Source organism: Chanodichthys erythropterus, chromosome 21 (genome assembly GCF_024489055.1).
Source record: "Chanodichthys erythropterus isolate Z2021 chromosome 21, ASM2448905v1, whole genome shotgun sequence".
Classification (NCBI taxonomy): Eukaryota; Metazoa; Chordata; class Actinopteri; order Cypriniformes; family Xenocyprididae; genus Chanodichthys; species Chanodichthys erythropterus.
In genome coordinates, this window is record NC_090241.1 from 3,214,640 (window position 1) to 3,358,818 (window position 144,179).

The window sequence follows — 144,179 nt, forward strand, 5'->3', positions numbered from 1 at the left end:
GTATTTTGAGCTGAAACTTCACAGACACATTCAGGGGACACCTAGGACTTATATTACATCTTGTAAAAAAACAATCTAGGGCACCTTTAATGAGTCATGGGTGTGTTTTGGGCGTAATGTGCAATAAACCAATCACAGTCTTATCTCCCATTCCCTTTAAAATACAGGTGCACTTGGAGATTACAAACACGCCCTTTAAATAACAAAAAAAAAAAAAAAAAAAATACTGTGCAATTGACTTTAGAGCAGGTTTTTGTTGGTCAATGGCGCAGTCGTTTTCAGTTCCTCAAAATAGCAACACGCCAACAACGCGCCTGAACACAGCAAACAGCGAACAGAAGTGCATTTGCTTTTTAAACAACATGGTGCTGGAAGTGAAAATGATAACTGCGTCAGGCTGAAACTAGCAAAAAACACTTGCGTTGTACCTGGCATCGCATTGCTCCAGGTGTATGATAGGGCCCTTAATGTGTCTGTTCAGACCGACACACCAATTTTTGCAAGTCAACAATGCAACAGATTTTTTTTTTATAGAGAGGTTATCTAATTTCTTCTCCAACACACACTGGAAATAATCTGACCAACCTTTGGTCACATGCCCACAGTTGCTGCTGTTACATTCAACTACAACTTAGTAGCACTCACAAACAGATTATTTTGCAAATTGATACAGCGAGAAAAGGAAGAATCTGGAACCGGCTCTCTTGTCTCTGAACTCATATATTTGGTGTTGATTAAAAACACCATAGCAATTTTTTTTTACTTTTTCATCATTTTTTTCACATTTGGACTGAATTTACATACAGCACATTCATGTTGGTCTGAACAGGATTTTACTTATAGTTGTCTCCTCTGTACAATATATTGGATAAGATGAAGTATTTTAAATTTCACCTTTGAGTTTTTATTTGAAGCTACAGTGGGTAATTTTGCATTAGTAGCACAAAACATTAGCCCCAAATAGAATTTCAAAAATAATTTTCAATTGTCACTGTTGCTAACTGTTGCAAGCTTTATGGATCATCCCATAGCAATCAACAGAAACTGCAAATCTAAATCGAGGCAATCAAAGTCAAAAAAGAGTAAAGCCTCATTTGAAATGTAGCGAACAACAGTTCTGCAAAAAAAAATCACTATGCACTGTGAACTGAACTCTTTAGTTAGAAGATTCATTTACTTCAATGTAGTGACAAATAATATTTGACATATTTTAGATAATTTCCATTAAGTTGCATTTAAAATATTCAAACATGTCCTCTATAAAAATACATTAAGAGCAAAAAATGGCAGACAGCTAAAGTTGCTAAGGCAGGATTACTCAATTATGTTTTTTAAGGCAGGGCTTAGCAAAGGGCTAATTATAACAAGATCAACATTCCTGAAAGTTCTGAAAACATCTGCTGTTATAGAGTCTGTGCTTTCAGGTTATAGATTCGATGTCCTGGCTTTAGTATGTCCTTTTAGTTAAAGGGTTAGTTCACCCAAAAATTATAATTCTGTCATTTATTACTCACCCTCATGTCGTTTCAGTCCCTCCATAGAGATCCAACGCAACGACCACAAGGTTCAGAAAGGTAGGAAAGACATCATTAAAGTACTCCATGTGACTCCAGTGGTTTTATGAAGCGAGATGAGCAAAAAAATATTGATCTGCAATGCGCATTCGCGAGAGCTTCACGATGCGTGATGTGTTCAGACTCGTGCATCAACTTTGAGTTTAAAGGGATAGTTCACCCAAAAATGAAAATGTGATGTTTATCTGCTTACCCCCAGGGCATCCAAGATGAAGAGGACTTTTTTTCTTCAGTCGAACGCAAATTATGATTTTTAACTGCAACCGCTGCCGTCTGTCAGTCAAATAATAGCAGTGATTGGGAACTTGAAAAATAAGAGTCGAAAACTTCCATAGACAAATCCAAATGAAACCCTGCGGCTCGACACATTGATGTCCTAAGACACGAAACGATCGGTTTGTGTGAGAAACCGAACAGTATTTATATCATTTTTTACCTCTAATACACCACTATGTCCAACTTCGTTCAACTTCCGGTTAGTGAGGTCTGATAGCGCTCTGACAACGGAAGTGATGTCTCGCGCTCATTGAAGTATATGGGCGAGACATCACTTCCGTCTTCAGAACGCGTTTTTTGACCTCACTAACATGAAGCTGAACGAAGTTGGACATAGTGGTGTATTAGAAGTAAAAAATTTTCTCGCACAAACCTGTCGTTTCGGGTCTTGGGACATTAATGTGTCGTCACGAGCCGCAGGTTTTAATTTTGATTTGTCTAAGCAAGTTTCATTTACTGTTATAGTTGAAGTTCCCATCTACTGCTATTATTTGACTGACAGACGGCAGCGGTTGCAGTTAAAAATCATAATTTGCGTTCGACTGAAGAAAAAAAGTCACCTACATCTTGGATGCACTGGGGGTAAGCAGATAAACATCAAATTTTCATTTTTGGGTGAACTATCCCTTTAAGCCACATGGAGTACTTTTAATGATGTTTTCCTACATTTCTAGACCTTAGAGTGGTAGTTGCATTGGACCTCTATGGATCTTAATTTGTGTTCCGAAGATGAACAGAGATTTTACGGATGCGGAACGACACAAAGGTGAGTAATAAATGACAGAATTTTCATTTTTAAGTGAACTCTAACCCTTTAAATTTTTAGAAAAAATAAATAAATAAATAAATAAATAAATAAATATTTTTTTGTTTTGCACATTGTTGCAGATTACACCAAAGCCAGCCATCCAACGACACCGCTCACCATGGCACCTAAACCATGCACACACAGACTCACATACACGCACAACACACCATCACCTCCCAGCCCTCTGCTGAGCTGTTTGTTTAGGAATCTTGGTCTGAAAATTGTATTCCATCGACCATGCTCGCTATCAACACACAATTATCTGGGTTAATCATGTGGAACAGTGGCAAATTCACCTGGGGCTTAGGAACTAATGACATTCGCGTCTGGCCTGCTTTAGTGAAATAGCCCCACACCTGCAGCAGGAGAGACAAGATTGCCAAAGAAAATTTGGTCTCATTTTGTCCCCCTCCCATCAACCGCTGCACCCTCACTCTTTCATTTCCCTGCTCTCTTCTTTTTAAATCTCCCTTTTTGCTCTTGTGACTGTTTACTCTTCCATTTCTTCACCTGTTTCCATTCATACATTCTCTTTCTTTCTGTTTTTATCCTGTCACCTTTTCTTTCCTTTTTTTTTTATTGTTGTGTCATTCTCTCCATCACCTTCTTCCACATAGCCATTGCCATCCTTCAGGTGTCACCTTCGCTGTTTCCTTTTTTAAACAATGAGTCTGCCAGAATGCATCAGCAAAGGCGTCAGAGTTGTCATTGTCAATAGGGCGAAGAATACCATTCTGATCAGCGTATCAAGACTCATCAGATGGGAAATGCATAAAACACCAGAGATGCTCACATGCGCGCTGGACGGCGAGATGCGCTCACGCTGCATAATTGTGGTGCGATTGTGAGCCAGCAGAAAGATGCTGTCACGACATCACCTCTCCCACAATCCCCCGGCTTTATGAAGTCATTTCAGCCAACTTCCAATACAGGAAGAGAGTCTCATCGCTCATAATTATTTATCGATACTGTGACATACTTTTCTCATCACAGGCCGCATCCATGTGTGAAATAGCAGCGTGCAACTGGGAGATTATTACCTGTGTGATTGTGATAGGCTCCCTGTGTGCTTGGGATAATCAGCAAGGCACTGCCACAGACAAGGCTGCCAATCAATGCAGCCCTGAATCAACTCAACTCTTTTCCTCAATCACATGGGTGTTGCATCTAGATCTGGGTAAGCTGGCATACCGTCTTGCATGCAAACTGCATTGCCAGCACCCATCACTTGCACAAAAGAAGACATGCATTTATGTTATTCAATATGTCAGATGCCAAGCAAGTAAGAACAGAAAGCTCTTGTGTGGCTATTCAGTCCTAGCAACGCAGAAACAGTTCACACAAGAGGCCAGACGCCATCAAACACTCTTGTATATGCTGTCTTGTTATGCACGTTTCACATAAAGACCTTTGCAAGTCAACTCCTCCACGCCGAGCCAAGACGCTTCAATTTAATTGAAAACTGAAATAAATAATCAAATTTAAGGCTTAAAGGTGCATTTTAGCACACGTGAAGGAAGCGTACACATAGGACCGTGGTGGTGTTATCCTCCAAAGTCCATGACATGGTTTAACAGTCTCATAGAATTTATAAAACGCCCCTGAAGGCCCACATAATCTCTCCTTTTTTCCGCTTAATGGGAGATAATACAGGAGCATACCCTGATGAATCAACACGCAACAGCAGCTTTAGTTTGATAATTAATACCGACGTTGGAAATAGATTTGTGATTTGGCAGCGCAGGTCTCTCAGTCTGATACGGCACAAGCCAAGCCCCCGTTCCAGCCGGATCTGCATCCATTGAGCTAATCTCATTTTTTCAATAGTGTTAATTCTTTGACTAAAGCCTGTTATCTCATTAAGAGCCCTGCCATGGGATCCGATGGCACCCTGACATCTGTATTCATTCGCCTCAAAATTAGTCCTGACACAAATTTAATGAAAAAAATTTCTCCAAACACAGGAGATTAGAAGACGGGCCAGGAATATCAGAAAATTTCCTTTCTATAGAAAGGGTTGTTTTACTAATTTTTTTCCTTCAGAGGTGGTTTAATAACATTTCCATGCTGCCTCTGTATTCGGTTGTTTCATTAAAACCTCATGTGTATTGAGGTCAGACGTAAATCCCTCCTTCTAAGATCCTTAAATCTTGAAGCTGAACCGGTCTTTTCTACCGCGAGTTCGGGATTCTTCGTGTCAGTCACCGATTCAATGATCAATGACATATTTGATTAGACTGTCGCATCGCTTTCTGTATTAATCTCGTGACCAAAACAATTCCAAACAAAAGAGGCGGGCGCTAAGTAAAATCCCTCTTCATCAGGAACCTTACTTCCTCATTGTTCACACCTCCTCCTCCCATCAGTCCCTGCTGCACGAGTACCAGCACTGATAATTCTCTGCTTGAAAAAAGATATGAAAGCACTCATGGATGAAAGAAACTTGGATTTAATCTTTCTCTCGCTCACACTTCTAGTACACTGTGTCGATCATTTTTCTCAGGAAGAGTGTCTGGGATGTGAAGGGGGAGGAGGACAGAACAAAAGAGTGCAAACTCATTCTGATCATTAGCGAGAAACTTTTCCATCCCTAATGTATATGGTGACAAATAAGAGTGTCTATGAAATGACACATCGACTTTAAAATGCATATGGCAACTTCTTAAAAATGTATGAATTCATGTTGGGTTTATTCTTTTATTCCATTTTCAAGAAAAGTTTAAATGTAATGGCTTTAAAATATAATATGGTGTAGTTCACACAGCTAATATAACCCTCAAAATGGACCTTTACAAAGTGTTCATCATGCAGCATGTCTAATCGCGTAAGTACAGTGTTTATTTGGATGTTTACATTTGATTCTGAATGGGTTTGATAGTGCTCCATGGCTAACAGCTAATGTAACACTGTTGGAGAGATTTATAAAGAATGAAGTTGTGTTTATGAATTATACAGACTGCAAGTGTTTAAAAATGAAAATAGCGACGGCTCTTGTCTAATAAACTATGGCAACTTTACCCACATTTAACAGTACATTAGCAAAAAGGTTAACAAAACATTTATAAAGACAATTCACAAATATCACTAAAAATATCATGGATCATGTCAGTTATTATTGCTCCATCTGCCATTTTTCGCTATTGTTCTTGCTTGCTTACCTAGTCTGATGATTCAGCTGTGCACAGATCCAGACGTTAATACTGGCTGCCCTTGTGTAATGCCTTGAACATGGGCTGGTATATGCAAATATTGGGGGCGTACATATTAATGATTATTACATATTAACAATTTTTAATTCTAGGTTACCTTTAAAGGCACAATATGTAAGATTATTATCTTATTGTTTAAATCTTATTTTCTTGATTTACAGTGAGTACCATGTTTTACCATGACTAATATCGATCTGGCTTACTGCAGTGTGTAACAAGTGTCTCATATAGCTGCCGAGTGAACGCACAGAACAGCATTATAACAACTTTCAACACACAAATGTATCTAATATGATAAACAGTGCTGCGTTACCCCACATATGCTTGACCGGAAGAAGCACAAGCAGCAACTGTGGCATAATAAAAGTTCTGTGTGTCCCTCCAGCGGCCTCGTTCCGCTCCCAGTAACGTTAATAATCTCATCCATGAACATGATTTCTGCCCGAGTCCCGATTCTTTTCCACCGGCTGTAGACGTAAAGACAACACCTCCTATGATTCTGCGAAATCAAGGCGTCATCAAGTTACGCCTTTGTTTTGAATAAGTGACCACTAACGATGAGTGTGCATAGTGTGCCTTTAAATGTTTAACCCAACAGTTGGGTTTGTCCATATTTGACCCAAATTTAGGTTGAAACAACCCAGCATTTTTAGAGTGTGTGGGTGTACACATCATATTTTTTATATATAATTTTTTATAAGTTTTTATTGTTTTCAAAGTAAAAAGAATTTTTACAAATATCTTAAATTATTAATACAATATTGCGTTTTTGGTAAGTAGCACCACAAAACAACCTGAACTAACCTTGTCTTGCCATAAAATGGTCAAATTGTTTGATATTTTAATAGACATTCATGAGTGTCTATCTATAATTTCCTTTTTTATGTTTTTTTTTTTCTTTTTGCATGTTTTGCATCACATGATTGTTGTGCATGTTGACTTTCATTAGGCAGATGAAGTCTTTCAAAAAATCAATAAGCATGCAGTAAAGCAGTTTTCTCTCTCTCTCTCTCTCTCTCTCTCTCTCTCTCTTTTTTTTGTAATAAAGTATTAGTAATAAAAATGCCAAAATAAGTAATATGAATGCCAAAATAGTTAATGAGGAATTTCAATCCTTAATATCAAGACAGTTTTTCATTTTTTGCCCCTCAAAAATATGAAAATGAATTTTTAATTCAAAAATTAAAAATGGGTTGGCGCCGATAGCCTAGTGGTTAGTGCGCCAACATATAGCGCAAATGCATTCACGGTGACCCGAGTTTGATTCCGGTCTCGAGGTCCTTTGCCGATCCTGCCCCCCTCTCTCTGCCCAATGCTTTCCTGTCTGCTCTCTACTGTCCTCTATGATTAAAGGCCCATAAATATAACTTAAAAAATTAAAAACGGAAGAGGTGTATTGAAGTCTCTGTATGAATGAACTGTATTTTTAAATAAATTAATAGTTCCAGGCAAAAAAGGAGCATCATGTCGTTAACTCTTAAGCCCAGAACACACCAAGCCGGCAGTTTTTGTTCATCGGCCGAATACGTTTTCTCAGTGTGTTCCTCAAGTTGGTCCTCGTCTGCTTTTTTTCTGGCCGATTCGACATGTTGAATCGGCGTCGGAGTTCGTTGGTCAGTCGGGCCATCTGATCATTCTGATTGGCTGTTCAGCGACGGAAAGGCATTTCATCTTACGCAGGTGTAGAACAGACGGGTGTCGAGCGTCGGTTTGGTGGTCAGGGCAACTTTGGACCCAGACGCTGCCGACGTGAGCCAACCCTGCAGTCTGCTTTCGTCGCCACTAGTTCATCAGCGTCGGATTGGTGTGTTCCGGGCTTGAGAATCATCAGCATTGCTACAGCTGCTGCATCCTTTGTTATTAACATTCAGGGCCTAATGTTAATAACCAATTGAGGTTATAAATATAAGGAGAGATCTGAGCTGACTTTTAAATTCAAATCATTAAAGGACTAATATATCAGTAAACAATGAAAAATGAAACAAAGAAAGCACAGTATAATGCACTACATATGCAAATATTATCTCTCCTAAAAAGAGTAGCGGGCAGCCCTGGCAGGGTGAAAGAGAGGAGGGTCTGCCAGGCTCAGTGCCAAAGACGGACAGGGGTTTGTTCAACACCTCAGCGTGTGTGACATGTCTAACAGCGGCATGCTGATCTCTCCGATCCTCATTAACCTGCCGCAGAGCAGAGAGGGGAAGCACGGGGCACAGGGGCGCACAGCAATCACAGAACTCATTATGGACCCTAAAAGAGTTGGCCAGAGTGAGTGAGCAGAAGAGAGAGAGAAAGACAGAATAGCCAAAGGAATGAGAGTGCTGGCTGGCATCTCTGGAAAATTAAAGAACAGCCTTTTGCTGAAGAGTTCTCTGTAAATGAGATATAAGTGGGATTCACACAATGCAGAAGACATTCACAGCACCGCAGATTGTGGCCCCTAAATTCGATTCAGATCAACTGTCTGTTTTCCTCCCTGATAATATAAAAGGAGCCATCCAATGCCCTCTCCAGGGACAACATACCAGGCCCCAGGCCCTTTGAGCAAAAGCCCAGACAAAGAATCATCTCGAATATGACCTCCGGAGGGCCCACTCATAAACAGACAGCGCTCAAAGGAAGAAGGGAGCATAATTGTAGAGGGGACAGTGGTCCAACATCAGGTCCCCTGGTTGAGAGGTCTTGAATCCAGAAACAGCCATTTTCTCTTCTTGGTTAGCATGTGTAGGATGTAATTGTGCCCCCTGGGTGTGTGCTCTAGATGAATAGTATGATTCAAAATAAGGGCCATGTATACAAGCGCTGCACTGAATAAAATCATATGGAGCAACTGTCACAACAAAATGTCATGTATTGTGTAACCATCAAGAAAATTACTTTTTTTTTTTCAAAGTGAAGAAATTATTTTTGCAAATATCCCGAATTATTAATTAATAAACAATATGTTTTTTGTGGAGTCGCACCACATCGCACCTTTTAGTACAACCTAAACTAACCTTGCCTTGTCATAAAATGGTCAAATTATATGATATATGTGATCCATGGACCACAAAACCAGTCATAAATCACATGGGTATATTCGTATCAATAGCCAACAATACATTGTATAGGTCAAAATTATCCATTTTTTATTTTATGCCAAAAATCATTAGGATATTAAGTAAAGATCATGTTCCATGAATATAATTTCCTACCATAAATATATCAAAAAGTTATTTTATGCATTGCTAAGGACTTCATTTTGGAAAACTTTAAAGGCGATTTTCTCAATATTTTAATTTTTTTAGATTTTCAAATAGTTGTATCTCAGGCAAATATTGTCCTGACAAACTATACATCAATGGAAAGCTTATTTATTCAGCTTTCAGATGATATATAAATCTCAGTTTCAAAAAAAATTACCCTTATGACTGGTTTTGTGGTCACATATGGTCTTCAGGGGTCCTCTCTATATCATTTCCTTTTTTTTTCTTTGTGTTTTGCATGTTGATTGCATTGAATAAAATAAAATAATGATAAATTAAAATAAAAAGTTCAGTCTCTCATCAAATACTTCGAATACTAATATTATTTTTAATTTATTTTATCTATATTTTAAATTTGAACGCAACAAACATTTTTCATTATTATTCAGGCGAAGTTAGAGGACGGCAACTTTTTGCTTGCTTTGCAGTAAACTTTGGCATAGTAGTTTTATCAATTTGATTTGTTTATTTGTATGTGTGTGCGAGTTGAAAATGTCAGGTAGGCCTATTTGTGTTTCGTCGCCTCTTTTATCCGTATATCTCCAAGAGAAACTGCGAAGAGATTAAAATGCTTCACCGCTTGTCGTTAAAGCTTCTGAGGTAATTGTTCTGGACAGTTCTATCTCTCTGGGACAAAGACCCTCGGTGATGAGGAGGACGAACAAACTGCGCGAGCCGTGCGGGTGACAGTCGTGCCGCGGGAAAATCTCGTGCGGGGGGTTGTGGGCAAGCACCAGTAATGAATCTGCCAACAGACGCCATGGAAGAAAGAAAAAATTGAATCTGAGGTGATATGACCGAAACCGACTCCCCCTTATTCATTAAAACTACCTTAAAACATCAATTCATCGCGGTGGTTTGACGAGGGTCGGGCCTGACAGAGATGTTTAAGTTGGTTGCGGCGGCGGAAGCGGATGTGACAGGTCCAGGTGTAATTATACGCGCCAAGCTCGCGGCTCAGATTAACGGCGCGGCGCTTTGCGTCAAATATTAAAGACAGATCTGCGCTGATGAGGCGCTTCACTTCATCTATAGTCAAACTCCACCATCTCTCGGAACATCTCAGGGGTCTGTTTACCTTTTCCAATTATAAAGGTGTGACAACAGGCCGAATGAATGTATTGTAATTCTTTCATGCAAGAATCACTGTAGAGGAAAATGGAGAACATCGAGGTTTAGATCAAAATGTGCCAATTTTATTCATGTTTATTTCAAATGTACAGTTATTATCTGAGCTCCTGTGTCTTATTCATAAAACAGTGATTTATTTTTCAATCTCAGCACTGTTGTTTCAGCTATCTGGGATCAGCTTTTGGATAAGACCCACAGTTCCCTGGGGTGAGGAGCCCTGCTTCCATAATGTGAAATTAATCAAGGTCTGAAGCAACACTGCTCTCTAGTGGTTACTTTCTGTAGGATAGTCCTTATTTATGCACACTCTAAAAAAATGCTTGGTTAAAAACAAACCAAGTTGGGTAAAATATGCAGGTTGGGTTGAAAGGCACCTATTATGCCCTCATTCACAAGATGTAATATAAGTCTCTGGTCTGGTCAAGTTTCAGCTTAAAATACCCCACAAATTTGCCCCTATTTGTGGGTGAGCAAAAACATGCCTTTTACTATATTACTATATTGCTGGCTAAAAAAATAAATCCAAAATTGGTTGAAAAAAATGGCTGGGTGAAAACAACCCAATCCCTGGTTTTGTCCATATTTAACCCAGCAGTTTTTACAGTGATTAAATACATTAAATGCATAACCTTCTTGCAAATGTACACTTTTGGTCAAAAGTTTGTAAGATTTGAGCTTTTTTCTTATTCTCACCAAAGCTTTAGGCCTATTTAATAATTTTCCAAATTAATATTTAAAATGACATCATTTTTAAATGTAGTTATTTATGTGATGGCAAAGCTGAATTTTCAGCATCGTTAGTCTTAAGTGTTGCATGATCTTGCTGAAATCAATATGCTGATTTGCTGCTCAGTTATCAATTATTGTTGGTGCTCAATTATTAATAATGGTTCTTATTATTATCAGTGTTGAAAACAGTTTTTGCTGCTTAATATATTTCTGGAAACCATGATAAATTTTTTTTTTCTCAGGATTCTTCGATGAATAGAAAGTTAAAAAGAACAGCATTTATTTGAAATAGAAATATTTTGTAATGTTATAAATGACTTCAGTGCCACTCCAATATACTGCATCCTGCATAACTTCTCTTTACTAATATATTACTAATTACTAATATACTAACCTATATATACATATATGTGTGTGTGTGTGTGTGTGTGTGTGTGTGTGTGTGTGTGTGTGTGTGTGTGTGTGTGTGTGTGTGTGTGTGTGTGTGTGTGTGTGTGTGTGTGTGTGTGTGTGTGTGTGTGTGTGTGTGTATACACTACCGGTCAAAAGTTTGGAAACCATATTTTTAATGTTTTTGAATGAACTCTCTTATGCTCATTAACGCTGCATTTATTTAATAAATACATACTTAATATTATTTTATAATCTGTGATACGTTTTCAGGATTCTTTGATGAATAAAAAGTTTTTAAAAAATTGCCTTAATGAGCATAAGAGACTTCGTTCAAAAAACGAATATATATATATATAAAATTGATAATAATAATAATAAAAAATTGAGCACCAAATCATTTGCACATACAGCAGATTTCTGAAGGATCACACTAATGACTGCTGAAAATTCTAATAAATTACATTTTACAATATATTAAAATAAAAAATAGATTCATTTGTAATAATATTTCACAATATTACTGTTTTACTTGATTTTTGATCAAATAAATGAAGACTTGGTGAGCATAAGAGACTTTCAAAAACATTAGTGTTTCAAAAGTGCACAAATTCATATCTAATTAAAACATTATTATTCTCCAAGCAATGTCCATATAGGTACCACACAAATCATCACGTTTTGTAATATTACAATAATAATAAGTACGGAAACCCAAAGGGCCATGCTCTTTTCTTCTGCCTTGTTTTGTTGAGATCAACAAACTCAACTCAATTTTCTGCATCATGGATTTTTTCTGACAGGGGCTGAAATAGAGGTCAGTGATAGACCACTTCCAAGTCATTATTTCCCTTTATCATTATAGACATTATAGTGACTCTGAACATGCGATCAATTTTTTGCAGCCAAATCTTGAGACTGGGTCATCAGAATTGTTGAATGTTTGAGGGATGCTCATTAAATACTCTGCCGCAGCCCAGACAAATGGTAAGTGACATTTTTTTCTCATTAGAAAGTTAAGTCGAGATCACAAGAAACTTTGTTCTGTTGAGGTCACATACTTATTTTGCAAGCAACTTTTAAATCACAAATATTTCATTATATTATAGTTGTAACATCAGAAGATGATGAAGGTTTCAAATAAAGACTTTAATAAACAAAAGTAAATAATCCACAGCGGTTTCAACAGAACAGTGTGCACTTTAACACATTTAACACCAGACAATGAACTGAAACAGGGCATACATACACAGGATAATGAACTAAATTCCAACAGGCGGGATCTAATTAATGAGTAACCAAGGAGACAAACTAGTGGTGGGAAACTGAGAGCATAGGAGAAACATTTTTACACAAACTTATTGTATTGGCTGTTACAATGCATTAATAATAAGAACAGGTGGATAGTTTCTACACTTATAGTGCTTAATCAGCATGTTCACTGGAATCTGAAACATTTGGTATCTCTGAAAAGCCCTGAATGTGCTAAAACTGTGACATGTATGGTGTCAGAGAAAATCAATAAAATATAATGTCCTCGTACGTGGACAGAGGGACCCAGGAGGTTAAGGCAGACAACCATAAACATCCAGAACAATATAAGAGAGAGTGAATGATGACAGAATTGCGGGTACATTGGGAAAGAGTCATTCTCATATATACACAACAACACTACACACATTCTTCTCGCAGTGATAATGGCTGGTTCTCTGTGTCCCTGGCCGATGCTCTGCTGACTGATGGAATGAGCAGGAGAAGTAGGCCAGTGAGCAGGCAAAGGAAGGCAGCAGTGGGAGCCAGCATAAAAGACGGACCATAGTGCACACTAAGCTGCAGACGGGGACACACTAAGTGTCTGCGCTGCAGGCCGTACCGCTCTAAAGAGTCCGAGACTTGCACCCACACAGCAAACAACAGCACTACAGACATGATTAAGACACCTGCGTATGAAAGGAGAGAAAAAGAGAGAATATTTGAGTAAAATCACTTTGGAATCACTACAAAGTGAGTATTTTCACAACTTTTTTTCCTCACCCCCGGTTATAAAGAGAGCCCCTCCAGCCTCATAAAGGCGATGGCTGGTCCCAGGGGTTGCACAGATTGTGACAAACCCCCCGATCATCACAGAGAGGACTCCCAGCACAAATATTACACACCAAAAGGCCCTTTGCACTAACAATGGAAAATCGAGTTATATTGCTTTGACTACACAGATAATGAGAATTCCATCATATTGGCAATAAATTGTTGTGCAAACTGCTGCTGGAAATCTCACCTGTGACAGAGTCGGACGTTAGAACGCTGTTGGGAAGTCCTGAGATGGGAGCGTGGGACAAGTAGGCTGGCATGCAAACCTTCTGGGATGGCTGATTGGCTGGTGAAAAATGAAGCAGTGTGTTTACAAGAAAGAGCAAACAGTCAGGTGTTGTGCTTCCTCAAAAAGTTGATAAATGTTTGTTTAAAAATAAGTGTGAGCAAATATGTAGCGCCTGTAAGAAATCCTAGTTATCTATAGAAAAGAGGAAGTGAAGAGCGGATGTGTGCAAATTAAAAAACTATCAATGCATTCAGTTTTTTTCTATATTCAATTTTTTCACATTTTGTCTTTTCCCCATATGACAAAGCTCTCTCTCTCTCTTCAAATGCAAGCAATTTAAAGGGATAGTTCACCCAAAAATGAAAGTTATCCCATGATTTACTCACCCTCAAGCCATCCTATTTGTATATGACTTTCTTCTTTCAGTCAAACACAATGGGAGTTATATTAAAAAATATCCTGGCTCTTCCAAGATTTATAATGGGAGTGAATGGTGCTGTTTTTTGAAGCCCAAAAAAGTACATCCATCCATCTTAAAAGTAATCCATAAGACTCCGGGGGTTTAATAAAGGTTAGTGAAGCAAAAATATCCGGTAATGGCGAGTTCTGGCATATGACGTAGGCATAGCATAATCTTAAGACTTTATTTATTCGGAAGTATCCTGGATAGACGCACGAACGCACCATTTTAAGATGAATACAATACAGTATAGCCAAAACAACTCACTTCTTTTCAACATTTTCCTTTGCTGTGAACAACACGTGCTTACGCGTTTGTCACTTTTCACCGGAGCTTACGCAACATCATACGCCCGAACTTGACTCTCTCGTGAACGTGTGGACAGCCGTTACCGGAACACAGTTATTATAGTTTATAAAGTTAGAAATATAGACATTTTTTTCTCACAAAAATGCATTGCTTCGCTTCAGAAGGCATTTATTAACACCCTGGAGCCGTAATGATTACTTTTATGAATGATGGATGGATGGATGCACTTTTTTTGGCACCATTTGCTCCCATTATAAGGCTTGATTTTTAATATAACTCTGATTGTGTTTGGCTGAAAGAGGATAGTCATATACACGGATGGCTTGAAGGTGAGTAAATTATGGGACCATTTTCATTTTTGGTTGAACTAAGACTTTAACACAATTAATAGTGCAATTGTTTTTAAGTTGCAAGTTGCATGCGAAGTACAAAAGAAAGAGTTGACTTACTGATCCAGAAAGCCAACATGCTGTCCTGCTCTTCATTTGCACTGCTATAAGAACATCTCCAGAAGAGGCCCTCATGGTAGAATAGTAGGGGATTTTCAGCCTGAATGCTACTGTCTGGCTGTGTTTGAGAGATATCCTAATGAAAAAAAAAAATGAAAAAAAAAATAAAAAAAATAAATATATATATATATATATATATATATATATATATATATATATATATATATATATATATATATATATATATATATATATATATATATATATACAGTACAGTCCAAAAGTTGGGAACCACTAAGATTTTAATGTTTTTAAAAGAAGTTTCGTCTGCTCACCAAGACTACATTTATTTAATTAAAGATACAGTAAAAATAATAATATTGTGAAATATTATTACAATTTAAAAATAACTGTTTTCTATTTGAATATATTTCACAAAGTAATTTATTCCTGTGATCAAAGCTGAATTTTCAGCATCATTACTCCAGTCTTCAGTGTCACATGATCCTTCAGAAATCATTCTAAAATGCTGATCTGCTGCTCAAGAAACATTTAATGTGTACAATATTTTTTTTCAGGATTATTTGATGAATAGAAAGTTCAAAAGAACAGTGTTTATCTGAAATCTAATCTTTTGTAACATTATAAATGTCTTTACTGATTTAATGCATCCTTGCTGAATAAAAGTATTCATTTCTTTAATTTCTTTTCAAAAAAATAAAAATAAAAATTCTTACTGACCCCAAACTTTTGAACGGTAGTGTATAATGCTACAGAAGCTTTGTATTTCAGATAAATGCTGTTCTTTTGAACTTTCTATTCATCAAGGAATCCTGAAAAAAAAAGTACACAACTGTTTTCAACATTGAAAATAATCATAAATGTTTATTGAGCAGCAGATCAGCATATTAGAATGATTTCTGAAGGATCATGTGACACTGAAGACTGGAGTAACGATGCTGAAAATTCAGCTTTGATCACAGGAATAAATTACTTTGTCAAATATATTTAAATAGTACACAGTTATTTTAAATTGTAATAATATTTCACAATATTACTGTTTTTTTACTGTATTTGTAATTAAATAAATGTAGCCTTGGTGAGCAGACGAAACTTCTTCTTTGAAGCAAGTCTTCTTTGTTCAGCTGCAGCTTCATCAGAAATGTAAAATAGGTTTACATGCATCCAAGGTCAAAAAACACTTTATTTTTCTCATATACAGTGCAGTATCACCTTTTTTCTCAGTGTCTGAACCGGCCCAATCAAGGATCCGGTCTCCCCAAACCCCTCCTTTCAGAGACCCTACTCTGCTCTGATTGGTCAGATGGCCCAGTTTGTTGTGATTGGTCTACCGCTTTCAGGAAACAGAATGGCCATTTCCATTACCAAAGTACCATTATCGTAGTGCTGCTGCACAAATAGCATATATCAATAACCCCATAGCAGATCTATACAGGTGGAGCTGGTGAAGGCGGATGGTTTTAGAGGAACTCTGAAGTGCGCTGCAAACTACTATAAAGAATGTAACCAGCCATTTAAATGTGTTGAGCAACAAGCTCATTGGCTGCAGATGCAACATGGAACAATCAGCTTGTCAACACTGCAATAATCACCAGCTTGTGTTAGAACTATCAGCCTGTGCCATCTAGAGTTTCATGACAGAACTGTGTATTTATCATGCACTTTGATCTTTGAAACTTTGCAGATCTTTTACATTCAGAAACAGCTATTACACACTACATGGAAGGTAATAACTGAAAAAAGAGTCACTTAAAAATTGTTCTCTGAAAGGTTCTTTGGGAAAAGTTTCTTTCTTGTTGTTTCAATGAAACATATCAACTACAATGCAATGCAGCCTTATGATTCCTTATGATTTAATTGTTCTCTGTATGTCTGAAGGTCTGTATTGCTGAATTCTCTCATAAGTCACTTAGCTGTGCAGTTAAAATCTCATGAAACACATGGACAAATCTTTTTAACACATGGCAAACATGTCCGATCCTTACCTCTGTGACTCTGAAAAAAGCAGCATGATCACAAGATTCAAATGCAAAAAGCCAGTAATCAGACCCAAGAGATCCCAGGAGGAACATTGAGCTTACAGCTCCGAAAAATCCAGCCAGGAACTGTAAAACTGCAAGACGCATAGCTGCTGAAAAAGAATTTTCTTGTCAGTCTCTCAATCAAATTTAAATGCTCACGTTACTTGTTGGTTTGTGTTACCAACACTGTCCAGCTGGTTTGTTAATCATCTGTCTACATTATTTCTTGTCCTTCAAGCAAAATGTTTGGTTCTATCTCCCACTGGTGTGGCCACTGTGCAATGACCAATGATAAAAAAAAAGACCAGACGCCACTATTCTTAGAGTCTAGCTGTTAGGACTTAAGGTTTAAAAGCAGAAGTCTGATCTAAATAGCTAATAAAAATCATATTTTTATGTAACTGAAGAGACCTATGATATGTTTAATCATTGACTGTAGCACTTCTGATATCAAGTTACACTGTGCAATCAGAGAACACTGGTTTTTCATGAACTGAATCTGGTCTGGTGAGGTAATGCAATAGAAAATAGCATCTGTCATCATGCATTACTGGACTCAGTATTTGGTTTCCTTCTTTAATAAAAATAGCTGTACAACTGTGAAAAGTTTATTTAACTGTGAAATAGATCTACACATATCTCAAGACACTAACGTCCTAATTAAATGCATTCATGTATAACTATACTGAAATAACTTGTGTTATATGTTTTAAATAATGTAAAAATAAAACACATAAGTGCACTTACACCTGCATGACAGATTCTTCTTCTGTCATCACAGTCAGAGCAATGACCTTGATCTTTGCCAAAGCAGTAAATCATTTAAAGACAGGGATTAAATTTAGAGCACCATACAATTCTGAATGTAAAAAGATGAGGTCAGTGTAACTGCAAATATAGTGATTTATCACTATTATAATTACTTAATATGAAGATACTCTGTTCTTTCATGTGGCTTCAAAAGACTTGGAATGCAACATTAGTTATTTGTAATACTTTTATAGTGTTTTTGGTCAGTTTTTGCAATAAATACTTGTGGCTGTACTTTGCCTGTTATGCGTTTATATTGTTTAGAAGTGTGTAGGTTTAGGGTAGGAGTGGGGTTAGTTGCTCCAAAATACAATAGTATAAATATTTATAAAAAATAATAATAAAAAAAAGTTTACTTTTACAAATGCAAAGTAATACGCTAATGGAGTGCCCTGCGTGTAGAAAATTATGCTAAAGGGGTACCCTGTGAGGTAAAAAGTGACGCTGAGGGGTCCTGACCAAGCGTCGTGACGAGTTGGGTGTGTGCAGTCTGTACTATGGGCTCACGTTCGTTCCTGTGGTATCTTGCAGATTAAAATGCACAGTCACTTCATCTGAATTAAATCATAAAATATTAATTGGATGTTTAAAAGTCATAGGTAATTTACTAATATAGCACTCATAAGAGGCAAGCAAGTTGTATCATGGCATTTAGTCCATATACTAAACGCCACAACAGAACTGAGTTACAAGCCAATGTCGGTGTTGTTCGTTTAGAGAAACTCTCTTGTAAGAGAATATTCCCTTTTGGAAATTTATCTTTTCTACACTCTAAAAAATGCTGGGTTAAAAACAACCCAAGTTGGGTTGAAAATGGACAAACCCAGTAGTTGGGTTAAATGTTTGCCCAACCTGCTGGGTAGTTTTACTTAACTCAACTATTGTTTAAAAATTACAGTATTGCTTGCTTAAAATGAACCCAAAATATCTTTCAAAAAATTAACATTTATTAATATGTTTAATAAATAAACATTTTAATTTCATTTTAGATTCATTTTAAGTAAGCCATATAGACATTTTCAAACAATAGTTGGGTTAAATAAAACTACCCAGCTGGTTGGGCAAACATTTAACCCAACAGTTGGGTTAAAACAACCCAATCGCTGGGTTTGTCCATTTTCAACCCAACTTGGGTTGTTTTTAACCCAGCACTTTTTACAGTGTAGTTGCTTGTTGAAGCTCCCATGGGAAACTCTCTCGTAGCCACTCCTTTATACCAGTATGATGGGGAGTGGCATGCAAATTCCACTTATCAATTCATATTGGACTTTTCTGAAGTATTGGAGGTGTTTGGGGCTCAAAAGTGTGACCCCTAGTGTCAATTTTGGATTATAGAAAGGGAACTTACTGATATTACATGTAAATTTACAGGATTTTTTTTTTTTTTTACAGTGTAGTCAGTAAAAGGGGGAGACCCTTGTATCTTTATTGCTGTACACCTTCATATACTATGCATTTTAATATTACTTAGTCACTTAATATCTTATTAACTTTGGTTGTTCAATTGAAATAAAACTAGTTTGAGATCAATTAATAATTGTTGACCGACCCCTATATTTAAGTCTTCTCATGTGACTGTAAATATGTGGTATGAAGATCATCCATCCACTTCAAAAAAAAAAAAAAAAAAAAAAAAAAAAATTGACCCAGTTTAGGATATTTATAGATAAAACAGGGTTATGTTATTAATTTGATCCTGAGGCTAATAAAGACCTTTGAAGTTCACCTCTTTCTCTATGATAATAGTCTGTTATTGAGCTCATCATGCACCTATTATTTAAGGTAATCAACTTTTTTGGTTCTTTTTTTGTTCAGTGCAGCAGCTGAATTAAATTTCTGTATTTATCAATGCACAAATGCTCTTCTTCCAGAACATATTCATTTAATCTTATTTAATACTTATATAATATTATTGTACTTTTTTCCTGAAAATTTGTTCATAATGTGTGTGCATTGATATTTATGTTTTTTTTATTTTTTTATTTTTTTAATAAAATGACTAATTTGGAACCAAGTTCAAAACCCTTTTTTTGTGTGTGTGAATTCGGTTTTTGACATTCGGTTTCAAACATTGTAGCAAACACTGTAGTCCTATCCTATGTAGCCTATGATATCACAGTAATCACACCAAACAGAAAGTGAAATAAAAATTAAAACTGTGACTGTATTTTTATAACCATCCACATGATGGCAATATAGATCTTGGAACCCATGATTTTGCGTGGCAAGAATAGACTGATGTTTCCAAAAACATACTATTAATCTGAGAATCAGAACCTCCAACGTAAGGTACTTGCATTTATTTATAATCATAATTAGAGATATAAGAACTGCATTTCTTTAAATGCACCTGCAGAAAGGGATGTTGTTCCGCTTTATGCACATAAACTAATAACAATATTAAAGGTATTATGTTTAGAATTGTAAAGATTCATAATTAAAAGAACTGCAACCAAGCCAGTAAATTAAACTGTTATGCTGTTTTAAGTTTTATTGGTGCGTTCTGCGCTGTCTTGTTAAAAACATTATTTTGTGTTTTTGCTTGCACGTGTAGTTGCGGACAGAGCGCGTGGGAAAGGCGGGGCCGGGCACGCCGGCGTCACGCATTAGGGCGGGGCCACACTATGCAGCAACGCAAGGAAGAGCAAGAGGCAGCGCGCTGGAATTTGGCAACTGAGATTCGTTTGCATCACAACTCTTCCGATGGCAGTATGGATTGACACAGCGCCAACTGAGATGTGAGTACATTTGATTTGTGAAAGCTGTCGAAGAGTCAGTCCTGAGGCTCTTTGTTGATTACACAACCAGAGAAATGAGCATAAAGTATCTATGTTGTTTGCATGCTCTGTAGTGCGCAAGGAGGCGAACTGGAGATAAGTTACATTTGTAAGCTGTTTGTATGACTTGGCTGCGATGCCATCTTATAATCGCTTCCCTATTGCGAGATTGCCATTGGAATTGTACATAAAATAACAACTAGACTCTGCCTGCCAAATCGAAAGCTACAGTACTGTTTCTTTGGGGTGAAACACTGAAATGTCTTTCATAGGCAGAGGAAGGTGAAAGTATGCATGCGGTGTGACCTGAAGGGCCAGTGTTCGCGTATCTTATGTTTGTATCGAACTGTGAAAGTGAAACAGGGCCAGTCAGCTGTCCATGATTTCCCCGAATCTGTAATTGCCTTGTAAACTTGTCATCTTCAATGCATGTTATTATTAATAAGATGTTTAATGACTTAACCCTTTAAGACACAAATTATTTTCCAAGAAAAAATAAATATGATTAGGCCTACATACTATATCTCTAAATTCAATCTTAAATGAAAACAGAATATATGTTAATAATTATATTTAATAGTAATTTCATTGGCTCTGAACAGTAACAACATCCGGTTAATTAATATTTATATATGTATAATATTTAATTATTATTATTATTTTTACAAAATCACCTGATTTGTAAGATTCCTGATTCATGTAATATCATGAAAAACTCTATAGTGAACATAGAAATATTGCTGCAAGCAGTTATTACTTGGCCTTTGCTCAAGTGTACAGTGGTATTGACTATTAAATCAAATTCTGTAGGGATTCGAACATGCAACCCTTTGGTGACCAATTCAGTATATTATTTTTTTTCATAATGCTACAATACCCACAACTTGGCATTTACGAAAAGAGAATTCCAATGAAAAATATTGATTTCTGTTGTTGTTACCGGCAAATGGTTTTGTGTTTAATCATTTAAATTTAATAATTTAACAATTTTTCTCAGGTACGGTCTGCAGATTTTCCAGAATAAGGGTGAGACTTATTTTGTTTACATGCAATGTGATAATTATGTACCAGTTATCAATGTAAAGCTGCTTTGACACAATCTGCATTGTAAAAAGCGCTATATAAATACTTATACTTATACTTTACTTACTTTATACTTTATTGTCCCATTGCTGAGAAATTCATCTTGGACAGCCATGACAAAGCCAGTACAACATTAACACACATAAACAGTACAAACATAAAAAAATTGCTAAAACCACAAGCCAGATAAAACAACAACATACCCTACCTATTCTTTCATTTAAGCAATTCCCTATTAAATAATTTGACTGCAGTTGGCACAAAAGAATGTTTGTAGCGATTTGATTTGCACTTCAAAATCCTCAGTCAAATAAAGGCGACTTGACTTGACTTAATGTAATAAATAACTAGACTTTTAATCAAGACTATAAATGTAAATGTGAGATATTAAACAAACTTCACCTAATAATAGGACCTGTACAATGGCTGGTCATTGTTTTCCTTTCCTTCCTTCCTTCCTCCAAGACATTCGTTCCATAAACAAAGTCAGACCTAATAGGGTTTGACAAGTTTACTCCTGATTGGAGTTGATATTTCATGAAGCTGGCATGCTGTTGCATAAGCACGATTCAAATGCCATGTGCTTGTTCACACTTTGTTAGGGCATTTGTGGTTTCACTCAGCTGAGAGGAAAACATGAGCCATGTGCGGGCACCACACAGCAGCCTGCGTTAAGTGCCGTTACATTAAGACTTCATCATGTCTGTACAGGCAAGGCCTTTAAGAGCAAAATTATAGATGATGAATTTCTTTGTTTTATGGTCTTATTTTTCAGTTACTAGTGCTGTAATGGTTTGTAATTGATCCGTGATCCATACGGACCATTCAAAGTTTATTTGCAAAATTTAACCATCATAGAGTGAAAATGTATCGTTTACATGTGTGTTTTTTTTTTTTGTCAGTTTACATATTCAAGCGATTTTAAACCATTCAAGCACAAGAAGAGGCGATAAAGAACTCACTTCTGTACTCGCACGCTGTTATCTTTGCACACTATAAATACCTAGCTGCTGCTGTCTATGTCACTAATGGTAATCAAACAATAAAACACAGCTTTAACAAGGATTAATCTTAATTTATACACTATAGTGTTGTATTACATGTAATTATTACATTTCTACTACTGTTAGACCTTACTTTATTTGTAATGATTTTATTGTATTTATATATGCTTTTATTGACTGTTCACTAAATATAAAAGAATAGCACTGTCCACACCACAGCTAATGATAACGATATAGAGAACAATATAATTGGGAGCACATTCAGAAAAAATTTTTTCCAGCTGTTGAATAATAAAACACTGACAGCCAATCAGAATCCATTCTAATTTAAGGGCTCGCACATTTAGAATGGCAGACGACATTGTGGAGAAGTTAATCGGCAAGGTCCAGAAAAATCCCCCACTGTTTGACAAGTCAAACCCCTTTTTCAAGGATACTTTAAAGAAAATGGATATGGAAAACAATCACACGGTCATACCCTCGGAATAAATGGTGAGAAGGATTAATGATGAGATCATTATGCCAGACTAGCAAACAGTGTAACAAAATTACCTCAGGTATCCAGCGCTAGTTTCGACAACATTGTCTATCTTCCTTTGAAGTTGCAACGAAAAAGATTAGGTGTTGTTTTTATTCCACTATATTGACATCAGCTCAATTGACTGTTAGATTAGATCGATTACACTAGCTATTCACTCGAAACATTGCATGCTGAGGACATCTGCTGGTTAAAGCCATGTAAATGCAGCAAGAACAGCAAAAACATGTTGTTCACACTTTGAAACAGCAGTGCATGAACTCAGAATAAACACACCTTAATGAATGGAAAGCAAATTTACACCCCCTGCCCCCAATCCTTGACTCAAAAATCTAAATATGATCTGAACCGTTTTGTGATCCGTTGCATCATTATAATTTGCCTTCATTTAGCAAAACTTCCACATCAATAAATGAGACAAAGAAAGATGTTTTATCTAGGCTCGTTCTGTTTTAGATGGTCGATAAAATTATCTCTTTACCCTTGTCATCAGCATCGCCTCAACCCAGGTCACATGTAGCTCTGCTATTTCATCCTCATGTCACAGTCGGTTACAGTCAGTTATGTCTGTGAGTCAGATACAACACATTCCTCTGGCAGTGTGAACTGTTTGATTATTCCCCTTCAGTACCTGGAAAGGCACCTTCACAAGATTTACAGCCTAAGAATTTCAATCACAGAGACATGTTTTTCTCTTAAAGATTGGCAGCGTTCTCAAGAGATTCTGTAGCCCTATTTTCAGAGTATTTATTTTTTCTTCCTATGTGGCTTCCAGAGACCATTAGGCTCTGACGGGGAATCACTTTGCAACTGAGGTTATGTAAACTGTGTAAGAAATTCATGAATCAGATGTTCTAGTAAAGAGACTGATCACCTTCATTTTGAGGAGGGAGTTCTTTTTGTTTTATCTTGTAAAACTGGTAACATTTTATTCGATGGTTCTGTTTGCATTTTGAACAGCAAGGAGCTCATGCTGAGCTGAGATGCATGATGGGATACATGATGTGGTTCACATGGAATCAAATTAGGATCTGTCTCAGTCTTTTATCTGTAATGACTCAGCATCTTCAACTCTGCCTGGAGGCTGGGAGCAGATCAGAACTGATCTGTGGAGCATTTGTTGTTGAACTTATACTGTGGTGCTTCCCAAGACTTGCCTGCTAGTTATGCAACGCAGGCCTGCATTATTGATATTTGCTTGGATATAAGATATTGTAGAGCTAAAAGGACAGTCTGCTTCTATTTCTATCTGGAAAGGCACTCATATGGTTGTAAACGTGATTGTGTGGAAAGGTCCTCAACCATATGTTGAGGGAAGGATGTTATGTAATTGTGGTACTGATGTAGACCATTTCTATGAAATGTTCCTTCTCCAGCCATGTGGATGATGGGGTCTTGAAAGCAGTCTGGGATGAATAATAAATGTACAGCTGTTACCAGAAACAGCTGCACTGTTTTAATGACCACTAGTATACTATTTATTGTATATCTAATTTTTCGATTCGTGATTATGATTAGAGATGCCATGATTTCATAATCGTTCAAAGCTGCGATTACAAAAAAAAAAAAAAATCCACTTACATTATGCGTGCTTAAGACGTGTGTTTAGAGCATGTTACGTTGTGAGAGGCGAATCACGACTACTTCAGAGCGTGAAGGTCTAATCCAGCACAAAAGGAGCTACCAGTGACGTAAGTGTACACTTATTGGTCGAACGCATGCAAAACACCAGGACCCACCATTTTTAAAAAGCCATGTACATAGCCTATACTTTACGAACTAACTATACAAACATGAAAAACAGTGATATGGACCTCTCAACCTCTGAGAGCAGGCCAAGCAAAACATGATTATGTATTTCTGCTCAGCTAGCAACATTGTGCATCAACCACACCTCAAAAGCTAATACTTTTTCATATACTGTCTACTTTCTTTGTATAACAGTTATATATAATAACGTATTAGACAGGACTGTTAAACCGATCGTCAAATAATTAAGACGGAAAATGCAAACACTGTGTGCTCAGGCTCTGACTGAGCTGTTCTCAGCTCCGCCAAAATAAAAGTCACAACAGCAAATGCTGTTTACGTCGCTTTAAAGTTCCTACTGATGTTGTGAATGCAACCAAGAAAATTACCATAGGGGAATATTAGTTCTCGGGGAACCACACTGGTGGCTAGTTCCTAAAACAAAGTTCCTAGAACAACATGGTGCGAAAGCCCTTATTATTATTATTACATGCATATGTTTACTTTTTTATTATTTAAAGAAGAAACCAAACCAATGTATAGTTGACATTTGAGACTTAATGCTATAGAAAAGCAATAAGAAAAGTGTTTTCAGCTTGTTTTTTATTTGGCATGGCATGCAGTTGCTTCAAAAAATAGTATAAAGCAATTCAAAACATCATTCAATGTAATTGTGATAATCGTAATTAATAATCTCAATTACAATTTCAAGGGAATAATTGACAATTATGATTTTTGTCATTGTTCAGCCCTAATTGTAGCAAATGAGTACACACAAAAAATTGTATTTTTTTTTTTATGTTGGTCTGAACTCTGTATATGAATATAGGAGGTCACATTCTTCAATAGTTTGTGTACTTTTAATAGCTCTATATAAATGGAACAGTTTGACTTTTTGACCAAGCATGCCTTGCCATCATTTTATTTTCCCACAAGATAAACTAATTAGTGAGGTGCATGATTGACTAAGGTCAGGTTTCTTAGGGGACGTTGACATGAAACCTGTTCTTGCATTTAAAAACATCTAGATAGAGTGCAATGGAATAGAACAAAACGCTGTAAAAATGGAATGACTTTTAACTTGACAAATAGTTATAAAATACAAAATAACATTAAAATAAATAAACGCTAAATAAAGCATTGAAAATGGTCAAAACTAAAAACAAATAAATATTCTATATTTGATGTATATTAGTATAATTATATATTTTAAATATGTTAAAATAGTTATAACTTGAATTCAAAATATGTCAGATTCAACTTCAATAATTAACTAGTTGGTTGTTGAATGAATAATCAACTGTCATGACCCATCCTGAAATCAAAGTAGACCTGGAAATTTTAATTTAGTGTGTGCGTGTAATCAATAAAGACATAATTGCAGAGAAATTACTTAAATATAATGAATATGTATCCATTGTCATATATCTGTGATAATTAGCAATTAACATCTTCCTTTTTGGACAAGGAAAATTTGTGATTTCCTAGACAGTTTAGGGAAGAAAAATAAAGGGCAACTGCCCCTAGAGACTTTTTTGTTTTAATACAACAACGCTTAAAGAACCAATAATATATAAAGGAGCTAAATACAGAAATGTTTACTTGCTCCATTTGATGCCAGAATAGATAAATGTCACCCAGCAATATCTACATTTCTCTCTTCCCCCTTTTAGATGCACTTCTTTGAAATAGGAGCTCAATACCTGACAAGCACCTGTGCCTCAGTGCACAGCTATGTAATTTCCTGCTGACCTTCAGTGTTATCCTCCTTGTTACTCATAGAGAAGCATGCTAAACGAGTGTTTAAGATTCAGGGATTGGTAACAAGATTTGAGTGCATCGTTTCTGTTTTATCATTAGAGAGTAGGCCATTTGTAAAGGTCTAGTTAAAGACTTGTAGTCCCATGAGCTCTTTTTGGCATTCAGTATAGAGTAAGTCATTTCATCATAGCCCAGAATAGAGAATGTGATCATACCTAGTTACCCAGTACCTTGATTCATCTTTAGTACTTCCTCCAAGTCATGTTTCTGCTGCAAGTGTCAAACCACTTCCCTTAAGACCTGCAAAACAATCTGCTCCAGCTGCACTTACACAGATGCATCACCACTCGCCATTTCTTGTTTGTTCATTTCTTGGTTAACACTTCTTGACCTAATTGAGCTTTTATCATTGGCTTTAAACATCTCAAGCTGTGTGACACTTAAACAGTTTTACAGGGAGATCGAGATTGAATGGTAAACATTTATGGCCGCAGCTTCTTCAACTGATGATTTACTGAAAGTAAAAGTGGTCCCACTTTATATTAAGTGGCCTTAACTACTATGTACTTACATAAAAAAATAAGTACAGTGTACTTATTGGGTTCATATTGTTTTGCAAAACACATTTGCAGCTATTGAGGTGGGGTATGGGTAAGGTTAGGGAAAGCATTGGTGGTATGGGTAGGTTTAAGGGTAGGGGTAAGGGTTAAGGGATGGGTCAACAGTGTAATTATAAATGTAATTACAGAAATTAATTACAGATGTAATTACATGCAGGTGTTTTTAAAATATAAGTACAATGTAAAAACATGTATATACACAATAAGTGCATTGTATCAAATGATTAATTTAAAAGTAAGTACATAGTAGTCAAGGCCACTTAATATAAAGTGGGTCCGTAAAAGTTAAAATTTGTGTTACATATAGGTAAAGAGTGGGGAAATTCCCTGAGCATTCCTTGTGCATTTCCTGTATTCCGAACCTAAAAGGCACACATTATTTTCTTAAAAAGAAACCTGAAAGTTTGAACTCATTGACTATGGAACAGTGTTTTTTTTTTGTATTATTTATATACTATTATATTATTTAGTAGTGCTTAAAGGTGCCATCGAATTGAAAATTGAATTGACCTTGGCATAGTTGAATAACAAGAGTTCAGTACATGGAAATCACATACAGTGAGTCTCAAACGCCATTGTTTCCTCCTTCTTATATAAATCTAATTTGTTTAAAAGACCTCTGAAGAACAGGCGAATCTCAACATAACACCGACTGTTACGTAACAGTCGAGATCATTAATATGTACGCTCCCAATATTTGCATATGCCATAAGCATATATAACATAAGCATAACACTTGCAGTCTGTATAATTCATAAACACAACTTAATTCTTTATAAATCTCTCCAACAGTGTGTAATGTTAGCTTTAGCCACGGAGCACTATCAAACTCCTTCAGAATCAAATGTAAACATCCAAATAAATACTTAAGCGATTAGACATGCTGCATGAAAAACACTTTGTGAAGATCCATTTTGAGGGTTATATTAGCTGTGTAAACTTTGTTTATGCAGTGATAGTCGAGAGCTCGGGAGGGGGCGGAGAGCAATTAAAGGGGCCGCAGCCTGAATTGGTGCATTTGTAATTATGCCTCAAAATAGGCAGTTAAAAAAATCTATGGGGTATTTTGAGCTGCAACTTCACAGACACATTCAGGGGACACCTTAGACTTATATTACATCTTGTAAAAAAAGGTTCGATGGCACCTTTAAATGCATCGTTATTGATCCGTGATCCTTGCGGACCAAGCCAAGGACCAAGGATCAATTGCAAGTTTCACTGCAAAGAGTAAAAGGTTATCATTTGCACGTGTTTTGTCTTGCTAGTTTACACATTAAATAGATATACTGTAAATCCATTCCAGTGCTAGAAGAGGCAAAAGAGGATTTAATTCGGTATCACACGCCATGCTGTTATTGGTTACAAGGCTCGCGCGCACACACACACACACACAGAGAGAGAGGTGCGTTTCAGATAGCTCGCAAATTCTAAATTTATTTCTCTTTTGCATCCTCAATGCACTTGGATGGACGCATACACGCATTATGTCATTCAAAGTACCCCTCTCGGCAAGTATTCTCATAAATCGGTTATGTCTTAATTGAACGAGGTGAGAATTCGGATGTGTATCTATCGGATGTGTGTCTTACTCTTAAAGTGACAGCAACCTATAAATACCTGCGGTTGTCTGTCATGTAAATCAAACAACAAAACTCGGCTTTAACAAAGAGAAATATATATTAAATTTATCCACTGAACAGTGTAATTTTATAATTCATTATTACATTTCTGTACATGAAAATTAATACTACAGTTAGACCTTATACTTTATTTGTAACATTATGTTGTATTTATCTATGCTTTGGTGTACAGTATTTGTTCTTTTTACAGTCTGTTCACTTGCCTTTAATAATGTATTAGTTAGGCTAGTAGTTTCTGCTGTGTTATCGGAGTAGTTAAAGTGGGCTAAGTAATAAATGCAAAGTTACCCTCCCACCCCCTTTTTTTTTTTTTTTTTTTTTTTTTGTGCTGATCCGAAAAATGAGCCGATCTGTGACTTAATAACTGTGATATGATCCGAACCGTGAGTTTTGTGATCCGTTGAACCACTATTATTTAGTAATATTTTGAATGAGCTTTTATTTTTATATTTTCAGATTTAATTTTAATTATACTTATGTTATGTGCTTTTGTCATTTTTTTTTATATTTGTATTTAGCTTTAATTTTATTTTATTTTATTTTTTTTTTTAGATATAATAATCTACACTCAAAAAGTTGTATTCAAACATTTAAATTTCAGTTTTTGTATTTAATTATATAATTATTATGTTTTTACTCCATTTTGTTTTTGAAGTATAAAAATTTAAACTGTGGCTGTCATATCTTGTTTTCATGACAAATTTATTCAAACATACATCATATAAAACACAGGTTGAGTAAAAAAAATAATAGATAATATTAGTGCATATATTTAGCAAAAAAAATCCTCTCTGGAATTATTTATACCAAGTTATGGCTCCTGAGGTAAATGCAATGTTACATGACATATTGTTTCACAAAATATTTGACGTCTTTCTGTGGTTGAAACACTGATTTCAATAAGTTGTACTGCATCTTTCAACATATTCTGATGATTTTTTTTATCTTTATTTTAGTACTTTAACTGGTAGTGTGCTCCTGGCTACCACTTAAAATATTTAGGCAGATACTGACTGAAATATGTCATACCACATTAAAAAGCATCAAAACAACATTATTTTATTGTTTGAATTCTGTGATCAATTATATTAATTAAATTAAATTGAATTTGAAAACTTATATTTTTAAGAAGTGCTACTGTCAACCCAGCCCTAAATGCAACATTTATAAATTTTGTGTGGTTTTAATTTTAAAATTTTATTACATTTCATATATTATTTTATTTCAGCTATATTTAAAACATAAAAATATTTTTTAATAGTTTTAGATTTAGTTAACAATAACAACAAATTATTTAATAGTAGTAATAATAATTATTATTATTAATATGCAAATCAATTTGTTGCAAATTATTTACACTAAATTATTGAATCTGCTGACCTACTTTTTGGCTAAGGCTAATCTTAATAGAGGCTTGGGTTTCATAAAACTCTGTTAAAAAAAAAAAAAAAAAAAAAAAGCCTGTTATACTGTACATAAAAAAAAAAGGATAATGATGCTTTGTATTTGTGTTTATGAGCTCATGCTGGGGGAAAGATGGCTGTTGCTCATTTTCATCTCAAAGGGTAACATCTGTGGTTGTCCTCTAAAGAAATTATGCAAGCTCCAATTGGATGAACAGACCAAAAGGATGGACAGTTTTTTTGTTCTTGAGCACAAAAACACATACACGCTCACACAAGGGCTCTCCCTCTCCCTCTCTTTTTCTCCCTATTTATCTCTCCATCACACACAATTCTTAGTGCAGTGTTTGCATAGATCAGTCTCCCTAATGCTAGTGAGGCCATCTGGAGATTTTACATACTGGAAGTTTCTCAGGACGTCCCTCTGACAGAAAACATTATGAGAGGCTTATTATTACCCCTATAAACTATATCCTCCTGCGTGTGTGTGTGTGTGTGTGTGTGTGTGTGTGTGTGTGTGTGTGTGTGTGTGTGTGTGTGTGTGTGTGTTTCTTCCAGTTTCACAGTTTAACACACCGGTATTCAAATGAACTGAGCAATCGCTCCAGTATTTATTAAACCAATATTTTAATCAAACCAAACCTGCCATCAAATCACTGCTGGATCTTTTAGGGTGGAAAAGAGGAAGTCTGCTGGACTTTGAGCTAGTAAACCATGCAAGATTGTGAGTGTGCTTGTGTAGGATTGTATCCTGTTGCATAATCATTTGCACACCAAAAACAATAAATGACAAAGCCTTTGTGCCCTGGTTCTGAAAATACTACCCACTTTTGTGGCACAGTCACAGCACACGAACTCTCTTGAGCATCTAATTATAATAATAAAATAATACAATCTAGGACAGCCAATGGGCAGTGCCATACACATATATATGGCACTGCCCATTGGCTGTCCTAGATTTTATTATTTGTTTAATTTAATAATGCTTTAATGGTGCTTGTAACATAAACATGAACCCAATAAAAAAAAAAAAATCTGACCAGCGATTTACTGTTAGCAAACATCCCAGCGCTGCCCACGCTGCTGAGAGAAGTATTTAGATCATCAGTGTTTAGAAAGCGCATCTCTGCTTCCTTGAGTGTGGAAAAATGAAGCCAAAATATCGCAGAAACTCTGATTGCTGATTACGTCATTTGGAGCCCAAAGCTGTGGAGTAGTGATCCTGAGGTGGAGGTTTTATCACACTCCCGCTCCCGCAGATCAATCACAAGCACCGCTGTCAATCATGACGTTACACCCTATTTTTATAGCATCGAATAACGAACTAAAACCAAATTAATTGAAAAAAAGTAACACTTTAACATACGTGGTAAGAGCTACCTAAAACAATAGAAACCATCTTTGAAAAAAAAAAAAAATGAAAGGCAACACTTTACAACGAGGTTCCATTTGTTAACATTAATTAATTACATTAGTTAATATGAACTAACTGTAACGATGTGGTAAGCACGCATGAAGCAGAAGAAGAATCGGACAGTCTTTAATTATAATTCAAAATATGTAGAAGAACTCAGGAAAGAATGCAAACCACATAAATCATATAACCGACAAGGGACTGGGGTGTTTAAATACAAAACAAGCATGATGACTGACAGGTGATAATTATATGTAACCATAGAAACAAATGAGGAGATGATCAGTAACCAAGGAAACCAGAACTAAACAGAGCAGGACAACAGGAACTAAGGGAACAGAACAGAATATCAACATAGAACTGACACTAGTTGCGTCCCAAATGATGCACTATACACTATGCACTTGTGCACTATGCACTCATTCATGTAGTGCGTCAATTGTATACGGTTATTTTGTCGTTTAACAATGGAGTCCGATCCTCCCTTCCCCTCCACTATGTAATTAAAGCTGCGACAGTTGAAGTGTCCAACATTCCACACATCGTTTCTTCCGTTAATTTAGTGCATCATCCGGGTATTTAAAATGCACTTTTTCTTTTTGGAACTTTCAGTGTGAATGCACTAATCGCACTATTTACACTTAAAAACATCATAGAATAGTGCACAAGTACGCAAATTGGGACGCACCTAATGTAAAATACTTGTAAAGCATTTATTAATCTTCGTTAATGTTAATTTCAACATTTACTAATGCAAAAAGGACCATTCTTAACCCAATCCTATAATATTGACTGGATTGATTTTAATAACTTGAAGTGTGCACCAAGCACTAGGAAAAAAGTAATGAATCGGGACTAGGTATTCAATGACTTGCATCGGATCTGGGGCACAAAAAACTTGATTAGGACATCCGTAATATTGTGTATCCCTAAAGTAAAAGACTATGACCAGAAACACGGCTGAATAACAAGGAACTTGCTTGTATGAAAAGCTGGATAAAATTGGGTTGTTTTTTGGTTTGACAAATAGTGGTATATTTGGTGAACTGGTCTATCGTTGAACATTTTAAATCAAAAGCATGGTTTGGAGTTGAAAGCGCTTGAGAGAGGGTAAAAATGACAGTTTAAAACTGAAAGTTTTACCTGAGTGTGCGTGTGGGAGGAAATGATGCAGCTGTAAATGAGAGGTGTGTGGGAAGAGGAAAGGAGACACTGATGTGTTATAGAGGTGATCGGTTCTGGATCATGTGGAGCTTGGTTTGTTAACTCTCTCTCTCTCTCTCTCTCTCTGTGTGTGGGAAGTTTAACTAGTGATACAGAAGATCTTAGGAGGTTTCAGGCTACTCTCCTGCTTAATTCTGTAATGTCATTATACTGTATGTGTGTGTGTGTGTGTGTGTGTGTGTGTGTGAGTGTGTGAGAGAGAGAGAGAGAGAGCTTGTCAGTGTAAGAGGTGAAGGACTATGGGTTTGAGGTTTGGCAGTCAGGCAGAAAGTGAAAACTGGGAAACTAGGTTTGCCCTTTTACAGTCTCCAGTCTCTGCTCTCCTCCTGACTCAGTGCCTGTGGAAAAAGAGTCATCTAAAACAAACACACTCATTTTTTTCTTCACTCTTTCTCTCTCTCTGTCATAGATATTTGAAAAGCATGGCTTTGTTTTGACCACACTCATCACTGAAGTAAAATAGCTCATAATTTCAAGCAGCAGGCATAAAATTCAAGGTGGCTTTGGTTTCATACTTTGAAAGTGGACTGTTTATTGCCAGGGTTTCAGACAAGAACCCCTCTGTAGATGGTAAGGCTTGTTACATTTTAAACTTGGCCTATAACAATTAGCATATCATACCATATCGCTGTATATTCACATATTTTATTTATGATGCTCACATTGCAAGGCCATTAAAATAATAATTACTGATGTACAAAGTGATATAATGGTATTTTTAAATTGAACATAAAGGAATATTTAACCCAAAAATGAAAATTATCCCATAAATTACTCTCCCTCAAGCCATCCATCCATACGTGCGTTCACAAGAGTCGAGTTCTGGCAGAAGGGTGTCCTTTGACTCAACGTATGACATAGGCATAGTTTAAGCGGAAAAGAGGAACTATGTCATACAGGATGTCAGAGATCATCCTTTTAGCTGGAACTCAACTTTCTCGTGAACGGGCAGTTGCAGGAAGCCAGTTATTACAGTTTATAAAGTTTTAAATATGGATATTTTTCTTTATAAAATCCCATCACTTTGATTCAGAAGGCATTTATTAGTCGTAGGGATTACATTTATAATGGATGCATTTTGTCAATATGGCATATTGGGTATTTCGTTCTCATAGCATCAAATCATGATGCAGTGTATAGTTCCACTTCGAAAGAGAGCGTCTCAGGTAGTGTTGCCAAGTTTGTAGTTTTCCCAGGAAATTGGGCTACATTTAAATTGTTGCCATGGGTAAAAAAAAAATTCTTGAGGGTTGATTTCCACCCCCATAAGTATGATTTCAGTGCTTCAACACCCCCAAAACACTCCCCAGACGTACAAACTGGAGAATTTCAGCCACCCGTTAGAAGAAAAACGCATTGGGCTACTTTTGGGCTATTTTTGACTGGCCACTTGGCTACTTTTGTCGCACAGACCTGGCAACCATGGTCTCAGGTTACAACTGTAACCATGGTTCCCTGAGAAGGGGAAGGAGACACTGTGTTGCAGTGCCTTACTTCTGACATGCCTGGACATCTTTCTTCAGACAACTGAAGTTGATGACATTCTCTCTGTATGCCCTTATAGACCCTGCCGCAATGCCTGTGACATCACCTGACCACGGTAGACAATTAAAGACTGGCGTGTAGCACTCTTGCTTCAGACACCAGCTCATTAGGAGCATTCCCGTTGCGCAAACTCATGATGCAGTGTCTCGTTTCCCTTCTCAGGGAACCATGGTTACAGTCATAACCTGAGATGATAAACATATTCATCCTCACAGTCACGCAGAGCAGAAGCACAACCAAAACAATGTTCTTCTGGAAAATGCATGCAATTTAGGCCAAAAGTTACATAGTGTACCTTTATTTAATTGACAAGTGTCATGTTTGTAATTTTTATTTATATGTAGACTATAGCTTCTTACCATTAAATCAAATTACACTTGTGATTTTAACATCAATTACTGCTGTAGTTATTCAGAAACAGCAGTAACTTAATGTTATTTGTGTATTTTACTTTTCATTTTATTAGTCTAACAACAGCCCCTCCCTAAATAAATAAAACTTCTTACCGGCCTTGGGTTGCTGCTGCTGCCGCACATGCTAGAGAGTAGAGAGTGGAACCCTTAGCCCTTGGAATCCACACTTTCGTGACATAATGCTACTTTGACTGTCGGGCAGAAGTCTGCTGTGGAGCTTGCAGGCTTGCAAAAGTGCACTCGTGAGCACACTTCTGAAATCTAAAATTACTATTGGGACACCTTACGGGCTTGTGGACACCCGCATGTGGTGGCAATTGTAAGTCCACAAGACTACAAGAGCACATTAAGTGTGCCATTTGGGACAGGGCCACCATTGATTTTTGGTTTCTTTAATTTTTGGTGGTTCTTATCACGCTGATGTATGCTCTAGTGTTAAATAAGTTTGGTTTAATTATTATTTGGTGCTATAAAAACGGGATGTAACATCATTATTGACAGTTGTGCTTGCGATTAAGTCTGCTGAAGTATGGACGTGACTCGGGCTCAAAATAACATAATCGGCAACGACTGTTTCTGGGATATTTTGGCTTCATTTTTCTACAGTGGAAGGAAGTTGAAACATGTCATTCATCTTTTTTACAGTCTATGCTTCCCACGCATCAAGAAAGTTCTTTTGAGCTTTTGTTTACCATATTTGATGTGCTTAATATATGTGTGGTGATTTCATGTTTATGTGTGAATAAAAGTTCAAATTAAAAATGTTCATCATATCAAGTGATCATGTCTCTTTAGAAGATTTCGATTAAAGCACTCGATTCATATGGATTACTTTTACGATCTCTTTATGAACTTTTGAAGCATCCGTTTTGGTGGAATGGGCTTTCAGTAGAGGGACAGCTTTCATTAAACATATCTTCATTTGTGTTTGAAAAAAAGGAAAAAAATGTTGTTCGTATGGTTTTGGAACAACATTAGGGTAGGTAAATGATGACATAATTTTCATTTTTGTTGAACTAACCCTTTAATTAAAGCCTGCTGCTGTCACCTCAGGCGGATTGAACAAACAAGGACATTTTTCTGGCCATTTAAGTCAGCTGCATCTTATACCAAGTTCCTGTCTGTTACACATGAGAAATGCTGTAACCAGCAAGAGAGAAGTGAAAAGAGCTTTCACTTCAACTCTCTTTGCCCTCTGCAACACACTCAGAGAAAGCATATACTCAAACCAGTACCTGGTGAAGCATTTCTTGCTGTTTGAAATGACAATGGACTCCTGCAGTATTGCATGCTTGCTTGGAGGAGTCTGTTAGAATTTGTGTGCCGTTTTCAGCAGGGCACATGAAGAAAAAGTGTGTCAGGTAGTCTGTTGGGATTATCTGAAAAAGCTCTCCCTGTCTCCCTGTTCCAGTTCATGTGACTCATAAATCTGGTGGGGTCTCAAGGCCCTATATATGGCACTCAATGTTGGTGTTAATGTGTCTTTCTGATCCACCGAGATTAAGAACAAGAAGTTTCAGTTCAGATACAGCCAAGGTAGTCAAGCAATGTCTGTTTGTAAGTGGTGTGTTCTTTCAAGTAACTGCAACTGTAAACATTCATCTTCATAAATGGATGAACAAGCAGCTTTTTCTTTCATATAGCACTAGGTCATGATTAAAGGTACACTTAAGATTGGTCACATTGTGAGAGATGAGAGATACATATCTGTACCTTAAAATGATACAAATAAGATATTTTTGATGAAATCCGAGAGGTATCTGACTAACTACTTTATTCAAAAGTATCTTCTCTTGTGTCACGCTGTTTACGTCCAGCGCTTCCAAAAGAGGAAAAAAGGCCTAAAATTATGGCCAAAGTTTGACCAGAAACTAATATTTTATTTTTGTGTGGTGAGACTCTTATGAAGAAACATCAAAAGAAAACTTTCTAATTCTAAGGAAGCATTACATTGTTTGCATTTTTCAGATGTGCATAAAAGTCCTCATGCCCAGAAGCAATCAATATCTTGGTTATTAGTGCATTAATAAAAACGTTTTGATATGTTTGTGTAGGGGCTGTAAGGCTATTGAGCACAAAATCTTATATAATACATGATAAAAGGAATCATCTCTCATGTGGCAGAGACACTTCTGTTTCTAAACAACCTGCTACCTTTCTTGTAAAAAAGGTCCATTGTCTGTTGTTGGCTGTTCTTAAGAAGGTACAAATGTGCTTATGTTAGTCTAAAGTTAGTCTGTGCATCTCTGGAGTTTAAAAATATTACTTTTAGGGATGCACCGAAATGAAAATTCTGGGCCGACACTGAAAATTCTGGATGCATTTGGCCGAAAACAGAAAATAAATTAAATTAATAATTAATCAAACTTCTTTAATAATCAAAACTCAAATAGCTAAAACTATATTGTACAAACATTTAAATTGCATATAAGGCAGTTTTATATCAACTTCTTGTTTTCATAATTCCTTGTGGCTTTTGCAGAAGCTGCAGAGATGGGTCATTGAGGTTATGTCAATAGCAACTGAAAGTTTGCAGCCCACTAGCTTTAATAATCTCCCACAGCAGGTCTTGTTTTTTTTATATTTCAGCAGCAATGAGAGAACAATCCCACATAGAGTGACAATACCACAAAACGCCATCTCCATGGAGACAGCCAGCTGAGCAGATTTTCTGTCATATTTCTGTAAATTGTATAAGTAAAATTTTTGATGTTTAACAAAAGACCATTGAAATGATTTGTAAAGACAAATACTTAACATCTTTTGTCATGTTATCTTATATACAGGTTTCTCATATTTACAGAAAGGATAGTAAATGACGATGGAAAGTAGTGAGATGATGAATTGAAGAGGGGTATCTCTCCTCCTCATGTTCTCATGTGTAAAAGGAACAGACGCATGCTTGCAGCTCAACATGCATTAAACAAGCTGGCATACTGCAGCATACTGCATCCAAACACTCACATTCATTATTCACACACTGTACCATTATCACTGATGTTTGTGCAATCTGTGGTTGAACTTCAGACATTGGTGTGAGAGAACACACTGTGGGGTTCTTAAGTCTGAATCCACTTGTGAAAATGCTTCTATTTAACAGTTTTCCTAATTGAATACAATATTTTTCAATATAAATTGTTTCCAGCAAGACAATTTTAGGGAAACATTGATAATTGTGCATGAATTTCAAGAAATTCTAAATTTCTTAAATTTGGTATTTGGTATGTTCTGCTTTTGCTTTAAAGGGGTGGTTGATTATGATTTCACTTTTTTAACTTTAGTTAGTGTGTAATGTTGCTGTTTGAGCATAAACAACATCTGCAAAGTTACAACGCTCAAAGTTCAATGCAAAGGGAGAATTCAAATAATTTTTCAAAAAAAATTAAAGAATTCAGTGTTTAAGGACTACAACAAATGGCTGGTAGGGATTACAATGAGCTTCTTTTTGGGTTAGTGACATCACTAACCCTAAAATTTACATAAACCCCGCCCCTCAGAACACACAACAAGGGGGCGAGGCCATGTTGGGCTGCTTTAGAGAAGAGAAAGAGTTGTTGTAGTAGAGTGTTGTTGCCAGATTTCCCCCTACTCTTACGTAAGAGTATAGTGAAGCCCCGCCCATGACTGGTGACGAACTGCCCTATTAGCATAGATCCCGCCCTGAGAGAGCCACTGCAATTTGCCATTTCTGTTTACTCACTGTAACAGCTGGAGATATACAATGTTTATTTACGCCAGACTGCTTCACAAACGTCAATTCAATGCTGGATTTGCACAAAAGATTAACATGACAACCACATAAATTTATCCACTAACCGTTCAAAAACGTCCAGTTTCATTCTAAAAGTTGTAACTTCTTCCTGAGTCTCTCCATCAGTGTCGACTCCGGTTTGAACAATGTAAGGCTGAACACCGTTACTGACAATCCTCATTTTGGCTGCGTGAGATTCTCCAGCTTTGTTGTTGTTGAGCAACTGAAGCGCAAGCTGTTAAAGCTCCGCCCTCTTCTGTAAAGGGGGCGGGAGCAGCAGCAGCTCATTTGCATTTAAAGGGACACACAAAAATGGCATGTTTTTCTCACACCCAAATAGGGGCAAATTTGACAAGCTATAATAAAATTAATAGCGCAGCACTCGAGCTAAAATGCAGTGAAATGGGAAATGTAGTAAAATGCACATTTTTCTTCATTTATCTTATGGCCTTTCTTTGTTTAAAAAAATGTATATATGTCCATGTCTACAGGAAATAAATCCCAGATATAAAATGTAGTGGATTTATAAACGGAGCATTTGTTGAGATTTGATGCATCTGTGTGCGTGTGTGTTCACATCAGCTCCTCTTGTTCTTGTTTGACTCATAGAGGATGATGTGGGCAGGCGAGGTTCTGTTCATCAGCCATGTCTGTTAACATTATGTAGTTATCTATATGCCTACTAGAGGCACAAATGATTCATAAAAGGTCTCTCAAATGCTTCAAAAATCTGGATGGATAATCTGATATACAGTATAGAATAGTAAAGGCATATTGCCCTATATAGTCTAATAGCTAATGGTCACTTTTAAAACTGTTTTCAGTAAACCCAGGTATCTGGACCTCTACTAAATAATTCTAAGAGTCTACCCTACAGTCCTCTCTTTCGTATCTATTAGATTTAAAAGTGCATATTCAGGAAAAGCAGTGGTGATTTCTTCATTTCGAAATAATGAGAAACAATATGCTTTTATTGAATGTAGCGGAGTAAAAATTACTATGCTTTAAAATGTATTGAAGTAAAAGTTTCCCAAAATAATAATAATAATGTACAAATACCTGAAAAATGTAAGTACAGTAAAAAAGTAGGTTTCTCATATATAGGCAGGTCCATAAATGTTGGGACATCAACACAATTCTAATCTGTTTGGCTCTATACACCACCACAATGGATTTGAAATGAAACAAACAATATGTGCTTTAACTGCAGACTTTCAGCTTTAATTTGAGGGTATTTACATCCAAATAAGGTGAACGGTGTAGGAATTACAATAGTTTGTATATGTGCCTCCCACTTTTTAAGGGACCAAAAGTAATGGGACAATTGGCTGCTCAGCTGTTCCATGGCCAGGTGTGTGTTATTCCCTCATTATCCCATTTACAAGGAGCAGATAAAAGGTTCAGAGTTCTTTTCAAGTGTGCTATTTGTATTTGGAAACTGTTGCTGTCAACTCTAAATATGAGATCCAAAGAGCTGTCACTATCAGTGAAGCAAGCCATCATTAGGCTGAAAAAACAAAACAAACCCATCAGAGAGATAGCAAAAACTTTAGATGTCGCCAAATCAACTGTTTGGAACATCCTTAAAAAGAAAGAACGCACCAGTGAACTCAGCAACACCAAAAGACCCGGAAGTCCTCGGAAAACAACTGTGGTGGATGACCGAAGAATTCTTTCCCTGGTGAAGAAAACACCCTTCACAACAGTTGGCCAGATCAAGAACACTCTCCAGGAGGTAGGTGTATGTGTGTCAAAGTCAACAATCAAGAGAAGACTTCACCAGAGTGAATACAGAGGGTTCACTACAAGACGTAAACCTTTGGTGAGCCTCAAAAACAGGAAGGCCAGATTAGAGTTTGCCAAACAACATCTAAAAAAGCCTTCACAGTTCTGGAACAACATCCTATGGACAGATAAGACCAAGATCAACTTGTACCAGAGTGATGGGAAGAGAAGAGTATGGAGAAGGAAAGGAACTGCTCATGATCCAAAGCATACCCACCTCATCAGTGAAGCATGGTGGTGGTAGTGTCACGGCATGGGCATGTATGGCTGCCAATAGAACTGGTTCTCTTGTATTTATTAATGATGTGACTGCTGACAAAAGCAGCAGGATGAATTCTGAAGTGTATATTATCTGCTCATATTCAGCCAAATGCTTCAGAACTCATTGGACGGCGCTTCACAGTACAGATGGACAATGACCTGAAGCATACTGCGAAAGCAACCAAAGAGTTTTTTAAGGGAAAGAAGTGGAATGTTATGCAGTGGCCAAGTCAATCACCTGACCTGACAAAACTGAAGGGAAAATGCCCCAAGAACAAGCAAGAACTGAAGACCGTTGCAGTGGAGGCCTGGCAGAGCATCACCAGGGATGAAACCCAGCTTCTGGGGATGTCTATGCGTTCCAGACTTCAGGCTGTAATTGTCCCATTACTTTTGGTCCCTTAAAAATTTATATACAGTATATATATATCTATCACTATCTCCAGTGCAACGAAGCCCGCAATTGTCCCTGTAATTGTCCTTTACAAACTTTATGTAAGTTTAGATACTGCGCGCACTGTGTGTGAGAAGTTTTGTGTGCGCAAACTGCACATCTGAAGCACGCGCAAGCTCGCTTTCACGTCTTGCGTTTGAAAAGACAATTTCACAAAATTACCTTAAAAATGCCCATCTTGTCAAGTATCCTAGTAAACATATGGCCAGATTTACTAACAGCTTGTGCCAGCACAATCCCTCTTTTGGCATTAAAAAAACTACTGTTGGGATTTACTAAAGAAACGCTGTGCAAAATTAGCACTGAAAAGGCGTGGACTGAGTTGTTTTTGCAGCTGACCTTATTGCATATGCATTTGTAGGAGTTTCCCTTTCAGATGCAAAATTTATGGGAGGAGAGTATTTGAATGAGTCACGCAATGCGATTTTACTAATGTTTGCGCTAGTCAATTTACTGGTATTTGAACCATTATTTAACGCAGGTCTTAACCCATTTTGCAACATGGCTGCAATTGTTGCTGCTAGGAGGAGTCACCGCAGAGAACAGAGAGCGCATGATGGAATGGAGAAAATATTTTCCACTTGTATTTATTTCTTTGGAATGCCAGAGCAAGATGGTATCCGTATATTACATGTAACAAGTTGCGCCTGTGTCGACCCGCTCTTGATGAGCATCAGCTCTGCTTATTTGCGACCCAACGCTAAATTGCACTGCTCTTGGTAGATTGTGTTGGTCATTATGTAAATAATTTGAGTGCATCTTTCTTCTTTAATTTCCGCGTCAGTGGTAGATCATGCGCAAAACTTGCCACTCCCATCGGTGCATTTGTGGAATTGTGCTCTCACACTAAATTTCCCCATTTAGTAAATCTGGCCCATTGTCTGTTATATCTTAAGTGAGTGAAAGAAAACATTTTATCAGTAACGGTATCAGTATATTTGATCAGTGCATTAGCTCTTAAAGTGACAGCAGCCTAATATTCCTGCTGCTGTCTGTGTTTTTAATGTTAATCAAATAACAGACTTGCTGCAAAAAATCACTCAATGCTTTTGACTGAATAACTTTTGTAACTTCATAAATTAAATAGATGAAATATAAAGTGAAGACTATGCAATATTATTTTACATTTGATTACTTTATTCAGTTTCTGTACCTAATCTACATCTAACTACTGTTAGATCTACCTGAAAAGCACTGTCTATTTAATTTGCATCTTTGTTCTATTGTCATTTATTACTTGTAGTTTGATTCGTTGTTATTGGTGACTCAAGCTTCACTGTGTCCGTAGAGGGTTGCCATGATCCTTGAATTACTCCAAAGTTTCTGTTTCCACCAAATCTGGAAAAATCGTATTTGTCTTTCTCTCTCTCAGATAACAGAGGAGGAAACGGCCACACAGGATTGTGCCTGGCTGTGTGTGGGTTTCCACCACTCCTGTTACTCTAGCATCAACACACACAAATATCCTGCCACAATGCAGCGGAGGGAACGGCCATGGTCGGTGTACAGGGCGAATACATTGGAGCTTTCTTCCGAGATGCTTGGACTAGCATTGGAAGGTATACAGTAGTACCCATGAACTTGTGTTTTGATGTTCTCTTGTATTACATTTTACTTTACATGTGAATTATATCAGGTCTCGCTCTTTCTCCTCTTTGTAGGAAACAGTCAAGATCCAGATGAGCCAGTACTGGAGTTCAGTCTTGGTCAGTCTTGTTTTTTTTACAGTCACACACTCTAAATTTTCTAAAGCAGCAGAAACGGCACCAGAAATGACCTGTTCTCCATTAGCCAATGCTGCGGGGGATATAAGGCTTCAGCTGACTATCAGCTCTGATCTTTAGACTGTAAATGACACTGAACAGGAGTGTAAATATTTCTGTGTCCTACTGTATGCTTCGTGAAGTTAACCACTAAAGAAGCTTTGTTTGGATAAAGTGACTGCCTCTATCTCTCATCAGTTATAAATAAAGTGTTTTAACTGTGGAGGTCTGATTATATCTCAGAGAATCGGCAAGTCTTAGCAAATAACACTTGAGGCACACTGTAGCTCATTCATATATACAGAGACACTCAGCTTGAATGCATTTGTATGTGGTTTTATAGTCTGCAGTGAGCTGACAACACCGTCCCTGGACCGAAAACCCAACTGTTTTGTTGCTGTGAGCTGTACCACACCTCCTCAGGCTTTCTGGACCAAGCATGCACAGACAGAGATCATTGAGGTGAGATGGACACAAATGGTCCTGTTTTATTGTCAGCCCAGGTGAACGCTCTTACCCAAAACCTAAACTATTCCCACCTGGTATTAACATCTGTCTCGCACGATCTGATCACAAGTGGTCAGCCGAGACAGATGAAGGTAACACCTGGTTTACAACTCTGAATTTTGTTGCAGTGACCAAAAAACTGTTTAGACCCCTTTTATATCTGTAATTTAGTAAGGTTAGGGCAGAGAATCAAGATATTTGATATTCAACACGCTGGTTGCACACAGTGATGGGCGTTTATAAGATCGCTGATACATGATATTATCACGTGCATGAGTGCAATAGTTTACTTATTTGATCATTAATTTACTTATTTACTTGCTTCGTTTTATTATCACAGGAAATGAGAATCTTTTTCTATCATTTTTGTGAGTTGGTGATGAAGAAAAATGTCATGTTGCATAGAAATATTTTACCAAAAGGCAAGCATGTGAATATCATGCATGCAATTTGCAAACTTTGCAGGAGAGTTATGCCAGTGAGGGAGTATTAAACCTCAGTCAGTTATTCCCTAAAAGTAAAAGCGAACACAAAAACTGACCGAGCTTTTGGCATCTGTTGCTCTTGTGGACCATGTTTTTTTAAGTCTATATAGTTTATATAGACTATATAATTTTAGTAAAAAATATTATTAATAGTAATAATTATTTTTAATTGTATTGTTATTAGGGGTGCAGGGAGAATGTGATTTAAAGGGGCCGCAGCCTGAATCGGTGCATAGTTAATGATGGCCCAAAATAAGCAGTTAAAAAAAATTAATAAAAAAAAATCTATGGGGTATTTTGAGCTGAAACTTCAGACACATTCAGGGGACACCTTAGACTTATATTACATCTTTTAAAAAGACGTTCTATGGCACCTTTAAAATTTCATTACCAACTTGGTACCGAAGTCTGTACTTTTGACTTGATATTGTCAAAAGCATCAGCCATATCTCTGACTATCGTCGATACACAACACTGTCGTCTATCGGCACAACCTTAGTTGCACAGCATGTTGTTGTGTGCAGCCTGTGTGGACCACTCAATAGACCTATTATTTTATGGTATACTAGCTTATGTTCATTTTGGACTACAAACTTGGCCAAAATATTATTTCATTTGCCCTGGGGCTGTGGAGGAAAACTAGGCATAGAATAAAATATTTTTTTGTGTAATTTTAAGAATGATCAAGTTCAAACAAAGGTCACAATTAATCAGAAAATCTATATTTGTACCCAGCTTTAGTATTAACACTTGTGATCACACAAGATGGTTATTCATTTTCAGTCATTTATGCAACAATGTGGACTGGTTTGGATGACTAACCAAAACAAATGGTTTGACTTCTGTTTTGCAGGGTACAAATAATCCCATGTTCCTCAGCAGTGTGGCTTTCTTCCAAGACTCCTACATTAACCAGCACACACAGGTCAAGCTCTGTGTGTATGATGTAAAAGATCGCTCACAAGGAACGGTGAGATGCACACCACGCAGGGCTCTGATATGAAAAACAGCTCAGGCTATGCTGCTTTGTCTTTTTAATACTTTTTTCCCTCATTCTAGATGTACCTTCTTGGCTCAGCGATGTTCCCAGTGAAGGACCTTCTGCAGGAAAAGAACCACAGACTTAACTTACCTCTCAGGTGAGCCCACCCATCTTTGTTTGAAGTCAAGATAATGTGTCTCCCAGAACAGTCTGGTTCATTGCTGCATAAGCAGTTTGAATGAATCGACATCTGCTGTCCTTTTTCCTCAGGTCAGCAGAAAACAAGCATGTGGGTAGTATTACAGTCATTGCCTGGCAGCTAGAGGAGAAGAGAGATCAGCATACACCAATTAAACAACTGCAGGACACCATCAATGGCAGGGTGAGCATGACTATGCCCCAGTGACCCAACTAACAGCATGTTTGTTTATTAGTTTTACTTATTCTGACGAGAGTGTTTTCATTCTTTGATGTGCCGTTGCTGCAGACAGTCCTCCCCGTGGATGAGAGTCTGACAGAATCTGTGGGAGTCAGAGTGAAATACGCCTCTCTGTGGAAGGACTCCTTTCTACGATCCGGTAAGAATTTCAGTTACTAGAAGAATGGCTTGTTTTTCACACTCTATGAAGGGTGGGGTGGATGCTCAGGATCTGTTGCGCACCAAATCCTCCACCGTCGCCTTGTCCTTCATCTATCCTTACATTCGTCAAGTGATTAGGTGAATCTGAGTCCTGCTGCGACTCTGCAGCTCGTGCTGTATGGAGCAGAGCAGACATTTTGTTTAAAATTGTAGTGTCTGTTGTCCAACTGAACTAAATGATTTTAATTTCTATAAAAAAAGCAAAACGACAGTGAAGGCAGTAGGGGGACGGTTAAGATCTTAATCTTAATACATATTTTGCAGTGCTTGAAGTGGAAAAAATAAAGTGCTGGTACTCCCCCTTGAGGAAGAGGGGGTGATTAAAAAACATTTAAAGCAGAACTAAGTACCTTTTTTTACCTTCATAAATAGTTTTCTAAGTCCTTACGATGGTTAATTGACTTGTAGTGGTGTGTTTGAGGCGTGCACTAACCCCCTCTGGCACGTCTACAAGAAAACAGCACTTGCAAGTTGAGCTGCGCCGACCCGACACAATCTCACCTCATGTTCACATTCACGCGAGAGTGACAAAATGCTTTACGGTAATTCAAAAACAATGTATATATTATGACTTTATACGACAATTTCGAAAATTACCCACCTCCATCGAGATTTCTTGTACTGTATTTGCAAAACTACTGCGCTAGTGAGCGTTGTAGTCGTTGTAGTCCAGAGCTGCGCTTGGAGTATTTACGACAGTGTGATTCACTGAAGGAACCTGTTGGGGGAGCTTCACAAATCTTACTGAGTTCCACTTTAATATATTGTTTGTATACTAGTGTAGGTAGAAACAATACTTAGAATGAGTTCTACACTATCTATCAAGTCAATCCCTGAATATTCATTTCAAATCATTTTAACTAACCAGATCATATTCATTAATATTCATTTAAAATATAGACAATCCTTATATTACTGTAATTGTCTAGAATATGTTTAATCTGTCCTATATTAAACCATCCCTTTTATATTTAAAAAAAATAACAGAACTTGAATCTATTAATTTGCGACTTTTATAATTCAAAGTGACTAATGCTGCACTGTAAAAATTATTACAACTTTTGGCAAATCTTTTGTCAAATCAGCTTTGGTTCACAAACTGTCACATTTCCGTTCATTCTGGACTCCAATTCCCATAATCAGGGAGGATCACATGCACACTCCACACCAATCACCCATTGCCACATACAGCTAAGCACATTCTCTGGACTATTTAAGACTCACTCACACAACACCTCTTTGCGAAATCTTGTGTTCAATTCCGAGCGTTTTCCTGTGTTTATTGTTTGCCTGGAAAATCCAGCCTCACCACTGTACCAGCGGATGAGTCTGGTCGGCCATTGAATCAATTCGATTTCTGGGGCGGAGCAAATCCGAGCAAACAGGAAGCAGAGTAAACCAGCAGAGAAGGGCGGATATGACGTTGGCAAAGCAACAAGAGAGTCAACAGCGAAAAGTAAATAATTAATGTGTTTTTGGTAATTTTAAAACTGAATTCACGGCTGAATAGAACAAACTATCAGGTCTCCCGTGCGCAATCTTTGTTGATTATTGAAGGGACTTTCGTCGCACTACAGTGTTTGCGTCACTGAAATAAACTAATCTGATTGCACAGTACGGTTTGGAGTTGACTCGAGGCACGATGGAGGGCGGACTGACCAGACTGATATATCTTGTAGAAGATGTATCATTCTGGACTTGCCAGGCAAGTTTATTGTCTGCCTGTCTTCGAACCCATCTGTGTACCGTTTATGATCCTCTGCTGCCAGCCTTTGGACTTTGCATTGTTTCCTGACCTGTGAATGATATCTGCCTGTCCTGACCATCACCTGTATCCTGACCACAATTTTGCCTAGCCCTTGCTGTTCCTGTTTGCCCCTGATTAGACCCTGCCTGTACGACCACGCTTACTTTTAATAAAGCTTGCAAATGGATCTCTGCCTGAGTCCCGCTTCGTTACACAAACGTTGTTCATATAACATAATAGTTTGAGTTTCTGTTGAATAAACTAATCTCCCTCTTTGTATCAACTCAAATTTTTAGATTAAATGAATTCAAAATTTTAAGGCAACCAGGTAAGGCTTTAAGTTAAACCAACAAATCATTTTTTTACATTGCGATTGTGTCTTTAATATTTTCAGTGCATGATGCTAATCTAATGCCACATGCACAATAATATGTTTTAATGTAAAAATAACATTTTCCAATGAAAGTAACATTTTCTGAAGTGTCTTCACATTCCATTTTCGCTAGAGAAAAACAATAGTGTGATGAGGGGTGAATGCTGCAAAAACTTTACAGTCTCGTATCGCTCCCACATCACATTATGTTAACAACATTTAAGACAAAGAACTGCAGATGCAGATATGGGGCCCTATCATACACCCGGCACAATGCAACGCTAGGTGCAACAAAAGAGTTTTTTGCTAGTTTCAGCCCAACGCAGTTATCATTTTTACATCCTGCGCTACATTGTTTAAATAGCAAATGCACTCGTGCCCATCTGTTCCCCATGGGCATGCTGGTCTGAAAATGAGGTGTGTTCAGGTGTGTTCAGGCGCATTGTTGGCGTGTTGCTATTTTGAGGAACTGAAAATGACTGTTCCACAAAAACCTGCTCTAAAGTCAATGCCGCAGTATTTTTTATTTTATTTTTTTTTATTTACAGAGCACGTTAATAGTATGCGCACATACACTCTGCACATGTTTGCAGCAGCACACAAACATGCTAAATATTAAAAATAAAAGGATTACAATGTAAAAGTTTATTATTGTGTGCATAAATATAAAATTGCTTTGGTGGAATCCGGCTTGTTCCGTAGATGGTCTGCTCACGCGGTTTAACCTCATGCACGAGCACATCCGTTTCTTCACTAGAGAAGCATTCAGTTTTTATGCTTGCACATTCCACCATGTAAATAGCAAATCTGCCATGGCGCTGATTGGTTTATTGGTTATTGATTGGTTTATGACTCATTAAGAGAATAGGGACAACCATTTTAGACCATACGGCGTTGTTAAACTAGCAAAAGTGGATTCGGACATGCTCTAGGTGCACCTGAGCCGTGCTCTCCAGACCATGTGCTTAGATCGTTAATATAGGGCCCATAATGACAATCTATTGACTGAGGAACACGCTGAATAAAAGACGGGCTGCTATTTTATATGAGGTTTAAAGGGGACTGACGCAATCACAAATTAGATTGTGAGAAGTGCCTGTACGCAATAAAAAATTTGGGTATGCTACACCTTTTACCGACCCACTTTGAAGACTGATATTTTGCCTTAACAGGTGATCAGTTACCTCTTCTTCACTGTTGAAAAGCACCCTCCACCACTGGATACATGTTGCTTAATGGCTCTATGTGAAATATTGACAGAAACATTGCTGGTACTAAGAATAACCAATGATAATTATGTTTTATTGTTATAATAGTTCTTTTCCCAAGATCAAGGGCACTTAGTTGCATTTTTATTGACAGAAGTGAAATCCAGAGCCTGGTCATATTATTATAAATGCTCACAAATTCAGTTTTAATGCTACTGCCTTGCACAATTGATTTCTCTTTATGGTTTAAATGGTTTATTTAATCTTGTTTCTCCGTCTCAGTGTTTGGTGGCACCATGTCGCGCATGTACCGTTTTCCAACCACTGATGGGAATCATTTACGAATCCTGGAACAGATGGCTGAGAGCGTCCTGTCACTTAACATCCCACGACAGTTCGTCAAACTCTTACTGGAAGAGGATTCTGCCAGGTGTACATCATTACCTCAGACAGCATGCACACTGTGACCATTATGACGGTGTATATATACAAAGAGCAGTCCTTTACATGATTGTGTGTTTTGATGCTCATAGAGTATGTGAGCTGGAGGAGCTGGGTGAGTTATCTCCGTGTTGGGAGAATCTCCGGCGGCAAATCGTAACGCAGTACCAGAGCATCCTTCTGACCTATAAGGATACAATCACAGACCTGCAGGACTACAAAGGTCAGTCTGCTCTTTGAGGTTGCAGAAGGTGTTCCTGTTGTATTACTTTATTTCAGGATTTCAGCACATGTAAGATGTTCAAAAGAAACATATGATGATACAGTGGGGTCCAAAGATGTGAGACCACATTGATAGTCTGGGATTCAAAAATAAAATTTAACATTTGGAAATAAAGTAGCATTTGAACATTTCGAAAAAATTCATGATTTTTAGGTCACTAATCAAATAATTCTTATAATAATTCTGCGCTTGATTTACAAAAGTTTCATATTTGAGTATCATATTTCTTGTTACATTTTATATTAGGGTCCAATTCTCGCTATTAACTAACTATTAACTTTAGTTATGTTTCCATCCAAAGTTGCGAATTTAACACAAAATTTTAAGCAAAATGGGAATATCGCATAAAACATCAGGGAATAAAGCAGCGTTCCCATCCATTGAGTCAAAGAGAACAAAATCTAATAAACTGGTGCTAAATATCACTAAGAAATGTAGGAGAAGCCCGTGTATATAATAATTTTCTTATATAATAAATTACTTGCTTCTCAGAGCATGCAGATGAAACACAATAAACGCATTTCGGATGCAGATGTCTGCTGTTTGGGATCATAGTCGTGTCAGACAGTTCAAGGTAATTATACCGAACTACTTTGATGACAGACATTGCATCAGAATAACGAAAACAACATTTCAGATGCTGTGCAAAAAGATCGGTCTGCTGGTTAGTCCAATTATTCCATCCCATTGCGCAAAGTCACATGATTTTTTTGATGTGCATCAAGGAATTTATTCAGTAAATGCATTTCCATCGTAGTTTATGCGCATGTTTTCTTTTATCCGACTCAAAAGAGCGCATAAGTTTTTAATGCGCATTAAAATGTAAGCGCATCTTGGGGTTTCCATTCAGCAGGTTTTATTTGATATCCCAAAATGCACATAAAAATAGGTGGACGGAAACATAGCTTATGACTTTTCCTTCTATAAACTCCAAATTACTGCTTATTAATAGTTAGTAATGGTGTGGGAGAAAAAAATCGATTCACATATGAATCACGATTCTATCTTCTACCGATTCACATTGATTCACAAATTTCAAAAATTGATGTTACACTTCCTTAACTTCGCAGTACTACTTAAAGTTGTTGACATGTTAGAGTGTTATTAATCACAATAATCTGCGAAAAATGACTCAATGCAGTGCCTCTCAGATGTGTGTGATCCCGAGATCATTTCGCTTTCACTGCATATTGTGCCTACATGGTCAAATACACACACACAGTTATGTTAAAATGCACATTGTGTGGAGTATTCACGTAAACACAGTCTGAACATAAACAGTTAGGAGAAATTCGGTTGTGTAACAGTATATTAGATCCGTGCATTCGTTCTTAAAGGGACAGCAGCCTCACAAACGGTTGCCCTCTGTTTCATTAGTTAATAAAAAATTAAAATCACTCGCTGCTTTTGACTGAATCACTTTTGTATCTTTAATATGAATCAATTTATGTTTAATTCATACAGTGTTTTATTTTTACATTTGATTATTCAATTTCTGTAGTATAACTTACTACATGTTATGGCTCATATAGAATGATACAGGAGAATATAGAGCTACTGTATTTAAGAAATATGGGAAAATTTATAATCCAATGCCATACAGTGATGATTGAGACAAATAAACATTCCTCAAAAGCTTGTTGTATCATATTTGATACTCACATTTTAACATGATTTTTCTAAATGATGCAAGGATAATCAAGAACACCTAAGATGATTCAGCCTGGTTTATCTTGAAATATTATTAACAATATAACATTTATTCATGCATTTATTTTATACAAATTTGTAAAGATTTTATGTGACCTGAACGTGGACATTTTTAGAATGGTACTAAAACTCCTTTTACTTCCTTAAAAGATATCAACTAAAATTAGTCAGACAACAGAAGGCATGTAGTAGATTGTGTACAACTGGTTTTTCAGCCATTTTAGTCATGTTGATAATTTAGAGGCCTTAGAAATTCAAGTATCAAATATGATACAGCAGGCTTAATAGGGTTAAACTGACAGAAAAAAAAAAAAAAAAACTTCCAGATGACCCAGAATTCTATGAAAGATTCTCCAGTGACCTGGAAGACTAAGAATAGTAGACATGTCTACCCTGTTTGAATCGTAAAGGGTTATCAAGAAATTTCTTTTCTGTCTGTCTGTCTCTTATAGGTCCATCATTTAAAGCCAGTAATCTGAAAGCAGAGAGAAAGTTGGAATTTATGCCCACCAACCTCCATGTGCAGAGAATGAGGGTTCAGGATGAGTCTGGCTGTGGTTAGATCTCTTTTTCATTCTGTGTACTTATTTCATTAGTCATCCCATGTTATTATTATTTAGAGCACTTAGCACATGTAAATAGTCTCTCATACAGAAGTTTGCATGCACTCAGCACAAGCACACACACACACACACACACACACACACGCACACAGTTTTGAACCCCCTATCTTGAAATAACATTTCCAGGCTATAGTGCTAAATTTTTTTTAGCATTTCCATGATCTTGAATCACTGAGTAAAGCTGGAAAAAATAATAATCAGTATTAATTGATAAAAGCCGGTGAGTTTATGGTAATGAGACACTGGAATGAGCTGCAGTTTATGGAAGCCTACAACTTTATTTTTGGTAATTGCAACTTTATATCTCACAGTTTGACTTTGTATTTTCCAATTGTGACTTTATATCTCACAATGTGATTTTATATGACACAATGCAACTTCTCATGACTTTTTTTTAGGTGATTTTGACTTTATATATGCAACTTTATATTTCACAATGCAACTTTATTCCTTGTAAATTTATATCTCAGAGTGCAAATTTATATCTTTATAAAATGTATATAATTTGTTCATTTGTATGTGTTCACATGTTTATGTAAAGTGTAACATGAAGCGGATGTGTGTGTTTGTGTTTCTAGATCACACTTATGATTTGGTGACGATTGGGGCCCCTGCAGCTCACTGCCAGGGCTTCAAAAATGGTGGTTTGCGGAAACTCTTACAGAAATTTGAGGAGGCAAAGAAAGTGTAAGTTAAGTTTGACACTGCCTGATTTTGAAAAGATGCAAAATTCAAATTGAGTGTACTGTACGTGTGTGTTCGCATGTACATGCATATGTTGCATGTGAAGGAAGAGCTATAATGTGCATTTAGTTTGTTGTAGTGAGATAAGAGATAAAGGTACTTTAGATAAGGCGCAGACAGAAGTTTATATATATCTTTTTGTTAATCAGCTGACCAGTAGTTTCAACTAACTAGATTTTATCAGTTTCCTTTGTTATAATATGTGTACAAGAAAAAAAAAAAGTGTGATGCTTCACTCATTAAGGATAAAACTATTCAAAAACATCTTACTGAGGGAGCATTTAAAGGGGACCTATTATGCTTTTTTATTTAACCTTTCCTTTAGTGTTTAATATAGCTGTTTGCACATGTAAACAATCTGCAAAGTTACAAATCACGAAGTTAATGCCAAAGGGAGTTAATCTCTCCAACAGAAAACACCTGCCTTGAACCTCTCATTTGTAGTCCTGACATTATTTCCATGATGTGGCTACATCAACATGTAACACATTTGCATAATGCCCGCCCACTAGCTACTTTGGCTGGCCCTTAAACAAAGATAGTCCAGGAAGGCCACTACAAAGGCAAGACATTATTACATGGACTTCCAAAGGCAGAGGAATTGAAGAATCAGTGATTAAAATGATTTTTTTAACACTATTCCCCAGCAGTACATCCACAGCTTTTTGTTGTGTTCTCACAACAAAAATGACTACTGTGTCCTGCACAAGTCACACTTGAAAAGGTGCTTTGGGTCAGTCATCTTGCTCTTCTTAACTGTCAATATCAGACTTTGACTCAAACTGATACAGCAAAACTGACGCCATAGCATAGTTACAGTAATATTTATAGCGCCTGTAAATACTATTGGGGCCATTCAGACTAGACTGATCCTTTTGGAAGGCTAATTTTAAAGAAACTGAAACTAAAGCAGAGCATTCAGACAGAGGGTGAAAACAGGTGCTGCAACAATGTAAATTATAAAACAAAATATTTTTTTAACATTAAATCATGTAAACCTATCCTTGTAGGCCACCTGAACAAAATTATAAACCCATAAATGAGCATAATAAGGGCCCTTTAAAAGCACACTACAGTTATGCTTGCTTTATCATTTCATTTTGCACAAACTATTGTATTTATAATTTTATTTTGCCTCTAATGATGTAGATTCTATTTTCAAAATCGTTGCTTTCATTAGTGTTTATCACCTTCTCTGGGCTGCTTTTGGTTATGTGTTGGTTTGTTAATGTTACGTCAGTAGCAGTTTTCCTTTAAGATATGCTCTTAGTTTATTTTTCATATGTTTTAATTGCATTTTTACTTTCTAATCAGCATTTATGAAGAGGAATGGTGAGTTTGTTTGAACTTATTTTTGTTTTTGTTTTGTTTTGTTTTGTTTTTTTGTGGTTTGTTAGCATTTTATGCATGATATCTCTGATCCAAAACCTAATGAGCTGCATCACTACCTAGTGCATTGTGGGACTGCCTTCAATGCTGCCTTAAAATTTGGATGCAACGTAATTAGATTGCATATGTTTTGTAACTTCATGCCGGATGAGCACCTATGATGCCTAGACTGCCTCACTGTTTTGGAACAGAATGATATTCATTATATTCGGTGATTCCATCATCCCTTCTCTGTGGTCGCTACAGATATGTTTGAATAAAGTTGTTATATAATTGTCTTTTGTTGAGAGCATACACACATTTACATTATATACGCATGTATGTATGTATGTATGTGTATATACAGTGCCCAGCATAAATGAGTACACCCCCTCTGAACAAATACAAAAGATGTATTTTCTTTATGATCACTAATACAATTCATGGAAAGATGGCAAATCTAAAATGTATTAAACATATACATAATAAAAACTGAGAAATATATGTCATTAATAGCCATAAAATAATTAAATTAGCCAATTTTGTTTAAATTAAGAAATGCAGAAATGAGTGCACCCTAGATTTAATTCAACAAATGTATAATATTCTAGCACTTAGTATGCCCTCCATAATTTTCAATATACTGCTCTGACCCTTCTTGGCACGGAGTGCACAAGTTCATGACAAATTGTCACATCTGTCCTGTTTAACTCCTGGATGATGAGCTCCTTAAATGCCCTGATCTTTAATGTGGAGTGTTGCTCAACTCGTCTCTACAGGTGCTCAAGAGTGTTAAGACTGAGTGCAATACATGTCCACAGAAGATTTGGGAGAATGCATGTCCTCTTTGTCATGTAGAAAAAATGGGAATAAGGAAAGGGTAACATCTTCTGTTTCAAGTTTGTGTATTAAATTACACAGTGGTGTGGGAATTCATGACAGCATTGATAAAGCACAACTTCCTCACACCTTCAGCACTCATACATCCCTATATAAGAGCTTTACTACCACTGAACTTTACTGTGGGAACCAGGCACTTCTCACTGTACTCCTCCTCTAGCAACACCAGAACATTTTGGATGCTGTTAGATCCAAAATGATTGATTTGGTCTCATGAGACCAGAGTATTGATTCCCAGAATCTATATTTTGTAAATATGGGCTTTGGAAATGGCTAACTGACTTTATTGTGCTTTGGCTACAGTAGGTAGTTCCAGTGAGAACAGCAACCATGCATGTCATTTCTGCAGGCTGCATCTTACTCTGTGAGATAAACAGTCACTCGTTCATAGCTTTTGCTGGCTCTGAGACACTCGCTTGGTATTTCTCCTGCTCTTTGTCTAGCAAAAAAATCCCTCATCACTAAATGTAAGCTTAAAATTATTATTTCAGGGGCCTTGTCACAAGTCCATTGTTTTTGAATTTCTGTGTTACTTTTGCTATATTTTCACACTTAAAACAATGATTTGGTAATTATCTTGTACCGCTTTCCTCTTTTTTGCTAAGAAATAAGTCTCCTGACAGTTTTCTCCCAAGTGGTTCCATTGTTGTCAGCATTAAGTCTGAGAATGATTCAGTGGGCTATATAACACTTTTAATTGTCAAGAAACTACTTCTCTTTAAATGTTTTGGTTCAACATACTTACCTGTTGATCAAACATTGCCTTAAATTTACACCAAAACGTTTGTATTTGTACAAATTCTTTGGTAATTGATTAAGCAGACTTGCTGGAACATTATATCACTAAAGAACCCTAACATGTCCTCTAAGTAATTGAGTAATTGCTGACTTTCAGAGTGGGAGTTTCAGAGCGGGTGTACTCATTTATGCTGTGCACTGTATGTATGTGTATGTATATGTGTACACTGCCCTCCAAAAGTTTGGAAGTTATATATATATATATATATTAGTACAATCCAAAAGTTTGGAACCACTAAGATTTTTAATGTTTTTAAAAGAAGTTTCGTCTGCTCACCAAGGCTACATTTATTTAATTAAAAATACAGTAAAAAAAAAAAACAGTAATATTGTGAAATATTATTACAATTTAAAATAACTGTTTTCTATTTGAATATATTTCACAAAGTAATTTATTCCTGTGAGGGCAAAGCTGAATTTTCAGCATCGTTACTCCAGTCTTCAGTGTCACATGATCCTTCAGAAATCATTCTAATATGATGATCTGCTGCTCAAGAAACATTTAATGTGTACAATTGTACAAAATATTTGTGTACAATATTTTTTTTCAGGATTATTTGATGAATAGAAAGTTCAAAAGAACAGTGTTTATCTGAAATCTAATCTTTTGTAACATTATAAATGTCTTTACTGCCACTTTTGATTGATTTAATGCATCCTTGCTGAATAAAAGTATTAATTTCTTTAATTTCTTTTCAAAAAAATAAAAATAAAAATTCTTACTGACCCCAAACCTTTGAACGGTAGTGTATAATGCTACAGAAGCTTTGTATTTCAGATAAATGCTGTTCTTTTGAACTTTCTATTCATCAAGGAATCCTGGAAAAAAAAAAAAAAAAGTACACAACTGTTTTCAACATTGAAAATAATCATACATGTTTTTTGAGCAGCAGATCATCATATTAGAATAATTTCTGAAGGATCATGTGACACTGAAGACTGGAGTAACGATGCTGAAAATTCAGCTTTGCATCACAGGAATAAATTACTTTGTCAAATATATTTAAATAGTACACAGTTAATTTAAATTGTAATAATATTTCACAATATTACTGTTTTTTTACTGTATTTTTAATTAGATAAATGTAGCCTTGGTGAGCAGACGAAACTTCTTTTAAAAACATTAAAAATCTTAATGGTTCCAAACTTTTGGACTGTACTGTATATATATAATATTACACACACACACACACACACCTTACTTTAAAGATAATATATGTAATCAAAAATTAAAACGACAATAATCGATAGGATTCTTTGCAAAAAAAAAAAAAAAAAGGACTTAAATTAAGTTAAATTAATCTGTCCCTAATAACAGATTTTGTGCTAAATGTAATTTCTTATATATTACATTTAAAATATAGGTGAAATATGTCCCATTTCTTCACAGGTTTGGGAGATTCACCAAACCATATATATATATATATATATATATTATTTCTCAAAATGAAGCTGTCTGCTTATCAAAGACGTACAAACACACACTACTGTTGCTGTACCTTGTAATGCACAGAAGTACTTAGTGAAACAGTTCTGCCATTCAAAGGACGGATGGCACTATTCTCTTCAAGATTGAGGACCTGAAGTGCTTGTCAAAGTCTCTGGAGCGTCACTGTCTGAATGAAATGCACAATCATTATCTGTCTGTTGTTGTGCACTAATGTAGTGGTGTGTGTGTGTGTTTATTGCGTGTCTGGTGTGTAAGTAATCAAGCTCTCTCTGGTCCAGCAGCAGTGCTCTGTCCAGCTCCCAGTCCATCGTCTACATCCCTCAGGATATTGTCCGTGCCAAAGAGATAATTTCCCATATCAACACGCTCAAGACTCAGGTCAGCTACTACGCTGAGCGGCTTTCTCGCGCTGCTAAAGAGCGCTCCGCTAACGGCATGGAGAGAACCCTCGCCATCTTAGCGGATAAGGTGGGTGTAAATATAGCTCCTGCTCATTTAGAGCCACTTTTACATCCATTTCAAGTTCCAAATGACCACCTTTATATTCCTATCTCGTCCCCAGTATGGTCTGAGGCTGACACTATAACCCCTTTTTCTCTCTCGTTTTCAGACACGACAGCTGGTGATGGTGTGTGACTGTAAACTGCTGGCGTCTGCAGTGCAGGCCCTGAATGCGGCGAGACCCGAGTACATAGCCTCTAAAAACTCACCCTCTGCTGACTCAGAGCAGGTGGTGCTGAGGAATGATCAGGACACACTGCTGGCCAAATGGAGCGGCAGGAACAGTCGCTCATCCCTCCACGTTGATTGGCATGAGGAAGAGTGGGTAAGAAAGCTTTAGAGGCCTGATCACAGCAAATCCATTGAAACTAAACTATAAAAAATCTGAAATACTTAAACTGAAGTTTAACATTTTCGCAAACACTATTTACACTTTTGTTGTTTTTGGATTTTCACAATTCTCTGACAGGGAATTAGTTACCTGATTTAAATTCAGATCTAGTGTAAATTACACATCTAAAGTATAATTTAAAAGTTTGGGGATAACATTCTTTAAAATGTTTTTTGAAGAAGTATCTTATACAATTTTTACAATTTTAATGTTTTCTATTTTATTATATTTTAAAATGTAATTTATTCCTGTGTTGGCAAAGCAAAATTTTCAGTCTTCAGTGTCACATGATCCTTCAGAAATATTTGTAGTATGCTGATAGGGTATTTAAGAAACATTTTTTTTATATTATTTTTGAAAACAGTTTGAAAACTGCTTGATATTTTATTTTTTATTTTTTTGTGGAAATCATTACATGATTTTTCAGGATTCTTTACTGAATAAAACGTGTTTAGAAATAGATTTTATTGTAACAAAGTAAAACTTTTACTGTCACTTTTGATGTATTTAATGTGTCCTTGCTTAAAAATGATACTGACCCAAAATTTTTGAGTGGTATGTTACAGCCACATATATTGCTTTCAAAACCAGAAGAAGAAAATACTTCCTAAAAAGCCCTAAATTAGCTGTTTTCCTTAAAACTATATTTTTTTATAATATAATTTCATTATAATAATAAATAAATAAATAAATAATATTTATTTATTATATAATAATATATAATAACAAATAAAAAACAAGTTCATGCAACACAGCACATACACAACTTTAAACTACTTATGTTTAATTAAAAAATTCAACACAGCCTCAGAATTAAAATAATAATAACAATGGATTATCATTGTATAATAATTCAGACTCATTTTGAAGGAGTTTGTTGAAATCATTTGAAATGTTGGTAACACTTTATTTTACAGTGTCTTTGTACATGTATATTTATTATTATTATTATTATTATAATAACTACATTACACTGTAACAAGGACATCTTAAAGGGGACCCTTTATACAAAATTCACTTTTATAAGGTGTTTGAACACAGATGTGTGTCCACTCCCATTTCTGTTTACTCACTGTAACAGCTGGAGATATACAATGTTTATTTACGCCAGACTGCTTCACAAACGAGGGTCAATTCAACGCTGGATTTGCACAAAAGATTAACATGACGGCACATGCTAGTGGATGAGCTGAATCAACTCCACAGCAACTACATAAATTTATCCACTAACCATTCAGAAACGTCCAGTTTCATTCTAAAAGTTGTAACTTCTTCCTGAGTCTCTCCATCAGTGTCGATTGAACAATGTAAGGCTGAACACCGTTACTGACAATCCTCATTTTGGCTGCGTGAGATTCTCCAGCTTTGTTGTTGTTGAGCTGTTAAAACTCCGCCCTCTACTGGAAAGGGGGCGGGAGCAGCAGCTCATTTGCATTTAAAGGGACACACACAAAAACGGCGTGTTTTTGCTCACACCCAAATAGGGGCAAATTTGACAAGCTATAATAAATGATCTGTGGGGGATTTTGAGCTGAAACTTCACAGACACATTCTGGGGACACCAGAGACTTATATTACATTGTGAAAGGGGGCATAATAGGTCCCCTTTAAAATAAAGTGCAACTAAATGTTTTTGTGCCCAAATTTCGGACTTTCTACAAATAGTTTCTTTGTTACAGGAAAAGGTATGGGGGAATGTTGACAAAAGTCTGGAGTGTATAATCCAGCGAGTGGACAAACTGCTGCAGAGGGACCGTCTGCACAGCATTAGCAGTGAGGACATGTTCCAGGCTGACCAGCAGGGCGGCGCCAGTAAGAAAGGTAATGGGAAAACAAAAGCCTTCTGGATCAACCCTGTCTGCATGGAAGAGTCTTCCACGGCCCCTGAACCACAACAGCAGTCACCTTCACCTTCATCCTCACCACCCGATCTGAACCCTGCATGCCCGGTTAATGCAGAAATGCATGCCTGTAGGTGCCTTTCACTGTCTTGTTCACACTTTCTCTCTCTCTTTCTCAACTATATTTTTGAGAACAGCATGGGGTCTAGTAGGCAGAGTCAGTTTCATAAGTTATGTTTTTCTGCGTCACACTCCCTGCTGCTTGCCCATTGCATTTCCACTGTAGTACAAACACTAACACATGTACATACTTATCTCTTCTATATTCTAATTATCACCCTTTCTGTATCTATTTTTCAAACACCCTGTCACCTGTTCATCTTCAGACAGGTTTGCATGCTGCCATAGCAACAAGCTTTTAAATTGTTTTTACTTGGTTGTGGCTTGAATTTTTTTCTCCCACTGTTTCGAATCCATTTCATCATATATATATATATATATATATATATATATATATATATATATATATATATATAAAATCTTTTTTTTTTTTGTGGGCTGTATCTATGGTACGTCATTGTGTATGTTGTCTGATTTTTATGTCTTGTAATATGTGTATATTTGTTTATCTGTTTTCAATTATCAGTGCCAAAACAAGCAATATTATATGCATGGAATTGTATGGAATATTGTATGGAAAATCTGACATCCAAGTGGATTCAGTGCCACAGTTTGTGTTAATGAGCGTGTGTTGACTCCGTGTGACTCTCTGTTGATGTGCCATGTCTCTGGAATATGTTTCTGGAACATTCTGTTGTTTGACCCAGCATATTTGCCTACTGTGAACATGTGACCGGGTGCTCTCATTTGATTGGCTGGCTGACTAACATGCTCACAGGCTGTCTGGTGCTGGCTTTATGTGCCAGTTAGTCACTTGGCAGTGCCAGCATGCTGTGATTTACAGTAGTCATTTCCATTATATAACGACTATAAAATCATTAGTTTGCCAGTCAGCTGTGAATATTACTTTATTACATATTATTTCTACACAAACCTTTGCAACATTCCAATTTGGGAAAGCAGTAGTTGACTTGTTTTAACATTATGGTCTCAGTTTCTGTGTGAGCTGCGTGTGCTGTGCTTGTTGCACTCGCTAAATAATTGTTGCAAGTTGCACCTCCATCCCTCTAGATGGCAGCAGCAGCAGCGGAGAGGAGAGTTACCCAGGTAAGAGCCCCTCCCCCTCCCTTAAGCTTATGCGCTTATGCTAAATAGGTGTTCACTTTTATGTTTTATGTCACAATCTGTTGTCTTTCATTCGTTAATGACGTTACTTGATGTAGAACTGTCATTGCTACTGTTTTCTGAACGCAGTGCATCCATGTTTACTTTAAAGTCCCTGTGAATTGGCTTGTTGAACACTGATGTGCTACTGATGTGATATTTTTGATTGAAAAAATAAGTCGGGATGGGACATATTGAAGAGCTTGTCTCTTTTTTAAATAGTCAATGCAGTTTAGATTATACTAAAAAAATAACTATAGTATGTCAAGGCTTCATTCACTCTGATGTGGAGCATATAAGTCTATTGTTTTTTTATAATTTAGGAAGGGAAGGGATGTTCCAGTTCTAGAAAGCATTTGTTTGGACATAATTCAGCTTTTTGAGTCTGTATTCCTGGAAAAAAGGGATTTTAATTTTTAAAGGCATACATCTACTAAAAGCAAATTTGTCAGCATTTACAATTAACTTAAGGGGATATTTCATCCAAAATACACACATTCATGTTGTTCCAAACCCATAAGACTTTTGTTCATCTTCAAAACACAAATGAAGATATGCTTAATGAAACATGAGAGATTTCTGTCCCTCCATTGAAAGAAAACATTTTGATGCTTCAAAAAGTTCATAAAAACATTCTAAAAGTAATCCATATGAATCGAGCAGTTCAATCCAAGTCTTCTGAAAAGATGCAATTGCTTTATATGATGAGCAGATTTAATTTAGGCTTTTATTCACATATAAATATTGATCAGTGTGCTCATATATAGAGCACATCAAATATGGTGAATGTAAACTCAAACAAGCATGTTTGAGCTTCAGTTTACCATTTATTTTATGAGCCCTATGTATATACAGTGGCATGAAAAAGTATGTGAACCCCTTGCAGACTCTCTGAAAATGAGAATTATTTTAATAAAATAATAGGGATAATAAAAAATGCATTTTATTTTTTGTTTAGTACTGTCCTGAGTAAGATATTTTACATAAAATATGTTTGCATTTAGTTCACAAGACAAAACAATAGCTGAATTTATTAAAATAATCCCATTCATAAGTATGTGAACCACTGATTCTCAATACTGTGTGTGGTTACCTGATGATCCATGACTGTTTTTATGTTTTGTGATGGTTGTTCATGAGTCTCTTGTTTGTCCTGAGCAGTTAAACTGAGCTCTGTTCTTCAGAAAAATCCTCCAGCTCCTGCAGATTCATCAGTTTTCAAGCATTTTTGCATATTTGAACCCTTTCCAGCAGTGACTGTAGGATTTTGAGATCCATCTTTTCACACTGAGGACAATTGAGGGACTCAAACTTTTGAACAGGATGAAGATGTCACAATTTTTCTTATTTTGTTTAAATATCATTGTTTTTCATTTAGTACTGCCCTTCGTAAGCAACAGAAGATACTTGCATGTTTCCTGGCAGAAAAATTAAGTACAATTTACCTTGATATTTAAATTCAAAAGTTTTCACCCCTCGGCTCTTAATGCGTCTTGTTTCCTTCTGGAGCATCAGTGAATGTTTGAACCTTTTTTAATAGTTGAGTTTGAGTCCCTCAGTTGTCCTCAGTGTGAAAACACAGATCTCAAAATCCTTCAGTCACTGCTGGAAAGGGTTCAAATATGCAAAAATGCTTGAAAACTGATGAATCTGCAGGAGCTGGAGGATTTTTCTGAAGAACAGAGCTCAGTTTAACTGCTCAGGACAAACAAGAGACTCATGAACAACCATCACAAAACATAAAAACAGTCGTGGATAATCAGGTAACCACACACAGTATTGAGAATCAGTGGTTCACAAACTTTTGAATGGGGATATTTTAATAAATTCAGCTGTTGTTTTGTCTTGTGAACTAAATGCAAACATCTTTTATGTAAAATATCTTACTCAGGACAGTACTAAACAAAAAATAACATGCATTTATTTATTATCCCTCTTATTTTATTAAAATAATTCTCATTTTCACAGATTCTGCAAGGGGTTCACATACTTTTTCATGCCACTGTATGTTGATCAATGTGAATAATTAAAACATATATAGATCATGTCTTAAACCACTCGATTCATATGGATTACTTTAACAATGTCTCTGTAAACTTTCTGAAGCTTGCAAGTTTGTTGAAATGAACTTTCAATGGAGGACAAAAATCTTTCAGGCTTCATTAAAGATCTCTTCATTTGGTGAATGTAAGTCGTATGGGTTTGAAACAAAATGAGGTTGAGTAAATGATGACAGAATTTTCATTTTTGGGCTAGTAAATAGATTAAGGCCGGTTTCACAGACAGGGCTTAGCCTAAGCCAGGATTAGGCCTTAGTTCAATTAGGGCATTTAAGTAGCTTTTATAAACATTCACTACAAAAACCATTACTGTTGTGCATCTTGAGACAAAACAAATTTTAAGATATGTCAGTACAAGTTGCTTTCAGTTAAAACATGCATTTTAGTCTAAGACTAGCTTAAGCCTGGTTTTTGAAACCGTGGGTAAAAGTAACAACTTAAATTTGGAATTCATGGGGTCTTTGTGGAACATGAGAATTTAAAGCCCTGAAGCATTGGAATATGTGATATTTGATACTAGCAGTAGGTTCTGTGTGTGCGTGTGTGTCAGGTGAGTGGAGCGAGGCCCTGTATCCCCTCTTGACGACCCTAACGGAGTGTGTGGCCATGATGAGTGACAAAGCCAAGAAGTCAATGGTTTTCTTGCTCATGCAAGACAGCGCACCAACCATCGCGATGGACCTCAACCTGCAGTACCGCCGAGACGTGGTCTTCTGCCAGACGGTTAGTTCTCAAGCACACACATTAGTGAACAGCTCCATGACCTTACAGGGTTAGTTCACCCAAAAATGAAAATCGTCATCAGTTAATCACCCTCACTTCTTTCCAGTCACAAGACTTTCGTTCATCTTCAAAACACAAATGAAGATATTTTTAATAAAATCTTTAATAAAATCTAGATTTATGTGACTCAAAGTCAATTCACCCAAAACTTGATTCCGAATGAATCAAGCAGTTTAACTTAAGTCTTCTGAAAAGAATCGTCAAGCAAGCATGTTAGAGCGGATATTTACCATATTTGATGTGCTCAACGTACGTGTGCTGATCAGTCTATATATGTGAATGAAAGTCTAAATTAAATCTGTTCATCATATAAAGGCCCTGTTTCCACCTGGTATTAAGATGCTTTTTGGTCGATCGGATCACAAGTAGATGAGGCAGACACGTCCACGTTTCGTCTCTTTTGCCCACTTTCAACCACTTCTGTCCTGATTTCTTTGTGGGGAGGGTCTATGGGTGGGTAAATGTATGTGTTTTTTCAGATGTTTTGATCTAATGGATGAAATTTGTGCAATTTACATATGAACATGCCCAGAGATGACGGAAAAGCACAGAGAGCATCAGGTTTCGTTTCTGCTCTGACAGACCGGCCAAACACTGTGAGTGTGTGTTAGAAAGCAGGAATGGCGAGAGAACATTGCTTGGTATGTTTTTCATCTTCAAACCAAACTTTGTCTTCAGCCGACAGGTTTTAAAGGTGCCCTAGAATCAAAATTTGAATTTACCTCGGCATAGTTAAATAACAAGAGTTCAGTACATGGAAAAGACATACATTGAGTTTCAAACCCCATTGCCTCTTCCTTCTTATGTAAATCTCATTTGTTTAAAAGACTTCCGGAAAACACACGGATCTCAACATAACACCGACTGTTACGTAACAGTCGGGATCATTAATATGTATGACCCCAATATTTGCATATATGCCAGCCCATGTTCAAGGCATTAGACAAGGAAAGGCAGTATTAACGTCTGGATCTGTGCACAGACAAGGTAAGCAAGCAAGAACAACAGCGTAAAATGGCAGATGGAACAATAATAAATGACATGATCCATGATAGCATGATATTTTTAGTGATATTTGTAAATTGTCTTTCTAAATGTTTCGTTAGCATGTTGCTAATGTACTGTTAAATGTGGTTAAAGTTACCATCGTTTCTTACTGAATTCACGGAGACAAGAGCCGTTGCTATTTTCACTTTTAAACACTTGCAGTCTGTATAATTCATAAACAACTTTCTTTGTAAATCTCTCCAACAGTGTAGCATTAGCCGTTAGCCACAGAGCACAGCCTCAAACTCAGAATCAAATGTAAACATCAAAATAAATACTTTACTCACATAATTCGAAGCATGCATACAGCATGCATGACGAACATCTTGTAAAGATCCATTTGAGGATTATATTAAACTTGTAAACTTTGTAAATGTACTGTAATATAGTCGAGAGCTCGTGTGGCAGGGAGCAGGCGAATTAAAGGGGCGGCGCGCTGCCAAAATCAGTGTATAGTTAATGATGCCCCAAAATAGGCAGTTAAAAAAAAAAAAAATTAAAAAAAATCTATGGGGTATTTTGAGCTGAAACTTAACAGACACATTCAGGAGACACCTTAGACTTATATTACATCATGTGAAAAAGCATTCTTGGGCACCTTTAAATCCTGTCTGGCTAGAGAGATTCCAATAATATTTACGCGTTAGGTCAGTAGGCGGAGAGTAGGCAGTCTTATGTGGCTGTTCGAACACATTCGACCACATGAACGTTTCCACTACAAAAGCAATCCAGTTGAATGCATTTTCAACTACCTCTGAAAGTGGTTGAAAATGGACAAGCTCAAAACGATTTACACCCTGTTTACACCTGTATTTAGCTTCGTCCACTTGTGATCTGATCAACCAAAACGCATCTTAATACCAGATGGAAACAGGGCCAAAGTGATTTTGTCTCTTCAGTAGACTGGATTTTTTTTATGATCTCTTTATGAATTTTGTGAAACGTCAACATTTTGGGTGAATGTACCTTCACTAGACAGACAGAAATCTTTCAGGATTCATTAAAAATATCTTCATTTGTGTTTCAAAAATAAGTCTTATGGATTTGGAATGACATGAGAGTGAGTAAATGATGACAGAATTTTAATTTTGGGTGATTCAAATGTATTTTAAGTGAGGTTTTAAGATAGTCATGCATCTCCACAATAATAATTATAAATATAGCTGCAAGCAGCAATTACAGGGCCAAGCACAAAAACGGCACAATAAGCCAGCCAACACGGCTGGGAGCATCAGACCAACTACAACTGTGAGCAATTAAAGACCTATTAAGATCATTTTAGGCAAAAGAGCTGAAAAATGATCAAAAATGAGGATTTACTGGTTCATCACTTTTGACCAATAGGTGGTGCTGTGACCAAATTAATGTGGTATGGTCAGAGTGAGGTGACACTTGCAAAGTTTGGTGTCAGTATGTCAAAGCAGTGCAGAGATACAGCTTCAAGAGTGGGTTTTGCATCATCCCTCAAATTCGTTGCTCCGGTGTACGAAAACGGTTTGACGTATCGACTTGAAATCCATAACTTTTTGTCGGCATGGTCTGAAGATGATACGGTTCAATTTTGATAAAAATCGGAGTAACGGCAAAGGAGGAGTTTGAAAAAGTAGGTTTTTCAGAATTCAAAATGGCGGAAAAATGTTCATGACGGAAAATGACGTCATAGGGTGCATTGACCCAAGGAATCAGAGGAAAAAAGAATTTTGTTTCTAACCCTTACGGTTCAAAAGTTATTAACATAAACATAAGTGCAACTTTGGACAGTTGGTGGCGCTAGAGGGATTGAGTTAGAGACTCCAAATTTGCTATGGACAAAGGTCAGACTGTCCTCTAACTATTTGCCAAATTTCACAACTTTTTACCACACGGTTCTATGGGCTGCCATAGACTTCCTGAGCGGAAGAAGCAGAATAATAAGAACCTTCGGTGCTTGGCCCCTAATGATGACCTTTAAAAGGGAAGTTCACTCAAATGAAATAATTAATTCCAAACCTGAATCTTGTTACCTTTTCCATTTAATTTTTTTTAAACAAGTTTACATAAAATTACAGTTCATACAGGTTTGAAATTACATAATTAAGATTAAATAATTTTGGATAAGCTATTCCTTTACTCCCATTTTCTGTAATTTTCTGACACGTCTTCTTGCTTTCTTTTTCTCTCTCTTAAGCTCACAGCACTAATTTGTGGCTTCATTATCAAACTGAGAAACTGTCTCCGTGACGACGGTTTCCTGAGACAGCTTTACACCATCGGTCTGCTCGCTCAGTTCGAGTGTCTATTAAGTACTTACGGTAAACACACACACTTACACACATGCAGCATGCCCATACTGTGATTCAGTGATCACTGTGTATCCAGGAGCAAAGGTCACTTATGTTATGTAAACTCATCAATCCCGTGTGAGTAAAGCATTGTGTTTTGAATCACGTTTGCCCTGGTGTGTGTGTGTGTGTGTATCACAGGAGAGGAGCTGGCCATGTTAGAGGACATGAGCATAGGAATAATGGACCTTCGGAACGTGACGTTCAAGGTGACGCAGGCCATCTCTACCTCTTCCCCCGACATGCTGCCGGTGATCACCGGAAATCGAGACGGGTTCAACGTTCGCATCCCGCTCCCAGGAAGCATGTTCGATGCATTGCCAAGGGAGATCCAGAATGGCATGCTGCTGCGGGTACAGCCGGTGCTGTTCAACGTGGGCATCAATGAGCAGCAAACGCTCGCCGAGAAGTGAGTCTTGATTATGTAAAACAGCCCTCAAGAGTGCTTGCATAACATCAGCCAATAACATTATACCATAATTGTTTTATCTGATCTATTTTTCAGTTTGGCTTACACTTGTGTTCAAATTGAAAATATCAAAAGGGAAATTGAATTGTTTTGTGTTGTAGATTTGGAGACACTTCGCTTCAGGAGTTCATCAACGGGGAGAGTTTGGCTCGTCTTAACTCTTACTACCAGCAGTTCAAGGAGGTTTTACCGGAGGACTGTAAGTCAGCATTCTCTCTTATGTTCTGTTTTTCTCTCTCTACATGTGAAATTATAGACGATTTGAATCACACACAATTCTCTGTGTCTCTCAGGTCTTCCTCGCTCTCGTAGTCAGACGTGTCTCCCAGAGCTGCTGCGGTTCCTTGGTCAAAATGTTCATGCTAGGAAAAATAAAAATGTAGACATCTTGTGGCAGGCTGCAGAGGTAACAATTCTTCTACTTAAAGGGTGAACTAAAATGGGTCTAATAAAAGAGTGCACTTCAGCAATTCTTTGAATATTTACATTTCAGCATTTCTCATTAAAAAAAAGGAATGCTTAACACCCATAGTTTTCATGTAAGAAATACAGTAGATTCCATATTTATGTACAAAAATGTGTTTTTAACAGCAGAATTCCTGGTAAAACTTGTGATGTTGCACAGAAAATTAGACCAATCAGAGTCCCATGGGACCCACAAAAAAATGTTAAAGGATTAGTTCACTTTCAAATCAAAATTTCCTGATAATTTACTCATCCCCATGTCATCCAAGATGTTCATGTCTTTTTTTCTTCAGTCGAAAAGAAATTAAGGTTTTTGATGAAAACATTCCAGGATTATTCTCCTTATAGTGGACTCCAAATGGTCAAAATTACACTTTCAGTGCAGCTTCAAAGAGCTTTAAACGATACCAGATGAGGAATAAGAGTCTAGCAAAACAATCTGTCATTTTCGGAAAAAAAATACAAATGTATATGCTTTATAAAAACATATTATCATCTTGCACATGCTTCCAATTTCTGTATTATTCAAAAAGCTTATGCTGTATGTCCTACGCCTTCCCTATTCTACTTACAGAAAAAATGGAACTGGCGCCACGTTCGTTCTGTAAGTAGAATAGGGAAGGCGTAGGACATACAGCGTAAGCTTTTTGAAGAATTTGAAAGTGTGGTTTTGGCGGAACCACTTGTAAGGCGATCATTTATGTTTATAAAGCATATACATTTACATTTTTTTCAAAAATGACCAATTGTTTCACTAGATAAGACTCTTATTTCTTGTCTGGTATCATTTAAAGCCCTTTGAAGCTGCAGTGAAACTGTAATTTTGACCTTCAACCGTCCATTGAAGTCCACTATTAGGAGAAAAATCCTGGAATGTTTTCATCAAGTACCTTAATTTCTTTTCCACTGAAGAAAGAAGGACATGAACACCTTGGATGACATGGAGGTGAGTAAATTAACAGGACATTTTTATTTGAAAGTGGACTAATCCTTTAAGTAAATTATTTTATTTAAAATATAACTCAATTAAAATGCTAAAAACACCTTATGCAAATTGAAGTAAAGAATCTTGGATCTTCTGTGATCATGAAATCAATCATGTTCAACACTCCCAGTTTCTGCTAATAAATTTTTTTTTAAAACAAGCAGCATTGTCATAATTACAGTAGAAATTCCTGAGGACAAGCCTTTGAATATTGTGTTGGACATTGGGGCGCTTTCAACTCACAATGTTTTGGGACCACTTGGTTTACTAGTGCACCTGTAAGATACTATGTTTTTCCCTATTATGACACGAGTGAAACGGCTTTGAAAACAAGAAAAAATGTAGGGCGGGACTTGATTTTGTCCATCAGAAATTGATTGGATCGTTGTGGTTCTCTATTGTGACTGACAGGTCATCCCGTCCTTGTGAAAATATGTCGCTGCAAGAAGGAGGGGAAGTTATTTTGATTTAAGATTATGAGGGCAAATTATTCTTTTTTTTTTTTTTTAAATAAAGATGTCCACTGATAAATCATGTAGAATAAATACTGCAATATTTAATTAAAAAAGGAAATTTTGAGAACATTTAATTATGAAACTGATTACTTCTAGTTCAGCACAGCAGCAACATAATTTGCATCTAAGTTTTCCATTTTAAAGGACACTTGAATGCTGAACTGGAGTAAGTGTAAAAATGGGGTTGACTTTAAAGGTGCCCTAGAATCAAAAATTGAATTTACCTTGGCATAGTTGAATAACAAAAGTTAAGCACATGGAAATGACATACAGTGAGTCTCAAACACCATTGCTTCCTCCTTCTTATATAAATCTCATTTGTTTAAAAGACCTCCGAAAAACAGGTGAATCTCAACATAACACAGACTGTTATGTAACAGTCGAGATCATTAATATGTATGACCCCAATATTTGCATATGCCAGCCCATGTTCAAGGCATTACACAAGGGCAGCCAGTATTAACATCTGGATCTGTGCACAGCTGAATCATCAGACTAGGTAAGCAAGCAAGAACAATAGCGAAAAATGGCAGACGGAGCGATAACTGACATGATCCATGATTACATGTTATTTTTAGTGATATTTGCACAGCCTCAAACTCATTCATAATCAAATATAAACATCCAAATAAATACTATACTCACATGATCTGACGCATGCATGCAGTATGCATGACGAACATCTTGTAAAGATCCATTTGAGGGTTATATTAGCTGTGTGAACTTTGTAAATGCACTGTATTATAGTCGAGAGCTCGGGGGGCGGGGAGCGCGCGATTTAAAAGGGGCCGCAGCCTGAATCGGTGCATAGTTAATGATGCCCCAAAATAGGCAGTTAAAAAAAATAATTAAAAAAAAGCTGTGGGGTATTGCGAGCTGAAACTTCAGACACATTTAGGGGACACCTTAGACTTATATTACATCTTGTAAAAACTGGTTCTAGGGCACCTTTAACAATATTTTCTCCCTCCACGCTCAGATTTGTCGGCGACTGAATGGAGTGCGTTTTACCAGCTGTAAAAGTGCAAAGGACCGCACTGCTATGTCAGTGACTCTGGAGCAGTGTCTGATCCTGCAGCACGAGCACGGCATGGCCCCGCAGGTCTTCACCCAGGCCCTGGACTGCATGCGCAGGTAAGACACCTGAACAACTGCCCGTTCGTAAGCACTGCACGCTTTGGGGATATGCCTCTGTCTTCCTCTTTTCTTCCTTTCTTTCTCCTTCTCTCTCAGTGCATCATCCCTCATTGCTTGTGGCTTCTTGGTGTTTGCAGTAACAATTTTCTGTCTTTATTGCTTTGTGGCTTATGTGGCCTAATATGTTCATTACTTTTATATTTACTCACTTTAGGGACATAGAGTGTTTATTCCTTCCCACTCCACCTTTCCATCTTTCATTCCCTCTCTCCACGCTCTACGAGAGATGTAAACACAAATAAATCGCTCCTGTAGAGTAAGGAAACTGCTGAAACTTAAACCGGCTGATTTGTTTGGCTGTCTGCTTGCCAGATGTTCTGTGCTTTTAAATAAGAGTGTGGAATTGTCGGGTTTGTCCCATAATTTTCTCCTCTTGTCTCCTGTGCAGTCTGAGGGCAGATCTAAACAAACTTATGTAGTTACATTTGCAATGAAAACTGTTTATCTGTGGAAACTGATGAAAGAGCCAAGATGAGCACAGGAAGGTTTTGTTGATGTTTTAGAGAGCTTCGGTAAACACTTAATTGTAACGCTTTACAATAAGGTTTAATTTGTTAACATTAGTTAATGCATTAGGAATCATGAACTAGCAATGGCCATTACTTTTACAGCATTTGTTAATCTAGATAATGTTAATTTCTACATGCACTACTGAAAAATTAATACTTTTAGTCAGCAAGGACTAATGCATTGATCAAAAGTGTCAGTGAAGACATTTATAATTAAACAAAAGATTTCTATTTCAAATAAATCTTTTGAACTTTCTAAATATTAATCAACTGTTTTTAACATTGATAATAATAATAAATGTTTTCGAGCACCAAATCAGCATATAAGCTATTTAAAATAACATTAGTATTTTAATATTTCACAGTATCAAACTGTATGTTTAATCAAATAAATTCAACCTTGGTGAGCATAAAATACTTACCAACCACAAACATTTGCATGTTAGTGTATACTACTACATTTCAGTGTGTAAATTTGCATTTCTTAGTATATTATATAAAACATAAGTGAACAACTTTATATTTATAAATTAACATTATCCTAGAGTAGATAAAAAAATAAGTGCTGTAAAAAATGTTCTTCATTGTTAGTTCATAATATTTAATTCATTAACTAATGTTAATGAATTAGATGTTAAGGTAAAGTATTACCCACAATGCATGATCTTCCACTGCGCTGTGCTGCTGTCGCCTGTGTCCGCGCGAGATTGAGTGATTGTAAATGCATCTCAAAGAAAGCCAGCAGTCTATCTATACCTATATATTTGCCTTTCTTAACAAGCCTGTATGTAAAACAGTTGGATCTCCTTCTAGATGCAGAGACGCTGTGTTTTAATTTTGTTATGATGGCTCTGTTGCATGCTGGGAGGATGCTTGATTTGCATGGCCCAGTGCTGGCAGCAGCAGCAAAGCCCCTATATACGCCCACTTCTGTCCAACATGGAGCCCGTTTCTTTACTTTAAATGGCAAAGATGTAGAACATCACTCTTAATTTTCTCTTTCTTTATTCTCTCTCCTTCCCTTCTCTGTGTCTGTATTTCTTTTCCTACTTCACAATGTCTGTTTTATGTCTTTTGGAATTACTTTTTGTTTTGCATCCATATCTGACGGATGGATTCAACTTGACACCTTGTCATCATGTCTCCACTTAATCTTCTAATTTCATTATTACTTTGCATTACTGTTGGAACCACCTCCATGGTCACGTCACTCCATCCTGTGCATGTCGCCCCATTCTGTTTGTCCTCTCTGGCCTTTGCCGCCGCTCCCTCGTCCCCTGCCCCTCTCTGCAGCATTGGGACCAGGGAGGGGGTAACTCAGAAGAACCTGAGCGGCTTATTGCCCATACGGGACTTCAGGCTGGACCCCAGTCTGCTCTACTCTCTGCCCCTTCTGGCCCTGAGCCCAAACCTGCTCATCGTCTGGGTGTTCCTCAGCATAGCCTACCTGCTGGCCAAACTCCGCTGCAGCTGAGCCTGAGACCCCCTTCTTTCATTTTTCTTTCTCTCTCTCCCTCACTCCAGCTATCTCAGCACTTTCTTTCTCTTTTTATTTTCACTTTTTCCTCCTGTGGGTGAGGAGTTGTTTGCAGACAACGCTGAATTCTCTCTGGTTCATTTCAGCTCCTTTCTCTAAAGGCCCCGATATACTCATGGCAAAGATCGTTTTCTTTCTTCGCTTAGGGATAAAAAGAAGATCGAAATACCTTAGCAGGTATACAGTTAGCGAACAAGCCAAAACTGTGAGCGTGTTTAGGTGAATATCTAAATGCTGCATGTTTAACACACAACAAAAACGACAGCAGTGAGAAAACAGCAGTTAAGAAAGCATCTGATTATGATTGGGATGTTTTAGGGGTGTTACGATACATCGTTATATCGCGAAATAAAAATGCGACGATATGTATCACTGATGTTAACTATATGATTCGTGTTTTATTCAAGACTCAGCTTACTGTATTTATAAAGTATAATTCACTCGAAAATGTCATCATGTACTCACCCTCATGTCGTTTCAGACCTATACAATTTTAAGACATCTTCCAAACACAATTGGTTTTATGAAATCTGAGAGATTTCTGTCCCTCCATTTAAAGTCAGTTCCCCTAAAACTTAAAAGATCATAAAGGCGTTGTAAAAATAATACATAGCGGTCTAATATATGATCAACAGATTTACAAAGACGTGCATACTATAGTAAACACGGACGTTTAAATGTACGTGTGCGTGATGCACGAAAACCACATGAGAGTGAGTAAATGAAGAAAGAATTAAAATTTTTGGATGAACTAATAAAAGTTTGGAAATGGTCATTTTGACATGCTTTGCAATTAGATCTGTTATCTGAAGCGATACGCACTGGTGTAGAAACAGTTGGAGGCCCCCCATCATTCAGTCAAATGATTCGTTCAAAACGTGGATTCATTCAGAAACGAAACATCACGGTGTTGCTCAGAGACTGAATGGTTCTGTTGATTTGCTTGGAACATTTTTCGTTTGTGAAATAGACAGGGTTCCCACTCGTCCTGGAAAACCTTGAAAACCTGGAAAATTGATGACAAATTTTCCAGTCCTAGAAAACACATGGAAAATTAGAGAAAATGAAAAATGTGCTGGAAAATCTTGTAGTTGTCCTGGAAAATTATTTTTTAAAAAGTTCTTGGGTTTTTCTTTAGAGACCAAAGAGCTAAAAGATGATAAAATGAGCCAAAAAGAGATTTATCTCAGACTGAAAGATCAAAAATTATTAAATCCCCACAAGAAGGATGCAATATTAATGCAATACTATAAATTGCAGTTAAGGCATGACCATTGGACAGCAAAATTGCTAAGCGAAGAATTAAGTGTGAAACCATCAGAAATCCTTTTCCAGAACTGCAACCTACCTGCAGTCTCCAGAAGTGCGAGGTGTCAGGATCTCAGAGACTTAGATTAGGTAAAAAATCCTAAAAAATGTCCCCCGTTTAAGAATCACATACTGAATTGTAGTAAAATACAAGACAGATTTTTCATAGGCTTTATAGACAGACAGATTGAGAGTGAATCTTGAAGGACCAGCACCACACACAAGAATTTATCTTTTTTATTTATCGGAATCTAGCTGTAAAGTATTAGAGTTTATTTTTAGTCCATCTCTTACCCTGAAAAGTCCACCTTGCAAAGATAATGATCTTCCAAAACTTACTGCCAAAAAAAATAGAAGTGTGCATCAGTAATGAAAATAAACTATGGAATCATGTTTCCGCCACTGAAAAATAAATTAAAAAAGTCTAAATATTTTTCTTACAATTGCGAGTTTACATAATTGTGATTTAAGATCCTAATTGCGAGTTTATATCACTCTATTCTGATCTTTTTTTCGCAATTATTACTTTTTTCTGGCATTTGACAGTTTATATCTTGCGATTCTTACTTCTTTTCTTAGAATTGTGAGATATAAACTTCCAATTGCGAGGAAAAAGTCAGAATTGCGAGTTTCTATCACACAATTCTGACTTTATATCTTGCAATTGCGAATATCAAATCACAGTTATGTAAGCTTGCAATTGCGAGAAAAAAAGTCAGAATTGCGAGATAAAAAGTAGTAGACAAAAAGTTGCAATTACCTTTTTTTTAACAGAAACAATCTTCCATAGTCATAATGTATGATTAAGAGCTCATATTAAAAACTGATTTTATAGTTAAGTCATGGCAATAAACCTTTTAAGAGAGCAATATATTACTTTAGGGCGTAATCCCAGTCTTTTATTCCCATTGTTGTAAAATGTTCCAAGTCTAAAATAAAAGTCACCATATATTAACTTCTTGTTTATTGAACCGTTGTATGAAATCAATAGGCCATCACATTTGCAATCGTGCTGATATTCAGGAAAACAGCACTCTATACCCTGTTATAAAAGAAGAACTCATACAAGGACATTTTTGCCCCATATATCTTTAATTTTGGGGGCTTTTTCATTAAATTTGGTGGCATTTTTGCACCTAACACCCTTAAATTTCCATGATGGTGGGGGGCAGGGCTCATTTTCGAGTGCAAACGGAGGCCTGTTCGAGGGAAACAGGTGAATTATAACAAAGGCCGCTACTGGTTTATAGTGGCACTCCTCGAAGTGAAAGCAAAGCATAATTTAACTCACCATGTCACGTTTTTAGTTTTGCTAGTATGATGATTCAAAGCGTTTTATATTGTTTATTCTTATCATGTAAGTGTATAATCTGCACAGGTGGCTTGTCTGTGTAAAACAGATTCAACGAATTCCTGCATTGAAAGCGCGAATGTACTGTGTTAGAAAAAATGAAAGTTTACAGAGTTTCCGTAATAATACTACTATATTTAATGTTGAATATAATGTATAATAATGCAGTGGGGCAATATTTGTGGGTCCTGGTAATGCCAAATGTCTAATTTTAATGATTATTTTTATATGTATAGTATAATTATATATTTTCAGATTCAGAATCATGAATATTTTTATTCTGATGTCACCATTAAGAAGTTCTCTCTTAGGTTTCCTAGCTATTCTAATTCTAATTTCATGTTAATATTCAGTTTTAATGTCAATTGTTAATTTACATACAGGAAGTTCAATTAAATCTTGAAATATTGTAAATTCTTTATTAAGTTGTATGTAAGTTATTGAAAATTGTTAATGTTTTGGATATAAATCTGTTATTTGAATTTTGTGTATCGTATCGTGAACCCAGTATCGCGACACGCATCTAATCGTGAGCAGAGCGTATCGTTACACCCCTGCATCAGCTATGCAATGTGGCACTCCTGTCAAGTCACGTTCATTTATATAGCACTTTATTCGATATATTGCTTCAAAGCAAGCAGCTTTACATTATTAAATATTAAAAACAGTCAGTGTCAGTGTCACTTTCAGTTACCATAAAGCAGCTCTCCAGTGTGTTCATGTTTTTATTCGCATCTGAAAGCAAATGACGTAATCACCAATTCGAAGGTGTTTACCAGCCAGAGTGAACTTTTCTGGAAACTTCTCTCGAAACAAACTTCATTTTAACCTGATTTTGTTCTATAAGATTTTGTTCATTCTTCGATTTGGCTTGAAGTATATCGGGGCCTTAACAGCCAGTCTAAAGGTCTTGGTGTTTCTATCTGCCTTACCTCTCACTTTCTCTCTCTCTCTCTTCTTAAGTAATCTTGGATGACATAAGAGAAAAGTTTGTAAATTAATTTGTGACATATTACAGATATTCTGAATTATTTTAGAGGGTACATTGAACATATATATTTAAGACATTGATTTATTTATTCAATACTAAATATTCTTATAATATAAAACTGTTTTATTTATGTTATTATAACGGCACGCATATCGTGTGCTGGTGGTCCGTACAATATTTATAATAATGAGATACTGATTCTGTAACAGTATCATGGAGTTTTCCAGTGATTTTTGTGGTCGATTTTGTTACGTCTTCCATGTGTTTCTATCTAAATGCAAAGCTAAGGCCCGGCCAAAGCTCATTTCAACTATCATCGCACTTGCTTTAAAAATGTATTGCACTTTAGGGTGTTAAGTGTGTCCATGTCTTCCCATGTTTTGCAGGAAGAAAACATTTTGTTCTTTTGCCATGATTGGTCTGCACTAGCCTGTTTGCAGCTTTTCCAGTAAAACTGTTAAATTTGGCCATATAAGATTGTATTTTCAGTCAGGGAAATCTAAATATGCATTTGAGAATTACTTTTTCACTGTCAGCTGATAGAACGGCAATAGGTTTAATAGGAATTTTGTGTAAAGGAATGTTCCAGGTTCACATACGTTCTATTAAACACAATTTTGACCGGTCACTCAATTCATAAAAACAAACAAAACCTTATTTACATTAATGCACTAACAATGAAAGTCTATGGGGAAAGGCACTAAAATTAAAATACGCAATTTTGAAAGTACAACCTTCTTCCAAATTGAGAGACGTAATCAATGTTTGCTAGATAGCTTGAACTGAACCTGGAACAGTCCTTTTAAGATGTATCTGTTTAGATGAGAAGACCATCCATGTGTTGCTTTAAGTAAAGTGTTTTTATGCAGGACTAATGAATAGAATGTATGTTCTTTTGCCAAAACTAATCATGACATACAGGCTGCAAATCTTCTGAATTCTTCCCTTATTTATATGTAAATATATATATTTTATATGTAAATATTTACCACAGTGATTTCATCATTTTAAAGGACTCCCAGTTTAATCGTGCTTCCCTCTGTGCCAAATTAGAAATGGCCTCTCTGTGCTTTGTAAAAATGTGTCTGGCCACATGCCACGGCCAGTACATCTGCTGTTTACAAGTGAGCACTGCTTGAGTTTACATGCCCTAAAGAGCTGTCCATTACATGAACGTTAAAAAAAATTAACATTCACCAGGCTACAGAAAGTGTAGACTTCATCTGACCTACAAAAGAAATTGACTGTCCCAAAATATCTCCATTTGAGATGGTTCGTTTATAATGATGTTGCGGCTCTGTGAGTCTATTTTTGCTCAATTTTCTTTAGAAGACTTCCAGACTTTTTCCTGTTTGTTTTAAATCATGTTGGGATAATGTTATTAGCTGTATTCTGAGTATGAGTATACATCTTATGCAGTAAGTTGGTTTTGGTAACTGATTTTGAAGTCTGTTTAGACAGATACTGCCTCGGGTTTGGCTGAATGTCGTTTTTAGGTTTTAACGAATAGAATTTAAGGATAGGACTCAGTCTGATAGATTTCAAGTTTGATCAGTGGTTTTAAGTAGGGCTGCATGATTATGACAAATAGATTATTTCCCTTGATATTGTAATCTGAATTATTTTATTATTATAAATTCACAACGTTTATATTAAAACAGCTGCATGTTATTACATACAGCTTGCAGTGTAAATCTGATGTTACTTTGTCTATTTTACAAACAAGCTGCACAACATCTATCCAAATTATGAGTTTTTTTTTGCCTGTGTTCAAATAACTCGTTCATTAGGATCAGCTGTCGTTATTGACCGGCGTAAATGCCTCTAATTCGCACAACATACTAGTTTGTGATTGTTTAAACGCTGCAAGAAACACATATTGTGCTAAATGGAATGCTGTATAGACATTCATGGTTAATCGTGGCAAAAACAAGTTATTTCACTCGGCCTCTCGCTCTCATGCGTCCAAATGCATCTTTTTGATTGGGGAAACATCAAATTAACTGTTCATTAAGCTTACAATTAAATTTCATTTTTAAAAACCCCAATGAATACCTGACGACAACAACAGTCTCATAAAGCTTGTTTCTTATGTTCAAATAGCATTTAAAAAAGCTTGTTTTTCATGCTAGACCAGCCAATTAATAGGAGTGCACCGTCTTCCTATATATAAAGTCTTTGATCGTGGCAGCCATACTCATAATCAAAACTTTTTGGATTAATTGTGCAGCCCTAGTTTTAAGGATCAGTTAGGTTTGAAGCTGTATAGTGAATGTTTTGGGAATCTATCTGTAATGGAACAGTTTTGTGGATTGGTTTAATGAATTTGTTTGATTAATAAATAGGCTCAGAGCACATGCTCTTTTGATTTATATTGAGCTTTCATGCTCAGAGAATCATATTTTATAAACAATATTATACAATATGCAGTGTTGTTTTTATGCTTCCTCTTACAACATTTGTACATTTTTAAATATTATTTCAGTATTTTTAATTAATATTTGAAAAATATAACCTTTTACTCAAAGATCAAAGTAGATTTCTTAGTTCTACCTCGTTTTACACTTTAGGCTCGTGAACTGAGCGTACATGCTCATTTAGTCAAAAACTACAAGGTCTCTGCATGGAAAGGAACCGGTTTGATTTAGAAGGGCTTTTTTTAGCTATTAAGTTATCAAAAGATTTCTGTGATCATTTACTCACCTTTGTTATGTTTCTTTCTTCAGTGGAACTTAAAAGGAGATATTTAGCAGAAAGTTCAAGCTGCTCTTTTCCAGACATTTTTCTTATACGATTTTTCAGTGAACAACTTGGTTTATTACATTAAGCTGCCGTATAAGGGTTTAAAAGACTTAATCCCAAAGTTTACTTCATCCATACTCATTCCGCTATGGTCCGGTCACTGTCCGTGTGATGTAATTTTCATCATTGGGTGGATCCGCAGACGTCTGCACACACTGTCTGCAAAGCCACTTGAAGGCATGCCTGCAACCTTACCCGAAAAAAGTGTAACCCCTGCTAACGCTGCATAATAAGTTGAAATACACTTGCTGCATGTCTCATAAAACATTCAAAAATGTAAACATCTGAGAGAAAGAGAAGAGCAGACATATATATAGATCTGAAAAAGCATGATGACACAAAAGAGAGCTCTATTCAGTGTGATTTTCTGTGTGCAGACACCTGAAGTGTGCAGCCGCGTACATAAACACAGAAAGCTACAGTATACAGCGCACGAGTACTGAACTGAGCTCTCTTTTGCATCTGAATGGATAAATACACAAAACAAAAATGTCAGTTTTGTAAAGTATTCACGTAAATAGTTGGTTATGTCTTAAGAAAACGTAAACAGTTGTGAGAATATCGGATGTGCATCAGTGTACTGAATCAACACATTCAGTCTTAAAGTGACAGCAGCCTAATAAACCTGCTGCCGTCTGTGCGCTTAATATTAATCAAACAAAAGACAAAGAGAAAAGCATTCACTGCTCTTTAATAGCTTTATTAAGGATTAATTCAATTTAATTCATACAAATAAATATGTCTGCTTGAAAGAATAAAGAATGATGTATGCAAGTTGTTATAAAGGATCCATATATCATTCATTGTTCTTGCTTAGGATAAGTGGTTTTATTTAATTTTATGATGAACAAAGACATGTTATAAATATGTCTGTATTCCATGTTAATAGATGTTTTAATAGCAGGTTAATAGATGTTTTCTCCGGCAGTATATAATGAGTTTGGAAATTTTACAGAAATTCTTAATTAATGCATTACAATTTAACTAAACCCATTAGATTTTAGTCGACTAAAACTAAAACAATTCAGATGACTAAAATATGACTAAATGGCATTTAAGTCAAAAGACTGACTAAAACTAAATCAAAATTTGCTGTGAAAATTAGCACTGCTGTGCAGTAGTCAAAGAGGGATTAGAGATACAAAATGGTAAACAAAGCAGCATATCCTTCTCCGTCGTTTTTGTTTTGGTTCTTGTTCTAAACTTTACATGCATGGGCGGATACGCTACTTTTCTTTCTCTATCCTTCCGAGCGAACATTAGCTGCGTTTCATTCCGAAGGCTGCATCCTCTGGAGGTCGCATTTGAAGGCTGCTTATGTCATCGAAGTGGTCTTGTTTAAAAAAAGTAACCTTTTAGATTGCAAAGTAAGAAAGTACTTTACACCTCACGAGGAATAACAGTCAAGTTTATTACAGTTACTTTTCTTAAATAAGACATCAAATGTGACCTCTGGAGGAAGCAGTCTCCAAACGAGACGATGACTCAGTGCTGCCCTATGATGTCTGATTGAACCTTGAACCCAGAGTATTAAAAAAGTAATTGTACTGTGCATGTGTCGAACGCGCCCATCCGTGCTCATCCGCGGTTGAGTATACTTTGAAAGCTGTGCGGAACATGGAAAATTAAGTATACTTAGGAGTACTTATGGTGCTTTTTTTCAGAGCTTGATAGCCTCTGCTACCGATCCACTTCCATTGTATTGGAGCAGCATGAACATTTTTCAGAATTTCTACTTTTGTGTTCCACGGAAGAAAGTATAAGTCAAATGGGTTTGGAACGACATGACACATTGCACAGATGTTTAATTTCTAATTAGACAGTTTGACCTGAAATAAACCGTTCCATATCATGCTTACTGATATCATTTACATTTACATTGCAACGGTTGACTCATTGAAGAATTTATTTTTCTTTCTTGAATATCTCTAAGATATTTATGTGTAAGCACATTTTTGAAAGCATCACCGATTTCTATGTGTATATATAAAAGACAGAATTTGTGGAATCTCAATAAGAGGGACATGTGCAATAGACGCCCTGATCAAATGTAATTATTTAGCGTAAATAATTGTTTACCACTCCCTAATACACAGCAAATGTAGCATGCTGATCTTAAAGATTTCTTTATATTTTCATCATTGCAACTACCTAAAAAAAAAAAAAAAAAAAAGTCCTAAAGAACTTTTAGTGACCCTCTTTTGTTGCATTTTCAGCTTGTGTTAACTGTATTGTGACGTGGTTTGTTTATGCTGCTTTTTTTTGATGACGAGTAGCTTTGGCCACCCTCATTCTCTGTTCACCCGTAACACTCATGCTTATAACACTGCTGAAATATCTGCTGCCATCTTTTGTGGCTGTGATAATTTTTGCTTGTGATTTTTCTAAACATGGCTTCATGTTCTGTTTGTTTTCTACTTGTTTTTACACACTCAATCCCGCCCCATTCCCCTGCCAGCGAGGGCTGCCGCCGTGAGAATACCACGAAGAACATTGGATGTCGCAAGTATGCCTTTAACTGTCTGCAGCTGAAGGCCTTTCCTAAATATTACAGACCTCCCGATGGCACTTTCGGGAAAGTGGAGACTTAATGAAATGACTCTTGTTTGGATGTAATACAGTTATGAAGTCCTGCACATTAGAAATTCAAGCTTCTTCAAGCTAAGCTACAGTAAATCTGCTCAACACAAATGCTGTTTTCAGTTTGTTCCGATGGCTATCGCACATTTACATTTCAAGCATGAACTTGAAGTGGAAATGTTGACTGCAATGCTTTGTATCAGTAGATGCAGTAGATACAGACTACATGTCTGATCAGTTCTCTTTCATAAGCTCACAAGTATCATCAAACACATACGTATGTATTACATGTAATTTATCATACTTGCCCTCTGTAGTGCACAATGAAGGGTTTAGTCATTTTTGCTATGTATTTGGTAATCCTGGCCCTTTGTAGTGCATAATGGAGGGGTTATTCCTTTATGCTGTAGTCTTGACTGTCTATCGCAAACTGTTCTGTGTTTAGTACGTTAAGCTACACCTGCTGCATCATATTAGTAGTCACATGACTCTTCTTGCCTTGTGTTCGTACGTCGAGGCTCCACCATTTTCAAGTGTCATTTCCCATAGAGCAACTTTTGGGAAATGTGTGTTTTATTCATTTTTAAGCCTAACTGATCGTGCACAGTACATCCTCTCAGTTGCGATAACAATGTCCTGTTGAAGTACAAGAAATGAGCTACTGGCAAGTTTCTTCTATGGACTAATGTAGAAAATGATAAAGGCAAAGTGAGATCAGTGTATCACTGTGTTTGGCTGGCAACAACGACTCTTTCTAATAGATGACGATGCTGTCGTTCTGTGCTGTACTTGTTTTTAACAAGAGGTACATTCATAAATGGAATATGGATACGTTGAGAGAGTACAGTACAGTGCTAAGCACTCATGAAATAGAAATGTGAATCTGTTTCAGTCATAAAATTATTCGTTAAAGGTTATTCTTTTGTCATGTGTGTGTATCACTGTTGTTTTTGATGCTGTTTTTGACACTGATGTTGATTTGATTATTGTATGCTTATACAACGTTATTTAAGAGAGATATATGCTCAGATTTTTGGATTGATTTTGATTTGTATTTATTTCTTTTTATGGTAATGATCTTGTATCTTTTATGATGCCCTCTTAGATATATTATGTCTGTCTAGAACAGAGTTCTGCTGTATTAAAATGCTGTCATCAATATCTGATGCCATTAAAGAGAGAATATAAGACCGTTGACGTCGATTGTGTTCTTTTTATCACGAGAAAGCTTTTTTGTCTATGTGCATGTTGGGATGTGTGGGGATCTACACTAGGTTAAAACCTGGGCAATGTGTTTGTTCATTTATTTTTTTGAAATTTACATGTTGGTGGAAAAACCTATTTTGTCAATATGAATGGCCGTCAATGATGCTTTCTGCTCTTAATGATGTTCTACTACTATTACTAATAATAATAGTAATGGTTACACTTTAGATTAGGGTCCAGTTCAAACTATTAACCAACTATTAACTGACTTGTCTCAATAAACTCCTAATTACTTCTTATTAATAGTTAGTAAATTAGTTGTTATAGTTGTTAAGTTTAGGTATTGGGTAGGATTAAAGGATTAGTCCACTTTCAAATAAAATTTTCCTGACAATTTACTCATCCAAGATGTTCATGTCTTTCTTTCTTCAGTCGAAAAGAAATGAATGTTTTTGATGAAAACATTCCAGGATTATTCTCCTTATAGTGGACTTCAATGGCCTCTAGACGGTTGAAGGTCAAAATTACAGTTTCAGTGCAGCTTCACAGAGCTTTAAAGGATACCAGACGAGGAATAAGGGTCTTATCTAGCGAAAAAAATACAATTGTATGCTTTATATAAACAAATGATCACCTTGATCACCTTAATTTCTTTTTGACTGAAGAAAGAAGGACATGAACATCTTGGATGACATGGGGGTGAGTAAATTATCAGGAAAATTTTATTTGAAAGTGAACTAATCCTTTTAGGATGTAGAATATGGTCATGCAGAACAAGGCATTAATATGTGCTTAATAAGCACTAATAAACAGCCAATATGCTAGTAATATGCATGCTAATAAGCAAATCAATAGTGAGAATTGGACCGTAAATGAAAGTGTTACCATAGTAATAATGATGATGCTTATCCAAGTACCTAAAACACACAATAAAACAATGAATTATGAATGTAAGAGGTTTAAATTAAAGACAATAAATTGATATGAACACAAGAGAAAATTGTAACCTAAAAAAATGTGATTCATGTGGTAAAATCTAAATTAATTGATTTTGTTCAAATTAAATACAAGTATTTTACATTACAGAACCAACCTAAATATATTAAGTTACACCAATAAAATTGAATTTAAGGGTAAGATCAGGCAGAAATAGCTCTTTAATAAATAAATGTAATAAATAGCTCTCTGTAGGGTACCACATTTTACTGTGAAAGATGCTCCAGGCTTGTTTCATGGTTAACACTTTAACTCATCTTCTAAAGCATTTATTGTTCATAGTTAATATTAATTATTTAGTAATATTAATTATTTAGTAATACATTATTAACATTTAGTAATACATTATTAAAATTAAAAGTTGGATAACACTTTATTTGGTTACACTTTATTTTAAGGTGACGTAGTTACATTGTAGTTACTCAAGTACTGAGTAATATGAATTAACTACATGTACTTACTATAGAGTTACGGTTTTGTTTAGTGTTAGTTACTTGTAATTATGCATAATTTTACTATAGCAAGTGTATGAAACATGTAACTATGTTACCTTAAAATAAAGGTGACATATATTGTGGTGTAATTTCGGCATCTGCCAGCAAGAGGGGGACATGCTGAGCAGCCAATTCCAAGCTCACTAGACCGTGTCACCTGTCAGCGCTTCCCTGATGAGCTGCTGCTGCCCTCTTGTGTTCTGTAGCACCAGAACAGACACGGCTTACATTTAGAACCAACATCTATTTCCAAGGAAAGTATTTGAGCTTCATTCAATAACAGACACTTCACATTATTATGGTTGAGACGAAAAAGGATGAATATGGATGTACTTAAAATCAATCAAATGTCACTACCTGTACAAAATAACCCTGTTTCTGATGAGTGTCATAAGAGTCACCGCACACTTCTGTACCTCAGAGAGTAGGAAACAAGTGGAAGAGCTGATAAAATTTTTTTAAAAAAAAATAAACTATACCAAAATTTATTTAAAATACATTTATTTCATACTAAGTATACTTGACATATCACTTAAGACTTACTGATATAAAATTATAATAAACTTAATTTTTAGAGTTTTAATAAAAATTGTTTTAATATCACTATTAATAAGGATTGTATGATCTTTGTATAATATCTTTAAGATATTTAATGTTTACCTAAAGTAATAGTTCCATTTTAGCATAATCAAATACTTCAGCATATCTTTAGTTGGATCTCTGCACAATTAAAGTGCATTAAGTACCATTTTATATACCAAAAGTACAATTGCAGCGTATTTTTATAAGCACATAAATATGTAAATGTATTTGTAGTATAGAATAAAATACGACCAAAATAAGAATTTTCACTGGAAAATATCATCTGAACAAGTAAAGTCTGCCACTTTTGTTCTGACCAACTGAGAAAAAAACAGCATTACAGTAAATCACGCTACAATTGGTGATTAAATCTTAGCTCAGATAACATCAAACCGTGCAAATTATTATTATCGTTATAATTTGTTCTCAAATTGTTAATGTTAACATTTGTGTATTTAGTGTGTATTTGCATTACCCGTAAATTTCAATTTGTGTAGCCACTCCGCAGTCCGAAGTCTTTTGCTTTTGACTATGGCTGAATCTCCAGCTGTCACTCATGATTGGAGCTTTCTGATTACAATCCACCATCAAAATAAGTTTAACTATTGCAGCTGCTGTGAGAAAAGGCTATAAATGATCCGCCATCCTCACATGTGATATAGCCTACTAGCTGGGACTCCTTCTTCATGTAAACAGACGTGACGTAATGACACAAAGACGAATTTCCTTTGGAAACCTACCACCTGAATTATAAAACATTATTACAAGCTTACCATTGTGAATCGAGCTAAGGTAAGGAGATAGTTTTGAACACTGGCTGGTTTATGTACTTGCTCAAAAATTGATTTGGGATCATTTTTAACCCCAAAAAGTTGCAGACTGCAGCTTTAAATCTGCTGTTATTACAATCACACCAAATATTTTACAAAACTATTGCATGATAGTTTTTCCAAAAATGTTTATCTTTGGGTCACTTGTGTTAGTAGCTTGAACAACTCTTATTTTCAATTAAAGTTTGCCATTAAAAAACTAAGAATCACCCATTTAAAAATGTTCAAGTTCATGTATATACTTAAATCTCTACCATTTCAAGTTCACTCGTGTGGAGCAGGCTTTTCAAGATATATCTAAAAGGACTTCCACAATTCTTTAATAAAGATTATAACAAAATGTGCATCTTTTTCTGTTATTATGAATCACATGGTCGTGCATATGATTTACTAAGCTTGTTCAAGCAATAGCGCCACTATGTGGAGAAAGGGTGGTGGCGCTATGCTGCTGCTGTTCCATAAAATCATAATGCATTTTTTCTTCATGACTTTATTAACAGAGTAACAAAACACTTCATTATAACACACATATTCTCGCAGTAAACCTTGTGCTTTATTAGTTTTTGTTTTTATTAGTTTTATGAAGTAGCGCACTTCATTTCATTCTATCCAAATACATTAACTGACGCTCTTTGCGCGCGCAGTGCTGTGGTGCGCGCGCACCTGACACCTGTCACACTGTGACGAGTTTCTGGCTCTTCTGATGCTCGGGAGCAGAGCGGATCTTCACGAGCGCGGGGCAACACTCACACACATCACCGAAGCTGGATCAAGCCGTCCGAAACCCTCCAAACTTCCACTGGGCCGGGCCAGCAGGCCAGCAACCCCCGATCTGGACCGATGTGCTGGCCGAGATGTCTCGACACATTTATATCAGGAATAAGATCGGCGAGGGAATCCAAGCGCCTATATTTCAGGTGACCATGTTAAGACTTGAGATGAGATGTCGCTTTTAAAGTTCTTTGTTAATTTTATTGGATAACTTTATAGGATATAATCATTTTGGTTGGTATTTGCTCTCAAGTTCTCTCAGTAACATAGTTTTGAAGGATATTAAACAGAAGTACACTTTGTTTTTAGTGGCTTCTGCAATTGTGCTGTTTTTTGGCGTCAAGGGCACTTGTATGAATTCAAGCGTTGAGACTTTTACTACACTCTTGAGAATTCAAGGTTCGAAAATAGAGGTTTACGCAGCGATGCCATAAAGAACCATTTTTGGTTCCACAAAAAAACTTACAGTTCTAAAAAGAACACTTTAAAAATCTACAGAACCTTTTTTCCCGCTATAAAGAACCTTTTGTTGAATGGAACGCTTCATTAAAACCAATAAAGAACCTTCATCTTTAAGAGTGAACGCTAAGCTTTATTAAATCACGTGAAATATTTGAAGCATAGATAAATACCTACTATTAGAGAGTATAATAATGAAGAAAGCTCACTTAGATCACCTGACTACAACCTTAATGGTGTGAAATGAGCACACTGACCTATTTTTCGGTGGCCCTATTAAACAAACTTTAAAAAGAACAAGCTCTCTGTCTATCCTCAACACTACAGAACTCTAGAGACGCCTAGAAATAGAAACAAATCAGACCTGGCTAATTAATGTGTCCCTGTAGTGACTTTTTTTTTTTTGTCAGCCCACCCCCTGTCTCTCTCTTCCTCTTTCAAATTTCCTGTTGTTTATACAGCTGTAATTTTTTTCTTCCCAGGGATAAGGAAGGGTTAATATCTCTGATATAACCTCAAGCTGAATGGCCGCTCTGTACCTTTTCTGCTCCTGCTGTTATATCACTCCATTAATACATTGCACCGATAATTTACATTTGATACAAGTGGCGCTCATTACAGAATTAACATCCCTCATTAATGCTCACTATTTGCACATGCACAGTGTTTTCTCCCTTCCATCATCCAAATTTGGCTAACTACTATGTTTCTACACAATGTATAGTCTAGTCATATTTTACCCGTTTCTAATTTATTTTTATGTAACATTCAGTCTATATTTTAGTCTGCATACTGTACGTTTATTATAACCTTGATAGAAACTAGCAGGCAAATTCAATAATATTGGCCAACAAATTCAGTACTGATCCGACTGTAAGATATTAATATGCAAATATTATATTATCTCAAAATGGTTGGGAAAGGATTGAATAAATGGTTGAAGATTGAAGAACATACCTTTTAAAAAAAGAAAATCATTCATGTTTCTGTCATTGCTCCCTCTGCAGGTGAACAGGGGAACATACTCACGCCGTAGTCGACTGAAGAGGTCTGATGGCAGCACCACCTCCACCAGTTTTATCCTGAGACAGGTAAAGTAATTGTCCATTTCTGGAAGTGATCAGGTTAAAAGCAGTCTATAAAAAAGTGATTTGCCCCTTTTTTGGCTCAATTAAATTATTACTTAAACAGTATAACTAGTAATCAGACACATTTTAAGGTCAATGAAGCAAACATTCTGTCTTTATTCTTTGTTTTGTTCAGGTCTGATGTGCTGTAAAAATAAAAGTATATATATATATATATATATATATATATATATATATATATATATATATATATATATATATATATATATATATATATATATATATATATATAAATATATGTGTGTGTGTGTGTGTGTGTGTGTGTCAGTGGACAGATGGAGACAACACAGGTAATATTGTTTACTATGTTTATTGACAATGGTGGCAGAGAGCAGGTGAATCAAACAGATGAATAGATGGAAGGTAGATCATTTGAATGAACTTAGCTCAGTAGTAACAGTCACTCTTTCTTTGTTAAGATGGAAGGATAGCAGCTGGATGATCTGTACAGAAGAAGAGGATTGTGGAATACAGATGACGGTAAGAACCATTACAGGTGATCAGGTGAGGATTCAGGAGAATGGACTGGTAAGTAGCAACATCAAGACCAGACTCAGGGGACCATGGCAGAGCAAGAAGGTAATGAAGCCATCGTGGTGCAGGAAGGTCAGGAGGCTAGGGTGGTGCTGGAGACTCAGAAGTTAGAGCAGGTTTCTGACAGCTATGGGGCTGAAGAGTGCTCTAGACTGAGCTCTGGACTGAGCTATGGGACTGAAGCTGGCTCTGAACTGAGTTCTGGGATTGAGGCGGGCTCTGAACTGAGCTTTGGGGCTGAAGCTGACTCATTGGCTGAAGAGAACTCTGAAGTAGGTTCATGGGCAGGAAAGGACTCTAAAGAGTTCTCATGGGCTGAAGAGAGTTCTGAAGCGGACTCATGGGCTTTAGAGGAATCTGAAGTGGGTTCATGGGTAGGCTCAGGGATGAAAGCAGGCTCTGGGCTGAGCTCAAGGATATGAGAGCGGGCACTGGGTTGAGCTCGGGGACGAGAGCAGATATGTGACTCTGGTCAGGGGCTGGACCCTTCACTGGACGATAGTCAGGGGCTGACTCAAGGGCAGGAATGGTCTGAGAAATTTTTCTCATGAGAACAGACTGATGAAGGCGATTCATAAAAACAGACTGGAAGATTTCACTCTCTGGAAGGCATTCTGGGATTTCACTCTGAAGCGGATTTGTGGGTTTCACTGGAGCGGATTCTGAAGGGTATTCTGGAGCAGACACTAAAGAGCATTCTGTTTGCTGGACTGAGACTAGAGTCATCTCTGGACTCTGGATAGGTACGGGAGTCATTTCTGGACTCAGGACAGGGACAGGAGTCATCTCTAGACTCTGGACAGGGACTGGAGCCATCTTGGCCGAGGGCTCAGGCATGGCGGCCATGATGGGACTAGACTCTGGAGTGGTAGCCATGACAGGACTAGACTCTGGAATGGCGGCCATAATGGGATGAGACTTTGGAATGGTGGCCATGACAGGACCAGGCTCTGGAGTGGCGGCCATAATGGGATGAGAATTTGGAATGGCGGCCATGATGGGATGAGACTTTGGAATGGCGGCCATGACAGGACGAGACTCTGGAGTGGCGGCCATGATGGGATGAGACTTTGGAATGGCGGCCATGACAGGACCAGACTCTGGAATGGCGGCCATGATGGGATGAGACTTTGGAATGGCGGCCATGATGGGATGAGACTTTGGAATGGCGGCCATGACAGGACGAGACTCTGGAGTGGCGGCCATGATGGGATGAGACTTTGGAATGGCGGCCATGACAGGACGAGACTCTGGAGTGGCGGCCATGATGGGATGAGACTTTGGAATGGCGGCCATGACAGGACGAGACTCTGGAATGGTGGCCATGAAGGTATGAGACTCTGGAATGGCGGCCATGACGGGACGAGACTCTGGAATGGTGGCCATGAAGGTATGAGACTCTGGAATGGCGGCCATGACGGGACGAGACTCTGGAATGGTGGCCATGAAGGTATGAGACTCTGGAATGGCGGCCATGACAGGAAGAGACTCTGGAATGGCGGCCATGATGGGACGGGACTGGTGACTTTCTCTCACTGAAACCGATGTGGAGATTTCACATACTGGAATGGATTCGGAGATTTCAAACAATGGAGTGGACTCACTGACAGGAACCATCTTGGGATCGGACTTCAGTATACCCATCTTCTGATGGCTACTTCCAGCAGGATAATGCTCCATGTCACAAACCTCAGATCATCTCAAACTGGTTTCTTGAACATGACAGTGAGTTCACTATATTCAGATTGCCTCCACAGTCACCAGGTCTCAATCCAATAGAGTACCAGTTTGGGATGTGCTGGAATGGAAGATTTGCATCATGGATGTGCAGCCAACAAATCTGCAGCAACTGTGTGATGATATTATGTCAAAATCTCTGAAGGCAGAAACACATCAAGCCGACGGTCGGCCGACTAAGTTTTCTCAGTGCGTTCCACTCTGTCAGCTGAAGTTGGTCCTCGTCGGCTTTTTTCCAGCTATTCGACATGTTGAATCGGCGTCGGAGCTCGTCAGTCCATCTGATCATTCTGATTGGCTGTTCGGCTACTGCCACCTGCTGGTTCGGAAAGGCATTTCATCTTATGCAGGCGCTGAACGGACGTGCTACTTGGCCGTCGGCTGTCGGTTTGGTGTGTCAGGCCAACTTTGTACACAGAAGGCTGCCGACATGAGCCAACCGCACAGTCTGCTTTCATCGCCACTAGTTTGTCGCCGTTGGCTTGCTGTGTTCCTGCCTTGAGGAATGTTTACAGCACCTTGTTGAATCTGTGCCATGAAGAATTAAGGCAGTTCTGAAGGCAAAAGAGGGTCAAACCCGATACTAGTAGTAGCAAGATGTACCTAATAAAGTGGCAGATGAGTGTATATATACTTTTTAAAAAAGTATTGAAGGATTTGTTTTAATTTGTGTTATTTAAAAAAAAAAAAATATATTACATTTAATACAATGGCTTTGATTCTAAAGATAAAAAAAAACATTTTAACAGTGTAGATGTTGTGCAGAATAATGATTAAATGAAGAAAATAGGATCATTGCAAATAAACTGGAACATACTGGAGAAAAACTGACTGTACATTCAAAAGAAATGACAGAAGGAAAGAGAGAATGAAAGAGGCAGAGGGAGGCTCTCTCTCTCTCTCTCTCTCTCTCTCTCATCAGCGTTCACAGTCAAGGAGAACACACGTCAGCAGCAGCTCTGACTAGAAGGCTTCTCGACCAATCAGCATGCAGCTGGTCAACTGTGTCATCAGCCTGAGATTGAGGAAGGGTTCTCTCTCTCTCTCTCTCTTTCTGCCTTACCCCCTCTCTCTCTCTCTCTCTCTGATGCGGGGAGCAGCGCCGTGCCGTGTGTGTGTGTGAGCGTGTTGCTGAGAGATGATGAAACATCCGCGTCAGTGAGCCGTTGGGAAGCTTCTCCCTGCCTGAGGATGTGAGAGAATTGGAGGCTGAACGAGGGATCCACTCCATCCTGCAGGCCGAGCCGTCTGCACAGGCCTGCTTTCCCTCTTTCTCTCTCTCTCCATCCTCTCTCGTGAGGCATCTCTCACCCTTTTTTTTCCTCTCCTTGTTCTTCCTCTGTGGAGCAAGGGGATCGTCATCCCCCCATCGATTCTTTTTTTGTGGTGGTGGCTCCCTCCTCCTCTTCCTCCTCCTCCTCCTCCTCCTCCCCCTCTCTCTCTCTCCATCTCCACCACCACCTCCTCCTCTCTTTTTTTTCTCTATTCTTCAAGAGGACCTCTTTGGAATAGCAAACCTCCATGTATGACAATTTGTACCTGCATGGATTTGAAGACTCGGAGGCGGTGAGTTATTTTTCTCGTGATCAGAATTGGCTACGGCTATATATAGTGTTTTCCCACTGGCTATATGTATGCGTGCGTGAGCGTGCTCGTGTGCGTGTGCCGAACACTGGCTCAGCTGTGCTGCACATACAGGGCCTGCGAGACTCAGTGTACCATGATTTTCTTAGATGCAGCCCACCAATCTCCGTGGGTGTACTATTGGGAGATGCTCATCAGAGGCTTGTGTGTGTATGTGTCTTTCTGTATGTGTTGTTAATAGCACACATTCCCATTGAACGTTCACTTCTTTTCCATACGGCGTGTTTAAACAATGCAAAAAAAAAAAAAAAAAAGACAGCACGTCTCTCATTCATTTTTCAGTTGGAGGGTTTTTTTTTTTTTTTCAGGATTAAAAATATGTGGCTTTTTCTATTCTTTGTAGGACTGACCTGATCTCTTTAAGGTTGAAAATGTTTAAGGTGTTATCATATGGGTAAAAGTGTAAAGCTTAATTTGCTGTTAAAGGGGCAGAGCCATTTCTTGCTGATGTATAGAATGTAATGAGTCACATAGCTTAGGTGCCCCACTTGAATGCCTTAAAATGAAATCTGGAAAAGCCATCAGGAATTGTGTGTGTATGTGTTAGAGGCCCATAGAACCTACTCTTAATTCCCATCAGCTGTATATAGACCATCTATTTAAGATACAAACCATAATCCATAATCAGGTTCCTGTGCTTTTGTGAATGAACATTTTATATGATGTTGTGTGTATATTTAGTAAGCATTAACATATAACTTTTAAACTAGGGCACATAAAATCATTTTAAAATTCGGTCACACTTTAGATTAGGGTCCAATTCTCACTATTAACTAATGACTTTTGCCTCAATAAACTCCTAATTACTGCTTATTAATGGTTAGTTACTTAAGTTTAGGTATTGGTAGGATTAAGGGATGTAGAATATGATCATGCATTAATAACACTGTAAAAAAATATTTTCATGACTTATCACAACATTTTTTTGTCTTTTGTCAAATCAACTTGAATAATTAATGTTGTTCAGATAACATAATATTTTGAGTTTCTGTTGATTAATCCAATCGCCTTCATAGTATTAACTCAAATTTTTAATTTCGATGAACTTAAGGCAACCAGGTAACTTACTTTTTTAAGTTAACCAACAATTCTTTTTTGCAGTGTATGTGCTTTATAAGTGTTAATAAACAGTCAACATTCTATCCTAATAAGCAAAAAGTTAATAGTGAGAATTGGACCCTAAACTAAAGTGTTACCAAAATTTCAATCAGCAAGCATAATTGGTTTGTAGAAGTTGTGTAACTACATAGTATATGTTGATATGACTGATATACTTCAAAATTGATGTCTGGGAGAATTTATATTTGTTTCCTTATAAAATACAGACCCATTTGGACCACATTCGCTGTGCTTTGCATTGCAAACCCAGTTGAATTGTGGCTATTCCAAGCTTAATAAAAGCTTCATTTAGTTGAAGAGAAACCTGTCTGTTTAACTTCATTTTGAGCCTTTCATGATGTTAAACATGAATCTGTACAGACCCTCCAAAGTCATTCTTCAGCAAAAAGACTGTTATCTCGTCAAAATCGAGGATGAAAGCCATTCATTTGAATTTTCGTTTTTTTCTCACAATCATCACTTCTGCGGCGAAAGATAAGCAAACTTGTGCATTTTTTGTTTCCCGAATCAGGCGTTTTGTGATTGGACTCACCGGCCTCAATTGGGTCCCTGCTGAAGTAAGCTTGTGTCGAGCGGCTGCCTTCAGGGAAAAAGTGTTTCGCCATAGGCAGCGTGCTGAAATTTTTTAGCCGACTGCGAGGCTTTTTCACTCTCTCGCTTGCTCTCTCTCTAATGCGATATTGACCCGATCATTCTTTTCACTGACTTGAGCTAATGTTGTTTCCAAATTGGATTAACAGAATACAGCTTCCCAGCTTCACTTCACTTTGAGCAGTATCTCTCATTAATTAGAGGACTATGCACTTGCTGGTTGGATCTTCTTTATTATCTTTATTATTAAGGGGGAAAGTGTGAATACCAGCTGATAGGGATCAGGTGCTTCTCTCTGGAACGTCATGGAGCCGACTGAGGACTTTGTGGAGATTTCAGGTGAAAATGTTCAGGTTGTGTATTGTGAAGTTTTTCATGGTCCTGAGAAGCAAGCAGTGAAGGTATGTATGCTTAAAAGATATGTTTTCGTATAGGAATACTGAGAGGATTTAGGGGCAGGGTTTCTTTGGAGTAGTATTTGTACTCTTGAAGACTATTTAGAGTAGTTTGTTGTCAAAGATACAGAAGTAATAAGGAACTGATGGATGATGGAATTGAATGAGGATGAACGTTGTTGAAATGAATGTACAGCAGAAAAAAGTTTTGGAAGCTCAGAATTAGACTTATGGTATATTTATAGTTTTTGTTTGGAAGATAATTGGTTTCTATGGTTAAAGATAGTTTCATAGCCTGTTACTCTATTTTAGGATTCAATATGTTTATATTTGTCTCAGACAGTGACTGATGCCTCAAGGTGGGAATCACAGTCGTTTTACTGCATACTGTGGTTACACTGTTTTAAAAGGGTCATGAACTGCAATTTGTTTTATAATGTTTCCTGTGGTGCACTTATAATGTTATTATGATTTTTACATCAAAAATTGTAATTTAGAAATAAAAGTTTTTTTTTCTTTCCCTGATTTTAGCTCTCTGATTTGAACGCTCTGTTTTAAGGGGCGTGTCTGCTGTGAGACTTCAGTGTAAACGCCCTCTGCTGTGATTGGCTGACATCTTTGCATATGAAATAGCTAAGCATTACGTTTAACTCTCAAAAACTTTTAGCACATTTTTACTACAGCTCTTAAGGTTAACTAATCATGAAAAGTGTTTATTATAGCATTATATTTAGATCTATGGCATTATATTTAGATCGTGGCATGAAAGGTTGCAGTGATGAACACTGTAGCCGATCACAGACATGTTGTTGAGCGCATGAAAGCAGTGATCTCGTCATTGCAACTCGATTTCTGCACACTAATGAATGCTTTCATCAAAACTAACAGTGCAAACTTGATGTAACTAAGAGATTTGTTGATTATTACGTTAGGTTTGGCACAAGCCCAGAACCCAGTCACTGTTTGATTGACAGCTCCAGCGATTGTAAAGGGAGCGTTCTTTGATTGCATTTTACATACAATTTAATCAGCTTTTAAATTTCCATCCACTAAGAGAAACAAAGTGAAGATGACCGTTTGGTCACTGGTTTGATTTACTGACAGACAAAGAACATCTGACTGTACATGAATCATTAATATCAGATCAGGCATTAGAATTAACACAGTTACTGACATGTTGTCGCATTACTGTCAAGTTCATATCATAAAGGTGAGACATTCACATTGTTGAAAATAAATAACCATATTCCTTGCATTAGGATCCTTTGAAAGGTAATGTTATTTTTAGTCCTGTATCGCTCTTCTCTCCTCCTCATCTCACTAACACACCAGTGGGCGGGGCCAAAGTTTCAATGATTAAGTTGGTTTTCTAAAGCAGAGGCAGTCTTTCACCTGTTTATTATGCCATAAATAGGCACATTCCAGAACGAGTCCTTCACTTGGCTTTGCAACAATAAAAGCTGTTTTTGGACTTACAAGGAAGTTTTCAGTTCTGAAACTTACAGGATATTCTTATAGTATGATGACCTCTTATATGTCAAAAGCCCAAGGAAAATCTGATTTCTCATTTCATGACCCCTTTAAACTGTGAATGTTCAAAATCAATTATTACTATATACAAAAATATGTGATGACTGATGTTTATCCATAAGATGATGGTTGCCATTTTAGATTACAGTATCCATGTTACACATTGCAAATTTGTGTAATTGTTTACTATACCCAACAACAAAATAAATTACATGTGAAATAAATGTTTATTATTACCTAGTCTATTGGTAAATGTATCTGTTATTTTTAAAGACTAGCCTATTTAATGTAGATTGTGAACAAAAGGGGCTTACCTGAATTCACCTTCAGCTCACAGGTGTATTTTTGTGTTTGCTTAAGGAGCGTGTATCTCTATGGGTGACAGCTCCGTCTAGTTAATAGAGGTACAGGTGGGTTTTTTGCTGACCTGTGTTTGCGGCGGTCTGAATAGGCAAACATGAGAATCACAGACGTAATGAAAATCCAGTAGACCAGACCAGTGTGCATAATGACCAAGGAAGATGGTTCAAGGCACTGTAAAAAAAAAAAAAAAAAAACTCTGAAATTAAAAAAAAAAAAAAAATACAGCTGTGATTGACAGTACTTTACTTATAAAAATACGGCAACACTTAATTTTTTTAACAGTGTTAACTTAATACTAAATAAAAGTACCAAAATCTGTCTGTTCTTACTAACTGAGATAAATACTGAGGCCATACACAAACACAAAACACAATCATGGTAACAAACATGACACTAAACATTTAACCGCATAAGATGTAACATAACGGATAAGAACTGTATAGACTAAAGAAACTTACACTGAGTTAAAATGCTGGGTTAAATACAACCGAAGTTGGGTTGAAAATGGACAAACTCAGCGATTAGGTTGTTTTAACCCAATGGTTGGGTTAAAGGTGCCCTAGAATCAAAAATTGAATTTACCTTGGCATAGTTGAATAACAAGAGTTCAGTACATGGAAATGACATACAGTGAGTCTCAAACTCCATTGTTTCCTCCTTCTTATGTAAGTCTCATTTTTTCTCCGAAGAACAGGCGAATCTCAACATAACACCGACTGTTACGTAACGGTCGGGATCATTAATATGTATGACTCCAATATTTGCATATGCCAGCCCATGTTCAAGCATTACACAAGGGCAGCCAGTATTAACGTCTGGATCTGTGCACAGCTGAATCATCAGACTAGGTAAGCAAGCAAGGACAATAGCGAAAAATGGCAGATGGAGCAATAATAACTGACATATCCATGATATCATGATATTTTTAGTGATATTTGTAAATTGTCTTTATAAATGTTTCGTTAGCATGTTGCTAATGTACTGTTAAATGTGGTTAAAGTTACCATCGTTTCTTACTGTATTCACGGAGACAAGAGCCGTCACTATTTTCATTATTAAACACTTGCAGTCTGTATAATTCATAAACACAACTTCATTCTTTATAAATCTCTCCAACAGTGTGTAATGTTAGCTTTAGCCACGGAGCACCATCAAACTTATTCAGAATCAAATGTAAACATCCAAATAAATACTATACTCACATGATCTGAAGAATGCATGCAGCATGCATGACGAACATCTTGTAAAGATCCATTTGAGGGTTATATTAGCTGTGTTAACTTTGTAAATGCACTGTATTATAGTCGAGAGCTCAGGGGGTAGGGAGTGCGCGATTTAAAGGGGCCGCAGCCTGAATCGGTGCATAGTTAATGATGCCCCAAAATAGGCAGTTAAAAAAATTCATTAAAAAAAATCTATGAGGTATTTTGAGCTGAAACTTCACAGACACATTCAGAGAACACCTTAGACTTATATTACATCTTCTTAAAACTGGTTCTAGGGCACCTTTAAATGTTTGCCCAATATGCTGGGCAGTTTTATTTATCCCAACTATTGTTTAAAAATGGCTGGCTTAAAAATTAACCCAAAATAATTTGGAAATTAAAAATCAGATATATAATTACTAGAGGCAACAATAATAATCAAAAGGTTAACATTTATTATTAATAAATGTTTATTGTTTAATTATTATTCATTGAACTTATTAATAAATTAATTAATTTCCAACATACTTTGGGTTCATTTTAAGCAAGCAGTACAGTAATTTACTCAACAATAGTTGAGTTAAAACTACCCAGCAGGTTTGGCAAACATTTAACTCAACCGCTGGGTTAAAGCAACCCAATCACTTGGTTTGTTAATTTTCAACCCAACTTGGGTTGTTTTTAATCCAGCATTTTTTAGAGTGTAACATGAACTTATTTTACTGTAGCATTTTTACAGTGTTTTACCATTAAAATTACAATAATTTTTACAGCGTGGAGGGTCTGATCTTGTTGTTAATACACAAATGTGGTCAAATGTCAAAATGTATTTCTGCAATAGGCAGGAGAAATGGTTTCAGGTAAACCTCTTTTCTCAGTCATTCTCCAATTTGGAAAGTGGTCTTATTTTCCACTTTTTGTACAGCTGTCCAATTCAAGGTTATTCATGGATTCTTAAACCCAAAACAAACATTATTCAGTCATACAGTCATATTCCATACTAACTCTGACTTAAAGAATTAAACATTTTACAATTGGCAGATGCCAAATTGCATTAAGGTACACATTTGATTTCCCTGGGAATCAAACCCATGACCTTGGTGTTGCTACTCCCATGTTCTACTGATTGAGCTACAGTTTTTGATACTGTACCTTTAAGACTTCTGTATGTAAATGTCCTTCCTTATGATTGGTTCCACATAGAGGCATATTTCAGACTGCCTTTAATCAGGGCACACTAAGTATCTGAATACTGAATAGATATCAACATGGCAGAGCAGCCATGTGTCATTGAGCTGACATTTCAGAACAACGCATTTTTGAGGTTTTCATAAGTGGTCTGGGTGGACTCAGCAAGGAAAATGTCATTCTAATAACATATGAAGACTGCATGCATGTGAGTAATGTAGTATGTGCCTTCTGTTTGCAGGGTTCAGCTGATTCCTACACTAGCAGGCCGTCTGATTCAGATGTGTCGTTGGAGGAGGAGAGGCCGGAGGGGGGTAGTCAGGGCCGGCAGGAGCGAGAACAGCAGGCAGCACAGCAGCTGGAGAGGGCAAAGGTCAGGACAGACACAAATCACACTTACTACATATTAATACAGTGTTTCCCAACCTTTTTTTTGCCACGGCACAGTTTTGATAAGTACAAAATCCCACGGCACACCACTATATAAAAATGTATGAAAATTTTGCTTCAAATGGCATGTTAAAACTAGATATATTAAAAGTAGTAGTTTTATGTGAAACTTGAGGTTAAGTCAGGTAGGAACACTATAAGGTCATAGTATGATGCTTGTTGTTGGTGATGATAAAACAACATAATTACATATCGTCGCTGTCAGGCGGAAACCTCGTATTTAATTAAATTGTCGTCGAAGTTGGTATTGTATCAAAGTGTGAATGATTTTTGGTTCCAAGTTTTTATAAATTTTACTGGTAGTCCACTCTATGAAGAATCTTTGGGTATAATATGTCACAGTTTACTTTATTTTGCTATCAACACTTACATAAATGAACTATAGTGTCCTGCACCCACTAGTAAAAATATATCAAAAATGTCTGAATAATTTTTGGTTTGACTAGGTGCTCAAACTTCATTGGCCAATGGCGGCCATGTTCTTCGAGATATGCCAATGTCCTCATAGACGATCATGGCTCCTTGGACCAAGACACTGCATGCCAATTTTCAAGTCAATCGGACTAATGGTCGCATAGTTATAGCTGTTTTCATGTTTTTTCTTGTTATAGCACCACCAAGTGTCCATTTTTTTTACTGTGACCACAGATCGAGCCATACACAAGTATACCAAGTTTGGTGAAAATATCTCATTCCGTTCGCAAGTGTCTCCGCCCATTTCAAAAGTTTTGGCGCCCCTTAGCGACCGCAAATCAAAATTTCAACTTTTTTTTGATAACTTTTGATATTCAGTCTCCAGAGAACATTTCTGCACTGGTTTGGTTCCAAATTGGACTAGATTTTGGACAAAATTCAAAATGACGGAAATTTTTTTCAGTGTGCTGTGGCACAGTGCGTAGGAAAGTTTATCATATTCAACATATAATTTATAGTGTCATGCATTACTTTTAAAACTAACTTTCCCCAACACTGTACTTATATTTCTAAAATTCCAAAAACATCCACTTCCAGGCCAAAGCGGTGGCCTTTGCCGTGAAGACAAATGTCAGTTACTGTGGTGCGCTGGATGAAGATGTGCCTGTGCCAGGAACTGCCATCTCATTCGATGCAAAAGACTTCCTGCACATCAAAGAGGTACTGTGGCCTGGTGGCCCATTAATGAAAGGGTCACTACTGACTCACTGATGACTTTGAATATAGGAAAAAAAAGTAAAATTTCATTACTAAAGCTGGTATCATTGGTCAAATGCTAAGAGGGAATAAAGTTTTTCCAAGCTTTTATTTCTTTTGTCCTTTCTCTGCTCCATATGCAGAAGTTTAATAATGACTGGTGGATTGGGAGGCTGGTGAAAGAAGGCTGTGAGATTGGTTTTATCCCCAGTCCCCTGAAGCTGGAGAATATCAGAGCACAGCTGGAACAGAAGAAAAGCCGTGTACAAGGGTAAGCAGACAGAGAACATACTTACCTAGTTGATGGAGCATTTGTTTTTCCACAACCTCTTGGTCCTTAATATTCTGTCTGTTTATTCTTTTCTCTTTTCTTTTTTTTTAAATCAACCTGGCTATGAACTCTTGGAAAATTTTCCAAAAATGTGCACCACTACATATTTCTCAGCTCATTTTTATATGTAATTTGATGATCCATTATTAAAAACTTGTTTTGGGTGCCCTTTCGAATCTGTAGAAAACCAAATGCTCTATAGTTGTGATTCTATAGATGCAGTAGTAGATACTATAGATTGTTGATGTAGAAACAGAATATTACATATTAGTCACTGCATGCCTTATTTTAGGACACAATAGGCATTTTGAAACAAATAAATATTCCAGTCTGTACACCTTAGCATTAAATGAGTGTAGTGGGTTTCAAGAACAGAGGTGGCCTTTAAAGAAAATTGACTTTTGCCTCAGTAAATCTGGGAGAATAGCATTGCTTGAAATTTGAAATTAGATTAACACTCAGATTAAACCCAGAGGGCATTGTGGATTTGCATTTCAGTTTCACGGCAGATCTGAATTTTTACACTCTTGTTTTTTTCTCTAGTTACTTGTATGCAATGTAATCAGGACTGTTATCATTGCCAGATACATCATGACTTAAATTTGACCTCAGATTGTACATTTATCACAGTTCACTGTTCTTTCATTGCATGTCTTAGGGCCTGTTTACACCTTGTCACTTCATGTGTTATAACTGATCTGATTTATCAAAATGATTCCATTTACACTTGGCCACATAAATGTGTCTCCACAAAACGGATATAAATACGATCCGAATTCCCATGCTATATGCAGAGTTCGCTGTATTCTAGATCAACAGCTAATTTCAAAATCAAAGACTGCAATAGAAGAGAGCGGCAACAGCGCTGGTAAGATCATTTAAACTCATTCCAAATCCAATTATTTGTGTATCCGATTGGAATCTGATCTAAAATCGCAACTGTTCAAATCCGATTTGTGTGTCCATGGCGCTCTTTCCTTTTCCGGAATATCTGCATTGGTTTCTGTGGCAATGACGTTACGTTGGTAGGTATTGCGGCAAATACCACAACAACGACAGCCGCTGGCGCTGTACTACTGCATTATGATGAGGCAGCGGCAGAAACATAGGAGGCTGGCATGAGCGGCTTTATTCCGTGCTGTTGTCTCTGCCGGTCTCAAAACATGTCTCCGTAATATATTGCAAAAATTTCTGCTCAAAAATCTGCTTGCGGCACATTCTAAATGGAGGCGGGCAGAGTTATGAGGTTTGACTGACAGTTTTAGGATTACGAAGTTACGAAGTTTAGTCACAACCTCTTCTAAATGCTTTTTATTGGTTAAATATTTGTAAAACACACATACAGACATAAAGCATGACCAATAGCATTAATTTTATAAAACAAAAATTAAGAGATATTAAGTTTTCGCGCAACGGTGCAATTATTATATTATTATTATTATTTGTAGCATTTATTTGTACTTATTTTTTGGAATTTGATCATTTTCCATACTAGTGTGCTGCGACACAGTGGTTGGGAATTGTTCAGCATGAGGAGATCTGTCAAATGATATGAGTATTGTGTGTATGTGTGAAAATACCACATGATTACAGAGGCGTAAAACTCTAATCTAGTGGCCAATTTCTTTCAAAATACTTACAGACCTCTAGGACCGTGAGCCGAACATGCCCACCAAGTTTTGTTCCTCTGTTAAACATGTCTAATAGGTGCTCAAAATTTATCGGTTAATGGCCATGTTTTTCCATGTTTTCCATGTTCCATGTTCCATGGCCATGTTTTTCGAGAAACGCCAGTGTCCTCATAGACAATCATGTCTCCTTGGACACTACATGCCAATTTTCAAGTCAGTCGGACTAATGATTGCATAGTTATAGCTGTTGTCAAGTTTTTTCATGGTGTAGCGCCACCATGTGTCCATTTTTGTTGTACAGAGTTTGGTGGAAATATTTCATTCCGTTCACGAGTTATAGCCATTTTGGTAAAAGTGTCCCCACCCACTTTGGCGCCCCTTAGCGACAGTGAATCAAAATTGAACTTTGTTTCTGCAGCAACTTTCAGCATGTTTCCTATTATATAACAGTGACTGACGTTTACGTTTTACGTGGTGTGAGAAAGTCACATAAACCATGTGAAATCCGATCAGAACAGTCAGACTGAAACGGATTTCCAGAAATGCCATTTGAATAGGATTTCAAACCACATATGAATGAAGTTCGAAACTGATTTGAAATTGCATTTCATATGATTTTTGGCCGTTCAGACTTGCTAAATCTGATTGGATTTAGTCAGATATGCACAAAAATTGGATTAGCACTGACAGTCTGAACATAGCCTGACTTCATTTGCGCGTCAGCTTGCTGAAGAAATCAGCTGCTCATCTGCAGCGATGCATGTTGCAATAGTGCCGTCATATCTAGCAATAACGTGTTATTTAGCCTATAACACACTTTCACACTTTATTTTTTAGCTTTTTTTCCGAGGAGTAAAATTTACATATGTGGTTCACCATCCAGATGCATTTAGACTTGTTCAGTTTTGACTGGAATGCATCCCAGACCACCTCCTGAAGTGGTTCAAGCGACCGGATTTAGGGTGTGTTCATACTTGTTATGTTTGGTTCAATTAGTTTGCCCATCACAGGCATCAGACGCGTGTCTCCACGCTGCAGATCGATTGTGTGTGTGACGAAGGGACTCTCGCTGCTGTTTTGACTCCTTTACACATTTTATAAGCTCTTAACGAGTTCCCAGCTGGACAAAATGCCATCATATGCAGGCTATGCATACACAACAGCCGCATTTATCTCAACACACAGCATTGTTTTGGATGTTCGGTAAGTTCCGTCTCAAAATAGGCGACGTCATAAAATCCGGTTGTGAACGTGTCGCTGTGCCTTTTTAGGTTCTGTATCTTTTATCAGTGATAAAATTGCCAATCTGAACGTTAAACAGACCAGGACTAAATATTTTTCTTTTTTTGCGAATGCGTTTCAGAGGGCATTTACACCTGGTCTTTTCACGATCGGATAGCTATCTGATCAGAGAAAATGCATGAAGTGACCAGGTGTAAACAGTTCTTTAACTACAGTAATGCAGTACCAGAACCAGCCTTTTAAGTATTGACATCGATATCTAGTCCACAGTGCAGTTTATTCTGGCCAAGAACCACCCACTTAGACTGTTTGAAAAAGCAGAGCATTCAGTCGTCATTTGTTTTTGTCTTTGAGGTGTTTTTTTTTTTTTTTTGTCTTTGTTTTGTTTTGTTTTGTTGAATTTGTTTGAATATTTAAATGAAAACCATGGAAAAATATTTTAAATGTTAAATCAAAGATACAAGAATAGTAAAGAGTGTTACAAAATGACCTTTTCAAATAATGGTGCCACAGTATGCGCAAGTAATTGTAGAACTAGAGCTGAAGAAATAAATACAGACATTACTCTGAAAATATACAGTTGTGCACAAGGATATACATTTTTAGTGTCTCAATTGAATATCGTTTAAAGATTTAATGGTATGAACCTCACATACTTTGTTCATTGCGCAGCCTGGTACGATATAAACAAGTCTTTTTTTTCCAGGTAGACTGATAAAAATGTTTGCACATTGGAAACTGCATTGAAACTAATTAGATTCGATCTTGAAATTTTGGACAGCTCATTTTTGTATAAAATATGCATCAGACCGGGTCCATGGGTGGGCTGTTTGACGCTGAGACTACCAGATGAGAGACCCAGCATCAACTTATGAGGGAGTTTGTTTGACATTTGATTTGTTGAAAACTGGGTATCAGGTTAGGTGACACCAGCTCGCAGTTTGAAATCGGATGACTGAGCCTCGAACCAAGGTGACTATCGATAACAATTCTACATGAAGCATCAGTTCTAGGTCACAGTACATGGACAATGACGTAGAATCAGTGTGGTTCAGACCAGGTTTTATGCATTCGCTATTAGAAATGAGAGATTATAGCATGTAGTATTAAAGTTAGAGATTTAGAGAAGTCTGCTTGTGTGTTTGAACACACAGACTAAAAATGTTCTATCTCTGTCTCTGTTTGTCTGCTCATTTCTTTAGTAAGTCCAGTGGAAGTTCCTCCTCCAGTTTGGGGGATGTGATGTCAGCAGGTGAGCCAATGATCTGGTGGGGGTGGGACTTTAGGAGATGGGGGTGGGGTTACAGGAATCTCCCCGAAAAAATAAAAACGGAATCGTAGGCAATACGTCAGTGGATGATTTTACTTCAACACTGTCCTGCGTAAGGCTAGAGATCAAACGAGCAGCTTCTTGTGAGCATGGGACAGTGGACCATGAATGACTTTCTCAAATTTGAACAACTTGACAGTACTTTATTCTGAATTTCTTTTTTTTCCCTCTCTTTGTACAGGCAAGCAGAAACAGAAAGTGGTAAGTGTGTCCAGAGGATGGACGAATCCTCACCTAACCCTCCTGTCCAGTCACTGAGGAGACTGTCACCGCTGTCTTAAACACAAACACCTCTCAAGTTAAACTTATTGTGCTTAAAAACGAAGCATTGGCCTTTATGCTGCTCTTTGTTATTTGCCTATGATCTCATATGCAGACTGAACATGTGACTCCCTATGATGTCGTGCCTTCCATGAGGCCTGTGGTGCTGGTCGGTCCATCCCTGAAAGGATATGAGGTGGGTCGTCTCAAATGATGTTGAGGTGTATCGTCGTCAAATTTGACAGTAAGATGCTTTTGTGAAAGATCGACGTGGAGAGTTTTTACAAGGCGAATCAGTGAATTTATCATAAAAAATAACATCGAACAGAAAATTCCTCCATCAAGGCCGCAAAGCTGACGTTCTTTGTTTATGCCTTGCTGCATGTCTGTGTGTGCGCATTTTTTGCGTTATTGATACCAGCAAAATATAATATCTATTCCAGTCTCTCCATCTCCTCACACAGAGAAAACAAAAACATACTCCTCCTCTCCGCCGCTCCGTTACCACGGCAACAACCTTCCGGGGTCCAGGAGACGTCAGTGCTAGAAAGTAGAGCACGGTTTGAAATTAGAAAGAGACAGAAAAGGGAGAGAAGAGCAGGAATGGTGATGGAGGGAGGAAATCGGTGAGAGAAAGAAAGAAGGCATGTGAGAGACAAAGAGGAGGCGAGACAGTGAAGTTGAGAAAATGAATAAGGAAAGCGTTGCAATTTATAAAGCGTAACTAAAAGCAGATTTGCTTCATTGCAAGGATTTTATTTATTCACACATCTGCTTGGTCACAAGTTTATGCATTGATGAGGCATACTTAAAGGGATAGTTCACCCAAAAATTATCCCATGATTTACTCACACTCAAGCCATCCTAGGTGTATATGAGTATCTTCTTTCAGACGAACACAATATGAGATATATTTAAAAAATATCCTGGCTCTTCCAAGCTTTATAATGGCAGTGAAGAGAGGGGTGAGATTTTGAAGCACAAAAAAAATGCATCCATCCATCATAAAAATAATCCATATGGCTCCAGGGGGTTAATAAAGGCCTTCTGAAGCGATGGGTTTTTTGAGTTTGACATTAGCATGTTGATCAGCTACAGTACAATTCCCTAATAAGCATAAACATGGCACATGTAAACATTGTTTTGAAAGACAGCAAATGTTATTTTTAGATGTTTTAAATCACAAAATCAAACACACTTCATATCTTTCGTACAGGTCACTGATATGATGCAGAAAGCTCTTTTTGACTTCTTGAAACACCGGTTTGATGGCAGGTAAGTAATAAATGTGATTTATAGATGATTTCAGTGTCATTTCAAAATATCATGTTATACAACTACAGATAATATATTTATCATCCTAGGATAACTATCACACGCGTGACGGCAGATATCTCACTGGCGAAGAGATCAGTGCTTAACAATCCCAGCAAGAGAGCCATTATTGAGCGCTCAAATACCAGATCCAGTCTTGGTAAGACCCTAAACATAAGGGTTATTAAAGAAATATTCCAGGTTAAATTTAAAGTGCCCCTGTTATGCTTCTGCTTTGACCCCCCCTCAAACACTGTAGTTGCTGAAACTGGAAGAGTTTGGTTTGTGTTGTCGACATGTTGAGAAGACATTGTTTTCTGTGCACTTTGCATGCACTTTAAAAGGACTCGTGCTGGAATTGATATGGAAAGCTGTCGTTAGCGTTCGTATCACTGAGTGCAAGCACTGAAGAAGCCTCCGGAGCTGAAATTCAGATATGGTATTAGGCGTTTTTTTTCTGACATGCACTGTTAGCAGTAGACCAATCACAACAGACTGGCCCGTCTGACCAGTCAGAGCAGAGTAGGCTCTCGAAAAGGAGGGGTTTAGAGAGGCCGAATCCTTTATCGAACCGTTTCAGACACTGTGAGAAAAGTGGTAATGCTGCCGTGTATATTATGAGACCTAAGACCTTGGATGCATGTAAACCTATTGTAGGAGACTCCAAAAGAAAATTAGGAATTATTAAAATAACATAGGGGCACTTTAATCTGACATGCTGCCATCAAATGCAATATACAATCATATACAACCACATTCTCAAATGTCACTTCAAGTCCTTATTGTTTTTTTGTTCTGTTAGTGTGCAAACTAATTTCTAACTTTCTGTGTGATATGCATGTACAGCTGAGGTACAGAGCGAGATTGAGCGCATATTTGAACTAGCTCGCTCACTCCAGCTAGTTGTGCTGGATGCAGACACCATCAACCATCCTGCTCAGCTGTTGAAGACTTCACTAGCACCCATCATCGTCCATGTCAAAGTGTCCTCGCCAAAGGTGCGACATTCGCAGACAGTCTTGTGTCTTGGTTTTAGTGTTTCATTAGAGAAAAACCAAACATCAAAATCTGATAGAAATGATTGTTCTTGCTGTGTAACCAACTCTTCTGTCCCGCAGGTCCTCCAGCGGCTCATCAAGTCCAGAGGAAAGTCGCAGAGTAAACACCTCAATGTACAGCTCGTAGCAGCAGATAAACTAGCACAGTGTCCTCCGGTGCGTCTTACCTTTCATGCTGTAAATCCATTCAAAAAGTTAACTTATTAATCACACATTTTTTCTGTAATTAATCGATCACAATTAATCGCAATTAAAAACATTGGAGTTTTTAATATTTTTATATTGTAATAATTTCACAGTTACTCTCCATCTTTTTATGAATGAAGGCCAGTTTCATTGATACTAATACTGCTACTGAAATTGTGAAATTGATTTTTTTTTTTTACATTAATTATAGACATTCAACATTATAGTATAACTTCTTAGCCTACCTGTCTAACAGCTAGTAAATATATATAAATTGAATAAAGTTATCAAACACTTTACAGTCTTCACTGCATAAATTATAAATGAAATATAGATTAATCCTTATTAAAGCTACAATTTTCTGTTAGTGTCAGACATCACAGCAACTGGTTTATTAGGCTGCTGTCACTTTAAGAGCTGCCGCTGCCGAACGTGACGCGGATCTGATGCTCATCTAATTTTCTCACAACTCTTTAAGTTCGTTTAAGATGTTATTAACTCATTTAAGACTGCTCTTACTCGACAAAATGGGCATTTTGGCATATTTCTGTGCGTTATTGTTTGTTCAAGCGCGAAAGAGAACTCGATACTGGCGCACGTATTTCTGTGCACACGAGTCGTGTGTGTCACATGACACAACATTCACAGACAGCGCGTTCTTGTTTGTCTTGTGGCACTTGAATGGTTTAAAAGCATTTGCGTGAATAAGAGCGTGATCATATAATGTAACGCTAACCAAATTATGACTGAAAAAACGGATGCTGCGTTAATTGCGTCAAATTTATTAACACGTTAAACTGAAAAATCAACGGTATCTCACAACTAATAACATGCATATTTTACGAGTTGGCTAATTCGTATGTATTCACTCGTACAAATTCATACGATTTGTCTAAACCCCAGTGATGAGTAGGTTTAGTGGCGGGGTTAGGGGTATTGCCGTGAGATCAGGTTGAAAAAAAATTATTTTGACAGCACTAGTACAAACATACACATATGGAAGTACACAAATGACTACAGGTTTTATGCATTCTTACAAGGTTACACTTTATAAGAAACTTTGCAGCTACATGCCAACTAACTCATTAATTTGCAGCTACATGTCAATTAACTCTCATTAGAGTATTAGAAGACTGTTAGGTTAGTGTTAGGGATAGTAGAATAAGTTGACATGTACTTGCAAAGTTACTTATAGTCAGTAGTGTCTGTTTTGGGGAGCATTACAGTGCTTCCCACAAGTTTGAAATAAACTTGCAGTGGTAGCTGGGCGAAAAATCCTCCTATTTACCCATTTTCCTCCTATTTATCCTATTTTTTGATGGTCTACTACATGCACAAAAAATGGTCTACTACATGTGACAAACAAATAATGTACGATTTTTAACAGTATTTTTAATTATTGAAATTAATTTGAATTACATAGCATATTACGTTTAATTTCATACTAATATTATGCATTATTAGGCATTGTAAATTATGCTAAATTACAACATTTAAATGGTTCACCTTTTCCTATGGTCTCTTTGCTGTCATATAGTGTTTCTCTCAGTGAATGGGACACAGATTTTACTAGTAAAATTTATAAAATGAATAATATATGTGTAAAATAATGTTCTTAGTCTTTTCTTCCTGTGGGAGAGACTACAATAATTTACTATGAATTAAATGGAAATACAATTAAATACAATTTATTGTGTTACCAAAATACCAAATATGCCCAAAAGAAAAAGAATAAACTTAGAGTGTGACTTTTAATTATAAACAAGCCAGAAATACACTGGGACTCTTATTTTGAAATGTCTGTACTATTGCAGGCTGATCCTTCAGATTCTTACAATCGTCTAAAACGTTTTATATAAAGGCCATGAAGTAAACTTTGTAATAATTCATCAACTTGAGTTCATTAGCAATCGCTTGGCATAAATCTGCACTTTTCATTGATTGAGAATCACTTTGAAGCAGTCTGAAGCGCTGTTGCGCGAGCTTGTAGAACACGCAACTTTGCAAAATGCTGCACCTGTGGGAATGTCAGCGGGAATAAACAGTTCTGACACACACGTAACAAGCAGGTACGAAACGACTAGTTTATCGATCGCGGATGGTTTCATTATCTTGCGCGGATATAAAAGTATAAGAGGATAAAAATAATAAAAGCAAAAATGTGTCTCCAAAATATACCTGGGTGGCCTTTATTATACGTGGGCGGCCCGCCCAAGTAAAGTCTATGTGTGGGAAGCACTGCATTAAAAGAAAGTGTTAAAGACAGTCTACTGATCCTCTAATGACTTGTAGTTGACATGTAGTTGCATGGTTACTTAGTAAAATGTCTAAAGTGAACTTTCAAAATAAAGTGTTACCCATTTTTTAATGCATTTGTGTGTGGCATGTATGTGTTCCTTTTTAACAGGAGATGTTTGACATCATCTTGGATGAGAATCAGTTGGAAGACGCATGTGAGCACCTGGCTGAGTATCTTGAGGCGTACTGGAAGGCCACCCACACCTCCAGCAGTACCCCACTCAACCCTCTGCTGGGCAGGAACCTTGGCCCTGCTGCCCTGGCCCCTTACACTACATCTGCCATATCCGGCTTGCAGGTGCGCAGTCACACACACACACACACAGATGGCTATTTAACACATAATGCGTCCATAGTCTTTTTTGATCAGCACCAAGATATTTGGTCATAATGTTTAAGAATGTGCAAGGAAAAAGTCACCTTATGTCCTGACTGGATAATCACTAGTTCATTTTAAATAGTCCTGTGATGTGACAAAGTTTTTATGTAATTATTTGATTTAGTCTCTCAATTAATAAAAGGCCATGAATCTGAATATATAATAATTTTAAAATTATTAGCAAAATGTTGTATAAAAATAGTTTTGCAGTTGTTCATGTCACTGCAGGACATCAACTACCTTATACAGTGGGCCTATAAAATATTTGGACACTTAAAAATGTATTAATGTATTTCAAAACTTTCTGAGCTATTTTTTGAAATTACCAACTTTTGCCAAGGTAATTTTGCATGTATGAAGTCAGTTCCCTTCAAATTCGCACAGGTGTCCCAGCTGTAGCTCATCACAACTATGGTTTGACAACCAGAAAGTATCCAAATACATTTGTCATAATTTTGATCATTTTATCTATTGTTTGAAATTTAAAGGGATAGTTTGCACAAAAATGAAAATTGTGTCATTTACTCACCCTCAAGTTGTTTCAAACCTGTATGATTGTTTTGTTTTGTTTTTCTGCTGAACACAAAGGAAGATATTTTGAGGAAAGTTTGTAACCAGGCTGCTTTGACTTCCATAGTAGGGGGGAAAAAAAATTCAACAGAACAAATAAATAAATACAGGTTTGAAACAACTTGAGGGTGAGTAAATGATTACAGAATTTTTATTTTTGGGTGAACTAACCCTTTAAATTGTTTTACACAATGTTTTGCTTGAAAAGTGTCCATATGTTATCTTTCTTTAAAATAAATGGCAATTTGTGTATATATTTTATGTAGAACAGCGTCTATTTGAAATAGGAATCTTTTGTAGCATTATAAATGTCTTTAGTGTCACTTTTGAGCAATTTAATGCATCATTGCTAAATATAAAAGTATTAATTTCTTTCAGAAAAAACTTTTGAATGGTAGTGTATAAAAAAATGCTATTTATGCTCACAACACTTAAAGGTATAGTTCATCCAAAAATGAAAGTTCTGTCATCATTTACTCACCCTCAAGTTGTTCCAAACCTGTATGAATTTCTTTCTTCTGCTGAACACCAAAAAAGTTCTTTTGAAGAATGTCGGTAACCAAATGTCTGTATTTTTTATCCATACTATGGAAGTCAAAAGGGCCCATCAACTGTTTGGTTACCAATAGTCTTCAAAATATCTTCTTTTATGTTCAGCAGAAGAAAGACATTCATAGGGGTTTGGAACAAATGATGACAGAATTTTCATTTTTGGGTGAACTATATATGGAAGCTTGTTTCCACCATTAAATTAAAAATGTAATTGCAACTTTTTATCTCGCAATTCTCACTTATTTTCTCAGAATTGTGAGATATAAACACAATTGCAAGAAATAAAGCCAGAATTGTGAGTTGTAATATGAGAATTGCAAGATATAACCTCAGAATTGCGAGGTATAAACAATTCAGAGTTTTAAAGTTATAAAGTCCAATTCTGAGGAAAAAAAATACTTTTTCTTTTAGTTTGTAACTTGCGATTGCGACTATATCACACAATTCTGACTTTATAACTCAAAATTGCAAGTTTATATGTTGTAATTCTGACTTTATAACACAATTCTGACTTTTTAACTCGCAATTCTGACAATTCTGACTTTATAACACAATTCTGAATTTATAACACAATTCTGAATTTATAACTCGCAATTCTGACTTTATATCTCACAATTCTGACTTTATAACTCACAATTCTGACTTTAGGGCCAGGTTTCACAGACAGGGCTTAGTCTAAGCAAGGATTAGGCCTTAGTTCAGTTATGATATTTAAGTAAGTATCTTTTATAAACGTACACTTGAAAAAACATTACAGGTATGCATCTTGAGACACAACAATGACATAAATTGCAAGTTGCTTTCAGTTAAAACAGCTCAAACATGCACTTTAGTCTAGGACTAGCTTAAGTCTTGTCTGTGAAACCGGGTGTATAACTCACAATTGCAACTATATCATGCAATTCTGTCTTTATAACTCACAATTCTGACTTTAGAACTCACAATTCTGACTTTATCTCCTGGTTTCACAGACAAGGCTTAAGCTAGTCCTAGACTAAAGTGCATGTTTGAGCTGTTGTAACTGAAAGAAACTTGTACTGACATATCTTAAAATATATCAGTCATTGTTTTGTCTCAAGATGATCACCAGTAATTTGTTTTTCTAGTGTATGTTTATAAAAACTACTTAAATATCATAATTGAACTAAGATCTAATCCTGGCTTAGGCTAAGCTCTGTCTGTGAAACCGGGCCTTCAACTCGCAATTCTGACTTTATAACTCGCAATTGCAACTGTATCACACAATTCTGACTTTATAACGCAATTGTTGAGTTATATCACGCAATTATGCGTGACATAAAAGTTGCAATTATACCTTTTTTATTTTATATTCAGTGGCAGAAACAAGCTTCCATAAACTATCCCTTTAATTGCTGGCTCTTATTTTATTTGGTACTTGTACATCAGAATCAACAGGGACAAAAAACACGGCAGGCCAACCACACCGGGGACAACTCCACCCCCAACGAGCGGCGCAACCTGATGACCTCAGATGAGAACTACCACAACGAGCGAGCGCACAAGGGACGAAACCGGGGCTCCTCTGGCTCGCAGCACGGCGGCAGCGGTCGAGACCACCACTACATGGAAGAGCAGCAGGGCTACCAGGACCCCTACCAGGACACCTACAAGCCCCACCGCAATCGCAGTTCCCCAGGCAGCTACAGCCAGGACTCACGACACCGGCTCTGAGCCACCCTGCCCCATTTCGTCCTCCAAGCCTGAGCCACAGAGCCACCGAGCCAAGATGGCTTCTGTCCAGAATTGTATACATCTTCCATTACGTTTTCCTTTTGTTAAGGTCTCTCAAGCTACAAAGCAGAAACTGTTCAGCCCCCCCTGAACCTCCGCCATCTGACCAAAGCCTGCATTTCCACCTGCTTATACGAGGCTCAACGTGGGGAAAGAGGACCTTTTAACATGCAATCGGAGACAGTCGTTATGCCTTCACATGTTAATATGCTTCTTGACTTTTTGTTTGGTCTATTCTGTTGCAAAAAGGCAGGTTTTCCTTCTACCAAGCAACCATTTAACTTCAAAATGGAATTGAATGATTGGTTGGCCCTTAAAAGCAAATATTCTGTGAAGCTAGCAATAGCAGAGAATCAAAGGGTGTATACAGGATCCCTGAAAACCGAATAAGGAGCTCAGTTAGTCTTTATGTCATTATTGCCAGCATGTTACCTGACCGCATGCTTCCCTTGTCATTAGTGCATAACTTGAGCGGACAGACCAATAAGCAGGAAAGTGGCTGCCAAACTGGGACATTTCAATAGTAATGGAACACAAACCTACTGCCAGCTGTCTTTTGTTACAGAAATGGAATCTTAAATAGTTTTCCAAAGCCTCAAAATCTTAGGCGGAGGAATTTCCACATAACTTCTGCCGTAAACAGCAGGAATCATAGATTCAGCCGCAGACAGACACTCATCTGTGCAGTTTAGCATGATGCACTGCATCCAGTCCCATGGACCCATTTCTTGCCAGGCGTTATTTTCTAGTTTAAAGAGAGAGCTTAAAGACATAGGAAAGTGTCGCTGGGATCTAGTCCTCAGTAGAGTTAGCAAGCATTGACTTTTTATGATTCATTTTCATAATTTCAAAGCAGAAATGATGGTACGTTGTAATTTTAGATAGATCCATCTCTTCTCGAGGGTGCTTGATGTCTCTAAAAAAGACCATCAGCACTAAATGTAACTCTAGGGAGAAAAGGTTAGTTTAGCTGGGATTCGTTAGGAGTGACTGGCACCCTGTTCTCCACCCTGCCAAATGGAGCAGCTGCCGTCCAGCCCACTTCAGCCGATATACAGTGACCTCCTCGCTGGCATCTCAAACACTACAGACTAAACCCGCAAAGTGTCGTTCTTCTGCTCATAGGTTTTCAGGGTGAAAGGGACTGGCCAAGGACAAGTAGATCCTCAACATATGGAAGCAGTTCACTCCTGGACCTGATTACTTACAGTCACAAGGCCTTGGCAAACCATGGATTTCCTCGCCTGCATATTCTCGCCTTATTGATTTATGCTAGTTCGTGCATTTTCAAAAGAATAAATTTTAAGGAAAAAATAAACTCTGAAAAACGAAGGACCGCAACGAGTACATTCTGTATGCATTTGTCTATGAGCATGCTTCTCTGTTAATTATATAATGAGGATGAATGAACATGAGGAATTTGGCAGTCGATGCCCATTGGACGAAACAAAAAAAACAAAAAAACAAACTGAAATCTCTAAATTTTCTGCCTGAGACAATCAGATGGAACTTTTCTGTAAAACCGGAACGTTGTTCATCCCTTCCCGTCATCCCGCTCTCTCCTGTTTCACAGCAGCTTCATCTGAGCTCCAGATAAAAGAATAAAAATGTGTCAGTTTTTCCTTTTTTTGTGAAAGTTGAAAATTAAAGATGGAAATGCAAAATTGCATGCATATCATTTTAATTTATAACAAATTTGAAAGAAAATGTTTTATGGAATATAATTGTGTAAAAGGCAAATCTAGCAGTATTTAAGTTCTTTTACAAAAAAGAAAAGAAGAAAAAATAAATGGTCATTTTGAAACTGTGTCATATTTATTCATTCATTTTATATATATATTTATTTTTTTTTTTGGACCCCTTGGATTATCGGCATCTCAAAGGCCATGGTAAGGATATAATATGGTGAGTGACTATTAAACAGGTGCAGTTTGATTTCAAAGTAAATGTATGTATGATTTAAATCATAAGTGTTAATAAACTGCATCTCAAAGTACTAATATACAGAATAGGCTATTTGAAAGTTTACAGGGCTCAAAATAAAAGTGTAGTGTATTTAAAAAAAGCTATTCAATGCTGATTTTTGTACAAAAAGATACATTTCCATCATCAAAATCAAAATCATGGTAACAGGACTGACATCTTGCACCATACAAAAACACTAAAAAAGTAAGGGTTAGGCCACAACATCCAAGGAAAGCACCCTCAAAAAAACTCCAGCTGCCCTGCCTCTAAATGGCTTTTTTGTTGTTGTTTGGACTCTGAATTTAATTAATTAGTTATTTTCATAATATTAAAAACCTTTTGATCGTAATGCTTGCTTAAATGCTTTCTAACAATAAATAGAAATAGGCCTAATATGCTATAATATATAAAATATGCAAATATAAAATACATGTAGCTATAAATATCCCACAGAAAATAAATAAATAAATAAATTAGCCAACGTAGAAGAAACCATCCCAGGATGCACCTCAAGAAGTTGTTTGAGAGAATCATAAGATGTGTATCTACGACCACTCCAAACACATCGACGCCTCCGCCATCTTGGGAAGGTCAACAATTCAGATGCTGTCGCCATTCACTGTAAAATCAACGAGTTTATATAATAATACCACATCATTAAACAGCATTTGGTTGTAAAAAGCGCGGAGATTTACATTCCTGGAGAAATGGGATAACCTTTCACAGGTGAGAAGAATGTGTTTTATGTATTATCTCATTGTACAGGCTTTTAAACTATGGCAGCTTTTTAATATATTATCTAACGCCGTCGTTGTATTGTGTAAGTTTAGCAAAAAGCATCCATTAAAGTCTTTTGCATATATAGCTATCCATACATGCGTAGCCTATATAGGATGCAGACGCACAGAGTGTCGGGCCGGCTTTGACTGTTCCAATATGGCGGATGGCTTATGCATAAACCGCATATAGAAACAGCTGCTAATGAGGCATCTACATATACATATATCTCTCTGGAGAGAATGTCCAGTGTGTGCAAAGCTTTAATATACACACAAGATGGCGACTTTGAGTAAGAATTTAAATATTTGAATACTTACAAAACTTCTGACTTAATTATTTTAAAATGTGGAAAATATTAGAAATAAAATGTGCCAACCTTTGGATTGGAAGTTTATACAAGCAGCAAATCATGCACACTTCTCACAAAGGTCCATTCTTGTTTCGAACAGTAGGGAGCAGTATTGTCTTGAATGTCGCTGATGAACCTCTCCCCTATTAGCAAGCTTTTCTCCTCCCTCTAGACATATGTCCCTGCCCTTCCTCTAAAATCACAAGATTAAAGGCACTTTGTAGTGTAGCATGCTTTAAAGACGCTGTTGGACAGAATGTTCCCTCTGTGGCAGCCAGAACCCAGACATCACGTGTTTAACATTTCTAAAAATATTGTGTTATTTCAATATTAATGACTTTGTTTATCAGTCTGACAGAAAAATCCCCCTTTCAGGATGCAGAAAGCACAGTTATGGATGTCCCGTAGAAAAGGTTATCTGGCTAAAGAGCGAATCACAGTTCTCTGACTCCAGATATTCTTAAATAGAGTTGGTCATGTGAGGAAAATAACAATAGCCCAGTGTAGCTAATCTGTTGTTTAATGCATACACTTTGAATTAAGTGCTTTTTGCATTGCTGATTACATCAACAGTTACTTTTTAAGGAAAAGTGCTCTTTGTGGTTGCCAGGCAACATTCAGTTTTCTCTCTTGAATGAGATGGTAAGTGCTCATTAGAAATGGCCACATGGAGAGCTGCATCACACAAAAAAGTGCGCAATCAGCTTTTATAATAATAGGCAATATCATTGGTGAAAGTATTGGGAAATATGAATGAAATTTGTACAAGAAATTAACCTGTATACTTTACCTCATAAGAGAAGTGTATATAAACAATAACTACATATGAGAGGCTGTGTGTCATGCACGCCCTTTAGCCATGACTGTATTCACAATAGAACAGCTTTGAGTGCCTTTGTGCTTTTATTTAACATTTACAGCATCATAAATTAATAAATAATGACACATTTTCATCAGATCTTTGTTTTATTTAGGAAGTTCATTGAGTGCCATTATACACTGAATAGAAGATACACTACCATTCAAAAGTTTCAGGTCAATGTTTTTGAAAGAAGTCTTTTATGCTCACCAGGGATGCATTTATTTGGCCAGAAATACAGTAAAAATGCTAATATTGTGAAATATGTTTTACAATTTAAAATAACTCTTTTCTATTTTAATATTTTTAAACAATGTAATTTCTTCCTGTGATGGCAAAGCTGAATTTTCAGCATTACTCCAGGTTTCAGTGTCACATGATCCTTTAGAAATCATTCTAATATGCTGCACTCTTAAAAAAATGCTGGGTTAAAAACAACCCAAGTTGGGCTGAAAATGGAAAAACTCAGCGATTGGGTTACTTTAACCCAGCAACTGGGTTGTTTTACTCCAGTGAATGGGTTAAATGTTTACCCAACCTGCTGGGTAGTTTTATTTAACTCAACTATTGTTTCAAAATTACTGTATCGCTTGCTTAAAGTGAACCCAAAATATGTTGGAAATGAACATTTATTAATATGTTTAATGAATAATAACTAAACAATAAACGTATATTAAATTGCTTATTAATAAATGTTCACCTTTAGATTATTATTGTTTCCTCTAGTAATTTTGTGTCTGATTTTTAATTTCCAGCATATTTTGGGTTCATTTTAAGCCAGACATATAGTCATTTTTAAACAATAGTTGGGTTAAATGAAACTGACCAGCACGTTGGGCAAACATTTAACCCAGCCACTGGGTAAAAACAGCCCATTCGCTGGGTTTAAACAACCCAATTGCTGGGTTTGTCCATTTTCAACCAAACTTGGGTTGTTTTCAACTCAGCAATTTTTATTCTGAAATTATATATTTGTATATTTCTTAAATTTATCAGTGTTGATAATGGTTGTGCTGTTTTGTGAAAACTTTGATAATTGTTTTTTAAGATTCTTTGATTAATAGAAAGTTCAAAAGAACAATCAATTTTATGCATCCTTGCTAAAAAACAAAACAAAACAAAAAACATACTTCAAACTATGAAATAGTAGTGTAGATTCTGTAACTAAACAAAACGTGTTATCTGCTACAGTGAACAGGTCAAATTAGTTAATGGCATATAACAAGATTATGCTATTGATGAATCTGTTTTATAATAAAATGATTTTGAAGATTCTAGAACGGGCAAATGATATGCAAAACATGGAGGAGTGCTTACATAGACCTAACTCGTTTTTGTTGGCAAAAACAGCATAAACATTACATAAGCTGTGTTGCCTCCTCTCACTGACATTGGCCCGAGGGAATGCTCATCCATCATCAAAAAACATATAAGCCTTACTTACTGGGCTGCAGACTGGAACATGCTCTGTGTGGATCCATCAAAATCTGATATTTTTAGCACAGAGGTCTCTAAAATTAAGTCAAAACTGAGAGATTCATTTTCATGCATCTTTTTGATCAGTGTATTTAGTGGATAACATGGGAGGTGGGGTTCGGCGTGAAGCTGAGGTATATTTCAATGCCGTTACACAATACATGTGTTGTTATGACTGGAAACTGTTATGTGAGCCTACAGGCTGTAATAGAGAGATGGCAGTACAGCAACATAAGCACAGATGGTCACACATTTGGGTTTCATGATGAGTCCAGTCACCTCAACATGAGCGTGAAGAAACTAAGCCTGTTACCACATGTCCAGCCTCTTTTTCTGCCTGGTTTACTTATCTCTGAGTTCTACACAGAATGAAGAATACTTAACCAACATGGCAGTGCACAAGGATATAATGAAACGTCTGATTGAACAAGACGCTTCAGGAAACACAATATCTAAAGTCCCTGTGGAGGTTTTAAAAATCTAATCCTAACAATTAAAAAGCAAATATTGTTCAAAGCAATATTTGCATTCAAACAGGGTTCAATAGAAGTTTAACTCAATCGACAGCACTTATGGCATAATGCTGATTCTATGGATTAAATGACCATAAATGATGAGAACATCTTTACAGCTGAAATAATAAACACATTTTAACAGAAGAATCATGCTGCCTTCATGTTCTAAAGGAAATACAAGTAAATACGAGTTTTCTAAAAAAATGAAAAATGCCCTCTCAAGTCATATTTACTACTAGGAAACTCAGGATTATTTTGATACCCAAGTTCCTGAGTTGGGAGGTCTTAAACATCAAACTGGGGGAGTCAAAGGGTCTGAAAGATGATGCCATGGTTGCAGTGGTATGATTCAATTTTGATGTGTTTGATAGTAACATATAATGTAGCTTATGTACAGATGCATGAAAAAGTATGGGAAGCACTTGCAGAATCTGTAAAATTGTGAATAATTTTAACAAAATAAGAGAGATCATATAATGCATGTGTTTTTTTGTTTTTTTTTTTTGTTTTGTTTTTTTCGTTATTTTAAAGGTGCCCTAGATTGTTTTTTTACAAGATGTAATATAAGTCCTAGGTGTCCCCTGAATGTGTCTGTGAAGTTTCAGCTTGAAATACCCCATAGATTTTTTTTAATAAATTTTTTTAACTGCCTATTTTGGGGCATCATTAACTATGCACTGATTTTTTCAGCACGGCCCCTTTAAGAGATGCATTCCCTCTGCCACTCGAGCTCTCGGCTATAATACAGTGCATTTATTAAAAGTTCACACAGCTAATATAACCCTCAAATGGATCTTTACAAGATGTTCGTCATGCATGCTGTATGCATGCTTCGAATTATGTGAGTAAAGTATATATTTAGATGGTTACGTTTGATTCTGTGTGAGTTTGAGGATATGCTCTGTGGCTAACGGCTAATGCTACACTGTTGGAGAGATTTATAAAGAATGAAGTTGTGTTTATGAATTATACAGACTGCAAGTGTTTAATAATGAAAATAGCGACGGCTCTCGTCTCCGTGAATACAGTAAGGATCGATGGTAACTTTAACCTCATTTATCAGTATATTAGCAACATGCTAATGAAACATTTAGAAAGACAATTTACAAATATCACTAAAAATATCATGATATCATGGATCATGTCAGTTATTATTGCTCCATCTGCCATTTTTTGCTATTGTCCTTGCTTGCTTACCTAGTCTGATGATTCAGCTGTGCACAGATCCAGCCGTTAATACTGCCTTCCCTTGTCTAATGCGTCGAATGGGCTGGCATTATGCAAATATTGGGGGCGTACATATTAATGATCCCGACTGTTGCGTAACAGTCGGTGTTATGTTGAGATCCAAGTGTTTTCCGGAAGTCTTTTAAACAAATGAGATTTATATAAGAAGGAAGAGGCAATAGAGTTTGAAACTCACTGTATGTCATTTCCATGTACTGAACTCTTGTTATTTAACTATGTCGAGGTAAATTCAAATTCTGATTCTAGGGCACCTTTAATAAATTCAGCTGTTGTTTTTTTGTGTCCTGTGGACTATATGTAAATATATTTTATGTAAAATATCTTACTCAAGACAGTACTAAATAAAAAATAACATGCATTTTGTATGATCTCTCTTATTTTGTTAAAGTTATTCACATTTTCACAGATTCTGCAAGTGGTTCCCATACTTTTTCATGCAACGGTAGTTTGTGTACCTTCACAATTAGCTCAATGACAGAAGCACCCAGCGTCTAATCAGGAACTATTTTTATGTTTTCAAAGTTACTCAATGGTGGAGGCTTTGGACAGCGATTTGCAGGGAAGGTGGGATCGTATTAAAGTCCCTTTAAGACAAATCATTTCACTCGGTGGCCATCTTTGAAACGCCTCTCAGGCATGCAAGTCTAGCTCCAATCTCTTTGAATGGTGAAAAAATTAAATTCTCCAAAGCTGTTTGCCAAGATTTCGATTAAATTTTATATTTGAAATCACCAATGAAATCTGACAACAACCATCTCATAAATTCAGGCTGGATCAAGCTAATGCGCATGCGCAGTCCTAAGTGCACGTCTCTATAGGATTCGCGCGTCTGACTGTCTCTATAGGAACCGGAGCTTCTAACGGCTGCTGTAGTGATGCAATGACTTTACCAATCGGCAATTGGCTCTTATTATAGAAGGCGGGACTTATTCTGCCATATTGTGCATTGCAATTTCTCCCATTCAAAACAATATGAGTGACACGTCTTGGTCTTGTGTTATTCTGTAGTCTTTGATCATATGCTTTCAGTGCTAGCAGGCTAATGTCTAATGCATTTCTCAGATCACCGACTGCACCTTTAACTATCATATATGCTGTTGGATATGATTCAGATCATGTTTTGGCACAAGCTCTATCACTTTCCCGTTTTGACTCTACAGTTTGAGGTTTGACTGCCCAAGAGGTTAATGAGAGTTTTCATTCAGAAGACAAATTTGATATTTATGTATTCAATAATGAAATTTCATTCATTTTAAACCAAAAAACCTTTCATGTAAGCTTTGCATGATCTTCCATAGAAATTGCACTGTAACCTTGATTTTGATTCTTTTCTCTCTTTTGATTCTTTTTTTAAGAAAAATGGGTGATGAGTCATAATCTTTTTTTTTTTTTGGTAATCAACATTATGCTACAGTTGAACTTAACTTGTATTTTCCTTTAAGGCAAAAAAACAGGCTAAAACCTAAACCCGAGACTGTGCAATCCACAATAAGTGAATATTATGATGTTTAAAGTTCACCCATTAGAATTTGCTGTGTTAACATGTTTCATGTCTGAGTCAATAATAAGCCTATGTGCATTGAAGCAGGTAGACAGTGAACATGCATTCAATGTGTGATAAGATTTCAGTCCAAATAATAGAGCACATAAAATAGGAATGACCACACACCTCAGCTGCAGGTCAGCGACCGTAATCTTTCTTGTATCTGAGTAAAGTGTCAGCCAATAATTATCTTTACCTCTAATGGCTGTAGATGATAGGATTACTGACCTTCAGTGCAAGCCATCACAGTGATTGAATATTCAATGATGAAGTTGAAATGGTTGACTCCCTGATCCCGGATAACCATAATCGGTGTGCGTGTTTTGCTGAAGGCATGGTCTAAAGGTCAGTGGAAATTTGACAGCATGCTGATGGCTGTCTATTTTTTAAGACAGGATGTCTACTTTTTTATTGTACACCTTTATTGTCATGTTCCCTTATATTTTTAATGTTTAAATGGTTATATCTTTCAGCATTGAACTGCACTATCATCTCTTACAGGTAACAAAACATTTAAATTCACGGTTATAGTTTCCGAGAACTGTTAATAAACAATATTTGTTATGACACAAAGCACTCATGACATACTCGATCAGACATAATCTGTTCTTTGTGAGTACAACAAACATGTTTGAGACCTTTACAAGCCAATCACTGCCGTCTTTTATCAGAGGTGACAGTAACATCACCTCGCCACAACTTCTCGCCGCTATTGAAAAGGTCACTTAACTGTAGACAGTATTCTTTTTTAGCTTTTTTGTTCCTCCTCTTCTTCCTGATCCACATCCCTATTTTTTAATTTCTCTCGTAGTGTGGAGAATAATGCGGAGCTGACATTTTCAGCAGCTTGCTCTGTTTCTTCCACCACATTGTAAAAAAGATCAAATAGCAACATCAAAACAACTCTGCGTCACTGGAGCACTGGCAGGTTATTGTGAAATGCCATCCGTCATCAGGGCACACTGGAGTGTGGTGAGGAACTTGTAATAGGTGCCCTGTGCCAAGTGAAGAGTGCTAACAGAGGTGTAATATGGCTTTCATTAAAATGGACAGTGATTTATTATATGTAACAAAGTTCTTAATGTGATTATGGGCTGGCATAATGTAGTTTTGTAATTAAGGACCACTCACACCAAAGACGATAACTGTAACGATAACATTAAAGATATAGTTTTAAAAATCTTTCTAATGTAAAAGCATAGTACAATCCACACCACAACTATAATGGTACACTTTAAAAAAAAAAAAAAAAAATGCAGGGTTAAAAATAACCCAAGATGGATTAAAAATGGACAAACCCAACTATTGTTTAAAAATGACTGCATTGCTTGCATAAAATGAACCCAAAATAGGTTGGAAATGAACATTTATTAATATGTTTAATAAATGAACATTTAATAATATGTTTAATAAATAATAATTAAATTATAAACATTTATTAAATTGCTTATTAATAAATGTTCACCTTTTGATTATTATTGTTACCTCTAGTAATTATGTGTCTGATTTTTAATATCCAACCTATTTTGGGTTTATTTTAAGCAAGCAATATAGTAATTTTTAGGCAGCGGCTATTTGTACTAAGTGCAAATAGCGATACATGCTATTTACACTATGTGACAATAGCAGCATTTTCTTAGCGATATGCTATTTACACTAGTGAAAATAGCAACAGATTCTATTTACACCATGTAAAAGTGTCAGTTCTTTGCAATTAGAGTAAATAGTAATTAGATGCTATTTATACTTAATATATTGGCAGATACTATTTGCACCTCAGTATTTCTGTACATTAACAAGATGCAATAACATCATAGAGTGTAAATGATTATATTTAAGTTTTATTGTAAGTTATTAAATGAATGCTGCCTTATTGGGAGTATAAAAACCCTCCCTATACAAATCCCCAATAAACACTTGTAATATTATTAAACACTCATTCACAGTTTATTTCCACTTTTATTTTTGTTGAAAATAAATGCAAGCTCAGCAAAAGGTGGGTTCAAACCCGCGCCGATCGCATTCTGTGAGCCTAATGCCGAGTTCAGACTGCACGATTTTCAAAGTAGTCGGGTCACTGTTCTTTTCAAACTGCATGACTATCTTGGCCAGCATTCAGTCGCTGCTGTGTTCAAACTGCACAATGGATCGGGGACAGAAGGTTTCACACTGCATGACTTTACTATAGGAAGAATCGCCGACAACTCTGCTGGCACGCAAACTACGTTTCACAACCAAACACACGCGAGATGTGACAAGGAAACAACGCGATATCACGCGTGCAAGACCGGAGATCTCACGTGAGACTGGGATTATTATTAAAATGGTAGCCTGCAAGAAGCTTGCAATACGAATTGCCTGTGCACTGATTTGCAGCAAAAACAAGAAAAAGAATATGAAGGAGGAAATGGATGATGAGATGCAAGGAACAAGGATTTGTTCCCCGCTGCTCTGTATCTTGCTCTCTCATTGGCTGTCGGTCATCACCGATGTAGTTTTCAGTCAGAACACTTTTCACACAGCAGGATTTTGAATCGTCTGCGATTCTCTCAGATCGCATCTTTGCTCATTCACACTGTGTGATTGTCACTCGCGTGAAGGAGCACCAATTTGCCTGTGATTTCGGGCATTTGTCGGCGATTTCTCAAAACTTATTGGCGAGCCAAAATCGGGGCTGAAATCGTGCAGTCTGAACTCGGCTTTAAGACTTTAAAACCACTGAAGACTTTAAAATCCATGCGTCTTTTGTAAAACTTGTGTGGCCCACAACCAGACATTGGTGGGTAAATAGCATTTGCCAACAAGGGACACTTTTTGCACTAAGTGTAAATAGACACTCCGTAATTTTCAATCAATAGTTGGGTTAAATAAAACAATCAGAACCCAACCACTGGGTTAAAACAACCCAAACGCATAAACGCATAATTCAGAGAATGTGAACTGCTCTGAGTAGAACATCACATGTTGTCATCTCGTAATTACAAAATGCCATGAACACAGCATTAATAGACTGTGAAAGTATTCTCAAAGACACAATGGTGTCTTGTTAGTCCAAGAATATAAGTTCACATAGGCATGGTTGCCAGACCTGCAGAAACCACAAGGTTGGGTAACACAGGTTTCACTGAAAGCAAAGGAATGGAGAGACTGTCTCAGTCTGGGCAAGGCATTCAGTGTGCACTGTATGTTAATTAAAAAAGAAACACATTTGATTGCTGTGCAGTTTTAGTGGCCACAGTAAACACTCTTTATCTATCGCAGACTTGCTTAAATACAATAAGTGCTGATATACACTCCAACATCACACATTACACTGTCTTTGGCTTAATAATTGTCCTACTGGTAACTCTCAACTAGGTGAAGAGGGCAGTGGTTTAACTTTGTGTGTCTGTTTCATGAGAGAGAGTAAGCAAGAAAAAAGACACAAGTAAAGCTAATACGCATGAAGTTTCCACAAATTCAAATCAAATTGGTCGAGTTGGTGTCCCTTTACTTTTTAAATGCAACTAAAGCATACACTCTAAAAAATGCTGGGTTAAAAACAACCCAAGTTGGGTTGAAAATAGACAAACCCAGCGGTTGGGTTAAATGTTTGCCCAACCTGCTGGATAGTTTTATTTAAACCAACTATTATTTAAAAATTGTTATATGGCTAGCTTAAAATGAACCCAAAATAGTTGGAAAATTAAAAACCAGATGCAATTACAGACAACAATAATAGACAAAAGGTGAATGATTAATAATAAGCTTTAATATTTTATAGTTTAATAGTTTATTAATATAAATTTATTAATAAGCAATTTAATAAATGTTTATTGTTTAATAATTATTCACTGAACATTAATAAATGTTCATTTCCAACATACTTTGGGTTAATTTTAATTAAGCAATACAGTAATTTTTAAACAATAGTTGAGTTAAATAAAACTACCCAGCAGGTTGGGCAAACATTTAACCCCACCGCTGGATTAAAACAACCCGTTTGCTGGGTTTGTCCATTTTCAACCCAACTTGGGTTGTTTTTAACCCAGCATTTTTTAGAGTGTAAAATCCATCTTGAGAGATGTGTTAGATCTTACTAAACCACAAATAAAATGTTTGTAACCATTAAAAATTGTTATTTTTGCCTTTCCCCTAGTTATTCTACAGTTAAAATGATAAAACATGAATTATTTTAATTACTAAAACATTCAGTTGTCCTCTTAACAAATGTACACAAACCCTAACATTTACATAAACCCCGCCCCCGAGAACACGCAACAAAGCGGGTGAGGCCATGTTGGGCTGCTTTAGAGAAGAGGAAAGCTGCGTCTGAAATCGTGTGCTGTTGAGTTGGTACTACATTTGAATTTAAATTTACTTCACAACCATTAAAAAAGAACGTTCTATACAGTACGAATGCGTGTAGTATGAATGAATTCGGACGTACTACATCAGCCATGTTGTTACTGTCACATGACCTACCAGCGTCGATTACGTCCCTTCAACTTCATTCACAAATCCTCTCCCATGGCCTCATGGGATATTAAAGTGTCCATATGTGCACTTCAGAATCTCGCTGAAAGTAGTAAGTCATCCGGGTACTTTTCGCCTACCGTTTTTCAAATACTATGAATTCGGGCATATTGTTTTTCGCGTACTATATAGTAGAGAAGTATTCTATTTCAGACGCAGCTGAAGAGTTGTTGTAGTAGAGTGTTGTTGTCATGCCGTCAATTTACGCCGGACTGCTTCACAAACAAGGGTTAATTAAACGCTGGATTTGCACAAAAGATGAACATGACGACACATGCTAGTGGATGAGTTGAATCAACTCCACAGCAACTACATAAATTTATCCACTAACCATTCAGAAACGTCTAAAAGTTGTAACTTCTTCTTGAGTCTCTCCATCAGTGTCGACTCCGGTTTGAACAATGTAAGGCTGAACACCGTTACTGACAATCCTCATTTTTGCTGCGTGAGATTCTCCAGCTTTGTTGTGGTTGAGCTGTTAAAGCTCCGCCCTCTTCTGGAAAGCGGAGCTCATTTGCATTTAAAGGGACACACACAAAAATGGCGTGTTTTTGCTCACACCCAAATAGGGGCAAATTAGACAAGCTATAATAAATGATCTGTGGGGTATTTTGAGCTGAAACTTCACAGACACATTCTGGGGACACCAGAGACTTATATTGCATCTGGTAAAGGAGGCATAGGTCCCCTTTAAAATCATAAGTTCATCAATAACTTCAAACCAACATGTGGTTGCAAACTATCTACCACTACTGAGTGACAATTAATTGCAGCCCTAAGTTTAGAATGTATTAGAACCTTTTACTTAGGATTAACTTATTTTTATTTCTTGAGAATAATGAAGTCACACTAATCAAGGTATTGACTCCTGTTTCCCAAAATCTCGGTAGCAGGATTGCAAAAATTGCTGCTAATAAAATTAAAAACGGCACATATAATATTTAGTTTCACATCCTGAGGTGGATGAACAATACATTTAAGCAACTCTTTTTGAACAAAATTTGTATTTATATGTGGTTTTGTCTGTCTGCATGTGTTGAACTCCCATATCTCTTATGCTCCAGTTACCCTGAAGCTTGCTTAAAGCAAGCAAGCATAGCAGTGGTTTAAACACATCGGCACGGCAGCTGGCCTACTTTGGTTTAGTCTATTAACCAAAGCTGAGTCCCCACACACTCAATCAGCTTTGAGCTGCATTTGGGACAAAGGTTTGGGGGAAGGGGTTGATGTTTCTAACAGAGGCTCTAACTCTTTTGGGGTAGCTGTTGGCCCTCGTGAGCTCCTGATCTCACCCTAAACACTGCTGGAGCCCTGTGGGCTTAATGTGTTTACTTGCATTTCCTACACCTACCTCATACTCCTCCCCCAGGCAGCCAACAGTCTCCCGCCCCAGCCAACACGGTGCCCTCCCCGGCTTCATCAGCATGCGTGAAAACCAGCAGCTCCGAACACAAGACCATTGGTGAGGGTGTAAATGGATTCAAATAGAGGAATGACAATGGAGATGGTGTGAAGAGAACGCCTCTGAATCGCCCATCTAAAAGAGAGAGACAGAAATGGAGTGATAGACAAGTGAGAGGTTGGATTGGCCATTGGAAAATGTGTTTTTTACAATATCCGCATCCCGGAAATTGCATTCAATAGAATTACGCTTTCATATATACTGTTATTTTGAGCCTCACAGTTATTTTAGGTGGTGACACAACTAGGACGTGTCTCATTCAGTTTATTTTAGTAGTCACCGAAGAACTTTCACAGAAAGCCCACACATATTCGTGAACTAAACTGACATGCATTAGCTACTGAAAAAAAAAACTATAAATAGTCTTTTATATTATATTTCAAAGGAATGTTTCTTGAATGTTTGCTGTGAACTATTCCTATTTCTTTTGTCTCCATTAAGCTATTTTTGCTTTATGGGTCACTCTGACTCTTGACAATCTAGTAGTTTCGTGAGTCAGCTCTGTTCGCTTTCTCTGGTGCTCTTTCTTTCTCTCTCTCTCATGACCAAGGTATCTCCATGGCTACAGGATCCTCAGAGGTTCAGGTTGCAGAAGTGGGTGTGTGGGTAGGTGTTAGCTGTAGCTGTGGTAAATGAGACTGAGCAGAAGCATTGAAAATGCAATGAACACAGACAAGTGAGCGTTAATTTGCTTGATTCTGTCTTTTAGCAACTCCTCTTAACCCTGTTGCTGTTCTAATGACAGAACGTGACAGAAATGTAAAATCCTGAATGAAAGGAAAAGAGACAAAAAGTAAAGGGGTGTCTGCACTAACTGGAATAGAAAGAGACTTTTTAACTTTTTACAAAGCCAAAACTTCAACCGCTCTAGACATTACAAATGAATTGATAGGATTTTTTTGCATTGACGATTATGCATTTGCTTTTATCCAAAGTGACTTACAATAGAGGAACACAAGCAATTGTTCACAGAGACAAAAATATGCATACTATGCAAAGATTTGTTAGACAGTTAGATTTAGAAAACAAACTAGATCATGAAATGCAGAATAGAAAATATAAATTCATTGGTTTGTATGCATTATTTGGGTTTTCATAAAGTAAAACTGCTGTCTGTCATGACAACTCTTGGAGTGTTTGGCGATTGTAATGGATAAGAAACTAGCCGGGTTTCCATCGCAGATTTGCAAAAAACTTTTGCAATATTTTCTAAATGTCAATAAAAACTATTGCGACGGCATTACATGATAACATGACGGCGTTTTCATTAACCAAAGTTATGCGGCTAAAACTTTTTTCTTCCCTCTTGTGATAAGTCATTCAAAAAATCATGGCAACGGATGTATATCACAGCCACCTCACTAGACATTATTTTAATTGAAGGAGACGTAGGTGTGTTATCCAAGCATTAATGGCAAGGAAAGCCCCTTAGGCCGTGTGTCCACCAAAGTGTTTTTTCCAGTGGCTAGCATACTTTTCCAATTGTTTCAATGGAAGCACAACATTTTTAAACACCAGGAGCCTAACGAAGCACTGAGCATCTTTTTCACACTCAAGCACTGCGTTTTTTACTGGTCACCCTGAGTTGAAGGATGTCCAACGCTGCACTCATCACTGGACTTTTTAGCCAGCCGTCCAATCAGAGTGGAGGAGGGGCGGGACATATATATCACCGACCAACTGTCTCAACATTCTGGCTGTACAGCAAAATCAACAAGCAGAGAACGGAACAAAATGGATGACAAATTAATATTGCTGGTCTTTGAACATATATAGCAAGTACTAAACATTGTGTCAACATTTTTAGTCTGAAACAAATTATCTACAAAATCAGTTACAAGTACCTACAGTATTTTCCGTAGGCTAGAGAGCCTACCATTTTCAGCTGGCTAAAAATACTTTGGTGGCCTTATACTTGAGAGCGGCCAAGCATGAGGTGTTTCTGGGTGTTTCTCCCTCCTTTCCGCTTCTTAATAAATTGTGGCATTTCTTTGTTGTTTAGAATCCAGTATTCCTGTATTTCTTTTGTATTTTCTGAGTTTAATAAAGAACTCTGTCTCATCTACTGTTAAAACATACTGCGCCATCTTTAAAGAATGATCGACTTTTACGTAGGTCAGGTGACCTGACTGGTGAACGGTTTCCATCGCTGTTTTGCTAAATATTGCTTTTTCAAATTGCCTGAAAAACCACCTCATGCAAGTGTAAAAATGTTTTTGCGTTATATGAGAGTTTTTACAAAAATTGACATGTTTCCATTGGCCATATTTTCAATTCACAATTTCAAGGGTAATGGAAACGCAGCTAATGTTGATATGTTTGGCCTGACAGATCTGCTACAGGAATTCTGCCAATACATACACGACATACTGCTGTACAAAATAGTGTACATGAATTACCTGTAGCAGATCTATACAGGTGGAGCTGGGGACGGTGGAGGGCCGTCAGCTGTGCCCTATAGAAAATGATGTCATTGCCAGCAGATTGAGTTAAGGACCCTGCGCCATCTAGAGTTTCATGACAGAATTTTGTATTTTACAGATCACTAGTATGTTTTTTTATGCACCCAGATTTTATCTGTCCCATAAAAGTCATCATTTTTACTGTTAAACACTTGGGAAGCATTTATTTGAATAAATGCTCCCATTTCCCTTTAGACACATTCACATAACCACGCTCGTCCATCATCAATCAAAGGGAGATTTTCAAAATTACAGCTTTGAATGAAAGAGAATTGTTCCCTTCAATTACAGGGAGCACCAGGCAATCACAGGTTTGATGTATCCTGTATAGTATGACACACCAGGGACTGTGAAATGAATTTAGCTCTCCCCGAAGAAGAAAACAAACACTGTGACTCACACCCAGCACAGCAGCAGATCAAGGCTCTGTAACATATTAACAGTCAATTAATAACATACTGCTTTTTCGATCTGAGACAAAAAAGTTCAACCTCAGCATGAGTCAGAGACGAACGTTCATGAACAGAAAGCCTATGACTCAACAGAAATGTGAAGTTGCTTAGGCTACAGTGTACAGAAGAAGCAGATACGTTCAGTACTGCAGCATGGTGCCATTTCAATTGAATTTAGAGCATATTGTTATATAATGGAGGCGTTTGAGAGCTATATTTAGAGTGGCCTCGCAGCAAGTCGCGTGGAACGCTGATGAAAGCTATGGCAACCTGTTTAATTTCAGGTTATGAGGAGCACTATCACTCAATTAAATGAAGCTGCAGATTCATTGACAAGGATATCAGCCATCAAGCTAAAAAGCCAGTTTTGGATTATTTTTTCTGTGTTTAAAAAAACAGCCAATGATTTTGCTGATGTATGTGATATTTGTAAAGTTGCAATGAAAGTAGCAAAATATTTTTTTCTCCATATTGTGATGTACATCCGAGTGAAATGGACTGTCAAATAAAATAAAAAGTAGGGTGTGGACTTGGTTCGAGTTAATTGGATCACTCTAAAAAATGCTTGGTTAAAAAAAAAACAAGCTGGGTAAAATATGGACAAACCCAGAAGGTTGGGTTAAAGGGTACCTATTATGCCCTCTTTCACATGATGTAATATAAGTCTCTGGTCTGGTCAAGTTTCAGCTTAAAATACCCCACAAATTTGCTCCTATTTGGGGGTGAGTAAAAACATGCCTTTTACTATATTAATATATTGCTGGCTAAAAAAATAAATCCCAAATTGGTTGAAAAAAATGGCTGGGTAAAAACAACCCAATCCCTGGTTTTGTCCATATTTAACCCAGCAGTTTTTAGAGTGATGAAGGCAAATCTGAATGCAAGCTTGTAGTCAGTTGTAAGAAAGGGCGGGGTTTAAGCAGGGTAAAGGATTGGAGAAATCTGCATACATCACCAGAAATAAATTTGTTGATTTACCAAAAGATTGAGTTATGATATTAAAGGGTTAGTTCACCCAAAAATGAAAATTCTGTCATTAATTACTCACCCTCATGCCGTTCCACACCTGTAAGACCTCTGATCTACCTATACACAGTAATGTTATTCCAAATTTCAAGACCCAGAAAAGTACTAAAGACGTTGTTAAAATATTCCACGTGACTACAGTGGTTCAACCTTAATGTTATGAAGCGACGAGAATACTTTTTGTGCACAAAAACAAAACAAAAATAACTATTTTATTCAACAATTTCTTATCTTCTCGTCATTCTCTTGCGTTGTTTACGTTCAGCGCTTCGAACCGAGCACGGCTCAGTATTGGCCGACGCTGTTCATGTGAGCAGCACAACGCATGCGTGCGATGCTGACGCTGGAGACGGCCAATAATGAGTCGGCGTTCGGACATAAACATGGAAGCGCTGAACTGCGTTCACTACGTCAACAGCGTAGGAGACTGACAGGAAAGAGAAGAGATTGCTATTTTTGTTTTGTTTTTGCACACAAAAAGTATTCTCCTCGCTTCATAACATTAAGGTTGAACCATTGCAGTCACATTGACTATATTATCAATTCTGGATCTTGAAATTTGGAATAACATTACTGTGTATGAGCAGATCAGAAACCTCTCGGATTTCATCAAAAAATATCTTAATTTGTGTTCAGATGATGAATGAAGGTCTTACAGGTTTGAAACAACATGAGGGTGAGTAATGACAGAATATTAATTTTTGGGTGAACTAACCCTTTATTTAATACAATCTTATGCTTTTCTTAACTATTTTACTTCTGCTGAATTGGTGGCTAATTTGTTTGAATTTGTACAATCTCATTCAAACGTTTTCGTATGATCTGTTTACGGTTATGTTTATGGTGGATCTTAATGTTTACTCTTTTTTTTTATGGTATGAATTTGTATCACCTCGTAAAATAGTTATGTTTTGCAGTGAAATTGGGTTGGATCGTTTAATTAAAAATAACAAGGTTAAAAAAAAAAAAATAATACATATGCATAGACAAATTGTTTATAATGAGATCAATAACATGCATTTAGAAAAAAAATGAAGGGTGAATTTTCATGTCATGCCAACTTTAAGAATCACAGTTGAGAGGCAAATATCAACACCACAAAGCTTTCATGAAAGGAGCCAAGGAGACATTTTGTCCTGACTGTGATGTTTATGGGATTTCTTAACATATCTCCTTGATAAAAGTTGTCATTTTGCCAACTCTGTTCATGTGTAACTATTACAGCCTAATGAAGTTGTATAGAGTAGACATCACTAAATGAGTATGTGCTTGCTTACATTCCTCTTACTGTTTATACGTCTGTAGGCTCCTTTTCTTTCTTCTTGGGCAGGAGTGTGTGTGTGTGTGTGTGTGTGTGTGTGTGTGTGTGTGTGTGTGTGTGTGTGTGTGTGTGTGTGTGTGTGTGTGTGTGTGTGTGTGTGTGTGTGTGTGTGTGTGTGTGTGTGTGTGTGTGTGTGTGTGTGTGTGTGTGTGTGTGTGTGTGTGTGTGTGTGTGTGTGTGAGAGAGAGAGAGAGGGCTGAAAGATGACTCACCTATTTACAGAGGGGTGTAACATTCATGTTGCCATCGACGCAGCAGGAGTGTGTGCCTTTTTTTATTCTTGCACACACATTTTGTCTAATAAACCATATCAGTGAACAAGTTAGACGAATTTACCCTAATCTACAATTACAAGAAAAAGTATGAGAACCTACATGTTAGCTGACACTAAACTGCAGATTTTGAAGGTTTTGAAGCTACACTCTTTCCACCCTGCTGTGAATGTTTTATTGTTCACAAAAGACCGATGATTAATTGCTTGAGCAGACTGTGTTTGTCAGTTTTTGGGACTTGTTGGTTTAGAGACTTCCAGCACCTTTATAAGTGCTTTTTCCATTTCAAGTCCAATGTAGACAGCATAAACAACTCACAAACATTTTAGTAGTGAATACTTTCTTTTCTTCAAATAGAAACCTTCTCCACGATGCATTGCATAGCCTGAAAGTGTTCATTCTTCTATGGCCTCCCATAAATGAAGTAATACAGTAATGCATTTGAGATCAGATGATTATTTGTGATGATATGCACCATTTCTTTCAAAATTTAATTATAAGTGTAGTCGAGTAGACATGTATTAGCTTTGAAGTTTTTAAGGTTGTAACCTATAGGCAGGGGGAACCAGAGATCAGACATCACTGTCTGATGTGCAGATGTTTCTTTGAGGAACAGGCATGAATAATAGATCAGACAACAAAGTGTTCTCTCTCAGTGGAGTTTCCCAGCAGGCAGCAACACTGATTTTATAATCGGCCTCCCTATTGGGGATATAGTTATGGTGCCATGATCATTTAAAGGGTTAGTGTACCCCAAAATGAAATATCTGTCATTAATTACTCATCCTCATGTCGTTCCACACCCGTAAGACCTTCGTTCTTCTTTGGAACACAAATTAAGATATTTCTGATGACAGAATGCTGTCAGATTTCCTTCCATTGACTGCCTTTGTAACTTCCACTTTGACGCTTCAAAAACTTCATAAAGAGATCGGAAAACTAATCCACATGAATCGAGTAGTTTAGTCCAAATTTTCTGAAGAGAATCGATTGCTTGTTATGACGAACAGATTTAATTTAGGCTTTTACTCGAATGTAAACATTAGTGTGTCCCAAATGATGCACTATACACTATGTACTTCTGCACTATGTACTCATCCATGTAGTGTGTGAATTGTATGTTTATTTTGTCATTAAACATCAGAGTCTGATCCCCCCTCTGCAATGTAATTAAAGCTGCGACAGTTGAGTGCATGAAGTGTCCAACATTCCACACTTCGTTTTTTTTTCGTTAATTTAGTGCATCATCCGGGTTTTTAAAATGCACTTTTTCTTTTTGGAACTTTCAGTAGGAATGCACTACTCACACTATTTATACTTAAAAACATCATAGAATACTGCATGAGTATGCGAATTGGGACGCACCTATTGATCAGCGAACATAAGCAGAAGCTCAAACCTCGTGCGGAAGCTCAAACGTGCTGCGTAACCCACGAGAATGAGCCTCATTGGTTACGCGGCACGTTTGAACTTCCGGAAGAGGTTTGTTTGGTTCTGTTTATGTTTGCAGATCAATGTTTACATGCAAGTAAAGCCTAAATTAAATCTGTTCATCATAACAAGCAATCGTACGGAGCCCCGCACATGACATGCAGGAAAAAAATAGTAGGCTAAATTGCACGCACGATTTACTAAGTCGTTCCCTCGATTTATATATCATGCACATGACTTGCTAATTTGTTCCCTCAATTTGCACATGATTTACTAAGTCATTCCCTTGGGTTATATTATATCTAGCGCACAATTTACTAATTCATTCCCTGGATTTGCTAAATCGTGCGCACAATATACTTTTTTTCCTCGCATGTCATGTGCAGGGCTCTTCAGAAAATTTGGACTAAACTACTCGATTCAAAGGCAGTCAATGGAAGGAAATCAAAGATATCTTAATTTGTGTTCTAAAGATGAACGAAGGTCTTACGGGTGTGGAACGACATGAGGGTGAGAAATTAAAGACAGAATATTCATTTTGGGGTGAACTAACCCTTTAAGTATATTCATTTGTTTGTTTTAAAACCTTGTGTGAATATAAGTGATCTGTGCATTGGCTGTAGGGAGTGAGCAAAAACAAACATGTTGTTGGGAAATGTTTTGGTAAGAATATGATTATCACAATGGATTCCAGTCATTGTCTAGAGTGACACGTCCACTCTTCTGTCACCCAAGATAGAGGTCAGTGGCTTTCGGAGCCCAGTCAATATTCACACTGAAAAAGCAATAGCTGAATTAGACTCTAAACATGTTCTCTCTTTTACATTGTTATTTAATTTCTAATGAATGATAACAAAATAAAATAAAAAAAAACTAGTTTTGGTTTTGATTTGGAATCTGAGGTTTTAACATTTTGCATATAGCCTAAACTCGCAGTCTTTACTTATTACGCTGAAATTATATTTTAGGAAATCGCTTAGAATATAATTCAGATCGGCCGCGCAAGTTTAGAGCCTCAGTTGGACATTCACTCTCGTTTCGCTTCTGGCCCTTTAAAAGTCTCTTTGCGGTGGAGAAACATCTGGTTGTTGAATGAAACCCAGTCATTCATAAAAACAGGAGAGAGCCCTGCTCTGATTGGCTGACTACAGCCTTATACTCGCATAGGTAATGAGGAGACAGCTATTGGTAAATCGCTTGAATGTCGTGGGGACTAGCCAATGAGTGTGATTCCCAGCGTTAAGCCGATGCTCTTGGAAAAGCAGGCGAGTCCATTGAGAAAATTTCAGTCGCGTCAAGCTGAGGCTGAGCGCGATACCCATTAGTGCTCGCAAACACTGGCTGTTTTTCTCTCTGGGATTTATCAGATCACTCTTTTTTTGTAAAAGCAAAGGATTTAACCACCGTTGGGTGAGTATATTTTACACTCTGCTTTAGCTTTGTATTGTTTAATTGTGAGCCAATGCAAGTTTCATTTTCTGCTTTTATTTTTTATAAAAAGTTGAATTACTTAAAACGCAGCGTTTAGTTTTGCTGGCTCGCACGCCATTTTCTTTGTGCGCAACCATTTCCAAGTGGTTTGTTTTCTCTGTACTTTATGAAGCTTGTTTTAAACTTAAACACAATTGCAGTTTGCTCTCTGCGCAATCCATATGCGGTTTGGCGAAGTGCTTCACGCGCGTTTGGTGTTTTTATGAATGGAACGGCTGAGGTTCTTTTGGGTAGCGCGCACGAAGGATCAAATTTCACTTCATTGAGAAAAACAAGCGTCCGAGGGGAGGGAGGGGGAGCGCGCGGCGATAATGGGCGCTGGGGGGGAAGGGATTGAACTTCTTGAACTCGCTCTTATACCTGTTAACTCGCTGTTGTAATGCTATAATCTCGTTTTACTTATTCAACAACTATAGCTTCCGCTGGCTGCCTTTATTATCGCCAATAAAAGCACAAACTCTTCTTTTTCAGAATGAAAAGTGCAGACGCACGTTCCTCCTGTTTTATAAAGGTCTGATAAGCTTCAGGAAGCAATAATGTTAAGCGATGGATGTTTAATTAGTTCTTGGTCCAGGGAGGTTAGGTGGTGAGGTGTTTTCTTGGCCTCGCGGCTGTAATACGATTTTATGGCCTGAACACTTGCGTCAGGGAAAATAAACACACGTGTGTGATGAAGCGTGAGGAACCGCTTAGGCTTCGCTATTTTATTCCACTATTTAAAGGGATAGTTCACCCAGAAATTAAAGTTGTTCCAAACCCGTATCTTTGTGCACAAAAGAATATATTTGGAAGAATGTTTGTACCCAAGCAGATCTCGTCCCCCTTTGACTACCATAGTCATTGTAGTAACTGTGATCTGCCTGGGTACAAACATTCTTCCAAATTTCTTCTTTTGTGCGTGCAACAGACGTTAAGAGCTGTGCGCGTAAACCTCACTCCCCTGATCTCAAGAGGCGCTCTAGCGACTGACGTTAGAGGCTGCGGTATTTAGGCTTCTTCAGGGTTCGAGTCCCACTTAGAGTGGGAGGTTCGAACAGGAAGGGTTGCGTTGGTGCCGTGACCCGGATGGGAGTGAGGTTTAGGGGGGTGAGTGTAACGGACATGAGCTGTGCATTTAAACCTCACTCCCCTGATCTCAAGAAGCGCTCTAGCGATGGGTTCAAGTCGGGTTCGAGTCCTGCTTTAAGTGAGCATTTAGAACTGGAGTGGTTACATGTGCAGCAGAACAAAAATCTATACGGGTTTGGAACAACTTGAGGGTGAGTAAATGGATAAAAATATATATTTTTTGGGTGAACTATCCTTATTTGCTTTAATAAACATTGCTGCTTTTTTTAAATGATCACTTTAGATTCTTATAGTCTCTTGGATAGTCTCATGGGCAACAGATGGTACTGTATGGTTATGTAAGGACCCCCATCTGTACCGTGAGCCTTAAAGTGTGTGTGTGTGAGGGAGAGAGAAGAGGGTGAGCGAGTGTAAGCGTCCTGCACTAATGCAGCACACTTCATCCGAGCAGGAGCTGAGAGTGAGTGTTACACAAACAAACACGCTAGCTGAAGTTTTCACAGATCAAAGGGACAGTTGGTCCTGAACTGTCAGGACCCGGGACGATCAGTGACAGCTGCATCAGATCCTGACAGAGTGCTTGTCTTACTCTAAGTGCCACTTTTCTCGGCTCTTCTTCCGACAGGCGACGATATCACCCGTGGGCCCACCCCCCCTTTATCCCTGTTTATTCCCGTTTTCCCTCCTGCTGCAGCCCCTTAGGCCGCAGTGAGAAGCAAGCGACATGGACGGGTTTTACGACCAGCAGGTCCCTTTCATGGTGCCCCCCAGTGTACGTCTCTGCTTTAACTTGTCATGCCTCATTTTCTTCACTTTTGTGACTGTAATTCTGATATTTTACTGCAGAATATCCATCAGTGTGGATGGCTGTACACAATGATCACTTGTTCAAAGGTTCATTATTTCTCATTTTACAGAAGTCTCACATGCAGGAACCATCTTGCAGGCCTTTCAATGACCGAAAAAGGAAGTTTGTTGATACTGAGCTGGCACAGGATACTGAGGGTAAACAAATGAACATCCACATCATTTAACCCATGCCCAAACAAATGAGCCTGTGTATTCACAAATCAATCATTTTGTTCCACAGAGCTCTTTCAAGATCTCAGCCAGCTACAAGAGATTTGGATAGCAGAAGGTACGGCAGCAGCTCTAGGTTATGGATTACGTTTCATAACTACTGTTAAAACACAACTTGGTGGTTAATGCATCATCTCAGTGCTTGATCTCTGGGGCCCCATGCAAATGGGATAAGACAATACAGCATACATATAAATAAACATACAAATTATTTATATTCGTGTTAAATATTACATGCCTTTATTCACTGACTCTGAACAGGTCTGAAGCAAGTCAGTCAATATAAATTGTTTTCCTTCTCCATGTGCAGCCCAGGTACCTGATGACGAACAGTTTGTTCCAGATTTCCAGTCGGATAACTGTGAGTACCTTTTGAATATTCATGTAACAAGGAAGTGGGGTTGGTTGTAGAATAGCATATAGAACTTGTCTTAATGAATTATAGAAACTCCTGGCATAAGAAAAACATTTTATTTATGCTGCACAAATTATTATGATTGGATAATTTGCTATTGACATTATAAAGCATACCTTCCCCCTTGAAACAAAAAAAAATAGTTAGTTTTTTTTTTTTTTTTTCTCAAGAGTTTCTGTGCCAAACCTGATTCCTAGGCATGAGTTAAAGATGTTTGTGTGTGTATGTGTGTGTGTGTGTGTGTGTGTGTGTGTGTGCATGCACACATGTGAGGCCCAGTGTGTCGCTGCGGTGCTGTAACTCATGGCAGCCTCCAGCTTGGTGACATTTTAATGGGGCTGGATCCTCGGCGCACACACACACTGGTTATTATGTGCCGGTGAACAGTGCTCTGGCTGTTTCCCTTGTTAGTTTTTCTTCCCATTTGGCTCTGAATAAGTCTTAATTGTGTGCACTTTCTATGGTGTCAATGGTGTTTATTGTAGAACGTGAATGCACATGGATGTGTTTGCATAGAAATTGTGTGTGAGAGGGTATGTGTGTGTTTGTCTGGCACAATTCCTCTTATCTGGCATCGTGCCTGTAGCTCTCACAGGCCCCTCTTTCACCACAGCTGGGCAGTGGGGCCCTTTTTTCCATAGGAATCACGTGATAGTCTGCGAGTTCTGACTTGCAGCCTCCTTTTCTAGAGGGAAAGGCCTTTTTTCCTCCCCCTTTTAAAATAAGTAGTTCCAGTAGTTCAGTGCTTAATATTTATCCCCAGAAACATACTAGGTTAGGTATGTTGTTTCCACAACGGAATAAAAAATACAAGATAATTGCGACTTTTTTTCTCACAATTGTAAGTCCAATTCTAAGGGAGAAAAAACTTTTTCTCCAGAATTGGAAGTTTATAACTCTCAATTCTGACTTCATAACTCGCAATTGCGACTATATCATGCAATTCTGACTTCATAACTCGCAATTGCGACTATATCATGCAATTCTGACTTCATAACTCGCAATTGCGACTATATCATGCAATTCTGACTTCATAACTCGCAATTGCGACTATATCATGCAATTCTGACTTCATAACTCGCAATTGCGACTATATCATGCAATTCTGACTTCATAACTTGCAATTGCGACTATATCATGCAATTCTGACTTCATAACTTGCAATTGCGACTATATCATGCAATTCTGACTTCATAATTTGCAATTGCGACTATATCATGCAATTCTGACTTCATAACTCGCAATTGCGACTATCATACAATTCTGACTTCATAACTCGCAATTGCGACTATCATACAATTCTGACTTCATAACTTGCAATTGCGACTATATCATGCAATTCTGACTTCATAATTTGCAATTGCGACTATATCATGCAATTCTGACTTCATAACTTGCAATTGCGACTATATCATGCAATTCTGACTTCATAACTCGCAATTGCGACTATCATACAATTCTGACTTCATAACTCGCAATTGCGACTATCATACAATTCTGACTTCATAACTCGCAATTGCGACTATCATACAATTCTGACTTCATAACTTGCAACTGCGACTATATCATACAATTCTGACTTCATAACTCGCAATTGCGACTATATCATGCAATTCTGACTTCATAATTTGCAATTGCGACTATATCATGCAATTCTGACTTCATAACTCGCAATTGTGACTATCATACAATTCTGACTTCATAACTCGCAATTGCGACTATCATACAATTCTGACTTCATAACTTGCAATTGCGACTATATCATACAATTCTGACTTCATAACTCGCAATTGCGACTATATCATGCAATTCTGACTTCATAACTCGCAATTGCGACTATATCATGCAATTCTGACTTCATAACTCGCAATTGCGACTATCATACAATTCTGACTTCATAACTCGCAATTGCGACTATCATACAATTCTGACTTCATAACTTGCAATTGCGACTATCATACAATTCTGACTTCATAACTCGCAATTGCGACTATCATACAATTCTGACTTCATAACTTGCAACTGCGACTATATCATACAATTCTGACTTCATAACTCGCAATTGCGACTATCATACAATTCTGACTTCATAACTTGCAATTGCGACTATATCATGCAATTCTGACTTCATAATTTGCAATTGCGACTATATCATGCAATTCTGACTTCATAACTTGCAATTGCGACTATATCATGCAATTCTGACTTCATAACTCGCAATTGCGACTATCATACAATTCTGACTTCATAACTCGCAATTGTGACTATATCATGCAATTCTGACTTTATAACTCGGAAATGCGAGTTTATATAACGCAATTCTGAGAAATTAATTGCAAAATGTAAACTCGCAATTGCGAGGAAAAAAAGTCAGAATTGCGAGAGAAAAAGTCGCAATTATCTTTTTTATTCAGTGGCGGAAACAAACTTCCATAGTTAGGTTCCCAGTCAAAGAACTGTATTTTTATTTTGACATTTTAGTTAATGTAGACTGTATTTGTGCCACATAAATTTAAATGGAAAAACTTTGTTTCTCTAGTGATGTTCCATGGACCTCTTCAAACTAAAGTAAAGAGGGAACTGAGCCCAAGCAGGGAATTTTCCCCCTGTGGACAAGAGCAGAGACTCTCTCCATATGGAGAGAAGTGCCTATATAACTACAGGTATACATTTCCTCATCCTTTCCCCATCTTTCCCTTCCCATATTCCCTCTCGCTCATGCTTTATTTGTATTTTGTCAATTTTAGTGCCTTCGACAGAAAGCCATTTTCTTTCAACAAGCCACTGACTCCTCCTTCTACACCGGCATCACCCTTCGGCTCCTCCACCAGCACAGCAACGCATCATGTGCAAAAAAGAGCGATGCCACCAGCCCAAACTCAGACACAAGGACTGCCACTACTACCTGTCCACAACCACAGTTCTACCCCACCACATCAGAGAGCACAGACTCCACTCCACAGTCAAAGCCCACCGTTTGCTGTGCCCTGCCCACCTGTTAATCACCCAGATGCCTCCTACAGCACAGACCACAGGTATGAATATATGACATCTTGCAATTTATTACTAGGTGGTTTTTCTTTACGACACTTCATTTTTTTGGGTCACGGTGTTCGATTTCTAACCTCGTTTCTATCTTTGCCTTCAGCTTGAGCTGCTCGTGCATGTTAAAAGTACTGTAATCAGCTCAGGTTGAGCCTTTCATTGGGTTTTATCTTGTTAAAGATGCCACACTGACCTGGAAAGCAGTTCTATGTTTATCCCATTCAAGTCTTCAGGTTTAACTAATGGAAAAAAAGGCTTATCCCTTTGATGTGAAGCTCATGATCTCAATGTTGTTAATAATGCTTTCTCATGTCTTTTTTCCTCTTTCTTCCCCCCCTTTCTCTTACTCTTCATCTCGTTAGGTTCCATCGGCAGCTTTCCGAGCCCTGTCTGCCGTTCCCACAGTCCGATGGCCGTTGTCAGACACCTTACCCCCCGCAGAACCGCGGCCATTTTCCCCGACACAGCCGCCCCCCTTATCACCGGCAGATGTCAGAGCCATTGGTGCCAATGCCTCCGCAGGGATTCAAAAAGGAAATGGTGGATCCTCGTTACAATGAGCAGGGTGTGCAAAACATGGGACCTCCTCGTGCACCATTGATCCACCAACTGTCAATCAAACAAGAGCCCAGAGACTTCGGCTTTGACTCGGGTGGGTGTAAATCTCTGAGATTTGGGATTCAGTCCCTGTGAAGCATGTAGTGATGTAATGAGAACCTTTTAGCTCCCACTAGGTCTGTTGGTTGTGAAACTGTCATAATAGCAACACAAGCGAAAGGTCCAGTGTCAGGAGTTTAGCCACATATGAAAGCTCACACAGAAGTCACTTTCTCTTGGTCAACTTGCCAAATTTGTAAACTCAAGATGAAATCTGCATGTGGAAATCTTTTGCCCTGAAGCGAAATTCCCAGTAGCACAGTAGAACTCTGATAAACTTGAAATTCCAAATTTTACATTATATTGTATTATATTACATTGTATACTTTTTAAAATATTTTTAAAACTTGAACTCCCAAATTATTCTATTCTATTCTATTCTATTAAATTTGTGAGTTCAAGTTTTAAAAATAATTTTAAAAATATACAATACAAAATAAAACAATATATTTATATTATATTATAGAATAGAATAGAATAGAATATATTATATTATATTATATTATATTATATTATATTATATTATATTATATTATATTATATTATATTATATTATATTATATTATAATTTTTAAAAACTGGAACTCCCATATTATTATATTAATTATATTATATTATATTATATTATATTATATTATATTATATTATATTATATTATATTATATTATATTATATTATATTATATTATAGTTTTTAAAAACTTGAACTCCCAAATTATATTATATTATATATTTTTAAATTATTTTAATAATTATAATTAATAATTTAATAACTCCCCAAATTTATATTGTATATAATTTTTTATTTTTATTTTTTCATGGAAATTGGGAATTCCTATAAGTGTGTATGTATGTATTATTAATGTGATTTTTATAATCTTCTCAATTCTGATCTTCTTGTCTTGCAGAAGTACAGAATTGCCAGTCATCTTTTGGCAAATCAGCAAATTTCTATGGCACCAGCAGTGAGGGTGAGACTTTTTCTTCTATAATTTCTTTGAAGTGCAGATGTTTTATTAAGCAACAGCTTCTGATTAGTCTTATGTTTTAATGACATTTCTTTCTCAGACTGTCCATATTAAAATCTCTCTCTTTCTCTGGCTGTCGACTGCAGGTTTTGGGTATGATGGAGAATCCCACCTCTATTATGATGATGCATGTGTGGTCCCAGACCGCCTGGAGGGAAAGCTGAAGCAGGAGGGTGGAGGTTTCCGGGAGGGTCCTCCATATCAGCGAAGGGGGTCTCTGCAACTCTGGCAGTTCCTGGTCACTCTGCTGGATGACCCATCCAACAGCCACTTCATT

The 144,179-nt window shown here is 37.1% G+C and overlaps 4 protein-coding genes across 14 annotated transcripts in view; 3 read left to right on the plus strand and 1 right to left on the minus strand.

Annotated features, from left to right (window-relative positions):
• Positions 1–12,650: 12,650 nt before the first annotated feature.
• tmem182b (transmembrane protein 182b) lies at positions 12,651–17,056 on the minus strand. The gene is made up of 5 exons (XM_067374726.1): positions 16,901–17,056; positions 14,895–15,030; positions 13,635–13,733; positions 13,394–13,531; positions 12,651–13,299 (listed from the first exon to the last, which is right to left on the minus strand). Exons 1-5 carry the CDS (start codon positions 17,039–17,041, stop codon positions 13,031–13,033), a joined length of 783 nt encoding a protein of 260 aa, XP_067230827.1. The 5' UTR covers positions 17,042–17,056; the 3' UTR covers positions 12,651–13,030.
• A 3,310-nt stretch (positions 17,057–20,366) lies between these two features.
• On the plus strand, positions 20,367–83,312 carry inpp4ab (inositol polyphosphate-4-phosphatase type I Ab). Of its 6 annotated transcripts, none has more exons than XM_067374919.1 (24): positions 20,385–20,484; positions 21,521–21,549; positions 42,541–42,727; positions 42,830–42,874; positions 43,275–43,393; positions 44,777–44,893; positions 44,983–45,062; positions 45,176–45,287; positions 45,393–45,483; positions 49,156–49,303; positions 49,407–49,537; positions 51,760–51,864; positions 52,509–52,617; positions 57,469–57,658; positions 57,801–58,016; positions 59,762–59,903; positions 61,115–61,150; positions 63,818–63,990; positions 67,265–67,388; positions 67,560–67,827; positions 67,989–68,086; positions 68,181–68,293; positions 70,832–70,986; positions 82,006–83,312. In XM_067374919.1, exons 3-24 carry the CDS (start codon positions 42,643–42,645, stop codon positions 82,136–82,138), a joined length of 2,790 nt encoding a protein of 929 aa, XP_067231020.1. In that variant the 5' UTR covers positions 20,385–20,484; positions 21,521–21,549; positions 42,541–42,642; the 3' UTR covers positions 82,139–83,312. The 6 variants fall into 6 exon arrangements, with proteins under 6 accessions (XP_067231018.1, XP_067231020.1, XP_067231022.1 ...); XM_067374921.1 differs by lacking the exon at positions 82,006–83,312 and adding an exon at positions 72,852–81,994 and having other exon boundaries at positions 59,762–60,053; XM_067374915.1 differs by lacking the exon at positions 61,115–61,150 and having other exon boundaries at positions 59,762–60,053.
• Positions 83,313–86,978: 3,666 nt separating this feature from the next.
• On the plus strand, positions 86,979–115,224 carry cacnb4b (calcium channel, voltage-dependent, beta 4b subunit). Of its 4 annotated transcripts, XM_067372823.1 has the most exons (14): positions 86,979–87,152; positions 88,473–88,556; positions 99,161–99,292; positions 100,381–100,503; positions 100,683–100,810; positions 104,946–104,995; positions 105,255–105,274; positions 105,450–105,530; positions 106,551–106,609; positions 106,699–106,808; positions 107,495–107,646; positions 107,767–107,862; positions 110,300–110,488; positions 113,099–115,224. In XM_067372823.1, exons 1-14 carry the CDS (start codon positions 87,090–87,092, stop codon positions 113,381–113,383), a joined length of 1,572 nt encoding a protein of 523 aa, XP_067228924.1. In that variant the 5' UTR covers positions 86,979–87,089; the 3' UTR covers positions 113,384–115,224. The 4 variants fall into 4 exon arrangements, with proteins under 4 accessions (XP_067228924.1, XP_067228922.1, XP_067228926.1 ...); XM_067372821.1 differs by having other exon boundaries at positions 107,495–107,862; XM_067372825.1 differs by lacking the exons at positions 86,979–87,152; positions 88,473–88,556 and adding an exon at positions 92,309–92,450.
• Positions 115,225–136,402: 21,178 nt separating this feature from the next.
• etv5b (ETS variant transcription factor 5b) overlaps positions 136,403–144,179 on the plus strand; it is a 9,498-nt gene continuing 1,721 nt past the window's right edge. For 2 of the 3 annotated variants that reach the window (XM_067373220.1, XM_067373221.1), the window contains exons 1-10: positions 136,403–136,529; positions 138,304–138,450; positions 138,596–138,683; positions 138,769–138,816; positions 139,069–139,119; positions 141,713–141,836; positions 141,921–142,208; positions 142,581–142,870; positions 143,783–143,845; positions 143,989–144,179. The exon at positions 143,989–144,179 is cut by the window's right edge and continues 48 nt beyond it. In XM_067373220.1, coding sequence (XP_067229321.1) covers positions 138,403–138,450; positions 138,596–138,683; positions 138,769–138,816; positions 139,069–139,119; positions 141,713–141,836; positions 141,921–142,208; positions 142,581–142,870; positions 143,783–143,845; positions 143,989–144,179 — 1,191 coding nt within the window. In that variant the 5' untranslated portion in view covers positions 136,403–136,529; positions 138,304–138,402. The remainder of the gene's footprint in view (positions 136,530–138,303; positions 138,451–138,595; positions 138,684–138,768; positions 138,817–139,068; positions 139,120–141,712; positions 141,837–141,920; positions 142,209–142,580; positions 142,871–143,782; positions 143,846–143,988) is intronic. The other variant, XM_067373222.1, reaches the window with a different exon arrangement.

Excerpts from the sequence above, each read along its gene's own strand:
- tmem182b (XM_067374726.1), bottom strand. The coding sequence starts at position 17,041 with ATGCGTCTTGCAGTTTTACAGTTCCTGGCTGGATTTTTCGGAGCTGTA. Across the intron at positions 15,031-16,900 it reads CTTTTTTCAGAGTCACAGAG|GATATCTCTCAAACACAGCC; the intron begins GTAAGGATCGGA and ends TTTTTTCATTAG. Across the intron at positions 13,532-13,634 it reads AACGTCCGACTCTGTCACAG|TGCAAAGGGCCTTTTGGTGT; the intron begins GTGAGATTTCCA and ends TTCCATTGTTAG.
- inpp4ab (XM_067374921.1), top strand. The coding sequence starts at position 42,643 with ATGCAGCGGAGGGAACGGCCATGGTCGGTGTACAGGGCGAATACATTG. Across the intron at positions 57,659-57,800 it reads TCGCCATCTTAGCGGATAAG|ACACGACAGCTGGTGATGGT; the intron begins GTGGGTGTAAAT and ends TCTCGTTTTCAG. Across the intron at positions 67,389-67,559 it reads GTGTCTATTAAGTACTTACG|GAGAGGAGCTGGCCATGTTA; the intron begins GTAAACACACAC and ends TGTGTATCACAG.
- cacnb4b (XM_067372821.1), top strand. The coding sequence starts at position 87,090 with ATGTCTCGACACATTTATATCAGGAATAAGATCGGCGAGGGAATCCAA. Across the intron at positions 104,996-105,254 it reads GGGGGATGTGATGTCAGCAG|GCAAGCAGAAACAGAAAGTG; the intron begins GTGAGCCAATGA and ends CTCTTTGTACAG. Across the intron at positions 110,489-113,098 it reads CTGCCATATCCGGCTTGCAG|AATCAACAGGGACAAAAAAC; the intron begins GTGCGCAGTCAC and ends CTTGTACATCAG.